Here is a 117140-nt window from a genome sequence, read left to right on the forward strand (position 1 = left end):
ATGCCACGGAGCAACTAGGCCTGTGCGCCACAACTACTGAGCCTGCGCTCTAGAGCCCACGAGCCACAATTACTGAGCCCGTGAGCCACAACTACTGAAGCCCGCACGCCTAGACCCCTTGCTCCGCAACAAGAGAAGCCACCACAGTGAGAAGCCCGCGCACCGCAACGAAGAGTAGCCCCCGCTCGCCACAACTAGAGAAAGCCCGTACGCAGCAACAAAGACCCAACATAGCCAAAAATAAATAAATAAAATAAATAAATAAATAAACAAACACTGATCATGCATAACTCTTAAAAAAAATTTCTACATATGTACAAGGAGGCAAGGATAAGAATGGGCATTGCAGTATCATGTGATTGTCAAGAAAGCGTGGAAACATCCTAATCTGTCCTTAAGGTAAAAGAATGGATAAATAAAGTATGGTTTATTCTTACAGCGGACTGCTACACAGCAGTTAAAATAAATGACTTATTTACCAACATATAAGTAAAAGAAAGTTGCAAAAGTGGATGTTGTATGATATTTATGTGTTTTAAAATACACAAACAATGATACACGTTAAAAAAAACAAACAAAAAAACTATTTGTTGGGACTTCCCTGGTGGTGCAGTGGTTAAGAATTCGCCTGCCAATGCAGGGGACAAGGGTTTGATCCCTGGTCTGGGAAGCTCCCACATGCCGTGGAGCAACTAAGCCCGTGTGTCACAACTACTGAGCCTGCGCTCTAGAGCCAGCGAGCCACAACTACTGAGCCTGCATGCTGCAACTATTGAAGCCTGTGCGCCTAGAGCCCTTGCTCCGCAACAAAAGAAGCCACCACAATGAGAAGCCCGCGCACCGCAATAAAGAGTAGCCCCTGCTCGCTGCAACTAGAGAAAGCCCGCGCACAGCCATGAAGACCCAACACAGCCAAAAATAAATAAATACATTTATATTAATAAAAGCCTATTTGTTAAAGTAGAAAATATGCATGGGAATAATTCCCAGTGACTTCAGAATGATAATTACCACCTAGAAAGGAGAGGAATGGGATGAGCTTTAGCTATAACTGTAATGCTTTTTTAAATTACTATTTTTAAAGACAAAGATACAAAGCAACAGAGGCGATGCAGCCATGAAGATTTGCTCCATTGGGTTGTTGTGATGAGCTTCTATTGCTTAACTTCTCCCCACCCCCCAAAAGTGTGTGTTTTGGAATCTGGCAGAGACACAACCTCAAACTTTCTCAGGATTCGGTTGTAGTCATCTTTTGTTTCTAGGATAGAAGGTAAGAGATTGCAGAATCATTTCCCTGGGGCCAGAAGGATGTTAATTATGAGAGCAGAAGTTCAGGGTTTCAGGTTGTGCTGTGCCAGAACTGAGGGCTGGATCCCAAGTGACAAAGGTACCCAGGTGTGGTTTCATAAATGTTGCACATGATAGGTGAGGTCCCCTAAAGTCTGTGGACCAGAGCAGGGTCCCTGTGGTCCAGATCTGAGCATGACACTGTTTGTGATCATATTCATATTCACTTCAAATTCACTTTTACATATTCCCTTTTGAATATGCTAAGTTTGTGGTACCTTTGAGACATCCAAGTAGGGATGCCAGGTAGGCAGTCAGATCCACAAGTCTGGAGATCAGAGGAAAGACATAAATTTGAGAGTGATCAAGTGATAGCAACTGAAGCCATAGGTTAGGAGTGATGGATCTCCTGGAGGCAGAGTGTAGCATGAGAAAGGAGGGGTCTAGGGCTCAGGACACTTGAGGATCTCCAGTACAACCAAATAGAGCAGGATGAGCCAGCAAAGGAGCAGGGAGCAGCCAGAGGGAGAGGGGAAAACCCAGGAGAGTGCTCAGTCCTGGAAGCCAAATAAAGACTGTGTTTCAATAAAGAATTGGTCAAGGGCTTCCCTGGTGGTGCAATGGTTAAGAATCCGCCTGCCAATGCAGGGACATGCGTTCGAGCCCTGCTCCGGGAAGATCCCACATGCCGCAGAGCAACTAAGCCTGGGCGCCACAACTACTGAAGCCCACGCACCTAGATCCTGTGCTCCGCAACAAGAGAAGCCACCTCAATGAGAAGCCCGTGCACCGCAACGAAGAGTAGCCCCGGCTTGCTGCAACTAGAGAAAGCCCACGCACAGCAACGAAGACCCAACGCAACCAAAAATAAATAAATAAATAAAAGAATTGGTGAAAAACATTGAATACTGGAGGGAAGTCAAGCAGAAGAAAACTAAATAATGGATTTAATGAAATGAGGGTCATGAAAAAAAGCACCTATGTGGCCTGGGAGAGGTGGACACCAGCCCAAGAGGGTTGAGGAGTGAGTGGAAGTGAGGGACTAGAGAGAGAATTTCCCCCCAACTTTTCATTATGAAAAGTTTCAAACATACAGAAAAGTTGAAACTATAGTATAATGATCACTTGTACATCCACCACTTAATTTAAAATCGTTATCATTTATACGTACATACGAATATTTGCATATTTAGATATAGTCCTTGAACCATGTGAAAATTGAGGAAATCGTGATGCTTCACACTTGAACACTTCAGCACACATTGCCTCAAAATAAGGACTTCCTCCAGTTAAGGAAATAACAACCAGTCCCTAATACCACCTGATATATAGAATATACTCAGATGAACCCCCAAATGTCTTTTATACATGTCTTTTCAAATTAGGATCCCATCAATGTACATGCGCTGTGTGTGGGAGAGTGAGGCTGGATGAGGGGATGGAGAGGTACAGGGAGTGGTCAGAGGAGGAGGTGAGGTGGAGGTGGGGGTTGGTTTTTTGTGTTTTATTTTGAGAGGGAGAGGCTGAAGATTCAGGAGGGGAAAAGGGGGAGGGTAATCAAGGAAATGGGATGCAGTCACAGGTAGGGAAACTGGCTTTGGGCAGGAGGAGGGCAGTGCCTCTGCTCCAGTGGTTCTCAAATTGGGGTCCCCAGCCAGCAGCATCAAGCATCACCTGGAAACTAGTTACAACTGAAAATTCTAGCCCCCCACCCACCCACCCGCTGAATAAGAAACGTGTTTTAACACGCTCTCCAGGCAATTCTGATGCGCCAAGTTGGAAAACCATCACTCTTTTCTGAAGGAACAGGGAGAGATGGGCACAGGTGCTATGTGGATTTGGTAACAGGTGGTTGAAGGAGTCCACCTCTAATGGCTTCAGTTTTCTCTGTGATGTAAGAGCAAGATCATCAACTGAATGTGAGGTGGAGACAGAGAGGCATCTCGTAGGCTCCAGGATCAGGGAGTTTAATGTAGCCAATGACCAGCCTGATGTGACTGGTTAACAAAGCAATGCCTCTTAGGGACAACGAATGAGGAGTGGTGACCATTTCCTGACTCGAGACTTCCTCCAACACTTCTTAGCTTGAAGAATAAACTCCTGAGGAAAAGAGATCATTAGGCTCACCAGGGTTGAGGTTTTGCCTGAGAGATACAAAGGATGGAAATATAGCAGGGCAAGGCAGTTCAGGATACTGTCGAGAGAGTTGATGAAATGAAGGACCACACAGGTGTAGCCACATAAGGTGGGGCTGATGGGCTAGAGGAAGGGAGGCATCATTGACCCGGAGGTCCCGGGAGACTGAGAAATGGTTGTGAGAGGAGCCGAGACTGAAGGGGGGAAGCTTAGGAGATGGGGGTTGAGTGATTCTGGAGGAGCTGCTGCAGGTGACAAGGTTCAGGGTGTGACAGTGAGGAGGGGTGGCCAAGTCGGAGTGGAGAAGGTCCAGGGCATGAAGTCACCAAGGTGTTGAGATGTCAGGTGGGCAACAGGTCCTCTCCTTGGACAATGAGATGGGAAGAGACAGACAGTTTGCCGAGTGCCAGAGTCCCCCTGAGTGAGGTGGAGAGGTCTGGGAGGGGACAGACAGTAGCAAAAAGGAAGACAGCAATTTAGCCCAATGGCTGAGCCCCGGAGGCAAAGGGTTATTTTAAAGCAGAAACTGGGGGTGTGGGGGTGGAGGACGAGGGTCTGGAGGCAGCCATCTGGAGCAAGGAAAGCACCCTCACCTATAAGAAAATAAACAGCTGTCATTTCAGAAGCCTGCAGAGGAGGTAGTACCCTCCAGGGAGAGTTCAATTTCGGTTAAAGCCAGGAAGTGGAGGGAGCACTCCAAGGAGAAGCGAAGGGTAGGAGGAGACTCCCAGCTTATTAGAGGGCACGAGGGTGGGTTCAGGAGGGGGCACGTGGGTCAGAGCCAGAAAGCACAGAGTGTGGTGGAGACAACAACGCAGTAGAGTAGGTGGGCCAGGGAGTTTACATTTTCACTCTTAAATATAAAAACACGGATGGGAGGCAGGCTGGATGTCATCTCATTAGTCTCTGGGAAGCTATAAGAAGTGATGGTTCAGGATGTGGCCTCTAGAGAAGACCTGCTGGATTCAAATCCCAGCGTTGTCATGCACGACCTTGGGCAAGGTCTCTGGGCCCCCATTTCCTCTTCTGTAAAATGGGGATAACAATAGTTCTGACCTCACAGGGTTGTTGTGCTGAACCAGTGACTTAGTGTGTTAAATGTTGAGAACAGTGTCTGGACAGTCTTTCAGATAACTCGGTGGTGGCTCCCAAGCCCAGGAGAGCAGCCTCTTGGCTCACCTGGCCCCTGCCCTGTGCTAGGTAGGAAAGCCAAGTAGCCACCCATTGGATGGGAACGAGGAGTTTGATGAGCAGCTGCAAATGCAAGAATGACTCCAAGATCAGAGACACCCAAGAAGATCCTGGTAGAAAAATGGACGCTTTGGGGGCAGCAGCTTGAAGACACTGCCTACATCTGGGAGGGAGGCTTGGTTGCCCAAGATCACAGAAGGTTTAATTGCTACATATCAGGCCAATTATGGCTTCTCTAATGATAGCATGTCTAGCTCTACCGCAAAAATACAAGACGTCAATGCTACGGATGCAGAGGAACTTCCACAAGAAAAACCTCAAACCCACTGATCCCAAAAAGAAGGGAGAGAAAAGGAAGAATCAAGATGGTCTCATGTCCAGAAAGATAGAAATACAAATGTATTATATATCTGACTTGCCTCTAGACATTACAGTAGGTGAATTTACACAGCTGACATCCAAATTTTGCATTATTATGAGAGATCGTCAGAAGAATTTAAGGTCAAGTTTTACAAAGATAATCAAAGAAATCTTAAAGGACATGGGCTTTGCTGTTATTTGAAGAGGAAATCTTTGGATCTTGCATCACAGCTCTTCGATGAAGATGAAATTGGAAGCTATAGGGAGGAATGGACAGGGAGTTTGGGGTTAGTAGATGCAAACTCTTACACATAGAGCGGATAACAACAAGGTCCTACTGTATAGCACAAGGAGCTATATTCAATATCCTGAGATAAACCATGATGGAAAAGAATATTAAAAAAAACTATATATGTATAACTGAATCACTTTGCTGTACAGCAGAAATTAACACAACATTAAGAAGCTATGAATTACAGCTCAAAGTGGCAAAGTTTCAGCTGAAGGAGTGATATGATGCTTCAAAAAAGAAGAATAAGTACAAAATCTACAAGAAGAAGCTGTCTCTGCAACAGAAGCAATTGGACTGGAGACCTGAGAGGCAAGATGGGCCAACCAGAATGTACCAAGAGTGAGTTGTCATCATCAAAAATATATTTCATCCAATGGATTCAGAGGATGATGCATTGGTGCTGAAGGAGATCAGAGAACACCTCTGAGTAGAGTGTTCCAAGCCTGGACAAATTAAGAAGCTCCTTTTCTTTGGTAGGCACGCAGCTGATGTGGAGGAATGCAGAGGAAGCTGGTTATTGTATTCAAACCCTTGATGGAAGGTGGTTTGATGGCCATCAAATCATTGCCCACGCAGGGGATGGGATTACAGACTATCGGGTTGAGGAGACCTCAGGAGAGAGGGAGAGTTGAGGGTAAAGGGGACTCTCCAAAGGCTAAGTGTGTGTATGTGAACTGAAAATAGTTAATTCTCCTGTGTGCGGTGATATACCAAGAGAGGTGGAGTGGGAGGGCGCTGCACCACAGGGAGCAGTGTTTTGTCACTATCATTGTAGAATTGCTAGTGCATGGTAACAATAAAAAGTCGATTTTAGTATTATTTAAAAATTCTCTACAGACAACTGCCTTGGAAGAAACACTGAATTTCACTTTGAGGCTAGTGAAAATAAAACGTACTTTTCCCCATCCTCATTCACAGATCCTTAGGGATGCTGTTAAGAGCCTTGCCTTAGAGCCAGCGATGTCTCAGAGTGGAAAGGAAGCCAGGTCAGGAGAACACGTTGCTCCCCGCCCACCAGTCTTCTGACCCTTGGTCCCTAAATCCTGGAATTGTCCTGGCTTCTGTCCTTTCTAAATCCTGCCTGTCCAGCTTTTCCCTCAGTTCTGTAAAGATCCTTCTAATAATTTACTCTTACTTCTTAGAGTTAATTTGCTATTTCTCTGCAGACAGCTCCTTCCTCAGCTCCATGACTCCCAGCCTGGAGTCATGGAAGAAGAGGTGAATTGGGGCACAGAAGGTTTGAACCACTGAACGGCTGTGTGGTGTTGGGCTCATTACTTACTCCAGTGCATGAACCAGGAAGAACACATCCAAGGAAAGGTGTGTGAATTCGGTGAGATGACATATCTGCTCTGTGATTTCAGGGACCTTGATTTATTCTCTGCTGAATCTACAGTGCTTGTCACAGAACACAGAGAAGGGGATCAATACATATGCCTTGGTTTAATGAACATTGTATCTGAAAACACTCTATAAACTCAAATGCAACATGAATTATTGCATCCATTTTCCTCAGGATGGAGAGAACTGATTCTATTCTTCCCTTCAAAGTTGTCTTGGTCTTGCTTTCTCCTTCTTTCCTTGAATCTTTACCCTAAATCTATGTTGGAACCCAGCCAATTTGCCTGCTTCCCCTCATGCCTGATTTCCTAAAATCTGAAAAGCCACCCTTCTTAAATGAAGGGTGGGTGGGTCCATATTGATAGGATGGGAAGAAAGGAGGAATCCCTTATTTCTTTTGTCCTCAGGGTACATGTCCACATTAAATAGCTCTGAAATTGATGCTGAGATGGGCACCCCCATTTTATGCAGAAACAGAGCTGTTGAACACAGAGTAGATATTTCCCAGAGAGTCCAGTTAAGAAATAACTCAGGACAAGCTGAAGGCACAGAGGTGTAAAAATAGAGGGAAATGATATTTCTTTAAAGGACAGAGATCCCTTAGCATTGGGGCACTATTACAATCCATAAGGACACCTCCAGGTCCTTCCTATATGACACTAGGTAAAGACAGGGACCGATGTACCAGATACAGACACGAGTCTTACAGGTTAGCAAAGGGAAGGAGGATATTGACACAGTCCCGTCCTAAGGAGTGATCCCTGATGCTTCTGGGTCTGTGAGGCCAGTGTGTCTGTCATCAGCAAAAGGAAAAATGTGAAGGAGAAGTTTGAGGGGCGGTGATGTTAGCCAGAAGTTATGAGTTTCAGCCTGGGGATCACAAGGACCCATCTAAGCCACAGGACTGAATGTTGTTAGACTGAAGGAAAAATCCCTCAGTTGCTTCAGCTTGAAGGGGGCATGAAGGGGGCGCTTCAGCAGTCGCCAACAGTTTGAGAGAATGAAGAACTCCATCCCCTGGGCGATGCTGCCCCCTGGAGGTCGATATAGGTATCGCGGCTCCCTTTCACGCGATTCTGTGGCCTTTTCATGCCCTCCTGAGACCGGTGGGTCAGAGGGCTCCTGTGGATTCCGGAGCAGTTCAATGTTCCCGAAAACTGTGTGCGCCAATGTAACTTTAATGCCTCCAGGTTCCAGAATATGAGCCTCCTCATATTCCAGCAATGCTCTTCAGTGAGGCCTGCAAGAAACCGTGCTTATCAGCCCAGCGTATATACTTGGGTTCAGAGATGGACAGGAGAAGAGAAGGGCAGAACTTCGAAAACCACGGTACCAGCATGCACAGCCCTTCTCCCATCGGAGTATTAGTTGAGACACCTGTCTCGGGAATCTCCCTCGTGGGATACCCAGAGACCCCCTTCTCTGAGAAACTGCTCTGTCAAAGCAGCCTATGTCTCCCTATTCCCAAGTCCCAAATCCTGGGCCCTTCTGTGCTCCTCGAGCTGGGGCAGGAATCAGGTCAAATGTGAGAATATCTGGATCCCCCTGGTGGTGGTGGGGTTGGGGGGTAGAAACGGGACAGGAAGGTGGAGGCGCCCAGCGGTGAGCTCGCGGTCCCCCAGAGCCCAGCACACCACCTCCCAGCACTGGGCAGGCCTCAGGGAACGTCTGGGGCGAAGAGTCAGGCAGGGTAAACCTGGAAGGACGCCGAGTGGAGGGGGAAAGTGGTGGTGACACCGGGTGAAGTCAGTTAAGGACACTATCCTGGTTCCGCCCCTGAGGCGTCTGAGCCAGTCAGGAGCCGCCCTCAGTCCCCAACATCTCTGCACCCTCCCCGGCTCTTCAGACTTGGTCCTTGAGGCTGAAGCTCAGAGATATGAGTCCCAAAGCCAATCAGAGCGCTGCTCTCAGAGACGGGGCGGAACCCAAAAAAAGCGGGAGCCGGAGAAGGCGGCTCCAGCGACCCTGCCACGCCCCCTCCGGCCGCAGCCAATCGGCAGGGCCCGCCGGGAGAAACCGGTCCAGCTCTGCCTCGCTATGCGCCGGTCCTCGCTTTCAGCCACCCGCACTCGGGCCACACGCGGGACGCCTTTGTACTCTTATTCTGCCTCCGCGGGCGGGCTGGGCCTGCATCCAGAGTGCCGAAGCCGGGGCTGGGAGGGAATGATTAGGCCATAGGGGCGGAGGAAGCGTCTCCAAATTACCATTTTCCCCTGACTGCCCAGGCCTTCCCCCTTAGGACTTAAGGCGCCCCCATGTCTCCCCAGTCTAGAGTCTGAGTTCAAATGAGGTGTACAGGCAGTGGCACCAGGCAGGCGCCGCGTCACAGAAATGGACGAGATGATCACATTGCAAACCTGGCCTACTAATGCCCCAGTGGTGTGGGTACTGCAGCCCTCTAGCAAGTGGCTGTGACAACCACACCAGAGGAGCTAGGGAGCTGACACTGAAGGAGAGGAGGCAATCCCAGGGTCAGCCTGAGGAGGCAGGAGGCAAAGAGAACTGGTGTCGGTGTCAGGGAGCCAAGGCAGACCTTGGACAGTGCCCAAGCTGGCACAGCCCTTGATGCATCTGCCATCTTAACCAGGGCCATTTCCTCCATCAGGCTGGTTACTCATGAAACAGTCTCTGCCCTGAAAGCACTGCAGCCACTCTTTTGGCCTGAGGTAGCTAAAGGTGAGAGGTAACCGTGTGCCCCTACTTTCTGGACACCCACTAGAAGGGATGTAGGCCCAGGAGGTAGTCAGAGAGCCAACGTGACCCTGGAGCAGAGATGGGGCTACTTGAAGGCCCCAGGAGGAAGGAAAAAAGAAATGGGAAAAGAGTGTTATGTCATGTTAAATATTTATTGTTTTCTGCAGACTGACCTTGGTGTAACTCTCAAGCCAGGAGGGGACTGGTTAGTGTTCAAGTTGCTGAGATCTTAGGTCAAAAAGCTACAGAAAAGAACTCACTTCGAGTGAAAAGAAAAAAAACCCATCAACCATTATGAGGCAGTCTCCCCTTGCCACACCAATTCGAAGAGTCGAGGCTTCACACCTCATAACATGGTGACAAGAGCTAAGTGAACCAGAAGGTTTTACTGGGAGAAGAAAAAAGCCCTGGGGGTAGGGCAGTGGAGGGAAAGAGAGGAATGACAAAACTGGAAAAATAATAAAGGTCATTTTGGAAGCCCAGGAGGAAGTGGTCCTGGGAAACCTGAAGACATGGGAGATTCTGAAAGCCAAAGGGATTCAGCTTAACCTGATGAGGCAGGGTCCTGGGAATGAAGGGAGGGTGAGGCATGTCAAGGACCTGGGAGGCAAGGGAAGAACTGGAAGGGGGCCCCCAGGTGAAGAAGGGGATGGGATGGGGCACAGAAGTCCATGGAGACGGCTGGCGGCTCCCAGGGTCTGGCGCATCAGAAGTTGGGCTTGTGCTTCTTGAGCTCCACCATGAGGTGGTGGATGTTGATGAGCTCGGCCCGGGCAGGCAGGGCTCGGAGCTGCGGCTGAGACAGCACCCGGTGGAAGCGATGATAGAGCTGGATCAGCTGGGTCAGCGCTCCCTGCTCAGAGAAAGTCACGGAGGGATGAGAGGTGGGGTGGTGCTAAGGATGATGATTAGGAGTCAGGTTAGGGCTCATCCAGAACTTTGGGCACAGCTGGTAGTTGAAGATCAAGGGTCATTTGTATGATTCTGAGCCCAGAGAAAAGAGGGGGGAAAATCAGTGATGGGGTGGGGTGGGAGTGGGGACTGGGAACTGCAGGTCACCTGGATGATACTGGTTCCATTTTTGAAGTTGGTGAAACTCCGCATTACATCCTGACTCAGAGACTCCACCGATGATTTCCAGGAACTACCAAAGCCACGGATTAGCTGAGTAACCCGGGCTGAGAGTAGGAGGAAAGAGATCATGGCTAAGTGATATTTGATCCCTCTAAGTCCTCCCCAAGGCATAGCCATCCTCACCATGCAAGCCCTCTTTCTTAGTGTCCTCCCAACCCACTCTTTCCTGCTCGACACCCTCCCCATGTAATCTGCATCCTTGAATTTTTCTTTTCCTTTCACCTTTCCACTGACCCCATCACAACCACCCCATCCTCAGACCTTCTTCCCCTCGAAGTCGTTCAGCTTGTCCACGCTCAATCAAAGCCTCAGCTTCCTTCACAAATGCCACCAGACCCCCAAAGGGGGGAGACAGCAATTCTTCAATGAATTCCTATAGAAAAATACACACATACAGAGTTGAGTTTACTGGTGTTGGCAGATTTTCCCCAATTCTGGCATCATGCCCAACTTGGTCCTTAGAAAACTCCCATAACAGAACAGCTAAACTCTGCAAAGGTCATATACTTTAAGACACTGCCAGTCTCACAAGAAGTAGGGGAAATCTCCAAGGATTACCCTCCTCAAAAAAAAATTTTTTTAAATTACATTTGAAAAAAATTGAGCTGGGAGCAGAGGGCCGGAACCAGAGAAGTGGACAACTGGGAGAGGCAGGGCTACCAGAAGGCAAGTGGCCATGGCAACTCTGCTATCAGGAAGCTGAGCCTGATGCTAGCCTTGAGTGAGGATGCTGAGCCTGGTCTCTCACAAGAGCCTCAAAGAGGTGCCAATGTAGACCCAGGTGGACGGCATCTTTCAGCTATTGCAAAAGGAGAGGCAAATCTTCTCTGAAATCCCCTCAATCCCAATTTAGGCCCCTATGACTGCTTAAGACCAAGAAAAGAACTCAAAGATCACCAGTCACAGAAGAAAGCAAGCTACCACGAGAGTCAGCACAGACAATAAGCAATGGACTTAGACCTCCAAAGACTGCCAATGTTAGAACTGTCAGATACAGAGCAGCTAACATTCTCTAAAAACTGTTCAAAGAAGTTAAAGGTACAGACACAAACATGACCAATTAACAAGATTAGGAATGGAAAGGCTTGAAACAAAATGGAATATTAAAGAAATGATTTAAAAATTTTTTAAAAAGTCAACTGGCTAAATCTCAGATTAGAAATATCTGGAAGCATGATAGAGCAAATTGGAATTTATAATTAAAGAAATGACTCAGAATGCAGCACAGACAGATAAGGAGATGGAAATTTTTGAGACACTGATAAGTACAGAAATCTAATGGTCTACGCAGTGATCATTGATGCTACTGGCAAAAAGAGAGCCAAGAAGACATTATGTGCCCCTGATAGAAGTACACACCACTACCTCTCAAATAGCCTTGTAAAAAAAATCTAATTGGAACCTGATCAAGCCTTTCCATCGAATTACACATTTATGGGAAAAGAGGAACAGTTTAGGCATGCCACGTAATGCAGTCAGCAAAATCCAGACTGTACATCATTCTACATGACAAATGACTCAATTTCTTCCACAAATAAATTGCAGAGCGGGGCAGGGGGGTAAGATGGAAGGGAGATCTATAGATTAAAAAGAGACATGTGAAAAAAAAAAAAAAGAGACGTGTATGGATGCATATGGATCCTGACTTGAACCACTGTTTATGAGATAACTGGGGATACCTGAATACTGGCTATTTTGAGAGTGGTTTTTTTCTTTTTTTGGCCGCACCACACGGCTGATCTCATTTCCTCGACCAGGGATTGAACCTGGGCCACCATAGTGAAAGCGCCAAATCCTAACCACTAGACCACCAGGGAACTCCCTGAAAGTGATAATTTTTTTTTAAGTGTGATAAAGTATTGTGGTTTTTAAAACACATCCTGATACAGATGAAGTGATAGGGATGTATAGAATTTAATTCAGGGACTTCCCTGGTAGTGCAGTGGTTAAGAATCTGCCTGCCAATGCAGGGGACATGGGTTCGATCCCTGGTCTGCGAAGATCCCACATGCCGTGAAGCAACTAAGTCCGTGCGCCACAACTTCTGAGCCTGAGCGCCACAACTACTGAAGCCCGTGCGCCTAGAGCCCATGCTCAGCCACAAGAGAAGCCATCACAATGAGAAGCCCACGCACCACAATGAAGAGTAGCCCCCACTCACCACAATTAGAGAAAGCCCACGCACAGCAACGAAGACCCAATGCAGACAAAAAAAAAACTTTTTAAATTCAAAATCACTGGGGGTGGGAAGGACGGGTAGGAGGAGGATGAACAGTGAGTGCTGATACAGATGAAACAAAACTCTCTGTGAGTTGTTACTGGTTGAAGATCTGTGATGGCCCCTGGGAGTTCACCATGTTATCCTCTATATAGCATGTACATTTGAAATTTCCCAAAACAGAGTTAAAATGAAAAAGCAAACAAACAAGTAAAAAACAATGGAAGGGAGGAATTGAAATAGGAAAAGAAAAAAGAAAAAACACAAAAACAAAAAACCCAACCCAAATAGTAAGATCTGGTAAGGTGAAAATGAAACTTTTATTCCATTTAAAAATAAACTACTTCCACTTAAAAATAAAATCTTTTGTGCAATCTAATATGGCACAAATGAACCTGTCTACGAAACAGAAATAGAGCAGAAGCAAGAAGAACTACAATCCTGCAGCAGGTGGAACAAAAACCACATTCACAGAAAGACAGACAAGATGAAAAGGCACAGGGCTATGTACCAGATGAAGGAACAAGATAAAACCCCAGAAAAACAACTAAATAAAGTGGAGATAGGCAACCTTCCAGAACAAGAATTCAGAATAATGATAGTGAAGATGATCCAGGACCTCGGAAAAAGAATGGAGGCAAAGATCGAGAAGATGCAAGATATGTTTAACAAAGACCTAGAAGAATTACAGAACAAACAAACAGAGATGAACAATACAATAACTGAAATGAAAAATACACTGGAAGGAATCAATACCAGAATAACCGAGGCAGAAGAAGGATTAATGACCTGGAAGACAGAATGGTGGAATTCACTGCTGTGGAACAGAATAAAGAAAAAAGAATGAAAAGAAATGAAGACAGCCTAAGAGACCTCTGGGACAACATTAAACGCAACAGCATTCACATTATAGGGTTCCCAGAAGGAGAAGAGAGACAGAAAGGACCAGAGAAAATATTTGAAGAGATTATAGTCAAAAACTTCCTTAACATGGGAAAGGAAATAGACACCCAAGTCCAGGAAGTGCCAAGAGTCCCGTACAGGATAAACCCAAGGAGAAACACATCGACACACATAGTAATCAAATTGGCAAAAATTAAAGACAAAGAAAAATTATTGAAAGCAGCAAGGGAAAAACGACAAACAACATATAATGGAACTCCCATAAGGTTAACAGCTGATTTCTCAGCAGAAATTCTACAAGCCAGAAGGAAGTAGCATGACATACTTAAAGTGATGAAAGGGAAGAAGAACCTACAACCAAGATTACTCTACCCAGCAAGGATCTCATTCAGATTCAATGGAGAAATCAAAAGCTTTACAGACAAGCAAAAGCTAAGAGAATTCAGCACCACCAAACCAGCTCTGCAACAAATGCTAAAGGAACTTCTCTAAGTGGGAAACACAAGAAAAGAAAAGGACCTACAAAAACAAACCGAAAACAACTCAGAAAATGGTAATAGGAACATACATATCGATAATTACCTTAAACATGAACGGATAAAATGCTCCAACCAAAAGATACAGGCTCGCTGAATGGATACAAAAACAAGACCCATATATATGCTGTCTACAAGAGACCCACTTCAGACCTAGGGACACATACAGACTAAAAGTGAGGAGATGGAAAAAGATATTCCACGCAAATGGAAATCAAAAGAAAGCTGGAGTAGCAATACTCATATCAGACAAAATAGACTTTAAAGATTGTTACAAGAGACAAGGAAGGACACTACATAATGATCAAGTATCAATCCAAGAAGAAGGTATAACAATTATAAATATATATGCACCCAACATAGGAGCACCTCAATACATAAGGCAACTGCTAACAGCTATAAAAAAGGAAATCGACAGTAACACAATAATAGTGGGGGACTTTAACACCTCACTTACACCAATGGACAGATCATCCAAACAAAATTAATAAGGAAACACAAGCTTTAAATGACACAACAGACCAGATAGATTTAATTGATATTTATAGGACATTCCATCCAAAAACAGCAGATTACACTTTCTTTTCAAGTGTGCACGGAACATTCTCCAGGATAGATCACATCTGGGGTCACAAATCAAGCCTCAGTACATTTAAGAAAATTGAAATCATATCAAGCATCTTTTCTGACCACAATGCTATGAGATTAGAAATCAATTACAGGGAAAAAAACGTAAAAAACACAAACACATGGAGGCTAAACAATATGTTACTAAATAACCAAGAGATCACTGAAGAAATCAAAGAAGAAATCAAAAAATACCTAGAGACAAATGACAATGAAAACACGACAATCCAAAACCTATGGGATGCAGCAAAAGCAGTTCTAAGAGGGAAGTTTATAGCAATACAATCCTACCTCAAGAAACAACAAACACCTCAAATAAACAATCTAACCTTACACCTAAAGGAACTAGAGAAAGAAGAACAAACAAAACCCAAAGTTAGCAGAAGGAAAGAAATCATAAAGATCAGAGCAGAAATAAATGAAATAGAAACAAAGAAAATAATAGCAAAGATCAATAAAACTAAAAGCTGGTTCTTTGAGAAGATAAACAAAATTGATAAACCATTAGCCAGACTCATCAAGAAAATAAGGGAGAGGACTCAAATCAATAAAATTAGAAATGAAAAAGGAGAAGTTAAAACAGACACCACAGAAATACAGAGCATCCTAAGAGACTACTACAAGCAACTCTATGCCAGTAAAATGGACAACCTGGAAGAAATGGACAAATTCTTAGAAAGGTATAACCTTCCACAACTGAACCAGGAACAAATAGAAAATATGAACAGACCAATCACAAGTAATGAGATTGAAACTGTGATTAAAAATCTTCCAACAGGGCTTCCCTGGTGGCGCAGTGGTTGGGAGTCTGCCTGCTAATGCGGGGGACACGGGTTCGAGCCCTGGTCTGGGAGGATCCCACATGCCGCGGAGCAACTGGGCCCGTGAGCCACAATTACTGAGCCTGCGCATCTGGAGCCTGTGCTCCGCAACAAGAGAGGCCGCGATAGTGAGAGGCCCGCGCGCCGTGATGAAGAGTGGCCCCCGCTTGCCACAACTAGAGAAAGCCCTCGCACAGAAACGAAGACCCAACACAGCCAAAAATAAATAAAATAAATAAAAAAAAAAAAAAAAAAAAAATCTTCCAACAAAGAAAAGTCCAGGACCAGATGGCTTCACAGGTGAATTCTATCAAACATTTAGAGAAGAGCTAACACCCATCCTTCTCAAAGTCTTCCAAAAAATTGCAGAGGAAGGAAAACTCCCAAACTCATTCTATGAGGCCACCATCACCCTGATAACAAAACCAGAAAAAGATACTACAAAAAAAGAAAATTACAGACCAATATCACTCATGAATATAGATGCAAAAACCCTCAACAAAATACTAGCAAACAGAATCCAACAACACATTAAAAGGATCATACACCATGATCAAGTGGGATTTATCCCAGGGATGCAAGGATTCTTCAATATATGCAAATCAATCAATGTGATACAACATATTAACAAATTGAAGAAGAAAAACCATATGATCATCTCAATAGATGCAGAAAAAGCTTTTGACAAAGTGCAACCCCCATTTATGATAAAAACTCTCCAGGAAGTGGGCATAGAGGGAACCTACCTCAACATAATAAAGGCCATATATGACAAACCCACAGCAAACATCATTCTCTATGGTGAAAAACTGAAAGCATTTCATCTAAGATCAGGAACGAGACAAGGATGTCCACTCTCACCACTATTATTCAACACAGTTTTGGAAGTCCTAGCCACGGTAATCAGAAAAGAAAAAGAAATAAAAGGAATACAAATTGGAAAAGAAGAAGTAAAACTGTCACTGTTTGCAGATGACATGATACTATACATTGAGAATCCTAAATATGCCACCAGAAAACTACTAGAGCTAATCAATGAATTGGGTAAAGTTGCAGGATACAAAATTAATGCACAGAAATTTCTTGCATTCCTATACACTAATGATGAAAAGTATGAAAGAGAAATGAAGGAAACACTCCCATTTACTATTGTAACAAAAAGAATAAAATACCTAGGAATAAACCTACCTAGGGAGACAAAAGACCTGTATGCAGAAAACTATAAAACACTGATGAAAGAAATTAAAGACGATACAAACAGATGGAGAGATATACCATGTTCTTGGATTGGAATAATCAATATTATGAAAATGTCTAAACTACCCAAAGTAATCTACAGATTCAATGCAATCCCTATCAAATTACCAATGGCATTTTTTACATAACTAGAACAGAAAATCTTAAAATTTGTTTGGAGACACAAAAGACCCCGAATAGCCAAAGCAGTCTTGAAGGAAAAAAACAGAGCTGGAGGAATCAGACTCCTGACTTCAGACTATACTACAAAGCTACAGTAATCAAGACAATATGGTACTGGCACAAAAACAGAAATATAGATCAATGGAACAGGATAGAAAGCCCAGAGATAAACCCACGCACCTATGGTCAACTAATCTATGACAAAGGAGGCAAGGATATACAATGGAGAAAAGACAGCCTCTTCAATAAGTGTTGCTGGGAAAACTGGACAGCTACATGTAAAAGAATGAAATTAGAACACTCCCTAACACCATACACAAAAATAAACTCAAAATGGATTAAAGACCTAAATGTAAGGCCAGACACCATAAAACTCTTAGAGGAAAACATAGGCATAACACTCTAGGACATAAATCACACAAGATCCTTTTTGACCCACCTCCTAGAGAAATGGAAATAAAAACAAAAATAAACAAATGGGACCTAATGAAACGTAAAAGCTTTTGCACAGCAAAGGAAACCATAAACAAGACAAAAAGACAACCCTCAGAATGGGAGAAAATATTTGCAAATGAAGCAACTGACAAAGGATTAATCTCCAAAATTTATAAGCAGCTCATGCAGCTCAATATCAAAAAAACAAACAACTCAATCCAAAAATGGGCAGAAGACCTAAACAGACATTTCTCCAAAGAAGATATACAGATTGCCAACAAACATATGAAAGAATGCTCAACATCATTAATCATTAGAGAAATGAAAATCAAAACTACAATGAGATATCATCTCACACCAGTAAGAATGGCCACCATCAAAAAATCTACAAACAATAAATGCTGGAGAGGGTGTGGAGAAAAGGGAACCCTCTTGCACTGTTGGTGGGAATGTAAATTGATACAGCCACTATGGAGAACAGGATGGAGGTTCCTTAAAAAACTAAAAATAGAACTACCATACGACCCAGCAATCCCACTACTGGGCATATACCCTGAGAGAACCATAATTCAAAAAGAATCGTACCACAATGTTCACTGCAGCTCTATTTACAATAGCCAGGACATGGAAGCAACCTAAGTGTCCATCGACAGATGGATGGATAAAGAAGCTGTGGCACATATATACAATGGGATATTACTCAGCCATAAAAAGAAACGAAATTGAGTTATTTGTAGTGAGGTGGATGGACCTAGAGTCTGTCATATAGAGTGAAGTAAGTCAGAAAGAGAAAAACAAATACCATACGCTAACACATATATATGGAATCTAAAAAAAAAAAAAAATGGTCACGAAGAACCTAGGGGCAGGACAGGAATAAAGACACAGACCTACTAAAGAATGGACTTGAGGACACAGGGAGGCGGAAGGGTAAGCTGGGACGAAGTGAGACAGTGGCATGGACATATATACACTACCAAATGTAAAACCGATAGCTAGTGGGAAGCAGCCGCATAGCACAGGGAGATCAGCTCGGTGCTTTGTGACCACCTAGAGTGGTGGGTTAGGGAGGATGGGAAGGAGGGAGATGCAAGAGGGAAGAGATATGGGGATATATGTATATGTATAGCTGATTCACTTTGTTATAAAGCAGAAACTAACACACCATTGTAAAGCAATTATACTCCAATAAAGATGTTAAAAAACTGCAGTGAAAAACTGATAAACTTATGAATTTCAAAACATCTGTCTCAACTACCGATAAGTAGACAAAAAAAATCAGTAAAGATATAGGTGATGTGAACAGCAGAATTAAAGAGCTTAATTTCCACACCTGACAATCAAAGAATACACAATCTTCTCAAACATACATGGCGGACTTCCCTGGTGGTCCAGTGGCTAAGACTCTGCACTCCCAATGCACGGGGCCCAGGTTCGATCCCTGGTCAGGGAACTAGATCCCACATGCCGCAACTAAGAACCGCTGCAGCCAAATAAATAAATTTTAAAAATTTTTTAAATTTTAAAATTAAAAAATACCATGGAAAAAAAAAATACCATGGAACATTTACAAAAGTTGATCGTGTCCTAGGCCAAAGCAAAAATAAACAAATTTCAAAAAATTTTCAAATTTCAAGTTTTCAGTACCAAAAGGCCACATTCTCCATCCACAATGCAATTTAGGCATTAATAACAAAAAGATAAATAAAAAAACTACTTTTGGAAATTTTAAAACATTTCTCTAAAAAATCTCATAGACTGAAAAAGAAATGATTGAAATATAAAAATTCTTAGAACTGAATAATAAAAATGCTACATATTCAAACCTACAGAACTCAATAAAAGCAGTACTTAGAGGGAATTTCATATATTTTTTTTTCAATGGCAGTGCCACACTTTTTCGAACAAATATATTTATTTATTTATTTATTTATGGCCGCATTGGGTCTTCATTGCTGCGCGTGGGCTTTCTCTAGCTGCAGCGAGCAGGGGCTGCTCTTCGTTGCGGTGCGCGGGCTTCTGATTGCAGTGGCTTCTCTTGCTGCGGGGCACAGGCTCTAGGGCACACGGCTCTAGGGCACACGCGGGCTTCAGGAGTTGTGGCGCGGGGGCTTAGTTGCTCCGCGGCATGTGGGATCTTCCCGGACCAGGGCTCGAACCCACGTCCCCTGCGTTGGCAGGCCGACTCTTACCCACTGCGCCACCAGGGAAGCCCAGGAATTTCATAGTTTTAAATCTTCCTGGATGTTTGTGCTGGCAATTTCTAAGATACTTACAAGGAAGAGATCATTTCAATCTCAAACTCTTTCAGAATAAAAAGAATGAAGAAATATTTCCTTCCCACCTTCTTCTACAAATCCAGTATGACTTTGGTACCAAAACCACACAAGTACAGTACAAGAAAAGAACATCACAGGCCAATCTCGCTTCTGCACAGAGAAGCAAAAATTCCAAATGAATTAGACCAAATCCAGAATGGTTTAATATTCTAAAATCTACAAATGTAATATACCACACAGTAGTTTTTTTTTTTAATTGAAGTATAGTTGATTTACAACATTGTGATACTTTCAGGTGTATAGCAAAGTGATTCAGATATAGATATATATACATATAGTTATATACATTCTTTTTCAGATTCTTGTCCATTATAGGTTATTACAAGATATTGAATATAGTTCTCTGTGCTATACAGTAGGTCCTTGTTGTTTATTTTATATATAGTTGTGTGTATCTGTTAATCCCAAAGTCCTAATTTATCCCACCCATGACATAATAGATTTTTTTAAAATTAAATATATGACTACCTCAATGTATGCAGAAAAAGCACACATTCTTGATTAAAAATAATACCTATTCATGATTTTTTAAAAATTAATAACTCTTGGCATACTAGGGATCGAAAGGAATTTTCTTCACCTGATAAAGGATATCTATAAAAAACCTACAACAGTACTCTTAATGCGGAAATGATGAAAGCATTCCTTTTAAAATTAGGAAGAGATAAGCGTTCTCACTATCACCACTTCTATTCAACCATTCAGCTTTGTACTGGAGGTACTTGCCAATGCAGTAAGAGAACAAAGACATAGAGAAATTAAATACATAGGGATCAGAAAAGAAGAAATAAAACTGTCACAATTCAGAGATGATGAACGCCTACAAAGAAACACACACACACCTCCAAAAATATTATTAGAAATAATTTAGGGGACTTCCCTGCTGGCGAAGTGGTTAAGAATCCGCCTGCCAATGTAGGGGATACGGGTTCGATCCCTCGTCCAGGAAGATCCCACATGCCGCGGAGCAACTAAGCTCATGAGCCACAACTATTGAGCCCGAGTGCCACAACTACTGAAGCCCGCGCGACTAGAGCCCGTGCTCCACAACAAGAGAAGCCACCGCAGTGAGAAGCCCGCGCACCACAAAGAAGAGTAGCCCCTGCTCGCCGCAACCAGAGAAAGCCTGCGGAAGCCTCCACGTGGCGATGAAGACCCAGCACAGCCAAATATAAATAAATAAATTTTAAAAAATAAAAATAAAGTTAAAATGATACTTTTTAAAAAAAGAAAGAATTTAGGAAGGTGGCTGGCTATATAATCCATGTACAAAAATCAACGGCATTTCTATACACCACTTCAAACAAGTAAATTTCTTTTTTAAAAGACAATATTTAAGGAGCAACAGTTTATTTAAAGGACAAATCCTAAAAGAATAGAGTCCAAACAATTAGAGAGAAAAAAAAATGTAGTTATTATTTCTAGTAATTCCTAGTATTATTCTTAGTAATTATCCCTAAATAAATGTAGATTTATTTCTAGTAGGAAAAACTACAATAAAAACTCCTAGCACACAAGTGATTAAAAGGAATTTTCTTAACCTGATAAAGGGCTTCTACAAAAAAACCTACATCTACATTACTCTTAATGAGAAAATGATAAAAGCATTTCTTTTAAACTCAGGAACAGGATATTATTCAACTATTACACTCTGTCATAGAGGTCCTGGCCAGAAGAGTAAAAGATCAAAGACATAAGAAATAAAAGGTAAAGAATTAGGAAGGATTTATGTATTCCTAGTAGGACTAAAGCTACATATTACACCTACCTAGGAACAATTCTAACAAAAGATTTGCAATATCTTTGTGCTGAAAATTATAAAAGTTTATCAAAAGACATTAAAGAATATATTTAAAAATGTAGAGAGGGGCCATGTTGATGGGAAGTTTCAATATCAAAAAGTATCAATTCTTCTAAACTGATCAATGCAACTACATTCAAAATCATTAATGAGCTTTTTTCATGTGAAAACTTATAAGCCGATCATAAAATTTACATGAAAAATCAAAAGGCCAATAATACTCAAGATAATGATGAAAAAGAAGGTAGGAGAGGGAATTCCCTGGCAGTCCAGTGGTTAGGACTCCGCACTTCCATTGCAGGTGGCATGGGTTCGATCCCTGGTTGCGGAACTAAGATCCCACAAGCTGCATGGTGCGGCCAAAAACAAAACAAAACAAAACAAACAAAAAAGAAGGTAGGAGAATTTGTCCTAAAAGCATAATAATTAAAACTGTTTTGCAGGGTAGACAAATTGATCAATGGAATAGACTAGAGGCAAGAGGCACATGTTTGTGGAGTTTTGCTGTGTGACAGAGACGGGACTACAGATCAGATGGGGAAAGAAAGGAACTTCCTATAAATGGTTCTAGGCCAATCATTTTTCCAAACAGAAAATAATTAGTTTCCTACCTCACATCATACACAAAAATCAATTCTAGGTAAATTTAGGGCTTAAAAGTAAAAAGCAAAATTCTACAGTATTAAGAAAAAAATACAGTATAATATTTTTATGACTTTGGGATAATTAGGGATTTCTTAAACAAAACACAAAAATAAAAATTATTAAATTCATCAAGTTACGATTAGAAATTTCTGTTCATCATAAGACAACATAAAAAAAGTAAAAAGGGGGGACTTCCCTGGTGGTCCAGTGGTTAAGAATCCACCTTCCATTGCAGGGGATGGGGGTTCGATCCCTGGTCGGGGAATTAAGATCCCACATGCGGTGGTGCAGCTAAGCCCGCGTGCGCCGGAACTAAGACCCAATGCAGCCAAATAAATAAATAAATGAATATTAAAAAAAATAAGAAAAAGAAAAAAAAGTAAAAAGGGGAATTCCCTGGCAGTCCAGAGGTTAGGACTCCGCACTTTCACTGCCGAGGGCCTGGGTTTGATCCCTGGTCAGGGAACTAAGATCCCACAAGCCTCACAGAGAGGGCAAAAAAATTTCTTTAAATAAAATTAAATTTTAAAAAAAAGGTAAAAGATAAAACACCTCCTGAAAGGTATCTGCAACCTATACAATCAACAAAAGATTAGTAGAACTTTTGTATTAAGTTTTTTTGTATTAAGAACTCTTGTATTATTATATTGTATTATTTTTTGTATTAAGAACTTTTGTATTAAGTATTTTGTATTAAGAACTCTTATAAATCAATAAGAAAAACACAAACAGCCCAAGTTTTAAAAGATCAAATGCTATGACAGACATTTTACAGAAAAGAAAAATTTGTATGGTTACTTAACATTTGAAATGATGCTCCATCTCATTAGTAACCAGGAAAATGCAAATCAAGATCCCAGTGAGACACCCACCAGAAAGGCAAAGATAGTATGATCTATCATATGTTGGAGAAAATATGACTCAATGAAAATTCTTATACATTTCAGGTAAGGAATAAACTGGTCCCATCACTTAGGAAAACAATTTGGCATTGTCTCATAAAGTTGAATACTAGCATTCTCCAGATGCAGCAAGCCTACTCCTACTTCCAAGAGAGATTTTTGATAAAACTTTTGATATATCTATGTGTGCTAAAAGACATAATTGTTCATAAAACAATGCTCACAGGAGCAAGAAACTGGAAATAATCCAAATGTCCTCTGTTATATTCACACAGTGTAACATTATATTGCAGTGAAAAAGAATGAGCTACAGCCATATGTCATAACAGGACGATACTAGAAATATTATGCATGAAATAATCCTGTGACTCTTGCTTTTATGGCAAAAACCCAAAACCAAATAGTTACTGTTTTGGCATACCTATAGCTCTATTTTTTTTTTACTTTTTTTTTTGGCCACACCATGCGGTATGTGGAATCTTAGTTCCCCAACCAGGGATCAAACCCGTGCCCCCTGCAGTGGAAGCGCAGAGTCCTAACCACTGGACCACCAGGGAAGTCCCTATAGCTGTATTTTTAAAAGCCAGGGCGTGATAAAGACAACATTTAGGTCAAGAGGTGCCTCTATGTGAGATGCAGGGTGATGGGGTGGGGTTTATTGCCAAGGTGTGTGGTAGGTTCATGGATGTCTATATCATTAAAAAAATACAAAAGAAAATAAAATAGACCAATAATGACAGCATGTTGTGAACCAAGAGTTATAACAATTCCAATTCTGTGTATCTGGAGTCTGCTAACACACACACACACACACACACACACACACACACACACACACACACACACACAATCTGAACTAAACAGCACATGGGACTATCCCTTTCCTCTTCCCCACACCCCTACCTGTGTACGAGCATTGAGCAGCTGTTGGAAACTTTCAACCTCTTTGCTGTCATCCGCAGCCCGCTCCTAAGGGAAGACAAAGGGAAATCTCAAGTTTGGGGAGAAGCTGCCCTTCACGTCAGAATATCCCCTTCTCCCCACATTTACTGTACGTAGCCAGACGCTGTGCCAGTCTGCAAGAATAAAACACCAAACAAAGCCAGCATAATCTTTGCCCTCATGGAGGTAACGGAGCAGTGGGGGGAACCCGAATTCTCCGGGGAGGGAGACAAGGAGAAAGGGCTTCAGGTACCATCAGCACCCCCAGCATCATGTCGTAGTTGTTGATCAGAAACACAAGCTGCTCCTTCCTTGAGGAGAACTCGGCTGCCACTCGGAGGACAAAATTCTCCACCTCCACCTGAAAAAAAAATGAGAGGAGGATGTGACAGAAGCAGGCAAGGGCCCCCACCTCACACTCCAGCCCCCTGCAGCAGCCCTGTGGCTCGGAAACCTCTCCCAGCCGCCCCTTACCTGTAGCTGGCCCAGCAGCTGCATCGTCCGTTCATTGGGAATCGTCTGATTGATGCTGACAAGAGCAGAGGAGAACTCTGCATAGCGGCGTGTGATCTGGGAGAAAGAAGGTGGGAAGAAAAATCACGCCAACCCCCTGGCCCAACCCATGAAACCCCCAACTCCCTTGAAGCTGGCCAACCGGTCTCTGGGTGACTCCCACCTCCAATCCCTCCCACCACAGTGCCCAGCCCACCCTGAGTCTGACCACACTCCCAGACTGCCCCTCACACAGCGTGGCTAGCTGTCCAGCCAGGCTCATGGACACAACCGTGAACCTGGGTGATCCCTGCAGCGAGGCTTCAAGCCCTGCCTTTCAACAGCCCGTTACCCCTGCCCGCCCTCACGTAGTGAGGCCGAGTGTCCAGCCCCCCGAGGCGCTGAGGGTCAGTGCTGCGGACACTCTGGACGTTCATCTCCAGGATCAGTTCAAACCGTGGCCACAGCAAGGCAAGCACTTGTTCCCAGTACCTGTGGGCTTGATCAGAATGAGAGATCTGGCAAGGAACGTCAGGGGTGGGGGCCAGGGGGAGGGTGTGTGTGCGGAAACCCTGATCGATGAGTGATGGTTGGTGGAGGCTGGAGTGGGTGCGAAAGGTGAGTCTGGAAGCAGCAATACTGCCTCTAGACAGACAAATGGGAACAGGGTCAATGGTTCAGGTCAGGAGGAGCCCATGGGTCAGGGCAGGCTGGTGCAAGACTAAAGATTTCAAGGCCAGTGGGACATCAAGGACCAGAACTCAGCGACCTGTCCAGGGCAGGAACATCCCTCTTGGCTGCAATGTTGCGGAATCGGAGGACAATATGGATACAGAGAAAAACAGCAATGGCATCGTAGCAGTCAGTGAGGTAAGACTCCAGGTGTTTCTGTGATTTAGGAACAGGCAGGGGATTGGAAGAGAGTATCTGTTACTTTGCTTTTCCCAGTGGCCATGGACAGATGCTTGTGCTCCCCTGGGGACCTGGCACTGGGGAGGGGATCTAAATGGGAAATGCTCCTTCCCTGCCCACTGGCCACTCGGGTGGTCCTGCTGCCTTGCTCCCCAGATCTAAAATCACAAGCCCATCATAGCAGAATTCAGGGCTGAACACCAAGGTTTAGGGGCCCTTGAGTTTTCAGGTGCTGTCACCTGTGTGTCCCCAAGAGCCTCCGGGACCCCAAGCTTTGATGGTTTCATGGGGAGTCACACAGCGAGGACGTGGCTCATGCATTTTAGAACAAGGGGATCCTGGTTTCAGTAACCCCAGGGCTGTGACCTCACTGTGGTGCTGACGAAAACTGGGGACAGAGTTCTAAGAGCCCGGGAGCGAGGGAGCCTACCAGGGTCATGCTGAGCGTGCGGCCCATGACGGCGTGGAAGAGGTCCTGTGCAGCCGAGCCAGACACCACAAAGAATTCACAGATGAAAAGGTATTCACGGCAGGAGTTGTCGAGGAGGGCGTAGTGCTGGCTGCGGAAGAGGGCCTCAAAAGGATACTAGGATGGAAGCGGTAAGAAGAGAGACAGACGGGATGGACCCCAGTACCAGCAGTCCGTGGACACAGTTGGGAAATCAGCAGACCTGGGTAATGGGAGCTCAGGAGACCCTCCCCATCTACCCCTAGTCCAGGCTGCGAAAGAGCATCCTGAACGGGTACTGAAGAGGTAGGGGGAGGGGGGGCACGAGAAGAGGCCGCCCCCACCTGCTGTTGCTGCTCCCATATCCTCCTCCACACCTGCCTCGTGACATACCACCCACCTCTTCCCTCTGTACACTCTAAGTCAATGGTCCCAACCCTCTTATCACAGAACACTGGGGTGACTGGAGAAGGGGACTCCCACGGGGGCCTGCAGTAGGGGAAGCTTTGCCCTGAGGTCTGTACTCGGAGTTCTCCCACCCCCCCCAACCCCGTCGGCTAAGGCTTGCTCCTCCTCCTACCCTCTGTTCTCCCCGCTGGGCCGTGTGGGGCACAAGGATGGGGGCTTCCAGTTCAGTGGGGGAGATGACAGAGCCCCTGGTCCCCAGGGTGAAGATGGTGTTCCTGCTGCGGAGGGATGGCTTTGAGAAGAATCGTGGAGAGTCAGAGTCAAGGAAAACAGTCAGATCACAACTGTGATGGAAGGTCAAAGACTCAGGACCTCCAGGGGCACCCAGCAGCCAGACACAGCCCCAGGGTCCCTCTTTCCCAGTTCTGGGGCCCCACTTCACCTCACATCGGTGAATGGACTCTAAGGAGCCTCTACACCCCCTGACATCATATGCAAAACTCTGTGTCAAGATGATTTGTGCATTTTTCTGGGGAGGGAGGCCACAGCCTTGATCACATTCTCAAAGGTTTTGGTCCCACAGAAAAAGGTAAGCAGCAGTGCCTTGGAGGCTGGAGCCAGAAGCCCCCTCACTCTCCAGACCCAGCATGAGGGCCCCTCAGCTCCAGGATATCTTTCTTGGCTGTATCTTCCACGCCCATTAGATCATCCTTCTCAGCGACTTCCTCATACTAGAGAAAAGAGCAGAGAGAACCGTGAACCACTGCTTCCCCCCAAAAATGTCTTTTTATACTGTCCCCCATTGCCCCGTAGCTGCCCCTCCCCGCAGCCAAGGGGCCCAGGACTGCCTCTCCCTCCGTGGCCTCACCTGCACCTTCATGAGCCGCCCCAGGTAAGAGCGGTAGTAGGACAGGTAGATCTTGCTCAGCGTCTCCACGTACTCGTCCCTGATCTCCTTTGCGGTGGCCCGTTCGTTGCCCAGCAGGAACTGATAGAAAAACCTGGAGGAGCCAGGGACCAGTCAGTCTCCCTGACGGCCCAAGATGCCCAGCATCATGCTGGGCTGCTCAAGAGCTCCGAGGCCCTTCCTTTGGGCGACAACCTGTACTTCAGCAGGGCCGTCTGGGGGATCTGATAGTTGGTCATTGGTTTTCTGAAGGAATAGATCTTCTGAAGGATGAACTCTCGGATCTTCGTCACTGCCTAGACATGGGGGACCAAACACAGGGCATGAAGCTGCAACCTTCTCACTGTTTGGGAATTACTGAGGGAAGGAACAAATGTTGGATATGGGAGGAGGAAGAGTAGAGAATACCTCTTTTGATATTTCTTAAGACTTTCAGGGGAACCCAGAGATGTGAGAATGAGCTCTGCCAGGTAAAGGCAAGGTGAAGTTCTTGGGCACAGGCTACAATGAGCTTTGCCAGGGCAATTCAGGGTGGACTTCTCAGGGAGGCTGGTTTGAGTAGTCTCTAGGGTATCCACCCCCCTCCCCACCTTGATCCGGAGCCGGTCGAGCACGCCTCGGACGTCTGCGCAGGCCGCTGTGCCCCTAGCCTCCTGCTCTCGGACTGCAGCTGCCTTGGCATCCAGCTCCTGCAGCTGCTCCAGGAACCGGGGCTCTGTGACTGGTGCCTCCAGAATTGCCCTGGGGAGCAAGGAGGGGTGGGGTGGGTGCGGAGGGAGACCCAGACACCCCTAGACTCTAAACCATACCCCTGGCATCCAGCCTCTGTCTCCTCTCCCTTCTTACACTGCATCATAGAGTCAGGACACACGTACAAAGTTTTCTGTTCCTAGACACACACACCTCCACCACCCACGTAAGCCTTGGACCCCCTTCTCTACGCCCGACCCTGGATGATTCCTAATCTTTGATGCCTAAAGCCTGCATCAAGGTTAGGAAGAGCTGTCAACCCACTCATCAGTTTCTGGAAGTGACGTGATGGAGACCCATGTGGTAAGTAGGGTAGGTCGCTCCAGCCCATCTACTTGGTATAAACATTATGCCCCTTCAAACTGGTGACTCACGTGACCAGAGCAGAGGGCACCACCAGACCATCGACAAGCTCCCCGAGTTTCCCCCGGACAGCCTGGCGGTTTCGAAGCCGAATGTTCATGGCTCCTGACTGCTCCTGCAGTGTCCGGATCTCAGAGCTGATGGAGCTGAGATCACTCTGAAAAGCTCCCAACATCTGCTCCATGCGCTGGGGGAAGGTGGAAGTGTTACTGAATGGCCATAGGGTTGGTAAGGGACGAGTGGGCCACCCAAGTTTCTTGGTAAAATCTCCAGTATCTATCAGTCCATGAGGGTAGTGGGTGATAAGGGAAGAGGTACCTGAAAGGTCACTGGCAAATAACATTAGTCATAGGAGCAACAACAAAAAAGGCTGCTGAGGTCATCCTGAAAGTGATTCTAATTGTCCCCGCCTGAGGCTGATGACGTAAAGAAAGGTCCCAGAGACCATGATCTGGGCTCAGGATTATGAGGGTTACTAACCTCAAGGACAGCATCACAGGCTGTGATCTGGTTGTGCAGAGATGCTATGTTCTCACTCTCTTGGATATCTGACTCACAAAAAGTCAAGGGGCCTCACTGTGGAGATGGAGATCCTCAGACCCGCAGGACCCCTCCAATTTCTCCCTGAGGTGACATAAACCTCAGAGAGAAGATAGCAGCCCCAGCTGGGCTGTCAGCACCATGCCCCCCAAAATGCCCATTTTAATAACACCACCCTTTTTCTCTGCTGGAGGATACAATCCCGAATGGACTTCTGCTCAATCTGCTGTAGCTCCAGCTCAACCTGCTTTGAATAGTGACGGAGATCCACACCCTGGGAGGACAGAAACGTGACAGGTCAGGAGGGAGTCAGTGAAGGGATGCTGGAACAGAGTCAATGAAGGACTAGAGAGTAAGACACCAAGGTGATATTAGAAGAGCAAGAGATTGTTTTCTTCTTCTTTTCTTTGAGGGGAGGGTAAGTGGAGGGACAGATTAGTATAGTGGAAAACCTCACCGTTTTAAGAGCTTCCTTTACTAACTCATCCTCCAGATTCGCCTGAATGTGAACTGCAAATAGAAGTTCATCGTAAGGGTCCATCCAGCTCCTCCACAGCTCCATCCCCACATTGAACATCTGCACACTAACCCCTGCCTTAGTACTTCCAGCCCCCATGCCTCTCAGGTTATAGGAACTGCATACCCCGCCCCCGTGCCATCACTTACCATCCACTTCATCCAGGATGAATTCATCAGAGGTGATGTCCAACTCTCCAAGCTGCACTGGCTCCTGAAGACCCGGACCACCCTCCTGGAGAGGGACAGGTTAATGGGAAAGCAAGGGGGAGAACAAAATATAATGGGATAATCACCAACCCTTCAAGTGGGGGAGAAGGACTTTCACTGGGGAGCCATAGGTAAATACTGAGTCCAAAAATTCCAAAAGTCTCATATTGTCTCAGTCTTACTGATTGGGGCTGATGGGTAGGGAATATGACCAGGAGACAGGCAACCCAGAAAGGGCGGAGGTGACCAAATGAGGAAAATTAGGAGATGCAGAGGACAGAGCAGAACCTGCAGTTGAATTTAGGATCTCTACACTCCTGCTATCTTAGGTGTTCTATCACCATCCCTCTGGGGAGCCCCAGCCTTTCTAGAAATGTCAGCTAACCTATAGTGTTTACCTACATGCCAGGTGCCATCTTATTTGTATTCATTTGCCTAATCCTAACCGACAACCTATACAGGAGGTCTTATTTTCTTCATCATAGGTGTGGAAAGTGATGGCACAGAGGGACTAGTTAACTTGCCCAAAGACACACAGAGTGTAAGTGGCAGAGATGGAATTAGAACCCAAGCAATCTAACTCCAGAGGCGATGTTCCTAGCTGTTACTCTACACTGCTTCTCTATTCTGCCCAAACATCTGGAGATTAACTGAAATTGTGGCCCCAGAACCTGAGTCTCGGCCATTCTGGTCCCCGCTCAGGTTCAGGTCCGATTCCAGGAAGGTGTATGGAGAGCCAAACCGGGTAGCATCACCGGTAGCAGCCGAGCTCCCAACCTTGTGCCTACACCCAGCCCAGGCCTTTCTGACGTGAGGAGATGGGACGAGACTCTGGAGGAGAAACAGCCCTGCGTTCTCACCAGCGGGCCCTCCTCCTCCTCCATATCTGAGGCTCCGGCCCGCAACACCAGCTCCCGGGCGGCTGCAGCCATGGTCGCAGCGGCGGCCATTCCGCGCAGCCTCACTTCCGGCAGCTGTCAGGCGAGTCCGTTCCCCGGAGTGGAACTACAAGTCCTGGAGTGTCTTGCACGGCGCGAAATCGCTCCCAGATATTTGAGTTAAATTGTTTGCCTCCAGCCTTTCCCTTTCAGCTCTAACCGCTTCACCCAGGTGCAAATGGGAATTGGAAGTCTTAAGCACGATCTCAATCCGGAACGTTCGTCGCTCTCACACCCAAGAACTTTACGAACACGTTACCGCACCGGAACTCTTGACGCCCAACTCAGACTCTCGCACAGTTTCCGGAAGCTCCTCATCAAGATCGCTCCGCCCCTTCCGACTGGTAGCGATATAGTGCTGCTACGTCACTTCCGTTCTCTCTTCCACTGGAGGCCTACACGCCGCCGCTGGGGCCGCCGCCATGGTGAGACTGGAGTCGGTACGGGGATCTGGCGACATCGGAACCGGGGCAAGGAAAGTCTGCTGTCAGGGGGCGGAAAATGTCCTACCCTGGGGGCCTGCAGCTTTCCGTGTGGAGCCTTGGATCGCACCCCTGGAAAAGGACGACTAAAGACATCCAGTTCTGGGGAGTGGGGCCGGAGGAAGTCACTTCCCAGGCGCTGGAAAGGCTTGGGTGTGAGTGGGGACCTCCGGCCTCCGCCACTCAGAGTGTACTTTGGGAACGGGCAGGAGACGTGCTTCCTCCCGGAGGTTGCGTTTTTCCCAGCCTGAACACTTGATGCTCCTCCTGTCTGCAGGACTGAGGAGTTTTTTGTGTCGTGAAAACCTGACGGGGGCTTCTTGCTCTCTGTGTGACAAGCTTAACGCTCGTGTTTGAGGTTACGGTTTAATGGTAGTTCACGGTGTCTAATTTCTCCCCGAATCTCTGTCAGTCTCTAGTAATCCCCGAGAAGTTCCAGCACATTTTGCGAGTACTCAACACCAACATCGATGGGCGGCGGAAAATTGCCTTCGCCATTACTGCAATTAAGGTAAAGTAGGGTAAGGGCTGCTTGGGTTGTAAGTGAAACTTGGGTTGTTAACAATTGAGCTGTCGTTAAGGCAAGGTGGAGGAAGTCCCAACCAGATCACCTCGTCTGCTGGGTAAAAAAAGAATGGTTAAGAGCGCAACTAGTCCCCTTAACCCCTTAACCACATTTGCCCCAAAAGGTAAGTGATAAAAGCCAAAGAATAGTCTCAGGTCAAGCCAATGTATTTCACCTAGGGGCTGGGGAATGGGTTTGGTTGTCTACCTGAATTCACTAAAAACTTCCTGGACCATCAGCCATCAATCAGCTTGTAAGGTCCGTGCTAGATTTGGTTTCTGCCCCTCTCCCCCAGTGCATCATAACAGCAACCCTTCCTGGAAAATGTGTATATCCTAGGAATTGGATAATTGTACATTTTGAAGGGTGAGTAGAAATGCCGAGAGACTCTAAGTTGGGAGATGGGAGGTGTCACTATGTCATGACAGGACACCATTATAAGTATTTTATAGATAGGTTGTTCATTTAAAACAGTATATCATAAGCTTTTCTTTATAAGATCCATCGCATTTACTTTTTCATTCTGTAATTCAAGGAGCACAGCTTTCATTCTTAAATGGTACATATGAAGACTGCTTCCTTCTGTTCTGTGAAACTAGTAAGGCAGTGTGAAATACAGTACAGGCTTACCTCATTTTATCGTGCTTAGCAATAATGTGTTTTTTTGTGGCAACCCTGTCTCAAGTCAGTTTTCCAACAGCATTTGCTCACTTGGTGTCTCTGTCACATTTTGGTAATTCTTGCAATATTTCACACGTTTTCATTGCTATATTTGTTAATGGTGATCTGTGATCAGTGGCCTTTGGTGTTAACTATTGCAAAAATACTTAGACTTGCTGAAGGCTCAGGTGATGGTTACCACTTTATAGTAATAAGGTATCTTTTAATTAAGGTATGTATGGGGTTTTTTGAGACATAAGGCTATTGCTCCCTTAATAGACTACATAAGTTTTACATGTGCTGGGAAACCAAAATATATTGTGTAGCTCCCTTTATTGCAATAGTCACTGTTTGGCATGGTCTGGAACTGAGCCCACTGTATCTGTGAGGTTGCCTGTTCCCTTTTTAAAGGCTGTAGATGAGATAGTGAAAATAAAAGATGAGCATGGTTAGTAGGATGCTTCTGTTAAACCCTTCCTCTGCCTCTTTGAAATTAATTAGTTTGTTATTTGTTACCTTAAGTATGTGTCAACCTTTGTAGTCAGCTTAAAACAGTTTAACCAAAGCAGTTTCCGATACTTAATGAGTATTTTGATAAGAAATCTTTTTATTAACTTGATGGCCTACTTATCACTGGGAAAGATTAGATATAGACAGGTACTAGGGCCATTGCTAATTGTGCGGAACGTCAGCCTTTGCTGGCTCTTCCTCTGGTGAGACAACTGAAGCTTGCAAGTGGTCTTTTGCGGGGTGGGGGCAGTTTTTAGCTATTACATATAGTGCTGTTACAAATGTTCTAGTACATGTACATATACGTTCTTAAAGAACATCCATCTAAAAAAAAAAAAAAAAGAACATCCATCTACATTTCTGGTAGGTATATAGGACATGTATATGTTTAGCTTTAGTAAGTACTGCTAAACAGTTTTCCAAAGTGGTCATATCAATTTACACTTTCTACCAGAAGTGTATGGGAGCCCTGTTGCTCCACCACCTTTGCAGGTGGTCTTTTGTTAATGATCTGGAATGCAGGGCGGGGTAATACTTAGAAGTTGGAAGAAAGTTGCCTGGGGGGAGGTTGAGTATAAGGAGGGGTTCCTCAAAAAAATGTAGTTAGAGGAGCAAGGTTAATTGGCCAGGGAAAGGTGAAGTATTGAAGTTGGCACAAGCAGAAGAGGGTATTTGCTGAGAGGTAATACACACCTGCAAGGTTATTCTGTGCCATGATCCCTTTGTTGTTTTGTTTCCATTTGTACACTTTTGCTATGAATATTCCTTAAGGCTGGTTGTTCTGCTCTTTCTCTAAATAAGGATGATAACTGTTGTCTGTGGATTGTTTGGAAACATGGAGGGGGTCGGAATTGGTCACAATGACTGGGTTTCAGAGACTAGTATGAAGTGTTAGTATCAACTCTTCTGTTATATGGTCCAGGCCCTTGAGATACAAAGATCAGAAAGTGATGATTTCCTGTAGTGTACTCTTCTGGATGGAGACAATAAGGGTGGTCTGCTTGGGGCAGAGTAAAGGGGATCTGGGGGTCTAACTTAGGAAGTTGGCAAGCCAGTATCTAAATAGGGCTTTCAAAATCTTAGCTTGACAGCAACTTTTTGAAGAACTTGTTTATGGAAAGTTTTAAACACTTAAAAGTAGAAGGGGGCTTCCCTGGTGGCGCAGTGGTTGAGAATCTGCCTGCCAATGCAGAGAATACGGGTTCGAGCCCTGGTCTGGGAAGATCCCACATGCCGTGGAGCAACTGGGCCCGTGAGCCACAATTACTGAGCCTGCGCGTCTGGAGCCTGTGCTCCGCAACAAGAGAGGCCGCGATAGTGAGAGGCCCGCGCACCGCGATGAAGAGTGGCCCCCACTTGCCGCAACTAGAGAAAGCCCTCACACAGAAACAAAGACCCAACACAGCCATAAAAATAAATAAATAAATAAACCCAAAGTTAAAAAAAAAAATTAAAAAAAAAAAAGTAGAAGGAAGAGAATTAAAGTTTGAGAGAGACTTAAGATCCTAGTCTCTTCCAAATCAATCTGGTAATTTGACTACCTGGGCACTTTCTTACAGAGAGGAAATACCATCTATTTCAGTTTCCTGGGGCCCTTGTAACACAGACTGGTTGGCTTCAAACAACAGAAACTTAATCTCTCAGTTCTGGATGCCAAACATCCTTGGTTTCTTTGTGTTACAGCTGCATCACTCTAGTGTCTCGCCTCTTATCACATGCCTTCTTCCCTCTGTGTCTGTGTCCTCTCCTTTGATAAGAACACCAGTCATTGGATTTAATCCAGTATGACCTCATTTTAACAAACTATATTTCAAAATAAAGTAACGTCTTGAGGTTTCGGATGGACATACATTTGGTGGGACACTATTCAACCCAGCACACAGTCCTTCACTATCCAAGTCTATTTGGCTTGTGAATTCAGGTGGCAAGGAGTACCAGTGGTGGTGGTGATACGATGTCACCGATTTAAGTGTTCGTTTATTTTGATCGTGCAGTGACCTGCCCAAAGGATCATGGCGCGTGGCCCTTAGACATCGTGAGCAACTGACATTCCTACCCCTTAATCAACCCTATTAATTGAAAATACCCTAGTCTTGCTGCCTTGGTGCTACATCAGCTCTGAGGGACATCAGCTTCATCCTCCACGATGCAGAAATTAGGAGGTGCCATTCTTGGGTGCTGCTGTATTGTCTTAACAGCAGCATTTACAACTACGTCTGTATGCTGGGCAACGTGGGAAAAAAAGATTCTGCTTTCAAGGGGTATCTGCCCCAAGTTCTCTGGTCCAGCCCTGCCTCTGAACAAAACTTTTTCTCTTTTAATGATTAGGCTTTGTATCTGGAAAAGTATAAGGCACTAGGTTATTTTAGGACCTACCTTTCTGTGCTTTTTGAATCATGGGTCTTTAAAGGAAACCCAAAAAATCAGACTCATCCGACTCTGAAACCTTTCCTCAGGGTGTGGGGCGAAGATATGCTCATGTGGTGTTGAGGAAAGCAGACATCGACCTCACCAAGAGGGCAGGAGAGCTCACTGAGGATGAGGTGAGGACAAGGAAGGGGGGCTAGGGGTTGGGCCTATGGGGAGGGGGCGGGGAGACCATCTGGACCTGACCCTTGTCCTGCCTGCCAGGTGGAACGTGTGATCACCATTATGCAGAATCCACGCCAATACAAGATCCCAGACTGGTTCTTAAACAGACAGAAGGACGTGAAGGATGGAAAATACAGCCAGGTGTGTATTAAGATGGGAGAGATCAGAGAAAAGCAGGGTGTCCAGTTAGAATTGGTCATAAGCCAGGGGGTAGAACGAGCATACCTCACCATCTCCTCTGTATCCAGGTCCTGGCCAACGGTCTGGACAACAAGCTCCGTGAAGACCTGGAGCGACTGAAGAAGATTAGGGCCCACCGAGGGCTACGCCACTTCTGGGGGTGAGTGGGGTGGGGGCTCATCTCTGCCTGTCCCTAGACTCCCAGGGAATTCTCATGCTCTTGTCTTTTCCCAGGCGTTTGTTTTGTATGGTGTAAGACCTGTAACCCTTCTCTTTTCTCACCTGCAGACTTCGTGTACGAGGCCAGCACACCAAGACCACAGGCCGCCGTGGCCGCACTGTGGGCGTGTCCAAGAAGAAATAAATTTGTGGGCATTGTCTGTTAATAAATAGTTCATACAGTTATGGTTTCCTTCTTTATGGTTCTTTGCATTTTTCTGGAGACACTAATAGGGAACATGTTCTCACACTGGGCCCTGTTGGTCATTTTCCCTCCTGCTTGATTTCCCCACTCAGCTGCCCAGTGTCCTTGGTCTTGGTTAAAGCTATGCTGTTGCCACTCCCCACTATGGGAAGCAACGTTTTACTTAGTGGTGCCCGCTCTCCAGGTGGGTGGGAGAAGGGGCAACCAACAGGCTCATCCTCGAGGAGGAGCCCTCATGTTTTTCAAGACTAGGCTCCCTATTGTTGGCTTGCAGGGTGTTGAGGCTTGTGTAGGTAGTTGAGCCTAGCGGGTTGCCGCTTAGGTGAGTATTTCCAGGTCTTTACCACCCTAGGTTTCTGCGAGTTGGTGGGAGATGCTGATTTTGGTGACCCGGAAGAACTGAGCAGCAGGGTGGGGGTGGGTGGCACATGGTTGCGAGGCAGCCGCTGCCGTTCCGGCTGCACAGCGTTCGCCCGTTGTGCCCGAGGCCCGCGGGTCCAATTCCATTCTTGCCCAGTTTCGGGGAAGACCCCACTTCTGCACCACCCGCTCCCTCCTCTCTGCATTCTGCTTGCCGCGCGGCTGCGAAGCTTCTGACAGGGTTGCCGGGGACGCGCACGCCACGCCCTCCCAGCGAGAGGGGCGGGACTAGGCCGCTGCCGAGGACGGGGGAGGTGACTGGTGAAGCGGAAACCCGCCGGCCATGGAGCCGGGCCTCCGCGGCCGAGCCGACAAGGTAACCTCCCCCCAGCTGCAGCCATGGGCCCCGCCGCGCCGCCTCCCGCGCCGGCACCTAAGGGCGCTGGTACAGGCCGTACCCTCGGCCCCCCCCAAGCCGTGGCGTGGCCGGTTAGGGACCCAAGTGTCCTAGAGCTGCACTCTCCGCCCTCTAACCGCATTCCATCTTTCCCTCCAGGTCCCCTCTGACTGCGCCGCACCATGCGCCTCAGCCTCTTCCGGCGCCTCCTCCTGGCAGCCCTGCTGCTCGTGATTGTCTGGACGCTCTTTGGGCCCTCGGGCATCGGGGAGGAGCTCCTGAGCCTCTCGCTAGCCTCCCTGCTCCCAGGCCCGGCCTCGCCGGGGCCGCCCCTGACCCTGCCCCGCCTCCTGATCCCCAACGAGGAGGCGTGCGGCGGTCCCGGCCCCCCGCCCTTCCTGCTAATCCTGGTTTGCACGGCCCCGGAGAACCTGAACCAGAGAAACGCCATTCGGGCCTCGTGGGGCCGGCTGCGCGAGGCCCGAGGGCTCAGGGTGCAGACTGTCTTTCTGCTGGGAGAGCCCAGGTGGGGCTCGCGCGGGAACGACCTGGCGCGGGAGTCAGCGGCCCAGGGGGACATAATGCAGGCGGCCTTCCAGGATTCCTACCGCAACCTCACTCTCAAGACCCTCAGCGGGCTGAACTGGGCCGACAAACACTGCCCTGTGGCCCGCTACATCCTCAAGACCGACGATGATGTGTTCGTCAATGTCCCCGAACTGGTATCAGAGCTGGTCCGGCGAGGAGGCCGCTGGGAGCAATGGGAAAGGGGCATGGGGCCCCTGAGAAAGGCGAAAGTTGGAGATGAAAAGTGGGAAGGAGGCCCCACCTTGGCGAGCCAGCCCATGCCTCTCTTGTACCTGGGCCGTGTGCATTGGCGGGTGCACCCCTCTCGGACACCAGGGGGCAAGCACCAGATATCAGAGGAACAGTGGCCTCCCACCTGGGGCCCCTTTCCCCCCTACGCCTCAGGCACGGGCTATGTGCTATCGGCTTCTGCTGTGCAGCTCATACTGAAGGTAGCCAGCCGGGCACCCCCTCTGCCACTGGAGGATGTCTTTGTGGGGTTAAGTGCCCGACGAGGAGGCCTCGCCCCAACCCACTGTGTCAAGCTGGCTGGTGCCACCCACTACCCCCTGGATCGGTGCTGCTATGGGAAATTCCTGCTGACATCCCACAAGTTGGACCCCTGGGAGATGCAGGAAGCCTGGAAGCTGGTGGGTGGCTCTGACGGGGAAAGAACTGTACCCTTCTGCTCCTGGCTCCAGGGAGTCCTCGGCATCCTCCGATGCCGGGTAATAGCCTGGCTTCACAGCTGAGAGGGCCTGGGTGCCCAGGAGAGGGGCGAGGAGCTGAGAGTCCAGCCAGCACCCTCACCACCTTCTCTCTCCTGGGCCCAAGGCAGAGGCTCTAGCTGGCTGCAGCCGATTGGTTGCCCTACATCAGATGCTTAGTCTGTTACTGAAGACTGAGGGATACAGGAGACACCTAGGGGGCTGCCTGGCCTGCCAGCCCCAAAGATGGTCATCAGGAAGAGCCACACATGCTGGGTTGTTCTCTCCAGCCACGGCAGGGGAGGGGCACAAGCCCCTCAATAAACTTGTCTCTTTTCCTCTTGAGTACAGTGTGGTCCTCACCAGGAGTCTCCAATCACAAACCTGGGGAGCCTGAAGGCTACCAGAGCCTGCTGGATGGAAAGGACATCTCCAGGGATGTGGGAGAGGGAGGAGAGCCTCTCCCTGGAGGAAGGCCCTAGAGAGCCAGACTAAAGCCACAGCGACCACAAGATAGGGGTGAGGGTAGAAGCAAGACACCACGACCCCTTGCGTCCGAGAGCAGCCCCAGGCCGGACATGGGAAGGGAACAGGTCCACGGGATGATCCAGACATGTTATCCAAAAACCCACCTTCCTGTTTAATACCAAGCTCTCTCCCCGCCACCCCCAGGAGTCAGCTTTCCACCCCCTGTCGGGGAGGGGGCTCACTGCTCCCTCCTCATTCCAGGGAACAGGTCATTCCCCACAGGTGCTCTTGGGGAGAGAATGTTGTTCCCAGGAACCCCTGGAGCCTGACTCAGCGCACAAATCTGTCCAGGGCAGATGGCCGGGCCCCCACGGGCTTGGCCTTCTCTTGCTTCTGCGGCTGCTGCTCCAGGCTCTGTCGGACTTTGTCCTGGAGTGGGGAGAAAGGGGCGAGGTGAGAAGTGGCAGGCTGGCAAGGCCAAAGGTACAAGCAGGAGGGCACAGCCCACAGGCCGCCCGGCCCATCCCCAGGTGCTCACTTACCCTGTGTTCCTCATCCATGACCTTCCTCTTCCTCTTCACCAGACTTGCTGTGGAGCTGCGGCCCTTCTGCTTTGGCTTTGGCTGGAAGGGAGGCTTGGTGTCGGGATCATAGCCCTGAGGGAGGGGACAGAAGTGAAACCTGAAACAGACTTCCAAGGCAGGGAACTGCACTTCTGAGGACATGGTGGGGACAGGATGTGGGGGTGAGGAAGGCCCGGGCCCTCGGGGGCCTGCTCCATACCAGCCTCTCTAGCCGTTCCTTCTTTTCCTGCTCCAGAGAGATGACATCAACCTCTGCCAGGGCTCGTGGGTCCAGACAAATGAGCTCTGCAGGTACCTGGGTGTGTCACAGAGGGACAGGAATGCGTAAGGAGCCCCAGGAGGGTGACACCAAAGAGGGCTGGAAACCAGAGACGCCGCTGAAGCCCACTCTTCCCAAGACCCCCGGTCCCAAACCACACACAGCCACTTCCTCACCTTCTCCAGTAGGGCCTTCACCTCCCACTCCTGGCGCTGCTTCCGGCTCCTGTATGGGTTACTCTCCAGGCCGTCGAAGTTGGGCTCAGCAGCCCCTGGAGGGAGGAGGAAGCACGGAACTGTAAACAGGAACCTGCTCCAGCCTGAGCAAGCCCCTGGCCCCCAGCTCTCTCAGGGTCACGCCCATTCCAGCTTCCATCCGGAGGTCATCCACTTTGAGCTCCAGCCCTGCCCACTCACCAGGGACCAGCATGCTGGTGATGCCCCCGCTGTGCCCCACTCCCAGCACATCTTCAAAGGGGCAGAACTGAAGGCCATGCACGTGGCCCGAGAGCCGGTGGGTGAGGTAGGGCTGCTCCAGGGACGGCGGGCTGGCCTTGCCCTGTCCTGCCCATATGTTGACCACATCGCCCGTTCCTGCAGCCAGCAGTCCCCGCTGGGAGAAGGCCAGGTGCCCCGCTCCCTGGGGCAGGGTCCGAGCGCTCAGAGGCTGGAACGTCCCTCGCAAGTCAAAGATCTTCAGCTGGTGGTCCAAGCCAGAGGTGGCCATGTGCCTGGGGGCAAGGGGGGGTGATTAATCCATAGTATGAGCTTACTGGGCAGGCCTGTGGCCAAGTCCAGGCATCAGGTCTGGTTGAGGAGAAGAAGACCAACAATGACAGTAATCACTACCATCACACCACACACCCCACGCGCCTCCTCTCAGTGAGGCGTCACGCAGCTGTACTATCTTCATTTCCCTTTTACAGAGAAGAAACTGAAGCTAGCTCAGAGAAAGGAAATCACGATTGAGTGGTAAAGCTAGAATTCAAGTCAGACCTGTGTCTTTAGTGTCTCTGCTCTTACCCACTCACGACACGTGAATGAAAGGGAGGACACACACGACAATCTACACCCAGGTGTGAGGTCCCACCGCATAGACAGGCAGCCCATCAGTAAGCAGCGGGAAGGGCTCATGGCAGTGGTCAGGGAGGGCTTCGTGGGATTTGAGCCATTCTAGGTAATTCTCAAGAAAGCACAAGAAACAGAGATGCATGTATAACAGGTACAAATGAATGAACATCAGAGCGTGGAGACAGGGAGATGGAAGCAGGGGTTTGTTTTCCGGGCTGGTGGGAAATAGGGCCAGGAGGGCCAGGAGGGGACAAATTGCAGGGGCTCCTGAAGGTCGGACGGGATATAGTTCCCAAAGCTGCTCTCTGGCAATAACAGGCCACAAGGTGGAGACTGCATGGACCTGAGAAAACCTCCTTAGGAAGCAAGGAAGTGATGCAATAGAGGGCCCTGCCCCGCCCCCTTCCCTGGAAGGAGGGTGGGCAAGTTTGGTGACCAAATCCTCTCAAGGAAGCATGGACCATGCAAGTCATTTACTTGCAGAGGTTGGAGTTTCTATTGATGTTCAAGTTGCTCCTCAGGAAGGCTGAAGGGGGACCAGCCAGGCCAGGGGATGTATGTTTGCCAGAAGCCAAAGACCCTCCTCTTAGCCTTGGCTGGGAACCCAGGAGGAAGACACTAAGAAGGAGTTCCTACTTGAGCAGAGACTTGGCCTGTGATGGGGCCAAAGATAGGCCCAGCTGGATACTTGTCCTGACAAGACAAACAGAGCCCAGCTCCACCCGAGGGAGAGGCCATCAGCACAAACCAGGACTTCTGGAGGGCTCCTGGGACACAGGGTCACACCCTTCACTGAGCCAACAACTCAGGAGCACACGCTGGCTCTTGCCCCAAACACACCCAGCTCTGGGATCCCCTGTGCAAATGCCCACCCAGTGGCCAGATGGGTATCCAAGGCCACACTACCACGCTACTGAACTTGCAAGAAACACCTCAGCTTTGCGAGTCCAATCCAGTCCTAATGCAAGCTTCCAGAAAGCCAGCTGAGGACGACAGTCAGCCTCATCTCTGGAGCCCCTGTGGCTGGTCTGGGGCACCCCTGAGGAGGACCAGAGCTAAGCCGGGGTGGGCCTAAGACCAAGGACCAGAGCTGTCTGGTGTCAGGCTGTTGACCAAACCTCCGTGAACGAAGTGATGGAGCCCTGAGCGCAGGAGTAGCTGACCCAGGCAGCCCGGGAAAGGCCAAGTCCAGCTCAGGTCCAATGGCCCACAGAAGGCAGAAGACCTCAGGACAGGGCCCCCCGACACTCCTAGCACCAGACTGGCACAGACATGGAGTAAAAGGGGCAGAAGCAAAACACTTGTCCACAGAGACACAACTATGGGGGGCCCAGGAGGCCTGAGCATCTGGCAGGCTTTCATAAGTTGGTAGCCACTGGGCTTTTCTTCTTCCTGATTTTCTATCAAACAACTTAAAAGTAAGGTTATGGAGTTAATACTTAATGTAGAAGATTCCTGAGCAATGGTGTAAAAGGAGGAAAGCCATGTGGGAAAGAGTATTCTGACATCAACACCCAGGACACACAAGAAGGAGGAAGAACCGGAGGCTAGAAACTGTGAGACAGCGAGAAGGGTGAGAAACAGACCTTGGAGGGACCCTGGAGGGGAAAAGCAGTCAGGACTTCACAGCGGTCGTGAGGCGGAAATTCAAAGCAGACCTGCCACCCCCAACCCTTCACATCACCAGCCAGACCTAAAGAGGACGATCGTCTTTGACAAAGATGATGAAACACAGCGCTCCCTACCCACCAGGCACCATGATCAACTCTATAGGCCTTAACTCACGTTCATGCCTACAAGAGTTTTCTAAGCTAAGCCCTGGGCTTGGCAAACTACGGCCCATGAGCCAACAAAGCCAGCGCACCACCTATTTCTGTACAGCCCACAAGCCATAAGGAATGGTTTTTACATTTTTAAGTTGTTGGGAAAAAAAATCAAAAGAAATATATTTTGAAACATGAAAATTATTTGAAAACTCCAATGTCAGCAACTACAAATAAAGATTTATTGGGACACAGTCACACTCATTCAGTTACTTGTTCTGTGGCTGCTTTTTGTGCTAAGACAGCATGGTATTGTGGTCAAGACTGACACCACGTAAAGCATCTCACTTGAGGGCGTTTCAAGTACCACTCATCTCATCATCTATCTGTGCGAAAAGATGTTTGCAAAGATAACATATGCAAAATCTCTCAACAGATCGGCATCTGTAGATAAACATTTGCAATTGAGTTGGATGATTTGGGACAATAACTTTCAACCCCAATTAAGCCAAATGTTATTCTCAAAAACAGGAATCCAATTCTTCTCATGAGTAGACCTGTATTACAAAAATATTGCATTCAATTATTTTTCTAATTTCACTGCTTAAAAATTTGCAATCCTTTGTTTCCTCTTGTTATTTAAGGACCTTCGTAAATCACTCAGTTATGCCCCGTTGCCAACAAAGCCTAAAATACTTACTATCAGGCTCCTTACAGAAAAAGTCTTCTGGCCCTTGAGCGAGACACTCATATCCCCAGTCTCAGGGTGAGGACAATGTGTGGTACACCGAGGTCACCTAACATGCTTGCTGACGTGGCTGGTCAGGGACAACACCAGGATTTAAACCCAAGCAGCTGGGCTGCAGAGTCTGTGGTCCTTCTACTCCTTTCTGCCCAGCTGTGACACCCACACTGCCCCTCACCCCCCAGCACCTCAGGCCCAAACAAGTGACTTACGTGCCTGTAGAATCTACTGCCACAGCCCGGACCCCACCACGGTGACAGAGAATCTTTGCCAGTGGCTCCTTCATGGCTGGGCTCCATAAAGACACAGTCCCTGGGCATCAGAGGAGAACTTTAGTTACTAAAAGGGCACTGAGATGATTAAACCTGGGAAAGATGGGGACTCAAGGCCAAGAAGTAACAAGAGAGGGAAGCAGAGGAGCAACCTGAAGGGACCCGTTAAAAGCAAATATAGAAGAAAAGCAGGGGCATTCCCTGGCGGTCCAGTGGTTAGTACTCAGAGCTTTCAATGCCGAGGGCCCAAGTTCAATCCCTGGTCGGAGAACTAAGATCCCTCAAGCTGCAAAAAAAAAAAAAAAAAAACAAAAGAAAAGAAAAGTAGGACAGGATGGTCAGGGTCAAAGTTCACCCAGGGACCAACCATTGCTGTGTCCCAGTTGGATGACGGCGTTGTAAGGGTTCTGAGTCATGACGTCGAGCCGACCAGCCCGAGCATTCAGAGCTGCCACAATCTTTCCCACTGACACATCCAGGTAGGTCAGAAACCCTGTCTCTGACTAAGAGAGAGAGAGAGAAAATGAGTCCTGATTGCCCTCTGTCCTTCCTCTACTGGGGCCCCAAGGGAGGATGGTCAGTCTTCTCAGGGGCTGCCACCCGGTCCCTGTGCTCTGCAGCCACTCACAGCTGTGGCCAGGAGGAAGTGGAAAGGCAGGAACTCAAGCCGTGTGATGCGGTCACAGCGGCGGATGCAATGGAGCTCGATGCCCTGGTTGTCGTAAATGTGAAGCCAGCGGTTCTGGGCGACAGCAAGCAGTGCCTCCGAATGCAGAAACCTGGGAGGAGCGGAGTAACGGTACAACGTGAAAGGGCGTCACCAGCTGTCATTCAATCAGGGATAGGCTGTCTCAGCCCCACCGCTGCTGACCGAGGCCACTGACCGGATGTCCCGCACTGCCTCCATGACATTGATCTCGCACATGAGCTTCTTTGTCACCCAGTCAAGGGAGGCCACATGACCCCGGCGCCCTCCGAAAGCCAGGTGTCTGTTGTAGTTGGAGGACAGGCAGGGTGTCAGTTCAGGGGGGCACCTGGGCTCAGAGGTCTGCCCCATGCCAGCTCCTCCTCGTCAGGTGAGAGCAGAGATGCTGCCATACACGCTCACCCTCACATGCAAGCAAATCACAAGACCCTCCCCACATCAACAACCCAGACACACACTGGTATGGCTGAGATGGGCAAGACTGAAGTAACTGGAATTCCTTACCTCCCAGTTCGAGAGTAATTAAGCCTGTAGGGTCCAAACTGCCTCAAGTTCAAGTCAAAATGCTAGAAAAGAAAGAAAAGAAAAAAAAGAAAGAACTGGCTCCCTTTGGTAATTTTTTTTCTAGTCCCCACTCCCATCTTACTCTGCATCCATCAACCCACTGGCCCCTTTTCCATCCTCAGGCTCACTTTGGCTGCACTTGCAATGTCCACAGCCTCCACGATATCAGCCTGGCATATCTTTGCTGTGTCCTCCCCATCCTCTCCTTCCAGAAACCTGCAAGTGAGCATCAGGGGTGCATTAAGGCTTCCTAATATGAAGTGGGTGTACCAACATAAAAATGAGAAACGAGAGCCCCATGAAGCAGGGGCTGGGGAGGCCCACATTAGGGTCCTAATGAACTCACCCAGGTTCCTCAGCAAGCAGCAGCTCAGAACGAGCAGCTTTGACACTTATTTCCTCTTCTTGAACTTCAGCCGCCTCAAGTCGGCTCCGGATTTTGGTCTCAGAACGTGGCAGCTACAACATCGTTGGTGGAGAAGGAGTGGGAAAAGAACCAAGGGATATGCGGGTCACCGGAGAGCCACCTGGCCCCGCCTCCATCCAACTCACCCAGACACTCCCTGCCTGCAACCCCTCCCCACTCTCCGACTGGTCCTCACCTTTTTGGATTTGTCAAGGCGACAGAACTTCTGAACCACCTCCACAGGGACGGGGGCGGGGCCTGCAAATGGGTCCTGGGCCTGGGGCAGGCAGGAGGCAATTAGGAAACAGGCTCAACCCTCGTACCCTCAAGCACAAGGCGACTTGCCTTGCCACCCTATCAGGTTCCAGGCTCACCCCAGACAAGCTCCGCTGAGGCCCTGGAGTCCTCCGTTCCCGTGGTTTCTTCGGGACCTGGGGCTTCTTGGAAATCCGAGACTTCTTTGTGCTGTGAGTGTTCTTTGGCTTCTGGGGGCGGAGCTCTCGATTCCTCTTCCGTTTACGAGGGGGACCTGGAGAAGCTTCGGCAGCGGTCGGAGTGGTCTCCTCCTCCCAGTATCGCCGCGGTTTCTGCCGGCAGATCAGGATCCCCGATAGTCCGCTGCCCCTCGCCCCGCCCCTCCAACCCCGCAGCTAAAAACTTCCCTTCCACCCCAAGGAGATCACTACCTTCTTCTTGCCCTGAAGTTTGTCTTTCTTGGGCGGGACACGACTGCCCGGCTTGGGGACAGTCTCCATCTAGTCCACTCGAACCACGATACACGTGCAAACTCCTCTCAGCTGTCCCACAATCGGATGGAGAACTCCCGGAAGTTCTCCGACCCTCATCCAATCAGCGCCGCCCCAGGTCTAAGGCCTTCTAGGCGCCATCTTGACTGAGGGCGCGCTCGCCACTGAGGGCCTCCGCGGGCCTTGGCCCCGCCCTCCCGTGCAGCAGCTTATGCCCGAGTAATGAAAGAGAGGCTGTCCGGGGCCAGGCCCCAAGCAACCGTGCAGTTTCTTTTTCCAGCTTGGTTTCCCCATCTTGCCTAAAACCTTCCAAATCCAGTCTTTTCAGCGGAACGCCGCTCATTAAACATGTTAGAACTACATTTCCCGGCATGCGTCAGACGAAAGCTTCCGGCGCTGTCTTTTCCCGGCATTCGTTGTTTACTTCCGGGTTTACCAATATTGAAGGGAGAACGTGAGTGGGGCAGGGTTTCGGTTGAGGGGTTTGGGGTCCTGTTTCACCCGCCACCGGGGTGGAGCAGATATTCCGGACCCGGAGAGACTGCAGTGTCCCGAGAGGCTGACTGTCAGGAGGGCTGTCATTTCCGCAGGCCAGAAAAGGGAGCTCGGGTACCTTCCAGCGTGTGAGACCCAGCGCCCCACTCCCGCTCCCCGCAGGCTTTCGTCCCCGCCATGGCTGAGCTAATCCAGAAGAAGCTACAGGGAGAAGTGGAGAAATATCAACAGCTACAGAAGGGTAAGGGAGCAGGGTCGGTGTGGCCTCGCCCCAATTCCCTCACAACCCAAAGCCATACCCAGACAATGTGTTCTGCCCTGCCCCCACCCCACCCCCCTACTCCCGGCCCCAACGTGCGGTTCCATCCCCACCTCTATACTCTTACCATCCACTGACTCGCTGCCCCGTCCTTGGCCTACTTCCTCAACTGCATCTTTTTCTCATCAGGATTTTGGGGGTCGGGTGGCGCATGTGATGTGTCTAATAACGTCTTTCCTCCCACCCACCAGACTTAAGTAAATCCATGTCAGGGAGGCAGAAACTAGAGGCACAACTAACAGAAAATAATATCGTGAAAGAGGTGAGAGACTGGGACTTATGGGGTGAGGAGGGACCTGTCCTGGCAGTAATTCTGATCATATATGTCCCACCCCTCCATCAGGAATTGGCCCTGCTGGATGGATCCAATATGGTCTTTAAACTTCTGGGTCCCGTGCTCGTCAAACAGGAGCTGGGGGAAGCTCGGGCCACAGTGGGGAAAAGGCTGGACTACATCACGGCTGAGATGTGAGTCTTTATTTCACCCCCCTGTGATGTACCTGACGCGTTGGGATAAAGGTGTTGAGGAACCATTGTAGAGTCGCTCTCCAGAGTAGCCCCCAATTGTCCAGTTCCTCCAACCCTTCCTTTGTAACTCCTCTTCTCCATCCTCCCCTTAGATCTCAAGTTTTCCACCAATCTCCTTCTTGCTTTCAGCACCCTCAACAGGAACTCTCACTAATTTCTCCTTACTTGCTTTTTTGCCTTTCCTCAGTAAGCGATACGAATCCCAGCTCCGGGACCTAGAGCGACAGTCAGAGCAACAGAGAGAGACTCTTGCTCAGCTGCAGCAGGAGTTCCAGCGGGCCCAGGCAGCAAAAGCGGGGGCTCCTGGGAAGGTCTGAACCTGTCCTGGCGGGGGTTGGGGGGAGGGGAGGAAATGAGGCAGCTCTAGGGTCTATACTGTAGCTAATAAAATGTGAAAATACCTGGCCTTTTTCTGACCAGCCGCTTCTGTCATAATTGTCTTCATCCATTCTCCTGGTCCCTTCCACCTTATATGTTTATCACCTGCATTACTCTCTCAGGTCCAGATCCTTGCACTGGAATCTCTGTGTGGCAGAGTAATCCTTCTTTCTTGAGACTAAAATCCGAAATGTCTCAAACCTAATTCTTGCCTGTATGTGGAACCCTTAACTCTTCCTTATCTTGGTTGGAAACATGAAAAGGGCATTTACAACGCAGTGATCTTAGGGAAAGTGAGTTTACTGAAGAACTCACAATTCTCTAACCCCAGAATGAAACATGGTGACCCTCCTTTGCTATGATTTCTTGTCATCCTCAAAATAGCCCTGGCATATTAGTTCTTTTTAGTCTCTTTCTTCCTAGAATTTGAGTGTAGCTTAAACTGATTTCAAGCCCCAGCACATAATGCATTATAATATTGTAAGGTCTCCCAGTTTATACATTGTCCACAAAGTTGTTCTTCCATTTCTTTGTCCTAAAATTGTTTCTTACAAATTCAGAGCCAGGGGTGTTCTTCATGCTGATCACTTTAATTGGGATGGCTAGTACTTGACATGAGTTTGTAGCAACTGAGGAGAAAAATGTAAGAGCAAATAAAGGGACCAGGGATGGCGAGGTTGCTGGGGAGGAACAAACCATTCTGAGGAAACCGTTTCCACCAAGTCCTTGCTTCCAGCTCTTCATGGATAGAGAACATTGGGCCCCTCTTTTTCCATGGTGTCTACCTTCAGCCAGCTCCCCACCCCCACTCCGAGCAGCTAGTTCGTACACACTGCAAGGACGGGAGTAGAGTTAAGGTAGTGTTTTGGTTTATTAGTGTTGTCACAGTGACAGGAACCCCCAGAGTAGGAAGAGGAACTCCTACTAGAACTTTTTTCTTACCATTCACTTCCCCTGGGGCTCAGAGCCTCTAGGCTTTTCCTTTCCCCCTACTTCCAGGCCTTTCCTTTCCCCCTACTTCCAGGCCTTTCCTTGGCCCTTAGCATGCTAGGATGTGGCCAGGAATCAGAAACGGATCCTTTTCCCAGCACTAGCTGTGTGCTGCATTCATGGAAAGTGGGAAGCTATACACAGGTATCCGTCTTGGGTACCAAGATTACCAGTTCCCATAGGGCTGGATCTCGGCTGTCTGGTAAACCAGTGGCGCTTCACTGCCCCAGGGTGGTTGGCCGTCCTTCTGGATTTTTTCCCAGTGCGGCAACTGCCACCATTCAGGATGGCTCCCCACATCTGGCACTGCCACCAGAGTTCTAGGAGCCAACAGGGCTTCCTCCTCAGAACAGTGCTCGGGCAATCTTCCTCCCCGTGGCCTTGATCCTGGGAAAAGAACCCCCTCCTCCCTCACTTGGGGGAGTTCCCGAGGCAGAAGGGCCACTGGCGCGGCCCAGTGTAGCAGTGGAGGGCCGTCGCCGCTGCCGCAGGAGGAAATCGAGTGAAGCTCCATCCATAGCGTAGAAGACGTTAGCCGAGGGGGGGATGGTCAGCTCTGTAGGTTCAGAAAGGGTGTCAAGCACAAATACAGTCATTCCCCGCACAACCCCCCGGATGTGGATGCACTCTCCTCCAGAGTCTGTCTGCCCTCCCAGCCTCTGACCTCGCTCCCCTGGGAGCAGCTGCACTAGCTCATACTCTGAAGCCACCGCAGAATCACGATTGTTTTTCTTAAGGACACGACTGATGACACTTGGAGCCTTGTCCTGGCTTGTCACCTGGCAGGACAGCAGACCAAAAGAGCAATCAGTTGGCCATGATGACCTGTGCTTTCCATTTTTCCAACCCTAGGCAGTAATCCCAACCAGAAAAGGTTACCCGCGCCCAAACTTTCGAGCGAAGAGGGAAACCCAACATGGTGGCTCCCCGTACTCCATCCGCCAGCCCGCATAGTTGCTGGGCTGCTCCCTGTGGGGAAACCGCTGTTGGTTCTGAAAATCTAATACAGCCACCCAAAGTTCAAGGTGCACCAGCTAATGCAAAGTAACCTTCAAAAGAAAACATGGTTGCTAAAACCAAAGGTCAATTAAAAGTAAAATCATCCTCCCATTTGGCTGTTGACACCTAAGACATCATCTCCAGTCCCTCGGGGCACCATCCTTCACCCCACCTCCCAGCCCGCAGCTCCCTCACCAAGATGCTCTTGTAGACACTGCCGTCTTCCCCCAGCTCCATCTGGACTCGGATGATGCGGCAATCAGAGGACCCTGGCCCAGGCCCCCCTCCCCCATATCCAGCCCCCCTGGAGGCCCCTTCTGCACCCCCACTGAGCGGGGAGCCACAGGAGGCTGAGCGGCGGTGACCTCGAGAAGGCCTCGGGGAGGAAGCGGGGGGAGAGAGGTGGCTGGGGTCAGCGGGACTCTGCAGGGCTGGAGTGCTTTCCAGGGCGGAGTCCAGAGATGAGACAGACGGCCACTTCATGTGCTGGGGACAAACGACACAGGGAACTGGCACGAAGGCAGGGAGATCAAGGGAGAAAGATTCACGAAGTCAGGGTCAGTGTTGAGATCAGAGGTCAGGAGCGGAGCTCACCTGGGCCAGCCGGGTCAGCAGTGGAGCGGGGGTTCCAGGCACCTCCTCTGCCCCCACACTGGGCCAGTCCCAGGAGACAAGGGGTGTGGGACCTCCAACAGAACCCAGCACCCTGGAGTGGCAGGACATTGGGAAGGTCAGAGGGAGAAGGACAAGTCCCCAAGAGACCACCCTCCAACCACTGACTCCCTCACTCTGTCCACTGCGAGATGACCAGCGTTGGCCGAAGCACCCGCGGGGCAGGAGGGTCACTGGTACTGGATGGCTCCACCTCACAGGACACTTGATGGCTGGGGACGGGGGCAATGGGCAGAGGTCAATGCGTGACACACTGACCCCCACGCCCAGCCTGAGCCCTGGAGTCCCAACCGCACCCAGCCAGTCACCTCTGGGCCTCTGTCAGTGGCCGGAGCCCCTGTAGCCACCGCTGGATATCAGGGTCAGGTTGGAGGTCATAGCCACAACATTTGTTCTGGAGCTGCCTCAGCTCAGAAAGGACAGCAAACTCCTAGGAAGGAGCCCACAGATTGCAGGCACCAAAATTCAGGGACCCCTGACTTTGCCCTCCTCTCCCCTTCCTGGGATGTGGCTAGGGACAGCTAGCATCCAGCCCAAGTGCTCCCCTCACCTTCCTCCGCTTGTCAAAATTGATGTATCCGTTCTGCAAGGATAAAGGGGATGGGGTGAGGGTCCCAACCCTGCCACAGAGAGAACATGCCCTCTCCCAAACACTCACTTCACTCGGCCTCTCTGACTCCTCCGGCCCTCCCCCTCCTCCCCCTCTCATCCATCATGCCCTAAGCCCCCTACCTTACCCTTTAAATAGAACATCACGGGTCAAAATTGTGTCCACTTTACAGTTGAGAAAATTAGAGCTCAGAAAAGATAAGGAACTTGCCCAAGATCCCAGTATTGGTTTATTTAGCAAACTACCTATATATGCTTACATCTCAGGCATGTTCTGAGCACTCGCCAAACATTAATTGATTTAACTCTCATAATAAAAGGTTGATGTAGATACGTCACTAGTTTCCCATTTACAGATCACTAAGGCACAGGGAGGTTAAGCAAACTTGCCGAAGTAACAGAGTCCTGGCAGTGCTTCTGCCTTGCAGCCCCTTCTGGAAGGAGGTCTGTCTGACCCTGAGGCCTACTCATTCCATTATCGCAATGCATACACACACACACACACACACACACACACACACACACACACACACACACACACACACACACCCCACACCCCCCCCCCCACTGACCTCCAGCTCATCCTTGGAGGCTGCGTCCAGCATCACGAGGTCCTTCAAGAAGGTGCCAAGGTATGGGACCACACCCTGAGATCAGAGGTAAGAGTCAGTCACCCCTGCCATTGATCCAAGGGCTCTCCATCCCTCCGCACTTTCCTATCCCATTGCCTCAGAGAACAAGTTGAATTCTCCTCACCCTGCTGTGCCTCCTCTTCCATCCCTCAGACTGCTTCCACCCCCAGTTAGTCACTCACCCCACCCCGGGAGCCAGACCTCGGGGACTTCTTGGAATTTGGCTCCAGAGAAGGCTGCAGCTTCACCTCCTGGTGGTGACAGAACAAGGAGACATGGGGGTGGGGGGTGGGGTGGGGGGGGATGTCTGGGAATGCCGGGAACAGGCCTCACCTGCAGGAGGAGCTCCCGGCTCTGGGAATAATTATCCTCCTCGGAGAAAATCTGGCAGAGGCTGGAAAAGACTCTGAGGCTGTCCCTGGGGAGCAGGGGGCAGTGGCCTTGAGGAGGGGCCTGGCTCAGTTGCCCCCCTCCCAGCCCTTACCCGACTCCAGTGCCCCATCCTCCCCACCTGGCTGCTTCCCCCCAGGCTGCCCGAAGCCTGTGGATGGGGCTGGATTGCAGGGCCGACACCACAGCATACACTGAAGAGAAGTTTCGGAGCAGACGGCACTCCTGTGGGGTTCACAAGAGGGGGCTGCAGCTGTGGGCCTCTTTCCACACCACAGTCCCCAGTAGGGCCGAGCCTCTCTCCTACCTCTGCCACACGGATCCACTTCTCCAGCAGCCGGGCCCTCTGTGGGGGACGGAGTGGCCGTATGGTCACCTCCCCAGGCCCCTCTCCGGTTGAGGTAGCCCCCAGGACAGAGCTGACCACTGCCCCTGCCACCTTGTTGAACTGTATGACAGTAGCCCGGACAGATGGGCAGAGGTGGGAATGTCCTGGCCGGTCTCTGTGACCCCACAGGCCCCCCAGGCACTGAGAGGGTACCAGATTGAGAAATAGCTCCTGTGGGGCGGAGGTTAGAGGTTAAAGTTTGTAGTCAAGTGAGGTCAGTCTTCCAATATCGGGGGTGTGAGGATCTCAGGTGGCCAAGGAACCAGAGGGGCACAGGGTTTGAAGGGCAACAATCAAGAGGAAAGGGGGCAAGGTCAAAACTGGGTGGACGGAGGAGACTGGGAGCTGGATCAGGAAGGATTGGAAGCACGGTAAGGATCTGGAGTCAGGGACAGGTTAGTAGGGGGCAGGCGGCAGGGGGTGGGGGGGTCAGAGGTCAAGGTCTCACCGCATCTAGCAGGGTCAGCTGTTCGGCCAAGTGGTCAGCGAGGAACACCAGGACATCCGTGGGGTCAGCAGGGGGATCGCCGGGGAGGGCCAGGGGCTTAGGAAGTTCGGGGGTCTGGGGGTCCACCCGGGACCGGAGGTTGCGGATGAGGTCAGCGCCGCCCCCCCCAACACCCTCCCCTGCTGCATACCCTGTCCGAAGCAAGAAGCTCTCAAGCCGGTCAATCTGACCCTTGACCTCAGAGCCAAAATCCTCAGGGTGAGAGGCCAGCCAGGTTGACAATACAGAGATGGCTACCCTGGGAGAAGTGGAATCCGCCAGGGGTCAGATGTCAGGCTGCAGCCTGGGCGGAGGGAACTGTGAGGTTAAGAATCAGGGGTCACTCACCCTTTTGTCCTCTCTAGCTCATCTGTAGGATGAGATTCAAGGGCTTCCAGCCTGGGGAGTGGAAGAGATTCTATCTGTCCATTTTTTCCAAAACGCTAGTGGCTTTGACTATTTGGGCGGGATATTCTGGCTTTAGAAAGTCCAGACATGTCAATGACCCTTGCTCCCTTATGACCCTGACCTGTCAGCCATAAGCCCTAGCAGGGCAGGCGTGGAGGTGAAGGCCCGGTGAGTAGCCAGGAAGGCTGCCGTGAAGGTCACGTCAGTCCCTGATGTCCGGGCGTCCAGCAGGTGTCTGACCAGGGCCTCCAGAGTGCCAGCTCGGAGCCTCCGGGAGGAACGCGGGGGAGGCCTCGGGGCCTGGGGGAGACAGAGGGCCAGTCACTGACCCTTTTTTCAACTCTGCCCCTAGATATCTGGGAGAAATCCCAGACCTAGGAGATGATCCAGGCTCACTGTATTAAGATTCAGAGAGGGCAAAAGACTTGACCTAAGTCACAGAGCAGAGTCCGGTCTGCAAACTTCCAACCTGGCACTCTGGCCAGAAAGTTGGCTGGAGGAAGGGGAACTGGGAGGTGGAGGGTCAGAGGTGAGAAGTCAAAGTTATGATCTCACCGAGGGATCAACAGGCCGATACTGGCGACTTGTGACAGTAAAGGTGGCACCATCCTCCTCCTCGTCCCAGACAGACACAGGGGCCTGGAGGAGCAAGGAAGGGGAGGTCAGACAGTTCCACACCATACCCCACTGCCCAACCCTCAGCCCCAGGCCCTACTCCTCCCTCTGTACCCCTCACCTGTTGCGGCGGGGGACAGTACCAGCGAGTACGAGGGGTGGGGGGGACTGGTGACCCCAGGTCTCCCCCCCTGGGGCCCAGACAGCCCCCCGCAAGCCGCCTCAGGGCCCGGTGGAGTCTAGGGGGTTGCCGTGGGGGGCTGGATGGAATGCAGGAACCCTGGTCCTGGAGACCGCTGTAGCCCCTTCCCCCCAGAGCTGAGCCCCAGAACAGCGGAGAATCAAGGTGCAAAGGATAGGAGACGGGAAGCGAGAGAGGCAGAAAGCCTGAGGCAGAGACCTTGAGAAGCTGAAACCTCAGTCACAGGCACAGCCGCATGCTCCGCCCTCCCCCGCAGGAACTGACCAAGCCCAAAGAGTTAATCCTTCCCCTTAGCCCCCTTTCCCCGGGTCCCTCAGCCCTGGAGACCCCCCTCGAGGTGGCGGCTCTGATCCCAGTACAGGAAGGAGAAGGGGAAGTGGGGATGATGTGGGGGGAAGACTCAAGAGTGTCATGTGACCCAGCCCCTCCCCCAACCGATCCCGAAAAACCAGCCCTGCTAGTCACCCAGCCCTCACCCAGACTCTGGACCCAGGAGTCCAAAGCCTCCGGGCCTCAAATCCAACTTTCGGGGCCTCCCGAGGCCCCAGTCCTACTCCTGGCCAACGCCATTAGTCCCGGGGAAAAGCAGGTGACCACCCGCCACTCAGCCCGGGATGGTCCCTCCAAGGGCCGAGAACCTTGGCTTCGCGCCTCCACCCAGAGCACGGCAGGAGAGGGGGGAGGGGTCACGAAATCAAGGGGTTCCCTCCCCAGTCCCGGAATCAGAGGAGCGGGTTACTGTGGAAACAAACCCCTCCCCGCCAAACAAAAACAGGGAAGGAGACAGGGACCTAGACACCAAGCCCAGAGAGACGGGCACACTCGGGCACAGGCGGAGAGGGCCAGAGACCCGCAGGACAGCCAGACAGACGCTCCTGGCAGGAACAGGGCAGGTTTCTGCGGGCAGGTCCTGAGTCACACTGCGGCACAGAACCACAGAAACACCGGGGCTCCCCGCAGCGGGGAGACAGGTAGACACCAGCGAGAGGCGCGGAAGTAGCTGAGGCAGGAAGAGATGAAGGGACACAGACACCGAAAGGTGGAGAGTCTCTGAAATATACACGCCCCCTACCTCCCACCTCCCGCGTCTCACCTCGTCGTCTTCCTCCTCCTCCTCCTCCTCCTCCTCCTCCTGCCCCCCGCCCACGCCCCGGCCACCTGGGCCCCCACCCTCTTCGGGGTCTCGACTCCGGAAGCTGCTCAGCACGACTCCCCCGGGGGGGCTCGTGTCCCAAAACAGCCGCAGGGGCCGCGGGAGCATGGCCGAGTGAAGGAATCAGCGGGGTCGGGCCATGGGGGCGCCTGGGGAGAGACAGGAGGGGGGCAGGTGGAGAGTCAGGTGGGCGAGGGGGATCCGGAGGGGAGGTAAGCGGGTGGGTTCTAGGTAACCGGATGGGAGTCCTGCAGGGAGGCTGGGCGGGGGGGGAAGGAGGGATACAGGGGTGAAATATGGGGGGCCTTGCATTTTGAGGATGAGGGGGTCACGAGTACGGGAACGGGCAGGGTCACAGGGTGCTCTGGCTCTGACCTGCTCAGGAGGGGCGGGGGCAGCGCGGGTCCCGGGCCGCTGTTCCCGTAGGTCTCCGGCCCCTGATCAAGTTCCCGGACCGAGTCCCTTCCCCGGCTTTTCCGCACCCCCTTGTACCCTCGCCAGACTCCCGGGCCCTCCCGCCCTTTCCGCTCCCCCCCACGTCCGCCCGCTCCGAGAGCAGGAGCCAAAAAGGGAAGGAAGTGAGGACAGGAGCCAGGGCCGCGGACGAGAGGAGCGCTGGACACTCAGGGGCCGGGACCCAGGAGCCCGGGTCTCCAGCTCCGCTGTCCTCGGGCCCCCCGGACTCGGGGATCCTGGAACCCAAGTCGCCCCGCCGTGAACTGGTATAAAGATTTCAGTCTCCAGCCCCCGGGGAAGGGCAGGAGCCAAATTTGACATTCCTCTCCCCCAACACAACCACTAGGCTAAAACTCCCGCGGGAAGCGTTTTAGGCGGGGACGGACACAGTTACTCCAGCCCGCGGGGTTCCACTCCCACCCCCACCCACACCCACACCCAAGCGTGTAGCGCGCCCAAATCCACTCCGGCTTTTCCTGAGAGCCCTGGGTTCCCGCCCCCTCGGAAGGGGGCGGAGCAGGAAGCCGCCACGTCCGGTTAGGGACTCGGCGCTCGGGGGTTTCCGACGCCAAGGCCTGGATCTCGGCTCACGTACGGTCACCCCGCGAGGGCCGGCTGCTTGAGGGCGTCCTGTCCGCCATTAGTGGCGCCCGACCCCAATCAGTTCCGAAGGGGGATTGGGTGCAGCCGAGGCATTTGAGAGGCGGGGTCGTTGGAAGGAACCACACGTGATTGGAAGTGTCCTTGCGCTTGGAAAGGGGATCCCTGGGGAAGAACTGAGGCACCCGTTGGAAGCACTGAACAAGTTTATTCCCATACGATTAGACCCGCTCCCCGCGTCGGTCTGGCCAACCGTCCTGACCTTCGGAGGTCCCTAAGCCGAGCCGCTGCTTCCATCCTCCAATAGTTATTTGATCCAACACCTGCATTTGAATTCTTAGGACGCAAAAAGACTAACTTCTTATGTTGAGCGCCCTCCAGCGGGCGCCAGGGCCTGTGCCAGCGCGGGGGATACACCAGGGTACGGACAGGCTCGTCCTCGCCTTCGAGGAGCCGACAGTCCGGGCAGGGAGACAGGCATTTAACAACGACTCGCACAATCACTTAAATACAACCGTGGTGAACCGCACAAGAGGGACACGCGGCCATCTGAGGGAATGACAAGGCTGACCTGGTCTGGAGCCCAGGAAGGGCGAGGGTGGACCAGGCAGAGGGAACAGCGCTCTGGGACCCAGGGAGGGTGGGAGGCTATTAAGAAAAAGGATCAGCCGTAGGTGTGACCAGCATTGAGAAGAGGGCCGGAGAGAGCACGAGGCGGGCTTGAAGAGGTAAGCAGTGGCTGGAGCGCAGGGATACACAAGCCAGGACAAGAAGAATGGATTTTGCCTCTAGAGCACCCGTTTCTGTCCCAGAGGTCCCTGAGACTATTTCAGGGGGTATGCGAAGTTTAGGCTATTTTCATAACAATCCCAAACTGTTATTTGCCTTTTCATTCTCATTCTCTAAAAAACGTACAGTGTTTTCCTGAAGCTACATGACGTGTATTGACATCGTCCCCACAGCTAATGGAACGTGTGCTTGTGTCTTCCTGTGTATTAAATTGTTCTCAGTTTTAAGTGCTAGTACAATAAATATCTATAGTTTATAACCCACATAAGCAAAAGCTCTATAGGGTCCTTGATAATTTGTAAGAGGTCCTGAGAACAAAATTTTTGAGAAGTGCTGCTCTAGAGCCCTAAGAAGGTGAATGTCTTGTGTCTTTTCAGAAAGCAGCTGCTCACTGGAGAGACTGGAGGGAGCAGGAACCAAGGGTATACAATTCGGGGGAGTTACTACAGTGGCTCAGACCAGAGATGATGGTGGCTGCCCCAGGATGGTGGTGAGTTGGCCTCACTGTGTTTTCTGGAAGAGAAGTAAAAAGGAGGTGAGGAATTCGGGGCAGGGTGAAGTGCTCATGGTCAATCCAGAGACAAATGAACATCATGGGCACAGAGGATGGCAGATCAAAGAGGCTAACATTTTCCATGTGTTTTAAGCCTGGCACTGCGCCAAGTGCTTTTGCTCCTGCATCTTCCAGAGGAGATGCCCTTTCTCCTTTAATCATTCCAAGAGCCCTCTGAGGCTCTGCTGGCCGGTAGGGTAGCCACCACCCACTTGTGTCTGTTGAGCATTTGAAATGTGGCTAGTCCAAATTCAGGTGTGCTGCCAGTTTAAAATAAACTCCTGTTTTTGAGAACTTAAAATGGAAAAAACACTATAATTTCTTAGACTGATTACATGTTGCCACGATAACATTTTGGATATATTAGATATCTCTTTACCTTTTTAATGCAGTCCCTAGATTATGTATTTAAATTTACATATGTGGTTTGCATTATATTTCTATTGGACAGCGCTGCCTAAGCAGTTTTTTCCCCCTACACCCAAGGAAACTGAGGTGTAGCATGTTTGAGATGGCAGGATTTAATGCAGGTCTGTGTGAATTACAAGTCTGGATTCTGCCCACCAAGCCAGCAGCCTCCCTCCTGGGTAAGGAGTTGGGCAGAGGGGATAAAATGAGAAGGGAAAAATAAAGGAAGGTAGAGTGTTGTTACCTTTTCCGTTGAATCCTTGGAAGTTGCCAGGTAGGCAGCTGTGGAGAGAAATTTAGAAGGGATGGGATGGGGCAGTAGAAGGGCAGAGGGATGGATGTCAGGCTTCTTCTGAGAGGAGGAAGAGAATGTCTGCCAGTCAAGGGTCCCAGTCTGGGTGGGGCTTACACTCACCAGCCCAGCCCAGCACGTTGATGAGCCCAAGGAGGAGAAAGGCAGACAGGAAGAGGCCTACGCCATCCTCCAGAGAGGGCCCAGAGAGACCTGGCAGGCAGAAGGGGCAAGAATGAGTCTGAAATTCCCAGGCACCCCTCCCCACCCCCCCTCCCCATTTCTCCATATTCCAGGCTCTTACCAGCTACCTGCAGGGTGACCTTGGCGCTGCGCCCTGAGGCGGGCAGGCTGGGGTGGTGGACACGACAGGCATAGCGTGCCCCGTGCTGCCCAGTGGTGACCGGGGGTGGCTGCAGGTGTGCAGAGAGGCTCACAGAGCCATCTGAGTGATGGCTCAGGGCCGAGAGCCACCTCTGCCCCTCGGCCTTCTGAAAGCGACCCTCTGGGCCATCCCAGAGCTCCCACTCCACCTCCAGGCCCTCAGAAGGGTAGAAGTGGGACACGAGGCAGACCAGCTCCGGGGGTGCCTCCCTGGGGGCAGCCCATATAAGAGGTGCTGGTGTCAGGGCCACCTTGGGGGGCTCTGGGGAGAGAGTAAGAAAGCAGCATGGGGAAATCAATCAACATTGTCCTCTCTCAGAGGCCCTCAGTGTGCCCTCTGGCTTCCCCAATACTGAGGGGTTTGGGTTTTTTCCTCCCAGGATGGGGAACCCGCCATCTCCCCATTGGTGTTTCACAGGAATCTCCATGCCAAAGCCCCCATTCTCAGGGACCCCTACTCCCTCAGATTTGGGAACCTTCATCCCAAAGCCGCTCAGATTCCCAGGGACCCTCTACCCATTGCCCCCCTGACTCTCAGGGACCCCCAAGCTGTCTCCCTCTACTCACCCAGCACCCTTTTCTCCACCATCCTTCCCCCATCATGGTGTCCCCATAATCCCAGTGATCACCCTCTACCCACAGGGACCCCTGTCCCCTCACTCACTCTGTACAGCAAGCTCCAGGGTGGTCTGCCCTTGCAGGTATGGCAGGTGTACAGTAGCCAGATAGGTGCCCTCCTGGAAGGGCTGCACTGCAGGCAGCCAGAAGGTCCCATTTCCAGTCCATGGCCCCAAGGGCTCATCATCATCCCAAGCAGCAAATGCCACCGCCCCCTCTCGGGCAACTGGCATTTGCCCACTCAGCCCAGGAGTCGCAGCCAGCATCAGGTGCCCCTTACCCAGGTGCTGGCGTCGCCATTCCAGCCCAAAGGGAGGGGGACCTGGGGCCAGAGAGGTAGCAGCCTTGGGGGTGGGGAGCGTGTAGGCAAAGCTCAAGTCCAGCAGGGCATCTTGTCCCATTCGGATGCGAGGGGTGGGGGTGTGAGTGAGGACAGTCAGCACAGCTGGGGAAGATGGGGAGAGGAAGGTGGGGAGGGAGAGAGGAAGAAAGAGAAAAAAATAGAGAAATGGAGTTACGGGGGGGGGGGGACTCGACTCTAATTTACCCACCCCTCTGAGGACACCTCCCTTCTGACACTCACCATCTCCCAGCCCTCCCTGCAAATCCCCTTTGCCCTGGGACTGGGTGGGACCCAGTGTGACTCAGAGTGAGCAGAGAGGTCTCAAGGTGAATAGAGGCAGTGACTGGGTACAGCCCTTGAAGGCTGCTCGGAACACACAGCCCGTGCTGCACCAGCTCTGGGGTCAGCGGGATCTGAGTGTGCTCTGACACAACCTGAACCAGCCCACCAGTCTCCACGCCCACCTTTGAAGAGCCAGGCCTTTCTTGGTTTGCTGGTGAAGAAGTGATGACTAATGACTGTCAACCCTATGGTGCTATGCAGAGTATTTACTGACTCTTGAAGGTTCTGGCTCTAGACTAAACCTGAACACAGACATCTATGCTCTACTGAGGCAGTATATGCTGGTTGAGCGCCTGGAGCCTGGCTGCCCTGGTTAATCCCAACTTTGCAGTTATTAATATGGCCTTGGAACAGTTACTTTACTCTTCAGTTTCCGAATCTCCTAAATAGGGATAATAATGATGATAGTACCTATCCCATGGGGTTGTAGTGAAGGTTAAATCATTTAACACCTGCTACTCAGATGTATGCAGTTCCTGATTCTGGATAACAAAGACACCTATATATGAAAGCTGCTTAGAACAGTGCCTGGAACACAGTATGACTACAAAAGTGTTTGCTGTGATTACAGCCAACCATCTGCCAGACAAACGTAACGTGCCCCAACTCAATAGCATCTCTAGAACATTTCCCCACTCGGCTCCAATGCCCATCTTCCCTGCCTTGACCAATGATCACCACCAGCCCCCAGGCACTAAAGGCAAGCATTTGGAGTCCCTAAGACTCCTTCTTCTAATTAATTCATTCAACTAATATTTATTGAGCACCTAGGATGTTCACGGTTGACGAGAGTAGTAAACAAGACAGGCAGCCCCTGCCCTCAAATTGTGTAGGAGACAGATTGCCAAATATAATGTGCTATGTGCTATCCCCACCAGGCCCTAATTCTGTCTCCCAAATAGATCTTACATGTTTCCTACTCAAGTTCTTATCAATATACATTTGGACAATTACAACAGCCTCCTCTCAGGTCTCCCTATCCTCTATCAGTATCTCTCTCCCTTTCATTTCATCCTCCACACTAAAACCAAATAGCGTGGCTACAAGTCTGATCTGGGCACTTGCCTGTTTAAAAATCCCAGCTACCTAGGACGCCAGCAACTAAAGGCACACGCTGGAGCTAGATGGCCCGGGTTCAATTCCTAGCCATGCTTCTTACAAGTTGTGTGTCCCTGGGCAAATTACCTAACTGCTCTGTGTCTCATATTTCTTCATCTGTGACATGGGAATAACTTCAGTACCTAGTTCTTATGGTTGTTGAGAAGAATAAATAAGATTATGCCTATAAAGTGCTTAGAACAGGAGCTGGCATATAGAAAATGCTTAGCTGTTAACTATTTTCATTACTGTCATCATCATCATGATGGACTTGCTGGGTATCTTGGGAAAAGGACTTAATCTCTATTTTCCCCATTAGTCCAATGATCTAATCCTTGCTTACCTTTTGTAGGAATCAAGTAAAATAACAGGCTTTTGGGAAAATGGCACACACACACACACACACACATACAAAACTTCTGATGGTTCACTATCATTTATAAACTCCAGCTTTCAGGGTACTTGGTAATCCAGCCCCCAACCCATCTTTCCAGACTCCTCTTGCACCCTAAGAACCAGCCACATAGAATCCCTTTCTTGTGACCAGTAGAAACTCTAGTCACTGGGCTTTGCTTTGGGTCCTTCAGTTTCCAATGTCCCTCCCCCATTTTCTCCAACATCTAACTACTTCATGTCCTTCAGATCTGTTCCACTGCCAGAAATGTCTGGGTCTTCCAGGTAGAAGTAATTTTTTTCTCTTGTGGTTATTTTTATGTAATTTTTTTTTTTTTTGGCCATGCCACGGGGCTTACGGGATCTTAGCTCCCCAACCAGGGATTGAACCCCAGGCCCTCGACAGTGAAAGCGCAGAGTCCTAACCACTAGACTGCCAGGGAATTCCCTATTTTTGTGTAATTTTTAATCCTAGCTTCTAAGGCCTACAAGGTTAAACTTCTCTGAACTTCATGGGATTGTTTTTGTTCAATAAAGTAAAAAAAAGTAAGCAATTTCATTTAGTTTATTAAAATCCAAAAATACAGTTTTGAATTGTAAGAATCAATCCGTAGGATTAATAAACAAAACCTAAAGGTTTTACAGTTCAACCTTAAGCTAACAGTGCTCTTTAATATGGGTTTATGAAGCAATTGTAGACCTGCATCCCACAACCTGGACTCTGTAAAAATACAAATGTAAGCACAACAGGGCCAGAACCTGTTGGTAAGGAAATTTCTACCTGTTTTGCAGCTTGTACTATATAGGCGTATGCTTTTCTGTTAAAAAGTGAATGGTAAAAACTATTATAAAGTATTACTGAAAAAATTTAAACCCAAACCTAATCAAGCCTCTAGCTCTACCTACCAATTTATAGGAAATATGGAGGGAAAAGGAACAAGGGAAATGACAGGATGAGGAAACAATTGGCCAAATATAGAATGTGGGAACCTCTACAGAACAAATGACAAAATCAATAGCATTTAAAGGGGTGGGGCAATTACAAATAAAAGAGACTTAAGAGACAAAACTGGGACCTCCCTGGTGGCGCAGTGGTTAAGAATCTGCCTGTCAATTCAGGGGACAGGGGTTCGACCCCTGGTCCGGGAAGATCCCACATGCCGTGGAGCAACTAAGCCCGTGCACCACAACTACTAAGCCTGTGCTCTAGAGCCCACGAGCCACAACTACTGATCCCGTGTGCCACAACTACTGAAGCCCGCGCGCCTAGAGCCCGTGCTCCACAAGAGAGGCCACCGCAACGAGAAGCCCGCGCACCGCAATGAAGAGTAGCCCCTGCTCGCCGCAACTAGAGAAAGCCCGCATGCAGCAACGAAGACCCAAGGCAGCCAAAAATAAATTAATTAATTTAAAATAAAAGAGAGACAAAACTGTTATAGACTGAATGTCTGTGGTTCTCCCTCCCCCAACCCCCCCAATTCAAATATTGAAGCCTTAACCTACAATGTGACTGTATTTGGAAATAGGGACTATGAGGAGGTGATAAAAGTTAATCAGGTCATAAAGGTAGGCCCTAACCTGATAGAGCTGGTGCCCTTATAAGAAGAGGAAGAAACACCACAGCTCTCTCTCTCCCCTCCATGTGGGGACACAGCCAGAAGGCAGCCATCTGTAACCACAAGGGGAGAGTTCTCACCAGACAACAGCCCTGCTAGCACCTTGATCTTGGACTTGATCTTGGACTTCTAGCCTCCAGAACTGTGAGAAAATAAATTCCTGTTGTTTAAGCCCTCTGGTTTATGATATTTTGTTATGGCAGCCCAAGCAGCTGCAACAACCAAATAGAATATATAGACCTCTTTTTGATCCTGATTCAAGCAAATAGACTGTAAAATAACATCATTGAGACAATCGGGAAAAATTTAATATGAGCCAGGAATTAAATGATACTAAGGAATTATTGTTTGTTTTGTTAGGTATGATAATGCTCTGGTGGGGGGGGGGTTGTTAAAGTCCTTATATGATAGAGATGCTTACTGAAGTACTTATGAGTAAAATAATACGATGGGATATACTTAAAAACACTTCCAAAAAAGAACAAAAGTTTGGGGGAGGATAGGTAAAACAATTTGGTAAAATGTAATAACTATACAAGTAGATAATGGGTGTATAGGGGGTTCATTTTACTGTTCTCTACTTTAGTGTGTCATTGAAACTTTCTATAACAACTTTAAAAGAATGATGAGAATTAAATACTATACACACAAGTATGTTACGAAAGTATATTTCTCAACAAACATTTTAGAGTATTTGACAACTAATTTGGTAAGAAATAAAGTATAAATGCATACTAGCAAAATTACTGATGATCTGTGACCCTGGAAAGAGTTCATTTTTAATTTTACATTGAAACAACAACTTTCATATTCTTAAATCCCTAATCAAGTAGGAATGCTTGAAAAGGAGGACTGAGCACAGCAACTAGTTTTCACCCCTGGTGGTGGGTGAGATGCAATAATTTTCTCTCCTGGGCACACGCCCATGGCTCCCTATCTGCACTTCTGTTACGGTCCAAGTCACTTTCTACTCTACAATTACCCATGACAAATCTGATGGGAACCTTCCTGAGAGTAGACTCTACATCCGATCACCTTTGTGACCCTTAAAAGTACCCAAGGCCACCCCAGAGGTTCTGATTTAATTCATCTGGAGTAAAACTCGGATTTCAGTATAACCTCCAAAAGGATTCTTATTTGCAGCCTGGACTGAGAACTACTGGGCCCTAATTTATTCTTGGTGATAATAAATATTTATTTAATCAGTGAATAAATTAACAAAGTGTCTCTCTTGATTGTTACAACAATGGGAAGGCAGATGGGAAATAACCATTCACATTTTACAGTTGGAAAAGCAGATTCAGAGAGAAAAGGACATTCTCACCCCACCTTGTGAAGCCAACAGCCTGGGAAATATTCCTGCCCACTAGAGACAGCTACTGTCCCCACAAGGAGCAGTTTGCCTCTGCCCCTGCCCATGGCGAGGTCTGGGGACTAAAAATGGAGGTGTAGGCAGATGTGAGGGTTGCAGGGTGGGTGCTGAGCCCTGTGGGTGATTCTCTCTCAGTGATGAGGGTGGCAGGGAGAAGATACTGGGGAAGGGAGGGTGTAGGGCTCGGCTGGGGTTGACCAGCCGGTCAGGCTGTATTGTTTCCATAAAATCGCACAAGACTGAAGGAAGCCGAGGACTCTGTTAATATCCTACCCACCCTCCCGAGAAGAGCTCCGAGAAATCCCAAATCCCGGTCAGATCTTCCCCATTCTTGCTTTATCGGCCCACTCGCTCCCTGCGCCCCAGCCCAGCAAGGTGCCCGACCCCTGGGCCTCAAACAGCGTAACACAATGCAGTAAGTGGTCCTTGCAGCGGGAACCATTAGATCTCCTGCCGCTTCCCTTCCACGCACTCAAGCCCACCATTCGGTGACCACAGAGTCAGGGCGTCATCACGCGCTATAGGGAAGGGTCTGTCAGGGGAGGTCGACGCACTTGAGCTCAAGAGCCTGTGCTTTGCTGATTGCCGCAGTGCCGGATGTGGGCGCGGGTGGGGCGCGAAGGCTGTTTTTTTAAACTGGGTGAACCGCAAATGTGGGGGAGCCTAGCAAGATCTAGGAGGAAAGGTGCAAAAGTTCCTGCTTCTGAGACCCTCCCAACTCCGTCGCCTAGAGAGTTTCTTAAGGTCGGTGTCAGGAACCCCCGCCTGTCTCCAAAGCCCCGCCCCAAACCGCACTTTTGTTTAAACTAGGCTGGGACTAGAAAAAGGGGTAGAGACAGCTTAACTTTAGCTGAACTGCCTCGATTTATAAATAAAGAAACTGAGACCCGACTAGGGAAATGACTCGCTCAAGTCCACATAGCGAGTTAACGGCTGATCTGGACCCTTAGAATCTACCCGTTTATCTCTACTTCCCCTCGGTAGCTACCTGTTGCCATGGTGATGAGAGCAGGCTCCGGCTGAGGCTCGGACTGTGGTCGAAGGAGGCTGGAGAGGCTGAGGACCGGGCTGGACATGCTGACCATGAGCCAAGTCCCATCCAGGGCCCGCGGGCAGCTCTGCTCCGGGGTCAAGCCGCTGACCCAGTTCGCCGAGGCAGGGAGCGGGACGTAGTGGCTCATTTCGCACCGTGGCGCGGGGGCGTCCCGCGGGTATCGCCTGAAGGCGGCCAGGAGGGTGCCCGCGGGGTCTGTGAGCGCAGAGAGAGAAGTTGCTGCCTTAGAATCTCCGCCAGGAAAGGGGCGGGGAGGGCAGCGTCCAGGGAATTTTAAAGGTACAGACTACCCGGTAGCGAGAGATTTAAAAGTGATCCAGTTTCATTTTACAGAGGGGGAAACTGAGGCCCGAGGTCACTGTGAGACCTAAAGAGCAGGGGGTTTCAGTGGAGGCGACAGAGTTGGGAGCGAGTCCGGCATGACTCACCATGCACTTTGAGGTAGCGCTCTGGGTCGAGGTCCGGCCGGGGAGGTGGGCTCTCCGGGCCCTGGCGCAGCAGCAGTGCAGCAGGTTTCTTGGACAACCGGCCGCCGCCCTCATCCTCCACGAACCAGCACTCTATCACTGCGGGTCCCGCCAAGACGGCGGTCGCCGAGACTGGGGGGGAGGGGCGCGAGTGAGGGGACGGCCCCAACGTCAGGTGACCCGACCTCCCCCACCTCACCCCCAGACGTGGTGGCAGTCACCTCCCACCGCTTCCCTGGGCTAAGAGTCGCGGGGTTCGCTCACCCAGAGCCACAGCGAGGAGCAGGGACAGGGGCTTCATGGCGCCGCGATCTTCTCAGCTCCGAAGCCACCTCTTCCCCCTTTCACTTTCACTTTCCTCCAAAGGCCGGCAGGAGGGGCGGAGGAAATCTCCGCTCCGGTTAGGGGAAGGCTCGGGGTAGGCAGGTGCTTCCTCCACGGGCTGGGCAGGGATCCGGTAACATCCTCTCCAGTTCTGATCTGGGGAACTCAGCCCCGCCCAGCCGTCCTGAACCACCCAGCACCACAGAGTCTAGGAGCCTTCCCACGCCAGAGGCACCCCCTCCTGTCCACCCCAACCCCGAATCCACTTCCCTGAGAACCCTTACTCCACCTTCCCCGACCTGGGCCAGGTCCCCAGCAAACACATAGGGGTTGTCGGGAAGCCAAATGAAATGACCAATAAATATTTTAATCACCGTTTAAAAAAAATAAGATTTAAAATAAAACCCTTGTACTCCCTATGACTTACTCCCTCCTTGTCTCCACTCCCCCACTCCCCAATGAGAATGGAGTTGGGGGACCCCCAAGGTGGAGGAGGAGGGATTAGGGTAGAAATAAGGGGCACATCCTTTTGGGGGGCAGGGTATGTTCTAGGACAAGGGTGGGGCTCAAAGGCCTGGTCCCCACAACTACGCAAACACAGACTTCAGGTACAGACTACAACCACCTGACCCTTGACCCAGCGACTCCAGGATGCTCAACAAGCCCGCTCTCCCTCCCCCCCACCACTTGCGCCCTACTCGGGAGCTGGGGCTTCAGCGTACCCCTCTGAAGGGAAGGAAGGGCTGAGTTCCGGTGATACTTTAGGGAGGAGGGGCTGAGGAGTAGAAAGGGGTGGCCCATGGTGCGAGGAGGTTCCCTCTCCGGAATATATACAAGTCCATAGAGATAGGAAGACGGTAAGTGTGTTGGGAGATCACCTAGGGGCCACAGCGCCCCTGGCTAGTGATCCCTAATCCCTCTTCCCGGAAAGCTACCCCCAGTAGCTCGCCTCTTCAGTTTGCTCCTCCGCCCCCACTGAAGCCCATCTCCACCTTGTGGACGCTGGGCGGGGACCAGACCCGTCGACTGGACGGGGGCGTAGCCCCACTCGCCTCGTCGCCGCTGCCCCCGCCGCCGGGGGACTCTCTCTTGGGCTGCAAGGCTAGCCCGGTAGTCCCCCCGGGTCCGGGTCCGGCCCCGCCCCCGCCGCCTAGGCGGTGCCGGCGCTCACAATGTCCCCGGTGGCGCATGAAACTGTCTCGCCACATGAACTTCTTGGCGCAGACGCCGCACTCGTAGGGCTTGAGGCCTGTGTGTGTCTTCATGTGCTCTGTCAGGTGATGCTTCATCTTGAACTTTTTGTTGCACACGGGGCAATCAAAGGGCCGCAGGTTGAGGTGCATGTTCACATGGCGATCTCGCATGCTCTTGTGGGAGAAGGCCTTTCCGCAGTGGCACAGAAAGATCTTATTTCCATCCCCAGTGCCTGTCCCTCCAGGAGTGCCACCGGTGCCACCCGGCATGCCCAGGGCCCCTGCCGATGTGCTCCCCAGGGTCACTGCCCCATGTTCAGCTTGGTTCCCTGGTGGCTGGCCTGGAGCCTGTGAGGAGGAGGAGGAGGATGAAGAGGATGGGAAGACTAGGATCTGGTTGCCCTGCATGTCCAGTGGAAGCAGGGGCCTCGAAGGGTGGGAGGGAGCATAGGAGGAAGGGGTTGGTCCCCCTGAGTCGTCAAGCCCTGCCCCAGGACCCCCACCTTCATAGGGGCCAAAGTCATTGGAGGACTCACAGAAATTGACCTGCTCCTCTCCCTTGTCTGGAGGCTCAGACAGGGTCCGGACGTCACTTATGCTAAGGGTAGCCTCAGGTCCTCCCCCTGCTGGCACCCCGGAGCCACCCCCCAGCTCTTCATCTTCATCATCCTCACAGGTCAACACCAAGTCTTCCTCCTCCTCATCCTCTTCCAGGTCTGGGTCTTGGGGAACCAGGGGCGCTGGTGCTGGGCAGTTTCCACCCCGTTTCACATATACCCAGTGTTTCTGCGGCACAATGCTGGGGGGTGCATAGGTGGGCCGGCGGAGCCCAGCCCCAGGGACCACTGCACCCCTCCCATCCCCACCGTCATCACACAGCTCATCTGCCTCCAGCAGCAGCTTCCCAGAGGTAGCCCCCCCACTGCCAACCACAGGGGCGGGGAATACAGGGCCACCTCCTCGACGCTCCCCACTGCCCACTGCAGAAGCTGCAAAAGCCTCCTGGGAGGAAGATGAGAAATCAGTGGACTCCCGAGGGCTGAAATAGTTGCTGCTGCTGGGGGACTGATTCTCACTGGCCCGGCTGGAGGCATGGAAGCGTACGGAGCCCACAGTGGCAGGGGCCACGGTGCCCCCACTCCCTGAGGGAACCCCAGCACCAGGGACAGTGACCGATGTGGCTGCAGCAGTGGTGATGGTGGTGGTGGTGGCTGAGGCCCGGCCCTCTCGGAGGAGTTCAGTGCACTTATCCACGATGTGCCACATTTGGAGCACAGACCCCACTGTGAGGAAGTTGACAATGTCAGCAGCGGCCATGCTGAGGCGGCCAGTATAAGCTGAAGCCAAGACAGTCTCGAAGGCGCCTGGGTCCATGACGCTGGGCAGCGAGATGGAGGTCATGCCCTTGAGTAGGACCTGGTCGTGGAAGTAAGGGGAAGAGGCAGCCAGGACAGCACGATGAGCCCTGAACTCCCGTCCCTGCACTCGGATGGACACATCACAGAGCTGGCCCTGCAGCCGCTGCTGATTGAGAGACTCCAAAAGGGCACTGGTCACCTCGGGGAAGGACACGTGCACCACTGCCGCTGCAGGCAGGGGCAGTGGTGGTGGGGCCAGCGATAGAGGCAGGGGGAGTGCTGCCCCACTGGGAGACAGAGGAGATGGCTCCATGGTGTGGAGGGAAGGGGTACCCCCCCAGCCACAGGAACAAGGGAAGGAGAGGGCGGCCGGGGGGGTCTCTGGAAAGAAAGAGAGAAGAATGATAACATCCCATAATGACACAGCCCTTTACAGTTTAAAAACATGTTCACACATTATCTGAGTAACTCCCCACAGCGACACTATAAGGTAGGTATTCCTTTCAACCCCGTTTGACAGATGAGGAAACTGAGGCTCAGAAAGATTAAGAGATTATCCAAGGTTACACCATTAAGTGGCAGCACCCACAAACGCAGCTGTCCTAACTCCAAATCCAGTGCTCTTTCCTTGGACGTTACAGAAATAAGGTGCTGTTGGGGAGTGGGGTGCCTCCCCTCAGAAATTCCCATTTGCCTGAGAGCCTGACTTTCCAAAATTTACCTTTCTGGGGTTTTGTACCCTTTTCTTGGGAGGGGGGCAGGTTGGCTCTGGTGTTGAAAACCACCCCTCTCCCCCCTTCCCTTTAGGCCATGCCCCCCGGCTCTCTCACTGGCCACGCCCCTTGCCCCCCAGTTATCCCTAACCCCGCCCATTTCGGCCCCGCCCACCTCAAGACCCGCCCATACCGTTGGGCTCCGCCCCTTATCTACCCCCGCCCACATCGGACCCGCCCCCTTCTGCTCCGCCCCAAGCGCTACTTCGACCTCCTCTCCCACCCGGAAGGCGCCCCCCAACCCCGCGCGTCCCCGCTTACCGGGCCGCGCGCCCCCGGGCCCCCCCGCCCCTCACTCGGCGGCCAGAGCCGCAGCCTGGGCCCCTCCCGCCGCCATCTTGCGCCGACTCCCTCCGCCCTCCGCCTCCGCTCCGCCTTCCGCCCCTCAGGCTTTAAAGGCACAGGCGGGAACCCCGCCCGACCCGCTGGGCAATACTCGGCCGACTCGGCCACTTCCCCTTTAAAGAACAGCTGCTTCCTTCCACCTTAAAGATACCAGGTCTCTTCCGCCGCTGAGGACGGAGGACTCGGTTCGGCCGAAGCTCTCATTCCCCTTTAATTCGGTAAGCCTGCCTCTTCCCATTGGCGATGGGTCTAGGCCGTCGCTGCCTGGGCTCCGCCCCTGAGCTGTGGCCATTAGCCGGTTTGCGGGATCTTATCGCCCCGGTATACCAGCTTCAGACAGTCCCCCTGAAACCCCGCCCCCTACCTCCGGGCCTGGATTGGCTAAATAACCTTGAGTCGGCCCGTGATTGGCCTTTTTACTGCTACCGCTCGAAGTGAGAAAGTAAAGCGCGTTCAGGAGGCTGAAGTACATTTTTTCAGCGCCTGGCAGAGGGCAAGGAGAAGGCCTGAGGGCGAGAAAAACTCCGCGAGAGGCGTGCTGAAGGCAGCTGGAAAGGACAGATCCAGGGCTATCCCGGGGGCACGGCTAACCCTGAGCCAGAGAACAGCTCGTGCCAATTACCAGCCGGTGAGAGCGGGACAAGGAAAAGACAGGGATACAATAAGAAAAGAACTTTATTGTTTATTAATGTTTCTGTGTAAAACTTAAGCTTTTTTTTTTTCTTAAAAGAAACCACCAAAAGGCGATTAGCTCAGTCCATCCCTTCCTCAGTCGTCTGCTTCCCACCGTCCTCCAAATACTATCCCAAAACATTTTGGAGGCAGGGAGGAGGGGGAGGCAGTTAATCAGAGTCTGAGAGCACGATGATCTCCTCTGGATCGCACTGTGTGGCCACACTCATCTGCAGGGGAGTGAGAGACAGAGAGTCAGAGAGGTCTGGAACACAGCGGATGAGAGGCCAAGGGAAGGACTTATCAGAGATCAAACACTGGGGTGGGAAAAGAGAGAGAGGAGGTGATGAGTGCAGCAGACAGAGAACCCCAAACTGAACAATGAAAGAGAATGAAGTCAGGAAACACAGCCTCCCCCTCTTACCTTAAAAGTACCAGGCCTGGAGGGTTGTGATTGTGGGGTGTGGGACAACCGGGCTGGAAATGGGCTACAGAGGGAGCTGGTCACCAGGCCGTGGCTAGGAGAATCCACCCTCGTGGAGGAATCGGCAACTGGAGCCATGGAAGCCAAGGGGGAAGGCGGGCTGGGCAGGGTATGTGTCTTCTTCTCATTCTTCTCATGCACTGCCCTTTGCCTTTCCACATAGCTAGAGACACAAACATATGTGGGTGGAAGGGGATGTGGAGCCTGAGGCTGGAGGGGGAGCATCCAGTTTCTCCCCGCAGACTCCGTTCCACAGTATTCCTCTCAGAAAGCCCCCGCAGTCCCTCCTTGGCTTCCCTCTTTCTCCTCCTTATTGCTGTTACCTCTTTCCTAATGGCCCAGCTTCTGTTTGCTTCTCCTTCCGAGATTTCTTGTGGGGAGGACTGGACTCTCCCCAGGTGTGAGGAGAGACGCCTCCGTTGAAGGAAGTGGAGGTGACCATGGCTGCTCCATTCTCCAAGACAGTGGTGAAGGGGTCTTCTGATTGCTTCCTGGAAGAGGAAACGTCCCTCTCCTCAGGGGAAGGAGTAGTATCCAAGGGCAAGGCTTCAATCTCTAGCTCAAAGAGCTGAGACATAGGGCTCTCTTCCTCCAGGGGCAACTCCTCGAGGTGCTCTCCACTGCCTTCAGCAACTACGCTGGAGGGGGCTGGGGGCTCTTCTGCCAGTGAAGATGGTGACACTGTGAGTCCTTTGTTTTGCTGCTCCCCCGACGACCCGCTGATCCCTTTGCGAGGTTCCAGGTTCTTTTCAGTGGAGATCTGTAGTGGGGACATGGGGCTCTTATCTCCATCCTTCCCTGGAAAAGAAGAAAAGAGGGGAAGGGTAGCAAAAGAACTAGAGGAAAGAAAACTGCTGAGAGGATACTAGGAGTAAGAGGAGGAAGAGAAGGATCTCAAACAGGGGGCTCATGCCCAACAGAGTAGAGGGAACCGACGAGAAGACTATTTCCTTGACGTACCTGCTTCCTCCTCCTCCTCCTCCTCTTCATCGTCCCCCTGACCTTCCTGCATCTGTTCCAGACCCTCCTCTTCTTCGGAATCTGTGGCCTCCTCTTCTTCCTCCTCCTCATCTTCCTCTTCCTCCTCTTCATCCTCCTCCTCATCACTTTCCTCATCTTCATCATCGGTCTCAGCCTTGGAGGTGGTAGGGCACTCCTGGGATGCCATCCCACTAGGGCCCTGCAGGGGACAAAGGAGTTTCTCTAAGGAATCCCTTGCCCCAGAGGGGCTGCTTCTTGCGTTCCTTCTGCACACGCCATGATCAGTCACCACGTACTCCCTCCTGGCCAGTGCAGTGGAAGGACAAGGTCTTTCTGAAGGGTGTATTCCCTTCCATACCTCACCGGAATCCAAGGAGGCTTTCGAGGGGTCTGCAGAGTGGGAAGAGGTGGCTTGGGGGAGCCGGGCTCTTCTCTTCTGTCTCTCGCCCTCCTCGCTCTTGTCTTGCATCATTGCGTACTTGGAGATGACCTCATCCAGCCGGTTCATAGCCAAGCTCCGGTTCTCCCGCAGGCGCCGAGCCAGGGCAGGATCTGACAGTGCGGGATCAATGCCTATGTGGGAAGATGTAAAGTCAGTGTACTCACCCAGAACCCTAGAAGAAGGGACTAGAGAGACGCCCCCTCCACCACACACCTGACGAATGAGGGTTACCAAGGAGCATCTCACTAATGCCTACCTGGCCTATAGTCATCTGTGAGGTGACAGCCAAAGTTGTAGATGAGATCAAGGTGGCGACGCTCCTGTAACCTGATGCCCACATCTCGGAAGGCATCCTGAGCCATGAGCTGGAGCTGCTGTCGGGGGAGGCCAAGGCTGTGCCGAGCAGCTGCCTTCTCTACGGCCCGCAGTACGTCTCCATAGTCAGGGAAGGTATCAGGCCCTGGCTTGTTGATGAGCCGCTCAATGCGCCTGTTGACCTCTGGGTAGCGGGTACCACGGTAGGGGATGCGCTGCTCTATGACCCGGCCTGTCAGTGAAGAGCAGTCTTTCAGCTCACACAGCCGCCCAAAGAGGCGGATCAGCTTACGCTTCAACCTCGCCTCCTGCAGGTAAGTGGAGTCTGGGTCATCCAATTCTGAGAGATCCAACTCCTTTTCCTGCAGCCGCCGGATCTCTGCCACGTAGAGTGCCAGCAGCTGCTCCAAGCGCTGGATCTGCCGCCGGGAACCATGGGTCCTTGGGGCCTCAGAGGCAGTAGTCTCAGCACTTGTGGGGTCCGAGGAGGGGTCTGCAGGAGGGTTATTCCCAGAGGGCTCACTAGAGGTGGTGGCAGCAGGGGCCAGGTTCAGCTTCTTCTTGGCTGAGTGGGCCTTGAGAACAGTGCAGAGCTCATTAATGTAGACATAGAGCTTAGCTGGCCGGCTCTGGGCCCGAGAGAGGACCCGAGAGAGGATGTTGCAGAACTCCGCCGAGGCCAAAAACAGAGGGTGGGCCCGCTGCTGCCGGTTATAGAGGAACGGGACCACCTCAGGGTGGTCCGCCGTCTGCGTCTTACACAGTTCAAGGAACTGGAAGGTTCAGGAGAAAAAGGGAGGGGGAAAGAGACAAGGGATGGGATTGAGAGAAAGAAGGCGAGGTGGGGTTAGTGGGGAAGAAAGGACAGGAGAGCCAGTCAGCCATCCCCCTCCCTGGGGTACAAGAATCTTCTCCCCTAAAGCTCACCTCTTCAAACAGCTTCTCATTCTCCAACTTGTAGCATTTCTTGCCGCCCGAACTACTGCTTCCTCCAGCCCCGTGGGGCTGGGAGGAGCCAGGGGCTTCTGCCCTGGGTGAAGCCGGATTGGGGGGTGGGTGGGAGGGCCCTGGCAGAGCAGCTGCTTCATCTTCGTCATCATCATCCAGCACGATGATGCTGTTAGCGGTGGCCATGGGGGATCAAATCCCCCGGAGGGAGGAAGTGTTGGGGATTTCGTAATTCCTGCTGGAAGGGGATGGGGCCTCAGACAGAGCCCCTCCAGCATAGCCCCATCCCTTCATCTCACACATTTTCCAGTCTTCTTGGGTTTCAAAACACCCAGCCATGCCCAACAGTGTCCTCACTGCCTATCTTCAGCAACCATTAGTACCATGTTTTCTGGGCCCTTTACTATGGGAGCCCCAAACCATCTTAAAACCTTAAGTCCCACCCCCAGCTCCACCCCTCACGTCGATATCCGGTCTTTCAGTTGCATTTCCCCACTATTTCTCATAGTTGGCAAGTTGATTCTTCCTCTCAACCCCTGGACGACCTCTCACATTGCACTCCAGATTTCCTTGACATCCCCTCGAACAGATACCACACCCCCGCTGGCACCACCTCAGGTGTTTTCCCCTTTCACTCTCACACACATCAGATCCACACCCTCACTCCAACCTGAAGGGTCACCCCAACTCTGAGACTCTCTTAGGCGAAGGAGGTTCCCTCCCAACAATCCATTTCCCTTTCTCCTACTTAAATTATCTCCATATTCCACCCTCTGATGGCTCTCCTCAAACCGGGGCGTTAGGTTGGAGATATTTCACCTCAAGTCCCCTCCCTCTCACCCCACCCTAATTTTCCCCATTCTCTTTCTGGGACCTGTAACCGATCGTGAGCCCCACACTGGGCTCTCCTGATTCCACTCAGATTCCAGCCCTGAGTCCGGTCCTTCCCCTAGATGAGCTTCCCGCCAAGTCCCCCTCCCCCAGTTCAGCCCCCGGCCGCCCCACTCCCCTTCAGGGATAGGAAGGAAGGTACCACAGCCTGCCCCTCAGACTCAGCGCCCGGAACCCCCCAGTACCTCTCCCTCGACATTCCCGCCCCCGCCTTCGCTCCCCGCACCGTCCGGCCCCCACCTCAGAAAAGGTCTCTCGAGAAGACCCTCGCCGCTGATCTCAGAACCTCGCATGGTTCCCTCCGTCTTCCTTCCCCCTCCCACCGCAGGCCCTACTCCGGACCGGAAACCGCGGCGTTTCCGCCTACAGGCACCTGGGCGCGGCCATATTGTCGTACGGAATCCAGCCCCCCCCCCCCCGTGGCCGGAAGTGACGGTAGACCCGCCGCGCGAGGGCTTCCAATGCCACCCACATAGTCTGCGGCTCCCTTCCCCCTGACCTGCAGGCGGCAGAATTGTCCCCTCCGGGCGTCCCAAGTACCTGGAGGCCGCCATTTTGCCGTACGGCGCTGGCTACCCCCGGATTGGGGCGCGCCGCCAGTGGAGCTCTTTTCACCCGGTGCTTCTGCGACTCCGCCAATCAGAAACTTCCCGCATCCCGGCCCAACCGCCGGCGAGTCGCGTGCCGGTAGGACTGAGCCACCTTTCCAAGTAGGGGAGGGGGGAACGGAACAGGGCAGCTGAGGAATTGGCCCTCCAAGGCTGCACAAGGGTGCACGGAAAGGCGGGAATCTCTTAAGAGGGAAATAAAACCTTTTCCATCCACTGGGCTATTGACAAGCCTTCTGGCGCTGCTTTCCTACCTGCCAGGTACCAGTTTCCACGGCTTAATCGACTGCGCCTGTCATTCCTTTCTATGGGCTGCGCGCTCCCTTGTCGCTGTCCAGAAGCTACTTCTACATCCAGCTGCCTACATTTCCCAATCGTGAAGTCATAACACATGCATACAAATGAGCACAACACGCTGTACAAATGTGTTATTATTACTGCTATTGTTGTTGGTTTGCTTTTCAAGCTCCACCACAGAACTAATGACCAACCAAGTAGGTGGGACCTGGGTGGTTCTCCTTCCTTTTCTGGAGGGGATTCCCGAGGCGCAGGCGCTGATGACCAGGAGGCTGTGCTTTGTCCAGGAGCTCCAGGGCCTGAGGACGGGCGATGTGGGGAGGGGGTTCTGAGAAGAATCTGCAAATTGCCGCTGTGAGGGCTGTGAGACGAAATGAGGCTCGTAAAATACCTCGAGTCTCTCTCGTCCTCTTCCTCTGAGAGAGCTGATGAAAGAAGGAAGAGAGAAGAAACCGACTTTGACGCCAGCCTCGCCCGCCCCCCCCCCCGCCCCACACCCCACACAACTAACCCAGATTTAGGGAAGCTGGAGGGACTCGTGGAGGCAGAGCTGGGTCCAAAGGTGAGCTTCTGGGGAAACCGCAAATGTTAACACGGTTCCAACTGCTGAGTTTCCCACCTCCTGCATCCTTGCGAATTCCACAGATGGTGAGCATCTTGCCACTTTCTGGGATCACAGACCCTTACATCCCCAAGCCCTCAGAGTCCCAGAAGCTCAAACTCTCCCTTCCATTAAAGAATCCCACACCACTTCTCTCCAGTCGTCTAAGCCTATAGTCTTCAAATGGGGGACATGAAGACTTGCCCAAGGGTACTCGGATTTGGGAGATATAAGGGACTTAATTTCCAGATTCTCAATTTTCCCAAAATTTGTTTTCCTCAGTAAATTCCTGCAGTAGAGCTTCTCCTTCTTCCTTTTCTCTTTTACAATAGACTTTCTCCCTCTTTAAAAAAAAAAAAAAAGGATACTGTAGTTCTCAATCATGAAATCTCCTGGAGATAATGTTACCTTGTTTTTTGTTTGTTTTTTGGTTTTGTTTGTTTGTGTTTGTTTTTGTTTTGACCACTGGACTGCCAGGGAATTCCCTTACCTTGTCTTAAATAAAGAGACATGTAACCTATTTCTTTCAAGGCACCATAAGCACCACCTCGTCTATCTCATTTAAAATGTACTTTTAGGTAGTTCCCTGGCAGTCCAGTGGTTAGGACTCTGTGCTGCCAAGCAGGGTGCCGGGGTTTGATCCCTGATCAGGGAACTAAGATCCTGCAAGCTGAAACATAGAAAAAAAATGTACCTTTAATATTAACAACTATGAAAATGTGTACAATCTTTATGCTATTTAATCAGTTCTGCTCACATAATTGTAATGATAACGCAGAAGAAATTTTTCTAAAAAACTAGAGTCTTATGGTCACAAGAAAGAAAAATATTTTTCATCTCAATTAATATATATGTTTATGTAGGAAAGAGTGATAGATTGGTCAATAAAAGACTTTCAAGTATAAAAGCATAAAATTGTCTGTGGAGAAGTAGAATGGTAATAGGAGTTCTAGGAGAAAAGAGAATGATGGAAGAAGAAAAGAAGGATTCCCAATTATATTTTTAAACGAGTGGTGGTGAATATCAAGTCACTCTGATATTTCAACTCCCCTGGACACACAAAAGATGGATTTAATTGTTTTATTTTAAAATGTGAATATTTTTTGTATGCCAGGAATTACATCCTTGAAACAATGTTAATGTATGATGAAAAGTTTTAGGTGCTTACTTAAAAATACTTGAGGAGTATAAACTTTTTCAAAATTAATTCCCGGAGTATAGGTGCAGAAATTTTAAGATAGCTGCTCTCAGCTCTCCAAGTGTCCCTCCAAAGCCCCCATTTCCCCCTTTCTCCCCTCTCACCTCCGTGGCAGGGAAAGAGGACGTTTATAGGAAAGGCAGTCACAGTTCCAGCTCCTCCTCCATCTGAGGTGTTCTCAGGAGCCAGTCCCCAAACTTTGCCCATGGTAACAGCCACAGCAGCTTATAAACAGCCTCCAGCGTCAGTAGTGTCAGGACGAGGACCAGGAAGATGAAGAAGGCCTTGTCCATGGCCTGCCGCAGGGGACCCCTGGGAGGAGAGGGCCTCCGGGCAAACGCCAGGAACACATCCTCCTCGTCCACATCACCCTCCTCCTCAGCCATCCTAACCCACAGTGTGACAGCTGTCTGGAGCACGGAGGCTGGGATGGAAGCCCTTACTCAGCCTTGCCAGGATTAAGGAGCGTGGTGTCGGCAAGTCCTGCATCTGCCGAGCTTGACCCTAATTCCCCCAACCAAGAGAAAGAAAGGAGAGGAGGGCCTCTGAGCCTTTGGAACAGTCAATGCAATGTGAATGGTCTGGATTAAACAATTCCTAAAGTCTGTCCAGCTTTACCGTTTTATAATTCTGTGTTTCGGAAGCTGAAGGCTCAACAGAGACATGCCAGCTGGAGCTGCCCAAGTCATTCTGGGCCTCTAAGCTTAAGGCTCAAGGTCTTGGGCCCCTACAGACAGAGTGAGCAAGTGGACCTAGTATGCTACTGTGAGCCGCCCTCAGTCAAGCACCTAAGGCCCTTTTCAGCTTTACATTGGGTGTTTGGGGGTGGGTGGGTGGGTGGTGGGGACACGCCTAACCTAGGTGGGGTTGGGGGGGGAAAGCAGCGGCAGCTACAGTCCACGCAGCCGCGTAGTTCTTCCCCAGGTCTGCAGGCCCCCGAGGTTGCGGCGCTGAAACCCCGCACTCTCGCTTAGTGACTTCGAAGACGATTATATCAATCATTGGACTGCACGAGCCAGGGCGGAGGTTTATAAAAAGAGAAAGAACATGATTGGCCAGCGGTGCGAGACTTAACTATTGGGACTTAACTATTGGGGCAATAATAAGGAAGAGCGAGCTTGTGCGCGAGGGGCATCGTGTGAGAGTAGCTGGTGGGAAATGTCCAAGAGGCTGTCTTGTGGCACGGGTTGAAGGCCTTTTCTTGACCCTGTTCCCCAGGCACTGGCCTGAAAGTTCATGAGGGAAATCGAAGTCCATATGGAGACCGGCCCACACCCGCCCCGTAGGTGGTGGTTGGGGGTTGGAGTGTGGACAGCGGAGGAAAGGGTCCATAGTGAACCTCATATCTGGAGCCTCTATGGTCTCTTACCTAAACTCCAGTTTGATCTTAATAAGAAGACATTGTTTTCTTGGGAAGAACTTGTTTACCCCAAAATGGTACAAAGGATGTCACAGGTTTTTTGTTGTTGTTTTTTAAATATTTGTTTATTTATTTTGGCTGCGCTGGGTCGTAGTTGTGGCATGCTGACTTCGTTGAGGCATACCTGCAGGATCTAGTTCCCTACCAGGGATGGTACAGTGCCCCCTGCATTGGGAGCGTGGAGTCTTACCCACTGGACCACCAGGGAAGTCACAGTTTTGTTTAGAGTCAACTCGTATTATCGTTTGCTACCGCCACAGGAGGTCATTACGAGTCAGAAAAAAAAAAAAACAAACTGGACCAGGGTGCAAACTAATCATTTATAAGTTGTGTTAATTAAACAAGGAGGCCATCAGACTGAGGGGCTCTAATGTCATGGCGGCCTACTTAAGCAAGCCAAAATCTAAACCTGTAAATGCCTCAAGGTCATGTAATCAAGATGCCACGGGAGGGAATTCCCTGGCAGTCCAGTGGTTAGGACTCAGCACTTCCACTCCAGGGGGCACAGGTTCTATCCCTGTTTGGGGAACTAAGATCCTGCATGCTGGGAGGCACAGGCAAAACAAAACAAAACAAAACAAAAAAACACTAAAGGACAACCAATCACACACAGCCAACTGGGCTAAGCTATAGCCAATCAAATAATTTCCTTTCTCTGTTTCCACACTTTCTCCATTTAAGTTTTTCCTCTGGTTGAGGTCTGAGGAGCACGCATTACCACTTCTGGTTTAGCACGGCCCCATTTGAATGCATTTTTTGCTCAAATAAACTTAAAATTTTAACATGCCTCAGTTTACATTTAACAGTTGTGTGATGGGGACCTTGGGCCAGTCACCTGAACTTTCTTTACTTTTTTTATAAAATTGAAAAAGTCTTGCCTCACAAAGTTGTCAGGAGGGACAAACGAAATAAGATTTTTTTTTTTTTGTAAATTATGAAGTGCTGTGTAAACATAATGTATTAATTTCTGATACCCTCACTGTGTCTCAGGCAAGTTTGCAATAAAGCCACCCAAACACCTTTATCATCTCCTTATAGTTCCTTCCCCATGGTAGGTTCAGCACTAAGATCTTGTGTAATACATAAATTCAGCACTTTATTGAATTTAAAAAAAAATTTGAAGTAATTTCAAACTTACAGAAAACACTTAAGAACAGTATCGAGAACTCTGGTATCCTTTCCACCCTGATTCCCCATTTGTCAACATTTGGTTATATTTGCTTATTTCTCTCAACCCCAATATAACCATCTATTATGGGTTGAATTGTGTCCCTGCAAAATTCAAATAGTGAAGCTCTAACTCCCAGTACCTCAGAATATGACCTTATTTGGAAATAGGGTTGTTGCAGATGTAATTGGTTAAAATAAAATGAGGTCATACTGCAGTAGGGTGGACCCTTAATCCAATATGACTGATGTCCTTATAAAAAGGAGAAATTTGGACACAGACCAGCATACGTCATGTCCAGACCAGAATATCACGTCCATACCAGCATACGTCAAGACCAGAATGTCATGTGAATGTGAAGGCAGAGTTAGGGTTGATGTGTCTACAAGCCAAGGAACGCCAAAGATTGCCAGCAAACCACCAGAATCTAGGGGAGAGGCATGGAATAGACTTCTGTCACAGCCCTCAGAGAGAACCAACCCTGCTGACTCTTTGATTTCTGACTTCTAACCTTCAGAACTGTAAGAAAATAAATTTCTACTGTTTAAGCCGCCCCGTTTGTGGTACTTTGTTATGGCAGCCCTAGCAAACAAATACACCATCCTAATCAGGAAATCAACACCACTATCCAATTATAGGTACAATTCAGATTTCATCAGCTGTCCCACTAATGCCTCTGTCCTTTTTGGTCCAGGATCGCAGATCGCATTTGGTAGTCACATATCTGCAGACTCCTTCAATGTGGGCAGTTTGTCTGTCTTTCTCTTTCATGAATCAGTTTTAAAGAGTACAGGGTTTTCATTTCTGTACAATGTCTCTCCAACCTAAGTGCGTGTTGGGGCAAGAGAGAAACGATGTGGCCTTTGTGTATCACATCAGAAGTTACTGGAGGCAAACCGGCTCACTCCTGATGCTGCCAAACCAGTCTGGCAGGTTTTTCACCGTAAAGCCATAACTGTCCCTTTGTAATTCCTAAGTATCTGGCACAGCACCAAATCTCCACCACCTGCCTTAGCATCCCTTTATGACTCTCATCGGAATAAGCATGATGATGTTTATTTTTATTTTTAGAATTTATTTATTTATTTATTTTTGGCTGTGTTGGGTCTTCGTTGCTGTGCGCGGGCTTTCTCTAGTTGCGGTGAGCGGGGGCTACTCTTCGTTGTGGCTTCTCATTGTCGTGGCTTCTCTTGTGGAGCACGGGCTCTAGGAGTGCAGGCTTCAGTAGTTGTGGCACGTGGGCTCAGTAGCTGTGGCTTGTGGGCTCTAGAGCTCAGGCTCAGTAGTTGTGGTGCACAGGCTTAGTTGCTTCGAGGCATGTGGGATCTTCCCGGGCCAGGGCTCGAACCCGTGTCCCTTGCATTGGCAGGCAGATTCTTAAGCACTGCGCCACCAGGGAAGTCCGATGATGTTTATTAAATGGTGATTTTTTTTTTTTTTTACTCCGTCATTTCTTCTTCAGTTTTCAGTCAACAATCGACTATAAAAGAACATTTCTTTCTCCCTGATTTATTCATTTATTTATTTATATCATATGGACTCACGGATTCCTATTTTACTCAATAACTTGTAATCCATTACTACCATATTTATTTATATTGCCTGGACCCATGCATTTCTATTTTATTTAATTAATTGTAGTCAGTTACTATCATCATTAATTTCATGCGCAAATTATCCCAAATTTGGGAGGCGCCAGACTCTGGGATCCGTGCCGCCTGGCGCCCACCATTCCCACGGGAGAAGATGGGAAGCCCATGGGCTTGGTGGTGCAAGTGGAGTTCACCGGCCACAGCCGCAGCAGCTGCGGCATCGGAGCTAGAGGCTGCTACAGCAGGACTGGAGGCCACAGAGTGCCCCAAGGGCCCCCAGCTGGTGGGGGGCAGGGAGGGGGGTGAGGGCTTCCCTGATACTGGCTCGGACCACTCTACTTGTCGTCAGGGACCACGGAGGAGGAGCTCCTGCGCAAGCTGGACAAGCAGCTGGACATCCTGGCGCTGATGGAGGTGAAGATGAAGGAGATGAAGGGCAGCATCCTCACCAGTGTCTCACCGAGGCCAAGCTCCGTGAAGAACTCCTCGAGAGGGATCGGCTGCTGGCTATGGCTGTCATCCGCAAAAAGCACAGGATGTTAACGAGTCCCATTTCGCCCTTCGGGACTCCCAGACACCTAGCAGCTTAGTGGGGACCTTAGGCCGCCGCTGTTGAACTCCCTCATACTCCTGGGGCACTGGTTGACAGTACTGAGGCTTAGGGCAGTTGGACTCTTGCTGGTGACCTGGCACCCTCTCTTGTTTCCTCCTGAAGCAAGGTCCTGAAGTCTGGGATCTCAGACTCTGCACTGGTGACACCAGCAATTATGACTTTGTCTACCCCTCCCCACCTTCACCCCCACCCCCAAATTTACGTTGCAGGTTCTGGTGAAGCAGAGGCTTCAGAACCATTGAACTTGAAACTTATCCCCTATGGACTCAGGCAGGATGCCCAAGGATTATGGGTTTGGGAAGACAACACCTTGAGTTTGGCCAGCAATCAGAACTCTTCCACGTGTAGTGATAAGAGATCCAAGTAACATCAGTTCTACTTTTTGTGCTTTTCCTTCCCACGTGCAGCCTGTGCTTCTGATAGGGACTGGCAGATCTGTGCCTCTCCCTCCTAGGACCTCCCTCCCAGGAGGCCATCGACAAGGCAATCTATGGGATCTCAGTGGAGAGCCAGCTTGCCAAGGACTTAAGTCTATGCTGTTATGTTTGCTACAAATTCTATTTTCTGTACAATTAGTCAGATTAAAGTTTTCACTATGTTTGTTTGGCAAAATGAATTAAACAGAAAGTAAGGTTAAAAAAAATATCCCAAATTTGGCAAATGAGAAAGTCCTTCAAGTTGTTTCCTGTGTCCTTTTGCAATGTCTACAACATTATTTGATCATTTCCTTACTTTCTGGTACAAGAGGTAATTCAGGCTCAATTTGTACTTTTCCTGACTTAGCCCAGGAATCAACCATTTCTTCAAGAGGCTCTGGCTTCATTTTTTTTTTTTTTTAATAAATTTATTTTATTTATGGCTGCGTTGGGCCTTTGTTGCTGTGTGTGGGCTTTCTCTAGTTGCGGTGAGCGGGGGCTACTTTTCATTGCAGTGCGTGGGCTTCTCATTGCGGTGGCTTCTCTTGTTGCGGAGCACAGGCTCTAGGCTTCAGTAGTTGTGGCTCGAGGGTTTTAGAGTGCAGGCTCAGTAGTTGTGGCTCACGGGCTTAGTTGCTCCACGCATGTGGGATCTTCCCGGATCAGGGCTCAAACCGGTGTCTCCTGCGTTGGCAGGCGGATTCTTAACCACTGTGCCACCAGGGAAGCCCTCTCTGGCTTCTTTTAACAAAGGATAGTATCTGGAAACCAAGATCTGGGTGCCAGATATCTTCATTGCTACTATGATGCCATTGTTCCTAGGCCTTCTCAGCAAATAGAGCTAGGAAATATATGAATGTATATATGTATACACATACATACATACACACACACACACACCTAACATACCACCCCAAAACGTGGTGTAAAACAACCATTTTATTATGTTCATGGAATACTGTGTCAGAAAGAACACAGTAAGGATGGCTTGTCTTTGCTCAATGATGTCTGGGTCCTTATCTGGGGAGACTTAAAGGCTGAGGGTGACTTAACCACTGAGAGCTGGGATCATCTGGAGGCATCTTCTGTCACATGTCTGGCAGTTGATGCTAGCTGTCAGCTGGCTCTCTGCTGGGGATGTTGGCCAGAACACCTACACTTGTCCTCTCCATGTAGCATGAGCTTTTTCACAGCCTGGCAACGTTGAGGTAGTTAAAATTCTTACATGGCACTCATGGCTCCAAAAGCACGTTGAAATGAGTAAGGCAGAAGCTGTATAATCTTTTCTGAGCTAGCCGCAGAAATCATGCAGTATGACTTCTGCTGCATTCTGTTGGTTATAAGACAGTTACAAACATGTTTAGATTTAAGGGGAGGAGGTATGGACCTCATAACCCAATTCTTTTTTTAAATTATTTTATTGAAGTATAGTTGATTTACAAAGTTGTGTTAATTTCTGCTGTATAGCAAATTGATTCAGTTATACATATATATATATTCTTTTTCATATTCTTTTCCATTATGGTTTATCACAGGATATTGAAATAGTTCCCTGTGCTATACAGTAGGACCTTGTTGTTTATCCATCCTATGTATAATAGTTTGCATCTGCTCATCCCAAACTCCCAATCCTCCCCTCCCCCACCCCCCCATCCTTGGCAACCACAGTCTGTTCTCTATGTCTGTGAGTCTATAAACCAACCTCTTGACAGAAGAAATGGAAAGAGTTCAAGACAAGGTAGTAGATGAGAAAGACAACAAGGGTACAGCCAGTCCTTTCAAAGAATGTTGCCTTAAAGGGAAGGAAAGAAATGCAGCATAATGTAGAAAGAAATGTGGGCTCAGAGGAAGGATATTTAAAATGGGCATATTTTGGTATTTTTATATGCTGATAGGAATGACAGAGTAGAGAGGGACAGGGACTAGGGAGTGCAATTGTAGGAGTGATGTTCTTGACTGAGAAGGACTGGGATTCAGTGCACAAGTGGAGGGGGTGACCCTAGATAGACACATTTGTGATGCCTGGAGGGAGACAGAGTCTAAGGGTAGAAATGTAGGAGAAGGTGGGAAGTGGAAAAAGAAGTTCTTTTCTGTTGTCCCTGGTTTTCAGTGAACTAGGAAGTAATGTCATCAGCTGGGCATGAGGGAGTTGATTTGAGGAGAGAAAAGAAGGTGCCCCAGGGCAAGAATAAAAATGGAGGCTCACATATCATAGGTCTAAATTTTTTAAAGTTAATCATCAAGCTAATAAACTGGTAGGTATGTTCTTTACTCTTACTTTGCCAAGTCTACTTTCATAACAACAAAAGAATGTGTGTAAAGCAACACAGTTGAAAAACTATCAAAATGACTACATTTAATTATTATCGCATGTATCTAGGTATTCTTTTGGTGGGCCAGATATGACTGGATGAGTAACAAAATAAAGATGTGCATTACTGGAGAAAGAATAGTCTCTTCAATAAATGATGCTGGGAAAACTGGACAGCCAACATGCAAAAAAAAAAGAGAGAGAGAGACTAGACCACTACCTCACACCATTTACAAAAATCAACTCAAAATGGATTAAAGACTTGAATGTAAGACCTGAAACCATACAACTCCTGGAAAAAAGCATACACAGTATGCTCTTTGACATCAATTGTAGCAATATCTTTCTGGATATGTCTCCACAGGCGAGGGAAACAAAAGCAAAAATAAACAAAGGAGACTATATCAAATTAAAAAACTTCTGCACAGCAAAGGAAACCATCAGCAAAATGAAAGGACAACCTACCGAATGGGAGAAGATATTTACAAATCATATATCTGATAAGGGCTTAAAATCTAAAATATATAAAGAACTCATACAACTCAAAAACTATTTGATTTTTTTACATGGGCAGAGGAGCCAAATAGACATTTTTCAAAAGAAGACACACTGATGGCCAAAAGGCGCATGAAAAAGATGTTCTACATCACTAATTATTAGGGAAATGCAAATCAAAATCACAAGATATCATCTCATGCCTGTCAGAATGACTATTATCAAAAAGGCAAGAAATAACAAGTGTTGATGAGGATGTGGAGGGAGAAAAGGAACTCTTGTACATTGTTGGTGGGAATGTAAACTGCTACAGCCACTGTGGAAAACAGTATGGAGAGTCCTCAAAAAATTAAGAATAGAATTACCATATGACCCAGCTTTTCCACTTTTGGGTATTTATTCCCAAAATATGAAAACACTAATTAAAAGAAATATGCACCCCTGTGTTTACTGCAGCATCATTTACAATAGCTACTCTATGGAAACAACCTAAGTGCCCACTGGCGGATGAAAGGATAACTAAGATGTGGTGTATGTATATTAAATGGAATACTATGCAGCCATTAAAAAAGATGAAATCGTGCCATTTGAGACAATATGGATGGATCTTGAGGGTATTCCACTAAGTGAAGTAAGTCAGATGGAGAAAGACAAATACTGTATGATTTCACTCATATGTGGAATTTAAAAAATAAATAAATAAATGAACAAACCAAACCAAACAAAAACAAACACGTAGATACAGAGAACAGAGCAGTGGCTACCAGAGGTGAAGGGATGAGGGGAGGGTGAAGTGGGTAAAGGGGGTCAACTTTATGGTGATGGATGGAAACAAAATTTTTGGTGGTGAGCACACTATAGTGTATACAGAAGTAGAAGTATAATGTTGTACACATGAAACTTATGTTATAAACCAATGTTACCTCAATTTAAAAGAGACATGCATTATTTACAAGTTAATAAATATATATTTCAAACCATTTATTTTTCTTATCTTCATTTTTGCAAAGTCACTAATTATGTTGTTATAATTGAGATTTTCATATAATCTGTGTTCTATTAACGGTAATGGGCTAAAGAATTTAAAAGTTAAATGCAGGACTTCCCTGGTGGCACAGTGGTTAAGAATCCTCCTGCCAATGCAGGGGACACGGGTTCAAGCCCTGGTCAGGGAAGATCCCACCTGCCGTGGAGCAACTAAGCCCACGAGCCACAACTACTGAGCCCACGTGCCACAACTACTGAAGCCTGAGTGCCTAGAGCCCGTGCTCGCAACAAGAGAAGCCACTGCAATGAGAAGCCTGCACACCACAAGGAAGAGTAGCCCCCGCTCACCACAACTAGAGAAAGCCCGCGAGCAACAACGAAGACCCAACACAGCCAAAAATAAAATAAAATTAATTAATTAATTAAAAAAAAAGAAAGCTGCCATTTGAAAATTTAACTTTTTGAAATTTTAATTAAATCCTATGAAATATTTTTATAAAAATAAAACTATTCAAGTATTAGATAACTATTTAGTTGCCAGTGTAACTTCATGTGCCATATTTGTTATACATACATATGCATATATACAAATTGAAGAGTAATATTAATTGTTTAGTACAGGAACATGTTCCTCAGCCACTGTGGGCAACTGTGACCCTACTGGGAAAGGATACATCATTATGTAAGAAGGTACTGCATTCATACTGACTGAGAGAGAAGGTTTGACAAGTTAATTGATTTGTCTTTTCTGTTACTTAATCACTATCACTGCTAAATTCTCCCTGCATCCAAAACAAGTGGCCATCTGCAGGGTCAGCAACAGCAAAACCTATGAATCTTCATGGCATTTGGTCACCATCACCTCTTGTTTCAATGATAGAGAACAAGAGGTAAGGAGACACATTTCCTTGCAACTTGAATAGTGTTAATTATAACAGCAGATGTTTAGACTTATGGTCATGCTGTGTCTAGTAGGCCTTCTAAAATGGCTCCCAGTGATCTCCACCTTCTGATGGTTATGCCCATATGTAATCCCCTCCGCTTGAGTGTAGACTGAATCTAGTGACTTGCTTCTTTTTTTTTTCCCTCTCTTTTTTGCCATGCCGCGTGGCTGTGGGATCTTAGTTCCCTGACCAGGGATTGAACCCCAGGCCCTCAGCAGTGAGAGCACAGAATCCTAACCACTGGACTGCCAGGGAATTCCCACTAGTGACTTGCTTCTATTTATTTATTTATTTATTTTTGGCTGTGTGGGGTCTTTGTTGCTGCGCACTGGCTTTTTCTAGTTGCGGCGAGCGGGGGCTATTCTTTGTTGCGGTGCGTGAGTTTCTCATTGCGGTGGCTTCTCTTGTTGCAGATCGCGGGCTCTAGGCGTGCGGGCTTCAGTAGTTGTGGCACACAGGCTCTAGTTGTGGCTTGCAGGCTCTAGAGCGCAGCCTCAGTAGTTGTGGCGCACAGGCTTAGTTGCTCCACAGCATGTGGGATCTTCCCGGACCAGGGCTTGAACCCATGTCCCCTGCATTGGCAGTCAGATTCTTAACCACTGCGCCACCAGGGAAGTCCCCTAGTGACTTGCTTCTAATGAATAGAATTTGGCAAAGAGTGACGGGAGGTCAGTTCTGAGATTAAAAGTCATGACTTTTGTCTTGTAGGCACTCTATTGCTGGCTTTGAAGAAGCAAGCTGCCACTTTGGAGAGGCCCACATGGCAAGAAACTGAGGGTGGCCTCTGGGAAATAGCCGAAAAGAGACTGATACCTTCAGTCCAACAACCTTTAAGGAACTGAATCCTGCCAACAATTCGTGGAGCAAGATTAGAAGCAGGTCTTTCCCCAACTGAGCCTTCAGATGAGATCACCGGCAACACCTTGATTGCAGCTTCATGGGAGACCCTGAAGCAGAGGATCCAGCTAAGCTTCTCCCAGGTTTCTGACGGACAGAAATCATGAAATAATGTGTGTTGCTTTGAGCTACTAGTTTGGGGGTAATTTTATATAGTGAGAGATAATTAATACACTGTGCCAGAATTAAGTGTCAGTTCCTTAGTAACAGAGATACCCCTATGTCCCTTCGAAATTGTTTGTGTGTGTTGACGTGCAGTGTCCTCTTAAATGTGGGCTCAAGGCAGAGTCCCTTCTTGCCTGGGTGTACTAATAGTACCAGGACTAGTTCATCAGTCTTCAATTTTTTTGCTTGCATGTTCCCTAAAAACATTTTGGAAAACTATGTGACCTCCTGCATATCTTTTACTTCATATCTAATTTCTTTCCTTGTAAATTTAAATAACTGCAAACAGTGTAAAAATTTTAGTATCTTGTAAATATCAACATTTAAAAATAAGACTGTTTATATTACTGTTTTAAATGTAACCAATAGAACCTAAATGCCATAGCTTTTTTTTTTTTTTTTTTTGGCTGTGCCACGAGGCATGTGGGATCTTAGTTCCCCAACCAGGGATTGAACCCGCGCCCCCTGCAGTGGAAGAGCAGAGTCTTAACCACTGGACCGCCAGTGAAGTCCCAATGCCATAGCTTTTTCATATTCAACATCATCCTTTCAAAAAACATTTGAATCGGGACTTCTCAGGTGGTCTAGTGGTTGAGACTTCGCCTTCCAATGCAGGGTTACAGGTTCAATCCCTGATCGGAGAGCTAGGATTTCACATGCCTCAGGCCAAAAAACCAAAAAACATAAAACAGAAGCAATACTGTAACAAATTCAATAAAGACTTTTTAAAAAATGGTCCACATCCAAAAAAAGAAATCTTTAAAAAAAACCAGATAAAACATATGAATAAACTCTTCTTCAAAAGCTGGACATTTTACATTATTTACTTTTTCCTTGAATTCATATTTCATTCACTTCCACTACATAATTTTTTCTTAATGTATTTTATATGTGAAAGTCTTGTATTGATCTTTCTATATTTCTCTGTAACAAAATATATTTTTTTTTTTTTTTTTTTTTATAATTTTTTTTTTTTTCCCTACTTTATTTATTTATTTATATTTATTTTTGGCTGTGTTGGGTCTTCGGTTCGTGCGAGGGCTTTCTCCAGTTGCGGCAAGCGGGGGCCACTCTTCATTGCGGTGCGGGGACCGCTCTTCATCGCGGTGCGCGGGCCTTTCACTATCGCGGCCCCTCCCGTTGCGGGGCACAGGCTCCAGACGCGCAGGCTCAGCAGCTGTGGCTCACGGGCCCAGCCGCTCCGCGGCATGTGGGATCTTCCCAGACCAGGGCTCGAACCCGTGTCCCCTGCATTAGCAGGCAGACTCTCAACCACTGCGCCACCAGGGAAGCCCACAAAATATATTTTTAAAAATTAGTTCTTTTTAATTTCTTTTAACCATAATACTCTAAATGTTTAAACTTTTCTTTTGGATTGAACTATTAGCAACAAAGCAAATTGATCAAAATCACATAAATATATTATACATTTTGATAGATATCAATAAACATAAAATTTTATTCACAATGCATCTTTTAATGGGTTTTTAGCTAGTTCTGTATTAGGGAAGAACAAATATGACTCCATATTAGATCTGTTCCTTTTACTTTTTTCTTTTATTTATTTATTTATTTTTAATTTTTATTTATTTGTTTTTAGTTATTTATGGCTTGTGTTGGGTCTTCATTTCTGTGCGAGGGCTTTCTCTAGTTGCGGCAAGTGGGGGCCACTCTTCATCACGGTGCGCGGGCCTCTCACTATCGCGGCCTCTCTTGTTGCGGAGCACAGGCTCCAGACGCGCAGGCTTAGTAATTGTGGCTCACGGGCCTAGTTGCTCCGCGGCATGTGGGATCTTCCCAGACCAGGGCTCGAACCCGTGTGCCCTGCATTGGCAGGCAGATTCTCAACCACTGCGCCACCAGGGAAGCCCTCTTTTATTTTAAAAAATTTATTTATTTATTTATTTATTTTTGGCTGCGGTGGATCTTTGTTGCTGCACGTGGGCTTTCTCTAATTGTGGTGAGCGGTGACTTCTCTTGTTGCAGAGCACAAGCTCTAGGCACGTGGGCTTCAGTAGTTGCAGCATGCAGGCTCAGTAGTTGTGGCTCTTGGGCTCTAGAGCACAGTCCCAGTAGTTGTGGTGCATGGACTTAGTTGCTCCACAGCATGTGGGATCTTCCCAGACCAGGGTTCGAACCTGTGTCCCCTGCATTGGCAGGCGGCTTCCTAACCAGTGCACCACCAGGAAAGTCCTCCTTTTACTTTAATCTTTATGCTCTGTTTCCTGTGCTTAGTCATGCTGGCTCTGCACCTTTTGTAAAAGAATGTTGCCTATAGCTTCAAGTATACAGGATAGCCTGACCTTGACCTGACCTGAACACAGAATAACATTTGTCTTGTTGGAGGTTTAGAGGAACATCATGACCTGTGAACTGACCTACCTGGACAGCTGCAAGAACAAACGATCCCACACCAAGTCTGCAACAACTAACCACGCCCTTCCCTCATCTTGCCTTTAAAAGGGCTTTGCTGGGACTTCCCTGGTGGTCCAGTGGTAAAGACTCCACACTTGCTTCCACTATATGGGGCACGGGTTCAATCCCTGGTCGGTGAACTAAGATCCTGCATGCCCTACAGTGTGGCCAAAAAAAAAAAAAAAAAGGAAAAGAAAAAGGCTTTGCTTGAAAGCCTTTGGGGAGTCTGGGGTTTTTAAGGCATGAGCCACCCGTCTCTTTGCCTGGCCCTGCAATAAACCTTGCTCTGCTCCAGACTCTGACAACAATAATGTTCTGGTATTGTTTGGCCTCACTGTGCCTCAGGCACATGGGCTTGCTTTAGGTAACAGTTCATGTATCATTGAATCGTAAGAATAGCATAGCTGGAATGGGACAACCTTCAGTAACAATTCTCTATCTATTTTTTTTTTCATCAGAATAAAAGCTGAGAGTTCTTGTTCACATAAATAAGTAAATGGGAATGGAAATACTTTTATTATAGCAATGACACTCACTTCTTTGAACTCCTTCTGAATTATATGCCAAAAATCACATAATGAGCCATCATGAAATGTATTTTAATGATATTCAAGTTGAAAACTCAATTAGATTCTCTTTTAATTTTGTTGAAAGCAACGAGTTGAAAACCACCTGACTTGCTAAAGGATTCATTACTCAATCATTAGAGTCATTTACTTTCAAAAACAATATTTCAAATATTTCAAATTGTACTTTTGTTTAGCAACTCAGATGTTTTTATATTTCCCCATCTTGGGAGAATGGCAAATGGGCAATGGCAAAAGAGGAGGAGAGAAATGAAAATATGCACAAAAGTTTGCAGGTAAATCAGTTTTAGGAAAAGGATATACAGAAATAGAGAATGTGAAAATGGATACATTCATAACTGGCCATGTCTTCCTGTCCCTTGTAGGACTTTGTGTATTCCTTGGAGTCTGCACACTCCAGGGTGAAGACCACTGGACTAGGGACATGTAGTATGATTGTCAGCCAGCACAAGGTCTACTTGAGACTTAACCAAAAATTCAAAGTGAGACCAGTCAGCATGATGTGTGTTTTCCTTTCCCTCCAGATATGTTCAGCCATGTGCATGCAATGGCAGAGTTGGCAGAGTTAGGACTTTGCCAAGAGTGCTGGGAAAGGATGAAGGAGCAAAGGAGTCAAGGCTGTATGCAAAGTAACATCAGGATTATTGGTGAAGTCCAGACAGGAAGGTGAGTCCTAAAATTTCCAGTTCTTAAGGATGAACTCTCCCAGGGTAGCAAAATGAGAAGAGAAGGGGGTTCAAGCTTTGGACAGCTCCAATATTTAATGTCAGTGGGACAGGAGATAGATGGGCTCCAGGCTAGGCATTTACAACTGGCCTCCTGTTTGCATTTCCTGAAACTTCGAAATAGGAATAACAACAGAAACAGGGTAAGTAGCCAGGCTTTGTCTCCTGAGGACACTTTAAGATAACAGTCATGGCAGGAACAGAGAGGGGCTAAACCCTGTTTGAGTGAAAGATCAAGAGGTCCTATATTTCCCATCTTTGGGGCAAAGGAGACACTGCACATGCGCAGAAAGTCTCCTTGGGGGTCAAAAAGGAGGGCTCACCACCCCAGAATAGGTGATGCCAAGGGCCCCCATAGGCCTCTGGGCTGGAATCCATCTTGGAAAAAAGTTGTGCACGCAAGTTGGGGAGGGTCCTAGGACAGGTCAGGTGTGGAAAAAGAAACCAGATAATTGGCCAAAGGTAAACAAAGACTGGGAAGAGCCACCCTGTATAAATGATTTAACTGCCTCTTTACTGCACTCCTCCTCATTAGGGAGGACACCCACACCCTTTCTCCCTAGGTGTGTTATCTCTGCCTTGCTTCTGTCTTAACTAAACAAACTGTTTCTCTGTGTGCTCTCCCACTTGTTGTGCTGTGTCTCTAATAATAAACTTCATACCTGTTTTTACAGTTTTTGTCTCCTTGAGAAATGCATTTTTCAGTGGAGGCAAGAGCCAGAGAAAATTTACTTCTAGCCTCTAGCCCTTGCTGGTCTAGTGGCTAGGATTCCTGGTTTTCATCCAGGCTACCCTGGTTCAATTGCTGGGCAGGGAACTAAGATCTTGCTTCAAGCCACCACTCACTGCTGGTGCGTCTCCAAGATCATCAGGATAAAGAAGGCAATGGAGGTCAAGAGTGATCACAGAGGTGGATATTAGAAAGTGTTGGGTCTTGGAGGCCAAGGAAAGTGTCCCAAGAAAGTGGAAGTCCACTTATCTGGTACTGGGGAAATCAAGTAAGAGGAGGTCTGTAAATGTATTGTACTTAGTTACATTCAAGTCATTGGGGGATTTAGGAGAGTAAGAGGCAGAAGCCCAACTGGAGTGGGTTGTGAAAAATGAGTGGGAGGTGGGGGATGGGAAAAGCCAATACTAACAATTCTTATTTGGATGTGAAAAGGAGGAGGACAATAGGATTATTCTTTATCCCTTTTATCTGTTTTCATTATAATGTTTACTGCAGTTTATAATATATATATATATATATATATATATATATACATATTGTCTTCTCTTTATCTGTGGGTCTCCTTTCTCAAAACTGGAATCAAAGCTCTATGAGGCTGGCAACCAACACTGTCTTGTCCAGTCTGTGCAGTATACTGGACACATAGAAATATTTTTGAATCAATTGATGAAAACACCAATGCTAAACAAAAGGTTTACAGAAGTAGTCCATCCCCAAACAAAGGTATATCTGGATCCAAGGACAAATTTGTGCTTCATTTCTTTGAACGTGAAAGTAATTTTAAGCTCTTTTGGTTAAATCTTGAGAATTGGACATTCAAGTTCCTCTCACCTCATGCCGCAAACCTCCCTGAAATGGGATAAGAAAGGCACAAAGAGAACAGGGGAAGAGACAATATCAGACAGAAGACAACATCTTAATTGGAAAGCTGGTGGAGCTGAGAGAAGAGTGATTACTGACCTTGTCAATCTGAAAAAGCAAAACATAAGGGTGAGAGCAGGAGCTGTGGGCAACAGGAAGCAATTCCTGAGGCAGAACTTCAGGAAGATGTAGGAGTTTCACAGCTCTAGTTTCCTGTGAAAGCAGAGGTGCAAGGGGAGGATGGATTAAAAGTTTTTGAAGAAGCTGAGATACCTGCAGTTAATTCCCCCCACAGTTGGTAACCAGGCAACTCCCAGGCCAGCCCATCATGCTGGGAGAAGACTGGGGAAAGGCCAAACCAGACAGATTCTGGCCTTGGGGACCGAGCCCAGATGAGAGCAGAGAGGAGGCTCCATACTGAACACAGGGGCCTTCAGTGAAGACCTACATCCCAAGCAGTGAACCACCAGCCCCCTTTCCCCATTTGGTTCCCAGAAGACTGACAATCCACTCTCACCCCCCAGGAGGCAACTGACTCCCTCAAGAAAAAACACCCACAGATATTGACGTTTGAATGTGATTCAAAAAATTTGCCATTCTGTGTGCAGGAAAGCGCGGAGTCCTAACCACTGTCCTGCCAGGGAATTCCCATGATTCAAAAATTTAAAAGTCTGGAGATTCCCACTCAATTACTCAAGGCCACTAGTTCCCACCTAGGTTCCAGAGCGGCCCACCAGCTTGTGGGTGTCTCGCTTTTAAATAGGAGTGCTCAGGTCAGGACCACCATATACTGTATTTGAGGGAGACTTTGGACATGAACAAAAAATCAAAATAAAAAGTTAAAAAGAAGCCGGTGGGCGGCGCCGGCTGGAGCTCGCCCGTCACAAGATGGCGGCGGCCATGTGGGCTGCAGGCCCCGGGCCCGGTTCGCATCCAGGCGGCCCGCGGTGGCGGCCGGCCCGTGGTCTGTCCTCGTGGTCACTCCCTCCGCCTCTCCCGCCTTGCCCGGGATGGATCTGCCCGCGGGCCTGGGCACGGCGGAGCCCAGCAACGTCCAGGTCTTCCTGACCAAGTTGTGGATCTTCGTGAGCAACCAAGACACGGACGTTCTGGAGCCCGAGCAGCAGCAGCGTCCACGTGCTCCACCAGGGCCCGTTTGCCAAGGACGTGCCACCTAAGTCCTCCAAGCACAGCAGCACGGCCAGCTTCGTGGGGCAGCTCAACATGTGTGGCTTCTGGAAGGTGGTCCGCATTGAGCAGGGCAGCCTGGTCAAGCCAGAGGGGGACGACACCGAGTTCCAGCACCTGTGCTTCCTGCGCGGCCAGGAGCAGCCCCTTGTCGAGAGGAAAGTGACCAGCGTGTCCACTCTGAGGAGCGAGGACATAAAGATTCCCCAGGACAGTGTCACCAAGCTGCTGACCGACGTGAAGCGGATGAAGGGGAAGCAGGAGAGCATGGATTCCAAACTGCTGACCGTGAAGCGAGAGAACAAGGCCCTGTGGCGGAAGGTGGCTGGCCTGCGGCAGAAGCACGCCCGGCGGCAGAAAGTCGTCAACAAGCTCATCCAGTTCCTCATCTCTCTGGTGCAGTGGAACCAGATCCTGGGGGTGAAGAGAAGGATCCCCCTGATGCTGTACGACAGCTATTCCATGCCCAGTACTCCCTGGAGCACATCCACGGCCCGGGGCCCTACTCGGCTCCGACCTAGCCCACAGCGGCCGCAGCCTCTGTTCCCCAGATGCTGTTGCCAACTCGGGACCCATCATCTCTGACATCACTGAGCTGCCCCAGTAGCCCCTTGGCCTGTCCAGGCAGGAGCGTAGACGACGAGAGGCCCCTGTCCAGTAGGCCCTTGGTTCGAGTCAAGGTGGAGCCCCCCAGCCCACCTCGGAGCCCCCGGGCAGAGGATGCTGGTCCCGGGCACCCGTCCACCATGGTGGATACGCCCCTGTCCCCAACCACCCTCATTGACTCCATCCTGTGGAAGAGCCTGCGTCGGCTGCCTCGGCCGCACCCTTCACGGACGCGGGGGCGGAGGGGGGAGGGGGTGCCCCCTCTCGCGCCTGCCCGCCTCGGCCCCACCCCCCATCCCTCCCAGAAGTGCCTCAGCGTAGCCCGCCTGGACAATTTGACTCGCGCTCCACAGATGTCTGGGGTCGCCCGCTTCTTCCCCTGCCCCTCCTCCTCTCTGCGTGTTTGAGTCCAGCCTGGGGACCGAGCTCAGGGACCACTTGGACGCCATGGACTCCAACCTGGGCGACCTGCAGACCAAGCCGACTGTCCACGGCTTCAGCGTGGACACCAGTGCCCTGCCGTACCTGTTCGGCCCCTCAGTGACAGTGCCCGACAGGAGTCTGCCCGACCTTGACAGCAGCCTGTCCCGCGAGACCCCCAGGCCTCGCGAGGCAGAGAGCAGCAGCCCTGACTTGGGGAAGCAGCTCCTGCTGGACCCGGGCTACGTGGACGTGCGGGGCAGCGGTCTACCGGTGCTCTTAGAGCTGGGGGAGGGCTCCTGCTTCTCGCAGGAGGACGACCACGCCGACGACCCCACCATCTCCCTGCTGATGGGCTCTGAGCCCCCCAAAGCCAGGGACCCCACTGTCTCCTAGAGGCCCGGGTCTGGGCATGGCCCCCCCGACCAAGGGTCCGGCCCCGTGTGCCAAGGCTTGCTTGGGGCTTCACAGCCACACTCGGACTGACTAGTACACGGGTGTTCCTAGAACTATATTTTGGATTTTTACATGAGAAACCCCCTTTCCCCTTCCGTAGAGATATACAGATACATACGAGAACGGACGGATGGATGGACAGACGGACAAGACAGGCAGAGATCTATGAACAACGGGCTCTGTGGCAAAGAACAAACAAACAACAACAACAAAATACAGAGTAAACAGAGGCAGAGAGAAGAGGGGAATGTCACATAAACTATAATAAACTTCCTCATAGATAAGCTAGAGTATCTATGAAAGAAGAACAGGATGCTGTAAAAAATCAGCAAGGAGGTGCTGTAAGATGATCAACAGTATATGAGAAATAAAACCTTGAGGCCAACTTTAAGATCCAGATTTTTCTTCTTATGAGGGAAAGAAGCTACTGGTATTTAAAAAACAACAGCTGTCATTATTATCCTTAGCTCAACCAACCAAAAATGGTATGTATCTTCTTTTTCTGTCTTAAAAATGAAGGGAGTCTCTAAAGAAAGAAATGTATCTTTTTCTGAGAAATTACTGTTTGTTCTGGTTATTTAGGAATTGTATTGGTTTGACACTGCAATTAATTTACAAAGGAATTCTTCCTATTGAATAGGTAACATATGTGCAAAATCCCAAAGGGAGAAAGGTGCATCGCTTGTTTTCTCGTGTCCTGCAGCCACCCAGTTCACCTCTCAGGAGCCAAACTCTTTTACTGGTTTCTCCTGCATCTTTCCAGATAGAGACAATTTACTGTGAAGCCAACTATGCTTCTGCATCAGCGTCCCTTGCTTGCTTAGGCCCCTTCCCAGGCCTTGTAGCTAATTTTGTATTTGTACTTTTTGTATTCTTTTTCTTAAAAAGGGCCACCAGAATTGTACAAGTTTCAGAGCCCCTCAAACCTGAATCTGCTAGCTTCCAGAGACAGTGTCTTCATATACAAGCGTGTATTGGCATATATTCTATAAAAATACATAAACAGTAGTATATCATATTCATTGTTCTCTGCCTTGCTTCTTTACACTTCATATCTTGAAATCAATATTTAGAAGAGTTGCCTCCTTTTTAACCATTGTGTTACATTCTATTGTAGGGATAATGGTACTTTTATGTAAACATTCATCTATTGATGAATAATTGAGTTATTTCCACTATTCTACCAATACACACGGTGCTGCAATGAATAACCTTGTATGTAATTCACAGTCAGGGTGACCATACCTGCAGGTGTCTGGGGTAGTCCTTGCTTGTAACAGTGCTCCCTTAGATTCTCAAAAATGTCCAGTGTAGATGTATATTCTTTGAAGGAGAATCACTAGATTAAAGAATATGTAAATATTTAACTTCAGTAGATACTATAAAATTGCTGTCTGTAGAGGTTGCACTGGTGTACCCTCCCATCAACGGGTGGACAGTACTAATTTCGTTCCCTGGCCCCTGCCAACTGAGAGTGTTATCAAACTTCTATATCTGTGTCTATATGATGGGCAAGAAATAGTGTGTCATTGTTATTTTAATTTACTTTTAAAAGTTAGGAGTGAAATTAAGTGTATTTCTATTTCAATCAAGTGGTTGAAAAGCCATTTGAATTTCCTTTCCTATAAATAATCTATGTCTTTGCTCATTTTCTATTGGTTGTCAATATTTTTCATATTGATTTGAAAGAGATTTTTATATGTTGGGGAGTGCTGCCTGTTATTTAGAAATAACTTTGGGAAAGTAAAGGCTGGAGGTAAAATATACACATACTTTATTTTAAACCCATGCTTTTCAAACTGGTTTACACACGTCCCAGGAAATACTTGTCAGTGTGGCAGGGAACAGAGTAGATGGTGTTTAATAGCATCAGCTCTGGAGCCAGACTGCCGGGTTCATGTTCCAGTTCTGCCTCATGCTAACTAAGTAACTTTGGGCAAATCTTTTAAATTTCATTGACTCAATTAACTATACCTAAAGTAGATAATAATCTCACTTCACAAAGTTGGAGTTAAAGAGCCTATGCCAAGAAAAGATAGTTAGCTTGGAAAACCAAAATAAACAATAATTCTGGTCCTGTTATTTGGCTTTTTAAAAAGAATCATAAGGACACACAAAAAATTAAAGCAAAGGGATAAGAGTATGCCATGCAAATTTTGAACAAGAATCCAGCTGGCACAGATAACTTCTTTTTTTTTTTAGAGTTGAAGGAAGAAGCCTCTACTCATTTTTCTTTTTTTAATTAATTAATTAATTAATTTTTATTTTTGGCTGTGTTGGGTCTTCGTTTCTGTGCAAGGGCTTTCTCTAGTTGTGGCAAGCGGGGGCCACTCTTCATCGCGGTGCGCGGGCCTCTCACTGTCGCGGCCTCTCTTGTTGCGGAGCACAGGCTCCAGACGTACAGGCTCAGTTGTTGTGGCTCACGGGCCTAGTTGCTACGTGGCATGTGGGATCTTCCCAGACCAGGGCTCGAACCCGTGTCCCCTGCATCGGCAGGCAGATTCTCAACCACTACGCCACCAGGGAAGCCCTAGCACAGATAACTTCTTAACAGACTGTATCAGTTAGCTAATTGCTGTTTTTATTTATTTATTTATTTATTTTTGGTTTTTATTTATTTATTTATGGCTGTGTTGGGTCTTCGTTGCTGTGGGCTTTCTCTAGTTGTGGCGAGCGGGGGCTACTCTTCGTTGGGGTGTGGGCTTCTCATTGCGGTGACTTCTCGTTGCGGAGCACGGGATGTAGGCACATGGGCTTCGGTAGTTGTGGCACGTGGATTCAGGAGTTGTGGCACACGGGCTTAGTTGCTCCGTGGCATGTGGGATCTTCCTGGACCAGGGCTTTAACCCGTGTCCCCTACATTGGCAGGCGGATTCTTAACCACTGCACCACAAGGGAAGTCCTAATTGCTGTTTTTAAAAAGGAACAACAGGCCCCAAATGGAGTCACTTATGCTAAGCCCCACTAAGACTAAGTACCTAACTTAATTGTAGTTTCAACTTCTCCCAGGAGTGGAATTTTAAACCAATTAGTCTGAAAGTACCTGATCAACCCTAGTGAAGCAATCAGCTTGATAAGACCCCCTGCCTTCCCCTAACGCAAGGGGATCGTCCCTGGAAGATTCACTTAACTTCCTTGTCTCATCCTCCTTCTGCTTATAAAATCTTTCCATCTTGAACATCTCCTCAGAGCACAGTTCTCTTTGTTTTTTGGTGAGTTTTTTTGTTTGCTTGTTTGTTTGTTTTTAAATAAATTTATTTATTTTATTTATTTATTTTTGGCTGAGTTGGGTCTTCGTTGCTGTGCGCGGGCTTTCTCTAGTTGCGGCGAGCAGGGGCTACTCTTCATTGCGGTGCATGGGCTTCTCATTGCAGTGGCTACTCTTGCTGCAGAGCACGGGCTCTAGAGCGCAGGCTCAGTAGTTGTGGCGCACAGGCTTAGTTGCTCTGCGGCATGTGGGATCTTCCAGGACCAGGGATCGAACCCGTGTCCCCTGCATTGGCAGGCAGGTTCCTAACCAGTGCACCACCAGGGAAGACCCAGTTTCTTGGTGGGTTTTTTTTGGCCCTGCTGCGTGGCTTGTGGGATCCTAGTTCCCTGACCAGGGATCATACCTGGGCCCACATCAGTGAAAGTGCTGAGTCTTAACCACTGGACCACCAGGGAATTCCCTGAGCACACTCCTCTTTGTTAGATAGGATGCTGCCCAATTCATGAATCATTGAATAAAGCCAGTTAGATCTTCAAATTTTCTCTGTTCAGTTTGTTTTTTAACACTGTGTATCTCACTATCCCAATATTTTGTGTCTTAACCATTTAATTAACTCACCCTTCTGTGGGTTGGCAGCATGGGCTGGGCTCCTGTATGGAATTCTTGTAATCTCAGCAAAGCTCACTCATATGTTTGTGATCAGCAGCTGCTCAGTTGGACAGCTCTGCTTCTGAAGGTTGCCTGGGTGTTGCTGTGGTGATAAGAGGTGCCTGGGCCACAGGTCTTGTCATCCAGAGGACTAGCCTGAGGGTTTTGGCTGGCAGGGTTTTGGGATTGAGAGCAGAAGTGTACAGGGCTTTCTGAGGCCTTGGCTGGCACAAGGTTGCTTTCACCTGGTTTTATTGACCAAAGCCAGTCACAAGGCCAATCCAGATTCCAGGAGTGTGGCAACAAGCTCCACCTTTTGATGGAGTAGCTGCCAAGAGCACATTGCAAAGAGCTCAGATAACAGGAAGTGGGGAGAATTGCAGCCAATTCCACACCTAGATAAATTTGAAGTTTGGGATACAGGTGAGAGATAGCCAGCAATCATGGGGCTATACAAACCCACAAACATCCCACAGAGCAAAAGTCAATCTGAACATCTATCACAGCCAGAGGAAACCAAAACCACTTCCAGTCTGTGCTGGTTAAGTAAAGCATTTCCTCCCCTGCATCTGGCACTGATAGGTATGGTGGGATGCTGCGGGAGTCTGGAAAAAAATTCACAAAGAAGAATCCGGCCACACTGTCTTTGTTCCCCAGCACAACTTTCCAAGTCAAGCCAGTGATAGCTGGCCGAGGGAAGAAACTTAATTTAAAATGAAGTGTGGAGGGCTTTTTATAGAGAGATTGAGCAGATTCGCTCTGTGACCTTCCTGAGTATTGTTCAAAGGCAGAGAAAGAACTAGCTCCACAGGGCAGGTTACCAGGGACAATGGGGGAAAAGGATAAAGCTATTATCTGATTACAACCTACAAGCCCACAGACTCAATGTACTGCTACAGAGAAAAAAAATTATAGATTGTAGTAAGTGATATAAAGGAAATAAACAGCGTGAGAGAGAATTAGAGCTATAGAGAGAGGGGAGGCATTGGGTTTCTTGATAGAGTGGCCTGGAAATGACTCCCTGGGGTGACTTGAAGTTGGAGAATGAACTGTCCCAGTGTTTCAGGCAGAGTGACTGGCTAGTGTCAAGTCGCAAGACAGGGAAGACCTTGGCACGTTCTCGGGCAATGACTTGCTTTTTCTTTTTTAACTACAATTTATGGGATAAAAAACATTTTATTACTGCAATCCAGAACACATGCATTCAAAACAAAAATTTCATGAAATTCTCCTACATAAAGTGCTAAAATGCACTCTTGTATTTTCTCTTACTTCAGGTTCATTGAGACATAATTTACATACAGTAAAATCCACCCTTGTTAGGTGTACAGTTCCATGCGTTTTGACAAATGTATGCAGTTGCAGACCTCACCACAATCAAGATATAGAACATTTCCATCCACCTCAAAATTCCCTCAGGCTCCTTTGTAGTCAATCGCCTCCCCCATCATGAAGCCACTAGCAAGCACTGATCTGATTTCTGCTCCTACAGATTTTTAAAAATAGTTTTCTTAGTGTCTGTCTATAGGTTTATTGATTTTAATGATCTTTTCAAATAACCTGCTCTTGGTATCATTGATTTTTCTCTATTTTTCTGTTCTCAGTTTCATTGATTTCTGCTCTAATCTTCCTTATTTCTTACTTATTCACTTTGAATTTAATTTGCTCTTTTTTTTTCTGGCTTCTTAAGATGGAACATAGATTAATAATTTGAAACTTTTTTTGTTTTCTAGTTTAATTTTAAATTAGTTTAATTAAACTAGTTTAATCTAGTTTAATCTAGTTTAAATTTCCATTTAGGCACCACTTTGGCTGTGTCCCACAAATTTTGATATGTTATGTTTCCATTTTTATTCAATTCAAAATATTTTCTAGTTTCCCTTGTGACTTCCTCTTTGACCCATGGGTAATTTAGAAGTGTGTTATTTAACCTGCAAATATTTGGGAGATTTTCCAGATATCATTCTAATTTAATTCAGTTGTGGTCAGAGAACATACTTTTTATGATTTCAGTTATTTAAAATTTGTTGAGGCTTGTTTTATGGTCCAGACTGTTATCTATCTTGATGAGCGCTCCATGTGCCCTTGGAAAGAATGTTGTTCTTCTGTCGTTGGGTGGAATGTTCTATAAGTGTCAAATAGGCCAAATCTGTTGATAGTGTGTTCAGATCTTTTTACCTTTGCTGATTTTCTGTCTACTTGTTTCATCAATTACTGAGACAGGAGTATTGAAACCTCCAGCTATAACTGTGGTTTTATCTATTTTGACTTTCAGTTCTATAAGTTTTGCTATATGTATTTTGGAGCTGTGTTCAACGCATGAACATTTAGGACTATTATGTCTTCCTCATGAATTTTTGTTTGTTTTTGAGATTTTTTTAAACTTTTTTTTTATTGGAGTATAATTGCTTTACAATGTTGTGTTAGTTTCTGCTGTACAATGAAGTGAATCAGCTATATGTATACATATATCCCTTCCCGCTTGGACTTGCCTCCCATCCCCCCCATCCTGCCCATCTAGGTTATCACAGAGCACCAAGCTGAGATCCCTGTGCTATTCCACAGGTTCCCACTAGCTATCTATTTTACACATGGTAGTGTATTTGTGTCAAACCTAATTTCCCAATTCATCCCACCCTCCACTTCTGCCCCTGTGTCCATACGTCTGTTCTCTACATCTGCATCTCTATTCTTGCCCTGGAAATAGGTTCATCTGTACTATTTTTCTAGATTCCACATATATGCATTAATATATGGTATTTGTTTTTCTCTTTCTGACTTACTTCACTCTGTATGACAGACTCTAGGTCCATCCACATCTCTACAAATTACCCAATTTTGTTACTTTTTATGGCTGCATAATATTCCATTATGTATATGTACATCTTCTTTATCCATTCATCTGTTGATAGACATTTAGATTGTTTCCATGACCTGACTATTGTAAGTAGTGCTGCAGTGAACACTGGGGTACATGTGTCTTTTTGAATTATGGTTTTCTCAGGGTATATGCCCAGTAGTGGGATTGCTGGGTCATATGGTAGTTCTATTTTTAGTTTTTTAAGGAACCTCCATACTGTTCTCCACAGTGGCTGTATCAATTTTACATTCCCACCAACAGTGTAAGAGGGTTTTCTTTACTCCAGGATGCTTGGTACAATTTCAATTTTCTTAAATTTTCCGAGGTTTGATTTGTGACCCTAGATGTGATCTATCTTGGAGAATGCTCTGTGTGCACTTGAGAAGAAAGTGTATTCCACTGCTTTTGGGTGGAATGTCCTATAAATATCAATTAAATCTATCTGGTCTATTGTGTCATTTAAAGCTTGTGTTTCCTTATTTATTTTCTGCCTGGATGATCTGTCCATTGGTGTAAATGGGGTGTTAAAGTCCCCCACTATTACTGTGTTACTGTGTATTTCCCCTTTTATGGATGTTACCATTTGCCTTATGTACTGAGGTGCTCCTATGTTGGGTGCATAAATCTTTATAATTATGATACCTTCTTCTTGGGTTGATCCCTTGGTCATTATGTAGTGTCCTTCCTTATCTCTTGTAACAGTCTTTATTTTAAAGTCGACTTTATCTGATATGAGTATTGCTACTCCAGCTTTCTTTTGATTTCCATTTGCATGGAATATCTTTTACCATCCCCTCACTTTCAGTCTGTATGTGTCCCTAGGTCTGAAGTGGGTCTCTTGTAGACAGCATATGTACGGGTCTTGTTTTTGTATCCATTCAGCCAGCTTGTGTCTTTTGTTTGGAGCATTTAATCCATTTACATTCAAGGTAATTATTGATATGTATATTCCTATTACCATTTTCTTAACTGTTTTTTCTTTTTTTTTTTAATGTCTGAAACATTTATATTAACATATTTCCATACATATTTCCATACAAATACAAATATAAGATTTTTAGAAATTTCATGTAATGTCTGAAACATTTATATTAACATATTTCCATACATATTTCCATACAAATACAAATATAAGATTTTTAGAAATTTCATGTAATGTCTGAAACATTTATATTAACATATTTCCATACATATTTCCATACAAATACAAATATAAGATTTTTAGAAATTTCATGTAATGTCTGAAACATTTATATTAACATATTTCCATACATATTTCCATACAAATACAAATATAAGATTTTTAGAAATTTCATGTAATGTCTGAAACATTTATATTAACATATTTCCATACAAATAACCCAATGAAAGTTTAGTATTAGTTGTTTTGTTTGTTTTTTTATACTGCAGGTTCTTATTAGGCATCAGTTTTATACACATCAGTGTATACATGTCAATCCCAATCGCCCAATTCAGCACATCACCATCCCCACCTCATCGCAGTTTTCCCCCCTTGGTGTCCATATGTCCATTCTCTACATCTGTGTCTCAACTTCTGCCCTGCAAACTGGCTCATCTGTACCATTTTTCTACGTTCCACATACATGCATTAACATACGATATTTGTTTTTCTCTTTCTGACTTACTTCACTCTGTATGACAGTCTCTAGATCCATCCACTTCTCAACAAATGACTCAATTTCGTTCCTTTTTATGGCTGAATAATATTCCATCGTATATATGTACCACAACTTCTTTATCCATTCGTCTGTTGATGGGCATTTAGGTTGCTTCCATGACCTGGCTATTGTAAATAGTGCTGCAATGAACATTTGGGTGCACGTGTCTTTTTGAATTACGGTTTTCTCTGGGTATATGCCCAGTAGTGGGATTGCTGGGTCATATGGTAATTCTATTTTTAGTTTTTTAAGGAACCTCCATATTGTTCTCCATAGTGGCTGTATCAATTTACATTCCCACCAACAGTGCAAGAGGGTTCCCTTTTCTCCACACCCTCTCCAGCATTTGTTGTTTGTAGATTTTCTGATGATGCCCATTCTAACAGGAGTGAGGTGATACCTCATTGTAGTTTTGATTTGCATTTCTCTAATAATTAGTGATGTTGAGCATCTTTTCATGTGCTTCGTGGCCGTCTGTATGTCTTCTTTGGAGAAATGTCTATTTAGGTCTTCTGCCCATTTTTGGATTGGGGTGTTTGTTTCTTTGATATTGAGCTGAATGAGCTGTTTATATATTTTGGAGATTAATCCTTTGTCCGTTGATTCATTTGCAAATATTTTCTCCCATTCTGAGGGTTGTCTTTTCGTCTTGTTTATGGTTTCCTTTGCTGTGCAAAAGCTTTGAAGTTTCATTAGGTCCCACTTGTTTATTTTTGTTTTTATTTCCATTACTCTAGGAGGTGGATCAAAAAAGATCTTGCTGTGATTGATGTCAAAGAGTGTTCTTCCTATGTTTTCCTCTAAGAGTTTTATAGTGTCCAGTCTTATATTTAGGTCTCTAATCCATTTTGAGTTTATTTTTGTGTATGGTGTTAGGGAGTATTCTAATTTCATTCTTTTACATGTAGCTGTCCAGTTTTCCCAGCACCACTTATTGAAGAGACTGTCTTTTCTCCATTGTATATCTTTGCCTCCTTTGTCATAGATTAGTTGACCATAGGTGCGTGGGTTAATCTCTGGGCTTTCTATCTTGTTCCATTGATCTATGTTTCTGTTTTTGTGCCAGTACCATATTGTCTTGATTACTGTAGCTTTGTAGTATAGTCTGAAGTCAGGGAGTCTGATTCCTCCAGCTCCATTTTTTTGCCTCAAGACTGCTTTGGCTATTCGGGGTCTTTTGTGTCTCCATACAAATTTTAAGATGATTTGTTCTAGCTCCGTAAAAAATGCCATTGGTAATTTGATAGGGATTGCATTGAATCTGTAGATTGCTTTGGGTAGTATACTCATTTTCAAAATGTTGATTCTTCCAATCCAAGAACATGGTATATCTCTCCATCTGTTGGTATCATCTTTAATTTCTTTCATCAGTGTCTTATAGTTTTCTGCGTACAGGTCTTTTGTCTCCTTAGGTAGGTTTATTCCTAGGTATTTTATTCTTTTTGTTGCAATGGTAAATGGGAGTGTTTCCATAATTTCTCTTTCAGATTTTTCATCATTAGTGTATAGGAATGCAAGAGATTTCTGTGCATTAATTTTGTAACCTGCAACTTTACCATATTCATTAATTAGCTCTAGCAGTTTTCTGGTGGCAGTTTTAGGATTCTCTATGTATAGTATCATGTCATCCGCAAACAGTGACAGTTTTACTTCTTCTTTTCCAATTTGTATTCCTTTTATTTCTTTTTCTTCTCTGATTGCCGTGGCTAGGACTTCCAGAACTATGTTGAATAATAGTGGTGAGAGTGGACATCCTTGTCTCGTTCCTGATCTTAGAGGAAATGCTTTCAGTTTTTCACCATTGAGAATGATGTTTGCTGTGGGTTTGTCATATATGGCCTTTATTATGTTGAGGTAGGTTCCCTCTATGCCCACTTTCTGGAGAGTTTTTATCATAAATGGGTGTTGAATTTTGTCAAAAGCTTTTTCTGCATCTATTGAGATGATCATATGGTTTTTCTTCTTCAATTTGTTAATATGGTGTATCACATTGATTGATTTGCGTATGTTGAAGAATCCTTGCATCCCTGGGATAAATCCCACTTGATCGTGGTGTATGATCCTTTTAATGTGTTGTTGGATTCTGTTTGCTAGTATTTTGTTGAGGATTTTTGCATCTATATTCATCAGTGATATTGGTCTGTAATTTTCTTTTTTTGTAGTGTCTTTGTCTGGTTTTGGTATCAGGGTGATGGTGGCCTCATAGAATGAGTTTGGGAGAGTTCCTTCCTCTGCAATTTTTTGGAAGAGTTTGAGAAGGATGGGTGTTAGCTCTTCTCTAAATGTTTGATAGAATTCACCTGTGAAGCCATCTGGTCCTGGACTTTTGTTTGTTGGAAGATTTTTAATCACAGTTTCAATTTCATTACTTGTGATTGGTCTGTTGATATTTTCTGTTTCTTCCTGATTCAGTCTTGGAAGGTTATACCTTTCTAAGAATTTGTCCATTTCTTCCAGGTTGTCCATTTTATTGGCATAAAGTTGCTTGTAGTAGTCTCTTAGGATGTTTTGTATTTCTGCGGTGTCTGTTGTAACTTCTCCTTTTTCATTTCTGATTTTATTGATTTGAGTCCTCTCCCTCTTTTTCTTGATGAGTCTGGCTAATGGCTTATCAATTTTGTTTATCTTCTCAAAGAACCAACTTTTAGTTTTATTGATCTTTGCTATTGTTTTCTTTGTTTCTATTTCATTTATTTCTGCTCTGATCTTTATGATTTCTTTCCTTCTGCTAACTTTGGGTTTTGTTTGTTCTTCTTTCTCTAGTTTCTTTAGGTGTAAAGTTAGATTGTTTACTTGAGATTTTTCTTGTTTCTTTAGGTAGGCTTGTATAGCTATAAACTTCCCTCTTAGAACCGCTTTTGCTGCATCCCATAGGTTTTGGGTCGTCGTGTTTTCATTGTCATTTGTCTCTAGGTATTTTTTTATTTCCTGTTTGATTTCTTCAGTGATCTCTTGGTTATTTAGTAACGTATTGTTTAGCCTCCATGTGTTTGTCTTTTTTACGTTTTTTTCCCTGTAATTCATTTCTAATTTCATAGTGTTGTGGTCAGAAAAGATGCTTGATATGATTTCAATTTTCTTAAATTTACTGAGGCTTGATTTGTGACCCAAGATGTGATCTATCCTGGAGAATGTTCCGTGTGCACTTGAGAAGAACGTGTAATCTGCCGTTTTTGGATGGAATGTCCTATATATATCAATTAAATCTATCTGGTCTATTGTGTCATTTAAAGCTTCTGTTTCCTTATTTATTTTCATTTTGGATGATCTGTCCATTGGTGTAAGTGAGGTGTTAAAGTCCCCCACTATTATTGTGTTACTGTCGATTTCCTCTTTTATAGCTGTTAGCAGTTGCCTTATGTATTGAGGTGCTCCTATGTTGGGTGCATATATATTTATAATTGTTATATCTTCTTCTTGGATTGATCCCTGGATCATTATGTAGTGTCCTTCCTTGTCTCTTGTAACATTCTTTATTTTAAAGTCTATTTTATCTGATATGAGTATAGCTACTCCAGCTTTCTTTTGATTTCCATTTGCATGGAATATCTTTTTCCATCCCCTCACTTTCAGTCTGTATGTGTCCCTAGGTCTGAAGTGGGTCTCTTGTAGACAGCATATATATGGGTCTTGTTTTTGTATCCATTCAGCCAGTCTATGTCTTTTGGTTGGGGCATTTAATCCATTCACGTTTAAGGTAATTATCGATATGTATGTTCCTATGACCATTTTCTTAATTGTTTTGGGTTTGTTTTTGTAGGTCCTTTTCTTCTCTTGTGTTTCCCACTTAGAGAAGTTCCTTTAGCATTTGTTGTAGAGCTGGTTTGGTGGTGCTGAATTCTCTTAGCTTTTGCTTGTCTGTAAAGCTTTTGATTTCTCCATCAAATCTAAATGAGATCCTTGCTGGGTAGAGTAATCTTGGTTGTAGGTTCTTCCCTTTCATCACTTTAAGTATTTCATGCCACTCCCTTCTGGCTTGCAGAGTTTCTGCTGAGAAATCAGCTGTTAACCTTATGGGGGTTCCCTTGTATGTTATTTGTCGTTTTTCCCTTGCTGCTTTCAATAATTTTTCTTTGTCTTTAATTTTTGCCACTTTGATTACTATGTGTCTCGGCGTGTTTCTCCTTGGGTTTATTCTGTATGGGACTCTCTGCGCTTCCTGGACTTGGGTGGCTATTTCCTTTCCCATGTTAGGGAAGTTTTCGATTATAATCTCTTCAAATATTTTCTCTGGTCCTTTCTCTCTCTCTTCTCCTTCTGGGACCCCTATAATGCGAATGTTGTTGCGTTTAATGTTGTCCCAGAGGTCTCTTAGGCTGTCTTCATTTCTTTTTATTCTTTTTTCTTTAGTCTGTTCCGCAGCAGTGAATTCCACCATTCTGTCTTCCAGGTCACTTATCCGTTCTTCTGCCTCAGTTATTCTGCTATTGATTCCTTCTAGTGTAGTTTTCATTTCAGTTATTGTATTGGTCATCTCTGTTTGTTTGTTCTTTAATTCTTCTAGGTCTTTGTTAATCATTTCTTGCATCTTCTCAATCTTTGCCTCCATTCTTATTCCGAGGTCCTGGATCATCTTCACTATCATTATTCTGAATTCTTTTTCTGGAAGATTGCCTATCTCCACTTCATTTAGTTGTTTTTCTGGGGTTTTTTCTTGTTCCTTCATCTGGTACATAGCCCTCTGCCTTTTCATCTTCTCTGTCTTTCTGTAACTGTGGTTTTTGGTCCACAGGCTGCAGGATTGTAGTTTTTCTTGCTTCTGTTGTCTGCCCTCTGGTGGTTGAGGCTATCTAAGAGGGTGATCACGTGACACCGACGTGGAAATGTACAGGTCAGGAATTGCTAGGGCTGCCCCTCTCCGACGCCATACTCAAAGACTCATGTCTTGTCTCCAGTGTGTTCATCAAATAACATCTGCTGTTATGCTTTTGAAGGCTCTTTGTATTGAGTATAAAAGATTCTGTGTTTCTGGGAATAAGATGTCTCTCTTCAAATTCACTCTATATACTCTAGGCAGCAAGATGATGCTACTTACACTTGATGATATCCTTGGCAACAACTGTATGCAGTGAGCTTCCTTAAGCAAAATACGATTGCTGCTCAATGCTCTATCAAACTGATTCCAGTAGACAAAGTTTGAATACACCAATTTCCTAGTACAGGACATTCACCTCCAACACAGTGCAAAACTTCTTAACTGTTTTGAGTTTGTTTTTGTGGGTCTTTTTCTTCTCTTGTGTTTCCCACCTAGAGAAGTTCCTCTAGCATTTATTGTAAGGCTGGTTTGGTGGTGCTGAATTCTCCTAGCTTTTGCTTGTCTGTAAAGTTTTTTATTTCTCCAGTGAATCTGAATGAGATCCTTGCTGGGTAGAATAATCTTGGTTGTAAGTTTTTCCCTTTCATCACTTTAAATATATCCTGCCACTTCACTCTGCCTGCAGAGTTTCTGCTGAAAAATCAGCTGATAACCTTACGCGGATTCCCTTGCATGTTATTTGCTGCTTTTCCCTTGCTGCTTTTGATATTTTTTTCTTTGAATTTAATTTTTGTTAATTTGATTAATATGTGTCTTGGTGTGTTTCTCCTAGGGTTTATCCTATATGGGACTCTCGCTTCCTAGACTTGGGTGGCTATTTCCTTTCCCACGTTAGGGGAGTTTTCTACTATAATCTCTTCAGATATTTTTTCAGACCCTTTCTCTTTCTCTTTCTCTTCTTCTGAGACCTCTATAATTCGAATGTTTGTGCATTTAATATTGTCCCAGAGGTCTCTGAGACTGTCCTCAATTCTTTTCATTCTTTTTTGTTTATTCTGCTCTTCAGCAGTTATTTCCACCATTCTATCTTTGAGGTCACTTATTTGTTCTTCTGCCTCAGTTATTCTGCTATTGATTCCTTCTAGAGTATTTTTCATTTCAGTTATTGTGTTGTTCATCACTGTTTGTTCTTTAGTTCTTCTAGGTCTTTGTTAAACATTTCTTGTATTTTCTCGATCCATGCCTCCATTCTATTTCTGAGATTTTGGATCATCTTTACTATCATTACTCAGAATTCTTTTTCAGGTAGGTTGCCTATTTCCTCTTCATTTATTTGGTCTTGTAAGTTTTTACCTTGCTCCTTCATCTGTAACATATTTTTTAGTCGTCTCATTTTTTTTTGATGGGTGGGGCTGTATTCCTGTCTTACTGGTTGTTTGGCCTGAGGCGTCCAGGACTGGAGTTTGCAGGCAGTTAGGTAGAACCGGGTCTTGGTGCCAAGATGAGGACCTCCGGGAGACCTCACTCCAGTTAATATTCCCTGGGGTCTGAGGTTCTCTGTTAGTCCAGCAGTTTGGACTCGGTGCTCCCACCACAGGAGCTCAAGCCTGACCTCCCAGCCTGGGAGCCAAGATCCTGCAAGCCGTGAGGCACAGCAGGAAAAAAAAAAAAAAAAAGGCAGAACAATAACAAAGAATAAAAAAATTTTTTTAATTAGAAAAATAGGGACTTCCCTGGTGGTGCAGTGGTTAAGAATCCACCTGCCAATGCAGGGGACACAGGTTCGATCCCGGGCAGCTAAGCCCGTGTGCCACAACTACTGAGCCTGCGCTCTAGAGCCTGCGAGCCACACTACTGAGCCCGCATGCCACAATACTGAAGCCCACATGCTGCAACTACTGAAGCCTGCGTGCCTATAGCCCATGCTCCACAACAAGAGAAGCCACTGCAAGGAGAAGCCCGCGCACTGCAATGAAGAGTAGCCCCCGATCGCTGCAATTAGAGAAAGCCCACATGCAGCAACGAAGACCCAACGCAGCCAATAAATAAATAAATAAATAAATAAAAATTTAAAAAAGGCTTTAAAAGAAAAGTAAACTGCTGATCTCTACTTTTACCTCCTCTCCTGTTTAGAAGTCCCAACCTTATTTCACTTAGCTATTTATTTTGCTATTAATTTCATACTTTTATTATTTTTTTATCAAAGTTATTCATGCATATAGTCTAAAGATTCACATAGTTGGGAAACAACATCCCTCCTCCCACCCATCTGCCCATTTCTCCAGTCCAACATAGCCCATTTTTAAAACTATTTATTTATTTATTTATAGAATTATAATTGACATGTAATATTATATCAGTTTCAGGCATACAACATAGTGATTTGATATTTTTATACATTATGAAATGATCACCATGATAAGTCTAGTTATCATCTGTCACTATACAGAGTTAGTGCATTATAGCTCATTTTGCTTAGATGGATATTCATCATTAACCTATTATGACTGCACAAACATTACTCACTGAATAAACTCTCATTTTCCCTTGACCTAATAATTGCCCTTTTGTGTATTGTTTCTATGTTCTTACCATTAATTCAACCCCCAAATATCTTCCAGTATGTATTTCTTCTCAATTTGTTCAAACACATCAAGTAGTCTATCACATCTTCTGAATGAAATTCCCTCTCGAAGTCTCTGATCAGCTCCAATGGGAAGTGGCTGCCCTCCAGTCCTGCTGAACAGCTCTGGTGTTTGGCGTCTCCCTTCACTGTCCTCCTAGGAATTTTCCTCCTCCCTTGTGTTTGACCTCCTGTTTCATGCATATCAAGCCTTCTTCTTTTTTGTTTATCTCCTAGTTGTGGTGGAGCACATCCTGTAAAAGTTTCCAGAGCAAAGGTGCACGAGAAGTAAATGCTTTGAGACTTTGTATGTCTGGAAATGTATTTATCCTATTCATACACTGATTAATAGTTTGGTTTGGTATTGAATCTTAGATTGGAAAAAAATTTCCTAAGAAATTTGAAGGCATTGCTCCACTGTGTTCTTGCTTCCAATGGATGGCATTCTTGCTCTTGATCCTTTGTATAAAACCTTTTTTAGGGGACTTCCCTGGTGGTCCAGTGGTTGAGACTCCGCGCTTCCACTGCAGGGGGCGCAGGGTTGATCCCTGTTCGGGGAACTAGGAGCCCTCATGCCACGTGGTGCGGCCAAACAAAACAAAACCAAACCTGTTTTATCTTCCTTTAGGAGTTGTTAGGATCGTCTCTTTTTCCTCACTGGTGAAATTTCAAAATGATATAACTCTGGAACGGGCATATTTTTGTTGAATGTGCTGGGCTTAATTTCATTCTAGAAACTCATCTGCCAGTCCTGGGAAATTTCTTAAATTATTTCTTTGGTTATATCCTTCCAGCTGTTTTCCTTCTTTATATAACTCCCAGAATCAGATACTGGACCTCTTGGACTGATTCTCTAAATTTTTTAATCCTTTTTCCCCTCATTTTTCATATTGTTTTCCTTTTGCTCTACTTTCTGGGCGATTTCACCAACATTATCTTTCAAATCTCTATGTTTTTCACTTCTATCATATATATTTTTTCATTTTCAAGAGTTCTGTTACATTCTCTGAATATTATTTTTTATAGTATTCTGTTATTGTTTCATGAATGTAATTTCTTTTCTTAACTCTCTTGAAGAAATTAATAATAGATATTTTGGCAAGTTTTCTTCCTCCTTTTTAGTCTCTGTTTCCTATGAGGTATTTTCTTATTTTGATCTTTATATTTCCAGTTAGGGATTTTTCTTAAACTTCTGATGATCCTTGGCTGTCTGCCTATATTTAAGAGTGGTGGGACTTCCCTGGTGGCACAGTGGTTAAGAATCTGCCTGCCAATGCAGGGGACACGGGTTCGATCCCTGGTCTGGGAAGATCCCACATGCTGTGGAGCAACTAAGCCTGGGTGCCACAACTACTGAGCCTGTGCACCTAGAGCCCATGTTCTGCAACAAGAGAAGCCACCACCTGCAGCAACTAGAGAAAGCCCATGTGCAGCAATGAAGACACAATGCAGCCAAAAATAAATAAATTTTTTTTAAAAATGGTGCACTAAAAAGCTCATTAGAAGATCTGTTCACTTTGCATGGGGCTTTTCAACTTTAACTTGATAATCTTAGTTTGGATTCTCCCAAAAGAGACCCTAAAGCCATGTATTTGAGTGGAAGTACTTGGTGGAAACATAAGTAGGGGAATAGGAAAGTGAGACAGGGAAGAGAAAACAGCTGTAAAGCTAACTGTGATTGAGGCTTAATGCTATGGAGTAACTTTGGGAAAATGGCGTAAAACACACACCTCAGAATTATTGCATACAAGGGCAAGAGAGCTGGAGTATTTATACAACAAGTTCCGACAGTCATTGGTTGAGAGCTTCTCCTGCGGAGGAAGGTATTAATTCCTTAGAACCTCTGGCCTCTGCCTTGTACCTGGGCAAGGTCGCCTTACCTGGCTTTGGAGAGAGACTCCAGGCAAAGAGGCTCAGATTTTGGCAGCTGGAAGTCAGCAGGAGTACACTGAAGTGGGATTGCCCAGAGGATACGAGTGGGGGCAGTGATGTCTGCTGCAGTGACCTAGCTGGGCTGTTACTTGGGAACTTGCATCTGTATTTTTAGGTCTTTTCTTTTGTCCTTGTCATATTTTCTGGACAATCTCTTGTCTGCAGGGTTACAGTCTGGTTGCCAGGGTCTGTGAGCTAAGTGGGGGGGAAAGACGGGGAATCTCAACTTTCATTGGGAAACTCTAAATTTTCACTTAATCCTCCTATTTCAGGATGACACCCTTGCTCTCTGATGTCCTCCAGTCTAGAGACTCTCTAATTAGTACTGTTGACCTAAAGTAAGTAGACTGCCAGATATTTCTCCAGCAAAGATAGGCTTATTAGGGATCAGCAGAGAGTTGCAGTTTGGGATCTGCAGTCTGGTGAGGCACGTGCAAGTCCCTACACGACAAGGGAAGGAGAATTCTTTTACAGAGAGGAAAAGGAAGTTGGGAGGGGTATAGCAAACAAAGAATCCATGGCTTTTCACTGGCCGAGTCCTTGCCAGGAAAGAGGAGGAGCCTTTCTTCTTCCTATTGGTCTCTGCTGTTGTCGCAGGATGTGAGAGCTCCCCCTGCTGGTCTCCTGACTGTATTTAATTGAGGTTTCTATTTATTGATATTACTTTTTTTACATTTCTCCCTTTTGATCAAGATCATTCTCTGAAAGCATTGCAGATCCAGAGACAGGTTTTCTAGTTTCAACGGCTTTTTGTCCCTCTGTATCGGGAAGGATCTTTCTTGGGTTGTAGTGTCTTATGTCAGAGAGAAAATGCACAGATTGAAAACCTATCAAGGTCACATTTGAGCAACAAGGAGGGGCAGGAGGGAGAACTCTCATGTACCTTTTATCTAAAGTCCATATGTTATCAAGATCATAGACACTGGATACCATCTGAAGTTTTTTTTTTAATATAAATTTTATTTATTTATTTATTTATTTATGGCTACATTGGGTCTTTGTTGCTGCACACGGGCTTTCTCTAGTTGCGGCGAGCAGGGGCTACTCTTCGTTGAGGTGTGCAGGCTCCTCATTGCGGTGGCTTCTCTTGTTGCAGAGCACAGGCTCCAGGCACGCAGGCTTCAGTAGTTGTGTCACGTGGGCTCAGTAGTTGTGGCTTGCGGGCTCTAGAGCACAGGCTCAGCAGCTGTGGAGCACGGGCCTAGTTGCTCCAGGGCATTTGGGATCTTCCCGGACCAGGGCTCGAACCCGTGTCCCCTGCATTGGCAGGCGGATTCTTTTTTTTTTTTTTTTTTAATTTAATTTTATTTATTTATTTATGGCTGTGCTGGGTCTTCGTTTCTGTGCGAGGGTTTTCTCTAGTTGCGGCAAGTGGGAGCCACTCTTCATCGCGGTGCGCGGGCCTCTCACTATCGCGGCCTCTCTTTTTGTGGAGCACAGGCTCCAGACGCGCGGGCTCAGTAATTGTGGCTCACGGGCCTAGTTGCTCCGCGGCATGTGGGATCTTCCCAGACCAGGGCTCGAACCCGTGTCCCCTGCATTGGCAGGCAGATTCTCAACCACTGCGCCACCAGGGAAGCCCGGCAGGCGGATTCTTAACCACCACGCCACCAGGGACATCCTGAAATTTTTGTTTTTTTTTTTTTAATATTTACTTATTTATTTATTTGGCCATGCTGGGCCTTAGTTGCGGCACATGGGATTTTTTAGTTGCAGCATGTGGGACCTTTAGATGCAGCATGTGAACTCTTAGCTGTGGCATGTTGAATCTAGTTCCCTGACCAGGGATCGAACCCAGGCCCTCTGCCTTGGGAGCGTGGAGTCTTAGCCACTGGACCACCAAGGAAGTCCCTCTCTGAAGTATTATATCATCAAAAAGGTTTGGGGAAAGTTTTTCAACAGGCCTGGTCTGGATATCTTGGGAAAGCTGTCTCATCAGATGTCATCTGCTTCAATTCTGGGAATCTTTACTTTCAGGTCACCAAATGATGTGCAGATACACTCAGGGTTCAGTACTTTCTTTAGGTGTGTCAGGTAAATCCAAGAGTCTATTCCTTGGAGTTTGGCAGCACAAGAGTTGGTAGAAGTACCTGATAAGGACTTCCCTGGTGGCGCAGTGGTTAAGAATCCTCCTGCCAATGCAGGGGACACGGGTTCGAGCCCTGGTCCGGGAAGATCCCACATGCCGCGGAACAAGTAAGCCTGTGCGCCACAACTACTGAACCTGCGCTCTAGAGCCTGCGAGCCACAACTACTGAGCCCATGTACCACAACTACTGAAGCCCACACGCTCTAGGGCCCGTGCTCCACAACAAAGAGAAACCACTGCAATGAGAAGCCCGTGCACTGCAACAAAGCATAGCCCCTGCTCGCCACAACTAGAGAAAGCCCGTGTGCAGCAGCGAAGACCCGACACATCTAAAAATAAGTAAATAAATAAATAAATAAATAAATAAATTTATTAAAAAAAAGAAGTACCCGATAAAAGCCTTTCCAGAGAGGCTGAAGAGAGTCCTTCCAGAGGTTTCTTTTCCAATAGATGATGTCTCCAGTTTGCAAGGTGTGATGCTTAAGGTCTTCCTCTCCTGAGTACGCACTGTGGAAAGATTGCTCTACCAAGGCACGGTTATTTTTTTTTTTTTTTTTACGGTTATTTTTAATAGAAGCAATTAGGCCTTTGCAATACTGGAGTGTCTCTCCCTTTATCAGTTGTGAGTCAAAAGAAGCAGAAGCCAAGTGCATTGGGCATCCTGTGACTATCTCAAAGGGTGAGTGTTTATGAGTTCCAAAAGGGGTGGATCTGAGACTTAGAAGGACCCATGGCAATGCTTTTGGAGGGTCTCTCCAAGGTAATTGAAGGACCCCTACAAATTTTGCCAGTTAAGTCTTAATGATGCAATTAGTGCATTCGACTAAACCAGAGGATTGAGAGTAGTAAGCACAGTGAAAGCATTGTAAAACTGGCCAAACAGTGCAGACTTGTTGAGGTATCTGGCCAATATAGTGGGTTCCTTGATCACTAATGAAGTTTGAGAGGAGTTTCCCCAGGTAGGGATAATCTTTTCCAAATGGATTTTAGCCACAATAGAGGCAGTAGCTCATCTGCAAGGGAAGGCTTTGGTCCAGAGTGAAAACATACAGACCATGACTAAAACATAAATCCATGAGATGGAGGAAGTTGTTTGAAATCCATTTGCCAGATCTTGAATGGTCCATTAGGCAGTTTAAATGTAGGAGAAGTATGAATAGTCTTCCCTGGGTTATACTTCTGACAAGTGGGACAAGTGAAGTGGGCACTTTTTGTGGCCTTGTTAATGCTTCCTCACCAATATTGATTCATGAATGCTATCATTTTGTCAGTAGCCCAATGGGTTAATCCATGTACAGTGCTGAGGAGTGGGAATTTTAGAGTCAAAGCAAC

General features: G+C 47.7%; 10 protein-coding genes and 3 pseudogenes across 16 annotated transcripts; 6 read left to right on the top strand and 7 right to left on the bottom strand.

The window, feature by feature from the left end:
- The first annotated feature begins 2725 nt into the window (after nucleotides 1–2725).
- On the top strand, nucleotides 2726–5898 carry LOC103012061 (HIV Tat-specific factor 1-like; annotated as a pseudogene).
- Nucleotides 5899–9440: 3542 nt separating this feature from the next.
- On the bottom strand, nucleotides 9441–30791 carry VPS52 (VPS52 subunit of GARP complex). 2 transcript variants are annotated; one of them, XM_007186902.2, is made up of 20 exons: nucleotides 30430–30791; nucleotides 29510–29594; nucleotides 29301–29353; nucleotides 29042–29117; nucleotides 28784–28851; nucleotides 28315–28490; nucleotides 27781–27931; nucleotides 27386–27486; nucleotides 27152–27284; nucleotides 26957–27014; nucleotides 26456–26589; nucleotides 25858–26013; nucleotides 25285–25403; nucleotides 24884–25007; nucleotides 24498–24593; nucleotides 24277–24384; nucleotides 23985–24050; nucleotides 10697–10808; nucleotides 10361–10479; nucleotides 9441–10154 (listed from the first exon to the last, which is right to left on the bottom strand). In XM_007186902.2, the coding sequence occupies exons 1-20, from the start codon at nucleotides 30517–30519 to the stop codon at nucleotides 10008–10010; spliced, it is 2172 nt and encodes a 723-aa protein (XP_007186964.1). In that variant the 5' UTR covers nucleotides 30520–30791; the 3' UTR covers nucleotides 9441–10007. The 2 variants fall into 2 exon arrangements, with proteins under 2 accessions (XP_007186964.1, XP_007186965.1); XM_007186903.3 differs by lacking the exons at nucleotides 29510–29594; nucleotides 30430–30791 and having other exon boundaries at nucleotides 28784–28855; nucleotides 29301–29354.
- A 57-nt stretch (nucleotides 30792–30848) lies between these two features.
- RPS18 (ribosomal protein S18) lies at nucleotides 30849–35901 on the top strand. Of its 2 annotated transcripts, none has more exons than XM_007186901.2 (6): nucleotides 30849–30932; nucleotides 31402–31500; nucleotides 35181–35267; nucleotides 35356–35457; nucleotides 35565–35656; nucleotides 35785–35901. In XM_007186901.2, the coding sequence occupies exons 1-6, from the start codon at nucleotides 30930–30932 to the stop codon at nucleotides 35858–35860; spliced, it is 459 nt and encodes a 152-aa protein (XP_007186963.1). In that variant the 5' UTR covers nucleotides 30849–30929; the 3' UTR covers nucleotides 35861–35901. The 2 variants fall into 2 exon arrangements, with proteins under 2 accessions (XP_007186963.1, XP_028023476.1); XM_028167675.2 differs by having other exon boundaries at nucleotides 30876–30947.
- A 271-nt stretch (nucleotides 35902–36172) lies between these two features.
- On the top strand, nucleotides 36173–38458 carry B3GALT4 (beta-1,3-galactosyltransferase 4). The gene is made up of 2 exons (XM_057555490.1): nucleotides 36173–36656; nucleotides 36837–38458. The coding sequence occupies exon 2, from the start codon at nucleotides 36860–36862 to the stop codon at nucleotides 37994–37996; it is 1137 nt and encodes a 378-aa protein (XP_057411473.1). The 5' UTR covers nucleotides 36173–36656; nucleotides 36837–36859; the 3' UTR covers nucleotides 37997–38458.
- Nucleotides 38459–38565: 107 nt separating this feature from the next.
- WDR46 (WD repeat domain 46) lies at nucleotides 38566–45636 on the bottom strand. The gene is made up of 15 exons (XM_007186899.3): nucleotides 45475–45636; nucleotides 45163–45375; nucleotides 44985–45065; nucleotides 44729–44841; nucleotides 44511–44598; nucleotides 44323–44384; nucleotides 43997–44101; nucleotides 43741–43891; nucleotides 43480–43615; nucleotides 43053–43152; nucleotides 39679–39992; nucleotides 39439–39533; nucleotides 39203–39298; nucleotides 38962–39075; nucleotides 38566–38848 (listed from the first exon to the last, which is right to left on the bottom strand). Exons 1-15 carry the CDS (start codon nucleotides 45541–45543, stop codon nucleotides 38750–38752), a joined length of 1836 nt encoding a protein of 611 aa, XP_007186961.1. The 5' UTR covers nucleotides 45544–45636; the 3' UTR covers nucleotides 38566–38749.
- Nucleotides 45637–45880: 244 nt separating this feature from the next.
- Nucleotides 45881–47292, top strand: PFDN6 (prefoldin subunit 6). The gene is made up of 5 exons (XM_007186898.2): nucleotides 45881–45988; nucleotides 46125–46270; nucleotides 46540–46610; nucleotides 46692–46816; nucleotides 47064–47292. The coding sequence occupies exons 2-5, from the start codon at nucleotides 46207–46209 to the stop codon at nucleotides 47191–47193; spliced, it is 390 nt and encodes a 129-aa protein (XP_007186960.1). The 5' UTR covers nucleotides 45881–45988; nucleotides 46125–46206; the 3' UTR covers nucleotides 47194–47292.
- Nucleotides 47293–48454: 1162 nt separating this feature from the next.
- Nucleotides 48455–55576, bottom strand: RGL2 (ral guanine nucleotide dissociation stimulator like 2). Its single transcript, XM_057554284.1, has 18 exons — nucleotides 55175–55576; nucleotides 54740–54948; nucleotides 53385–53468; nucleotides 52951–53129; nucleotides 52770–52820; nucleotides 52383–52680; nucleotides 51854–52105; nucleotides 51668–51771; nucleotides 51490–51574; nucleotides 51339–51407; nucleotides 51097–51171; nucleotides 50466–50498; nucleotides 50224–50345; nucleotides 50032–50127; nucleotides 49838–49949; nucleotides 49439–49729; nucleotides 48909–49023; nucleotides 48455–48800 (listed from the first exon to the last, which is right to left on the bottom strand). Exons 2-18 carry the CDS (start codon nucleotides 54905–54907, stop codon nucleotides 48589–48591), a joined length of 2346 nt encoding a protein of 781 aa, XP_057410267.1. The 5' UTR covers nucleotides 54908–54948; nucleotides 55175–55576; the 3' UTR covers nucleotides 48455–48588.
- A 467-nt stretch (nucleotides 55577–56043) lies between these two features.
- On the bottom strand, nucleotides 56044–66110 carry TAPBP (TAP binding protein). The gene is made up of 8 exons (XM_007186896.3): nucleotides 65849–66110; nucleotides 65546–65716; nucleotides 65052–65312; nucleotides 58946–59344; nucleotides 58202–58543; nucleotides 58021–58110; nucleotides 57850–57887; nucleotides 56044–57157 (listed from the first exon to the last, which is right to left on the bottom strand). The coding sequence occupies exons 1-8, from the start codon at nucleotides 65883–65885 to the stop codon at nucleotides 57146–57148; spliced, it is 1350 nt and encodes a 449-aa protein (XP_007186958.2). The 5' UTR covers nucleotides 65886–66110; the 3' UTR covers nucleotides 56044–57145.
- Nucleotides 66111–66254: 144 nt separating this feature from the next.
- ZBTB22 (zinc finger and BTB domain containing 22) lies at nucleotides 66255–69778 on the bottom strand. 3 transcript variants are annotated; one of them, XM_057554290.1, is made up of 2 exons: nucleotides 69729–69778; nucleotides 66255–68840 (listed from the first exon to the last, which is right to left on the bottom strand). In XM_057554290.1, the coding sequence occupies exon 2, from the start codon at nucleotides 68770–68772 to the stop codon at nucleotides 66862–66864; it is 1911 nt and encodes a 636-aa protein (XP_057410273.1). In that variant the 5' UTR covers nucleotides 68773–68840; nucleotides 69729–69778; the 3' UTR covers nucleotides 66255–66861. The 3 variants fall into 3 exon arrangements, with proteins under 3 accessions (XP_057410273.1, XP_007186956.1, XP_057410272.1); XM_007186894.2 differs by having other exon boundaries at nucleotides 69718–69768; XM_057554289.1 differs by lacking the exon at nucleotides 69729–69778 and adding an exon at nucleotides 69494–69608.
- Nucleotides 69779–70234: 456 nt separating this feature from the next.
- On the bottom strand, nucleotides 70235–74689 carry DAXX (death domain associated protein). Of its 3 annotated transcripts, none has more exons than XM_057554287.1 (8): nucleotides 74551–74689; nucleotides 73399–73657; nucleotides 72413–73046; nucleotides 72073–72287; nucleotides 71694–71913; nucleotides 71057–71531; nucleotides 70674–70896; nucleotides 70235–70479 (listed from the first exon to the last, which is right to left on the bottom strand). In XM_057554287.1, the coding sequence occupies exons 2-8, from the start codon at nucleotides 73603–73605 to the stop codon at nucleotides 70420–70422; spliced, it is 2034 nt and encodes a 677-aa protein (XP_057410270.1). In that variant the 5' UTR covers nucleotides 73606–73657; nucleotides 74551–74689; the 3' UTR covers nucleotides 70235–70419. The 3 variants fall into 3 exon arrangements, with proteins under 3 accessions (XP_057410270.1, XP_057410268.1, XP_057410269.1); XM_057554285.1 differs by having other exon boundaries at nucleotides 72413–73244; XM_057554286.1 differs by having other exon boundaries at nucleotides 72413–73244; nucleotides 73399–73654; nucleotides 74551–74677.
- Nucleotides 74690–77157: 2468 nt separating this feature from the next.
- SMIM40 (small integral membrane protein 40) lies at nucleotides 77158–77400 on the bottom strand. Its single transcript, XM_057555765.1, has one exon. It carries the CDS (start codon nucleotides 77398–77400, stop codon nucleotides 77158–77160), a length of 243 nt encoding a protein of 80 aa, XP_057411748.1.
- A 1409-nt stretch (nucleotides 77401–78809) lies between these two features.
- Nucleotides 78810–81784, top strand: LOC103011764 (THAP domain-containing protein 11-like; annotated as a pseudogene).
- A 12566-nt stretch (nucleotides 81785–94350) lies between these two features.
- Nucleotides 94351–95950, top strand: LOC103002774 (heat shock factor protein 1-like; annotated as a pseudogene).
- Nucleotides 95951–117140: the final 21190 nt, after the last annotated feature.

The sequence above is a fragment of the Balaenoptera acutorostrata genome, chromosome 10 (genome assembly GCF_949987535.1).
Source record: "Balaenoptera acutorostrata chromosome 10, mBalAcu1.1, whole genome shotgun sequence".
Lineage (NCBI taxonomy): Eukaryota > Metazoa > Chordata > Mammalia > Artiodactyla > Balaenopteridae > Balaenoptera > Balaenoptera acutorostrata.

Bases quoted from the DNA above. Each gene is read 5' to 3' on its own strand.
- WDR46 (XM_007186899.3), bottom strand. From the start codon at position 45,543: ATGGAGACTGTCCCCAAGCCGGGCAGTCGTGTCCCGCCCAAGAAAGAC. The intron at 45,066-45,162 runs GTGAGCCTGGAA...TGCCTGCCCCAG, and splicing joins CTCAGCGGAGCTTGTCTGGG to GCCCAGGACCCATTTGCAGG. The intron at 43,616-43,740 runs GTGAGTGGCTGC...TCTCTCTCTTAG, and splicing joins ACTTCCTCCTGGCCACAGCT to TCAGAGACAGGGTTTCTGAC.
- DAXX (XM_057554285.1), bottom strand. From the start codon at position 73,605: ATGGCCACCGCTAACAGCATCATCGTGCTGGATGATGATGACGAAGAT. The intron at 73,245-73,398 runs GTGAGCTTTAGG...TGAACCTTCCAG, and splicing joins ATGAGAAGCTGTTTGAAGAG to TTCCTTGAACTGTGTAAGAC. The intron at 71,914-72,072 runs GTATGGAAGGGA...TGTCCCCTGCAG, and splicing joins CCTCCTTGGATTCCGGTGAG to GGCCCTAGTGGGATGGCATC.
- RPS18 (XM_028167675.2), top strand. The intron at 31,501-35,180 runs GTAAAGTAGGGT...ACCTTTCCTCAG, and splicing joins TCGCCATTACTGCAATTAAG to GGTGTGGGGCGAAGATATGC. The intron at 35,268-35,355 runs GTGAGGACAAGG...CCTGCCTGCCAG, and splicing joins GAGAGCTCACTGAGGATGAG to GTGGAACGTGTGATCACCAT.
- TAPBP (XM_007186896.3), bottom strand. From the start codon at position 65,885: ATGAAGCCCCTGTCCCTGCTCCTCGCTGTGGCTCTGG. The intron at 65,717-65,848 runs GTGAGCGAACCC...CCTCCCCCCCAG, and splicing joins GCTCCTCGCTGTGGCTCTGG to TCTCGGCGACCGCCGTCTTG. The intron at 58,111-58,201 runs GTAAGAGCCTGG...TCTGCCTGCCAG, and splicing joins GGTCACCCTGCAGGTAGCTG to GTCTCTCTGGGCCCTCTCTG.
- SMIM40 (XM_057555765.1), bottom strand. From the start codon at position 77,400: ATGGCTGAGGAGGAGGGTGATGTGGACGAGGAGGATGTGTTCCTGGCG.
- B3GALT4 (XM_057555490.1), top strand. From the start codon at position 36,860: ATGCGCCTCAGCCTCTTCCGGCGCCTCCTCCTGGCAGCCCTGCTGCTC.
- ZBTB22 (XM_057554290.1), bottom strand. From the start codon at position 68,772: ATGGAGCCATCTCCTCTGTCTCCCAGTGGGGCAGCACTCCCCCTGCCT.
- VPS52 (XM_007186902.2), bottom strand. From the start codon at position 30,519: ATGGCCGCCGCTGCGACCATGGCTGCAGCCGCCCGGGAGCTGGTGTTG. The intron at 29,118-29,300 runs GTGAGGTTTTCC...CTGTCCTCCCAG, and splicing joins TAAAGGAAGCTCTTAAAACG to GGTGTGGATCTCCGTCACTA. The intron at 26,590-26,956 runs ATATCCTGGAGC...CTGACTCTCCAC, and splicing joins GGAAGATACAGCCAAGAAAG to GATTCTTCTCAAAGCCATCC.
- PFDN6 (XM_007186898.2), top strand. From the start codon at position 46,207: ATGGCTGAGCTAATCCAGAAGAAGCTACAGGGAGAAGTGGAGAAATAT. The intron at 46,271-46,539 runs GTAAGGGAGCAG...CCCACCCACCAG, and splicing joins ATATCAACAGCTACAGAAGG to ACTTAAGTAAATCCATGTCA. The intron at 46,611-46,691 runs GTGAGAGACTGG...CCCCTCCATCAG, and splicing joins AAAATAATATCGTGAAAGAG to GAATTGGCCCTGCTGGATGG.
- RGL2 (XM_057554284.1), bottom strand. From the start codon at position 54,907: ATGCTCCCGCGGCCCCTGCGGCTGTTTTGGGACACGAGCCCCCCCGGG. The intron at 50,346-50,465 runs GTGAGGGGAGCA...GCTCCTTCCTAG, and splicing joins ATTTTGACAAGCGGAGGAAG to GAGTTTGCTGTCCTTTCTGA. The intron at 49,950-50,031 runs GTGAGGGAGTCA...CTGCCACTCCAG, and splicing joins GTCATCTCGCAGTGGACAGA to GGTGCTGGGTTCTGTTGGAG.